Source organism: Molothrus ater, chromosome 26, assembly GCF_012460135.2.
Source record: "Molothrus ater isolate BHLD 08-10-18 breed brown headed cowbird chromosome 26, BPBGC_Mater_1.1, whole genome shotgun sequence".
Lineage (NCBI taxonomy): Eukaryota > Metazoa > Chordata > Aves > Passeriformes > Icteridae > Molothrus > Molothrus ater.
Genome location: NC_050503.2, coordinates 1,737,885 through 1,878,503, shown reverse-complemented (window position 1 = coordinate 1,878,503; position 140,619 = coordinate 1,737,885). Strand labels below are relative to the sequence as shown.

The 140,619-nt window shown below is 50.1% G+C and overlaps 5 protein-coding genes across 10 annotated transcripts; 2 read left to right on the top strand and 3 right to left on the bottom strand.

Annotated features, from left to right (window-relative positions):
* Positions 1-3,446: 3,446 nt before the first annotated feature.
* On the top strand, positions 3,447-13,116 carry LOC129046935 (ABC transporter F family member 4-like). Its single transcript, XM_054517316.1, has 8 exons — positions 3,447-3,564; positions 5,504-5,579; positions 7,914-7,965; positions 9,231-9,393; positions 11,110-11,262; positions 11,349-11,411; positions 11,532-11,671; positions 11,791-13,116. The coding sequence occupies exons 1-8, from the start codon at positions 3,447-3,449 to the stop codon at positions 12,463-12,465; spliced, it is 1,440 nt and encodes a 479-aa protein (XP_054373291.1). The 3' UTR covers positions 12,466-13,116.
* Positions 12,771-17,859, bottom strand: AMH (anti-Mullerian hormone). Its single transcript, XM_036399540.1, has 5 exons — positions 17,313-17,859; positions 16,147-16,319; positions 15,424-15,544; positions 15,084-15,276; positions 12,771-14,962 (listed from the first exon to the last, which is right to left on the bottom strand). Exons 1-5 carry the CDS (start codon positions 17,857-17,859, stop codon positions 14,047-14,049), a joined length of 1,950 nt encoding a protein of 649 aa, XP_036255433.1. The 3' UTR covers positions 12,771-14,046.
* A 1,954-nt stretch (positions 17,860-19,813) lies between these two features.
* On the bottom strand, positions 19,814-32,529 carry SF3A2 (splicing factor 3a subunit 2). 2 transcript variants are annotated; one of them, XM_036399538.2, is made up of 9 exons: positions 32,455-32,529; positions 31,286-31,456; positions 30,307-30,378; positions 28,953-28,999; positions 28,083-28,192; positions 26,757-26,806; positions 24,197-24,337; positions 21,355-21,423; positions 19,814-20,291 (listed from the first exon to the last, which is right to left on the bottom strand). In XM_036399538.2, the coding sequence occupies exons 2-9, from the start codon at positions 31,409-31,411 to the stop codon at positions 19,959-19,961; spliced, it is 948 nt and encodes a 315-aa protein (XP_036255431.1). In that variant the 5' UTR covers positions 31,412-31,456; positions 32,455-32,529; the 3' UTR covers positions 19,814-19,958. The 2 variants fall into 2 exon arrangements, with proteins under 2 accessions (XP_036255431.1, XP_036255432.1); XM_036399539.1 differs by lacking the exon at positions 32,455-32,529 and adding an exon at positions 32,373-32,390.
* A 60-nt stretch (positions 32,530-32,589) lies between these two features.
* Positions 32,590-39,938, top strand: PLEKHJ1 (pleckstrin homology domain containing J1). The gene is made up of 6 exons (XM_036399348.2): positions 32,590-32,704; positions 34,143-34,210; positions 35,450-35,516; positions 37,066-37,156; positions 37,322-37,385; positions 37,811-39,938. The coding sequence occupies exons 1-6, from the start codon at positions 32,590-32,592 to the stop codon at positions 37,874-37,876; spliced, it is 471 nt and encodes a 156-aa protein (XP_036255241.1). The 3' UTR covers positions 37,877-39,938.
* Positions 39,939-40,989: 1,051 nt separating this feature from the next.
* On the bottom strand, positions 40,990-135,728 carry DOT1L (DOT1 like histone lysine methyltransferase). 5 transcript variants are annotated; one of them, XM_054517346.1, is made up of 29 exons: positions 135,582-135,716; positions 117,645-117,688; positions 115,192-115,266; positions 112,755-112,818; positions 108,586-108,814; positions 105,692-105,786; positions 103,006-103,068; positions 93,197-93,252; positions 89,900-89,979; positions 88,299-88,367; positions 83,152-83,258; positions 82,126-82,167; positions 80,302-80,385; positions 77,942-78,176; positions 76,943-77,056; positions 72,187-72,278; positions 68,944-69,045; positions 68,251-68,388; positions 67,264-67,389; positions 65,335-65,816; positions 63,871-63,994; positions 62,139-62,285; positions 60,796-60,922; positions 58,891-59,480; positions 55,620-55,825; positions 54,315-54,379; positions 52,449-53,402; positions 50,693-51,308; positions 40,990-48,072 (listed from the first exon to the last, which is right to left on the bottom strand). In XM_054517346.1, the coding sequence occupies exons 1-28, from the start codon at positions 135,660-135,662 to the stop codon at positions 50,728-50,730; spliced, it is 5,172 nt and encodes a 1,723-aa protein (XP_054373321.1). In that variant the 5' UTR covers positions 135,663-135,716; the 3' UTR covers positions 40,990-48,072; positions 50,693-50,727. The 5 variants fall into 5 exon arrangements, with proteins under 5 accessions (XP_054373321.1, XP_036255175.1, XP_054373320.1 ...); XM_036399282.2 differs by having other exon boundaries at positions 40,990-51,308; positions 52,737-53,402; positions 135,582-135,728; XM_054517345.1 differs by having other exon boundaries at positions 40,990-51,308.
* Between the last annotated feature and the right edge of the window lie 4,891 nt (positions 135,729-140,619).

Here is a 140,619-nt window from a genome sequence, read left to right as displayed (position 1 = left end):
GAGAGAAAATGGGGAACAGGGTGGGAGGCACAGAGTAACTGGGAAACCCCAGCTGAGCTCTGGAGGTGGGTGGGAAGTTCCTGCTATTTCTGCTGCCCCTGCAGGACTTTATGCTGGACTTTGTGGTGGACTTTGTACTTTTATGACCCTTTTAAGACCTGAAACATCTGCCTGGAACATCTCCCCATGTCCCACAGCCCAGCTGCCAAGCCTGGGAACATCCCCATGGCACAGAGCTGTTTCTCTGGACGTGGATTTGTTGCTTCAGAACTGCTCAGTCCTGTGGGGCCAACCTGGAGCCCTGGGAAAGGTATTGAATCCATCAGGACCTGCTCTCCAGTGGGTGCCATCATCCCAAAGAGGCTGGGATGATGAAGTTATTCCCACAGGAGGCAGAGCCCTCTGGTTCCTGGTGCCCTGGCTTGTTTGCAGGTCTATTCAGAGCTGAGGGAAGCAGCTCCTTCACTGGGAATGGTTTGGGATCTGCAGCCCCCAGTGCCAGAACCTGTCTGGATGAATGCACCAATGCTCCATCCATCAGGAAAGCCAAAAAAGGGGAGGATTTGTGATCATTGGGATGTCAAATATGGCCAGGCTGTTCCACCCAAAGCTTCACTTGCCCTAAATCTCCCTTTGCCTCAGTTTCCCGTGGCATGGCTGCTCCAGACTGAGTGTGCCACAGCCCCAGCCCTTGGTGGGACAAATGTCTTGGCCACTTTCCCAATCCCAAATGGCACTTCCAGGGATAATTCCCTGGAGTAGAGCCACGTCCTCCTGTTCTCCTGGGAGTGACAAACTGCAAATCTTTAAGGAGAACAGCGATCAGCCCTGAGTGGTGCTGAGCTGTGAGAAAAGGGATCATGGAACAATTACAGAAAGGAGCTGAGACTAAAAGTAGGATTTAACAGGATCTGGATCTTCTGTCCCCCTGACCTAAATGAGCTCCTGCTGCCAGGGAAAAAGAGCAAAACCTCTGAGATTTGTGAATTGGAGTTTTTAGGGCACACGTGGATTCCAGCTGGGCAGAGTGGCTTTAATGTGGAGCTGCTCCAGATAGCTGGGGGTCATTCCAGGAGGAGATGGATGAGCCCATGGAAGGCTCTCCCTCCACTGTCACTGTGTGTTCTGCCCTGGCTGGTGGCCTGGGGGTGTCCCTCACCCCTGTGTGGTCCCAGTGACACCCACAAGGTGCAGGAGCTCCTGGAGCCATCCCCAGGGCAGGATTCTGGGCCCCTTCCCTTTAAACAAAGAGCCATCATTTCTATGGCTGGCATTCCCTCCAGGCTAAAAGGGTAAAAGGAAGAAGATCCTCCAAGATCTCAGAATCCCAGACTCATTTAGGTTGGAAAACACCTCTAAGACCATTGGGTCCAACCTGTGCCTGATCCCCACCTTGTCACCAGCCCAGAGCACTGAATGCCTCCTCCAGTTGTTCTTTGGTGACTCCACCACCTCCCTGGGCAGCCTCTCCCAATGCCTGACCACCCTTTCCATGAAGAAATTCCTCCTGATGTCCAGCCTGAACCTCTCCTGGAGCAGTTTGAGGCCATTTCCTCTTGTCCCATCGATGCTCCAAGGTGGGGTTCATTAAACCAAGGTGGTACCAGCCCAGAGAGCCCCCATCTTCCCTCACCAGTTCCACACCACCTCAAACCCAGGAGAGGAGACAGAAGATCCCCTTGGCTGTGTTTTCCAGCTTAACCAAATCCCTGAAGCCACGAGGAAGGGCCCAGGTCTGAGTTCTTGATCAGAACAGGCCTCAGAACCTTTGCAGGCCCATGATGTGCAGTCAGCCCTCCTGGGCACGGGGAGCCTGCCCAGGTATCAGCTGTGGGAATCAGCTCATGCACAGGATGCTCCATCTCCTGCTGGCTCCCTCCAGCCCTACTGGATGTGGAGCCACAGGAACACCCAGCATCCAAACTGCTCCAGGCCTTTCCAGCATCCACACCTCTGCAAGGAGATGGCTCAGCTAGGCAGATCTGAAATCTCCATGCTGACAGATGGGATCTGACAGGAGCAGCACAGCTGGCAGGGAGAAGACATTCCTTCCCTTCCTGAAACCTCCCAAGGCCACCTCAATAACGCCAGTGCTCGGGAAGCTCTGTGGTTCCTGCAGGAATCATCTCCCAGGTGGATGTTTGGTTCCTCAGGGGAAGGAGGCAGCAGCTGTCAGCACAACCATTGCACAACAACCCCAGCTGGAGCTGATGGATCCAGCTGAAAGAGGAATTTTGGGTCAGTGGGATATTGCTGATTTGGGTCAGTGGGATATTGCTGTGCCCAGGTTGCCATGGGGACACCTGTGCCTTTGGGGTTTGGGTCGTGCAGGGAATCAAGGTGCTCTTTCTCCCATTTCCTGGAGAATTTTGGTGTTTCTGTGATCCTCTCCTCCACCAGCCCTGCTCTGAATGCATCCCCAACCACATCTGAGGGGAGGGTGGAGGGCTGGGAGACACCAGGCTCCTCCAACAAGCCCAGGCAGTACCTGGGTGAGCTCCACGTGCATCTCCAGCAGGGCTGTGGTGCCAGCAGAGGGGGACCTGCCCTGTGCACCCTCAGACCTGTGGTCCCCAAGGGACAATGCCAGCATGGGGGTGACACAGCTGGAGTTGGGCATTGCCTGCAAAGCTGTGCTGTGCCCAGGGCTCTTGGCTTGGCAGACAACATCCAAATTCCCATCTCTAAAATCAGGCCAAGAGCCCAGCCCTGCCCAGGTTAGAGGGTAAAGGCTCTAAAGGCTGGGAGGTGTTTTGGAGTCCTAAGCCTTGGCAACATGGTCAGGCAGGTTCTGATGGAGCCAGGGATGAAATCCAAGGGGAAAAAACCTGCAGCCAGCCTGGTGAGCAGTGGGAAAGCCACCTGAGCAGCCAGCTCGAGCATCTGCCACCCCTCATACCTGTGGCAGCAGGAGACAGAGTCAGGCAGGGCCTGGGGGCTCAGGGGAGAGAGGAAATTGTGAGAATTGAGAGAAGATCCATCCCCAGAACCAACCTGTGCCAAAAATACTCAGTGACTAATTTAATGCCTTTCTGATCGCCTTTTAACTGTGAGTTATTAAAAACGGGGAGAAGGGAGATGATGTCCTGGTGGGAGGAGAAGTGAGCGTTGCCATGGCAGTGAGGGGATGCTGCAGCACAGCCTGGACCACGATTCCTGAGGACAGAGGCCATGGGAAGCCAGGGAAGAGGGGCTGTGCCATCCAGCCCAGTCCGAAGTCACTCTTTGGCCTCTCCACTGCCCTCCCTGCTCCCCTGCCCGGCTCTCTCCTCCTGCTCTCCCAGCCGGATCGGGTTTCCCCCTCCCTGAGCTCACCCCGTCCCAGAGACGCTTTTATCAGGCTCAGGGCACGGAAGAAGCCGGGATTTGGGGGGGGGTTCAAGAGATTAGGAAAGAATTTGCCTCCGGGAGTCTCTTTCCTCCCTCTGCCCGGGATAAATTGTGCGATGGAGGTGGAGGCTTTGCAGCTCCACGGGGAACTGCTCCCAGCTACACGTGTGGAGGCAGAAACGCTGCCGGCCCCTCCCCGCTGCGGGAAGGGGGTGTTGAAAGGTCCTAGGAAGGGTGAGGAGAGCTCCCGATCCTCTGGCTCCATGTAAGGATGAAGTGGGAGGGTGTTCTGCCGGTGCCGGTTCAGCCCCTGGCATCTTTCCTGGAAGGAGCAGCTCAGCCACGGGAGGCAGGAGCAGGGAACAAACCTGGGGGCAGCATGGAAACGTGATTAGCTGGGAGGAAAAGGGATTTTAGTTGGCCTGTTGATGATTTTCTTCTTTCATCACCTCCCTATAAAGCAAATGCCACGCCAGTGAACAGCTCTGGCCCTGCTGGAATGGGAATACAAACGGGAAAAGTCTCCTGAGGGTGTGCCCGGCACTCTGGCTGCTCTGGGGGCTGTGTGCAGCCCCATCCTCCCTCCATCCCTCCACGGCACATTGTTCTCCCTCCGTGTGCTCAGTCCTGTCCCTGCCTGAGAGGCCAAATCCCTGCCACGGGGAGCAGAGGCTGCTCCTGAGCCCCCTAAAGCAGGACCAGGATCCAGCCTCACCTGGGCAAGGCAGTGCCTGGTTTATTCCTCCTGCAGATGGTGCTAAAGAAAAATGTCAATACTGCAGGTGGGAAATGCTACAATTTCAGGGACTTGGGGGTTTTTGGGCCTGAAGCCTCTCCACAGCAGCAATGTCCTCAAAGTGGGATGTGCCAGACTGGTCCCAGGCACTGCTGCACCACATCCCTGGCACCGGAGCTCCTGCCTGAGGCTGTTCCTGCCCGTGCTGAGCTGGGGGCTCGGGATAACCCCCAGAGGCAGGACCAGAGCCCCAGGGTCTTTTGCTTCTCCCCAGATGGGATTCTTCATCTCCTCCCTGTATCCTGGGGTGGGTGGGACGGGACATCCCCATTCCCACCTGCCCAGGAGGTGCCTGTGGCTGTGACAGAGCTCCTGGGGACAGGAACGGGGACATCAGAGGGTGGGAGGGCAATGGACCTCTGCAAACACTGCAAAATGGGATTTTCACTGGGGTTGTCTGAGCACTGCTGCCCCCAGGGGGATTTCTCGTCCTCTCCCCTCACCTGTGCCTGGCTCCACCTCTGCACCCCCAGCACCCACATCCATCCATCCATCCATCCATCCATCCATCCATCCATCCATCCATCCATCCATCCATCCATCATCCATCCATCCATCCATCCATCCATCCATCCATCCATCCATCCCTCATCCATCCCCCATCCATCCCTCCATCCATCCATCCATCCATCCATCCATCCATCCATCCATCCATCCCTCATCCCTCCATCCATCCATCCATCCATCATCCATCCATCATCCATCCATCCATCCATCCATCCATCCATCCATCCATCCATCCATCCATCATCCATCCATGTCCATCCATCCATCATCCATCCCCCATCCATCCCTCCCTCCATCCATCCATCCATCCATCCATCCATCATCCATCCATCATCCATCCATCCATCCATCCATCCATCATCCATCCATCATCCATCCATCATCCATCCATCATCCATCCATCCATCCATCATCCATCCATCCATCCATCCATCCATCCATCCATCCATCCATCCATCCCTCATCCATCCATCCATCATCCATCCATGTCCATCCATCCATCCCCCATCCATCCATCCATCCATCCATCCATCCATCCATCCATCCATCCATCCATCCATCCATCCATCCATCCATCCATCCATGTCCATCCATCCATCCATCCATCCCCCATCCATCTCTCCATCCCTCATCCATCCATCCATCCATCCATCCATCCCTCCCACAGCTGGCTCAGACACCTGGGGCCGGGGTCCTGTCCCCTCCCTGTGCTCCCGGGAATGTCACAGAGGGACAAACCCCTCTCAGGTGCCCCGGGAGCCTCAGCCCGTGTCCGGGGCAGCCGCTGTGCTCCTGGCCGGGGCTGAGCTGCCTTTTGTGGCTCTCAGCCCCGGTGATTGGGCGCTATTTTGCTCCGGCTCCCCCCGGCAGCTGTTGCTGTTCTTTACCCGGGAGAGCCGGGGCCGCCCGGGGGCTGCAGCCGAGGAGGAGGCGGCGCCGACCCCAGGTACGGATTTCTGGGGCTTTTTAAACCCTGCTGAGGGGGGGTTTAAACCCTGCAGCCCCCGGGCAGCCCTGGCTGCAGCCCGGCCCTGTGTGGGAATGAACCCCACGGGGCTCATCCCCGGACGGGGGTGACAGGGACACTGGGCAGGCGAGGGGATATTTTTGGAAGTTTCTTTGCCGTGAGTCAGCGGTGAAGGCGACCTCGGGAGCCCGTGCAGGAGAAATCCCAGCGGCAGCAGAGCCGAGCTGATTATTTGTTAAGTGCCTGCGATTTTCAGCCTTTACGGGCGGATCTGGAGTGCGGGGCGAGAGATGGGCGGGGGAGAGGGAGGGATGGATGGATGGATGGATGGATGGATGGATGGATGGATGGATGGATGGATGGATGGATGGATGGATGGATGGATGATGGATGGATGGATGGACGGGAGCGCTCCTGGGCAGGGGCACTGTGAGCAGGGACTTGGGGGCTGCAGGTGACCAGCCCTGCCATGGGCAAAGTGTCCCTGGCACTGATGGCCTCACATGGCACTGATGGGCACCCTGGCACTGTGGCCATCCCTGCCCTGCTTGGCCTGGCAGTGGCTGTCCCTGGGTCACCAGCCCAGGGTGGCTGTTCCTGCAGGTGACACGGCCCATCCTGCCGGGGGACAAGGATCCTGTGTGGGCTGTGGAGCCCCAGAGTGCATCCACCCCTTGCCAGCCCCATCTCCTGCCAGAGGGGACAGAGCTGGACATGGATCTGGTCAGCTCTGGGGCTGAGTTAATGCCTTTGGGGCACATGGCAGGGAAGGACACCTGCCTGCCCTGGGTCTGGAGGCTGTTTGGGCTCCTCCTTCAGGGTGAAACACAAGGGGTAGAGACAGAGAGCCTGGCACTCTGTGACAGGGCCCTGGGCTCAGCTGAGGACTGGGGAGCCCAGCAGGGGTGTGCTGTGGGCACAGAGTTTGACCCCTCTCAGTTTGGTGAGGGTCTCACCAGGTGACATTGTCCCTGTGTGGTGTTGGAGAAGGACTTGGGATGCCCTGAGACCACCTAAGGGCTGTCCAGGTGGGCAGGGAGAGCTCAGAGATGGCCAGGAAAGGACAGAAGATGTTCCCTGGCCGCTGGTGAGGTGTGTGAGACTCTGCAGGACACAGCTCAGCCTGGCAGAGATGGTTCTTCGTGGTGGTGTCACTTCAGGTGTCACTTCACAGGGTGACCTCGGGCACTGAGGGACACCCGTGTGCCACCAGCCCCATGGGAGCATGGATCATGGCCAGGGAGAAAGGAACAGAGGCTCTGGCCCTCCTCCACCTTCCTGGTGCTCATCTGTGCCCCAAACCCGGGTGAATGATTGAGAAGCTCAAAAACAGGGCAAGCACATGGGGGAAAACACTTTGAGGAAAAGTTCTCCACCTTTGTGCTTCCCCTGGGTCTGGACCCCCCCAAGCACCACCAGAGTCCTCGGGCAGCTCCATCCCTTCCCAGCAGAGTGAGGTCCAGACTTACATCACTGAAACAAACCAAAGACTCTTTTTATTTCCTCTTGAAAGCAAAGATCTTGCAGATCATGGCCAAAAGGTTTCCTCATATTTATCTGTTCTGCTTCCAGCACTGAGTGGTAGGTTCCATCCTGGGTACTGATCTCTTTTTCTCAGTGTTCCACAGGGGGAAAATCAACTCAATCTGGCTCAAAGGGGGCAAAAATTCTTCCTTCTGGGGAGGATGTGGCACCTGAGGCACTGGACTCAGAGGTGCCAAGAGGGCTGGGGCCAGTGGTGCTGGGACCTTGTGGTGCCTTCCCACCCCTGCAGCTCTCCTGGGGCAGAGAAACCCCCAGGACCCCTCCCCAGCCCTTCCTGGTGTTCCTGGGGACCCTCAGTTTGCTCTGCCATTTCCCAGCTGGGAAAAGCCCTGAGAGCCCTCCCTGAGCTCCCCTGAGCTCCTTTTGGAGCTCTGGTTGCTCCATGGGAGCTGGGCCTTCTCCTGCTGCCAGGCTCTGGCCCTCCAGTGTTTTTGGGGTGTCTGAGCACTGTTGGTCCCCCCGTGTGCCTTGGCAGGGAGGTCACTGTCCCTTTGGCTGCCACTCCCCTGGGATATCCAGGCTGGGAACCTTTTGGGGCTCAGAGTCCCAGAGCTCCCCTTGCACCCCCTCAATTCCTGGGGGGTTTTTTTGCCTGACCTGGGACCCCTCTGTGCATCCATGGGTGACACCAATGGGGGAATCACGGCCAGATGTCCCCTCTGTGCAGGCTGGGGGTGTCCCCAAGGGGCTCACACCCCCCAGCCCCTGGTGATTCCCACCTGCCCAGGTTTGTCACCTGAGGAGCTGAGCTGTGCCTGTCTGTGACAGATGGCAGCGCCCCGGTGAGCAGCGACAGCCACGGGAGAGCAGCAGAGCCCATGTGAGTGCCCGGGGCAGGGAGGGGGCCTGGGGGGATCCCTGTGCCAGGGATGGATCCCAGTGCCAGGGCAGGGGGTGCCTGGGGGATCCCTGTGCCAGGGATGGATCTCTGTGCCTGGGGAGGACAGGGGGTACCAGGGATGGATCCCTGTTCAGAGCAGTGAGGGCGTCTGGGGGGATCCCTGTGCCAGGAATGGATCCCTGTGCCAGGGATGGAGGGGCCTGGGGGGATCCCTGTGCCAGGGGAGGGCAGGGGGTGCCACGGATGGGTCCCTATGCCAGTGCAGGGTGGGGGGGCCTAGAAGGATCCCTGTGCCAGGGGAGGGGTGTCTGGGATGGATCCCTGTGCCAGGGCAGGGGGTGCCAGGGATGGATCCCTGTGCCAGGGGACAGCAGGGGGTTCTGGGGATGGATCCATGAGCTGGGTCAGGGTCAGGGGCCGGGCTGGGGCTGTCCTGCAGTGCCATTCCGCCCGGCAGGGTTGCAGCACGTCCCTGCAGGTCCCCCAGCTGTCGCTGTCACTGATCCGTGCCGGTGGGCAGCTCTCCCTGGTGGCACCGACCAACGCCCAGCCCGGCCAGCGGAGCCCGGGGCACAGCGCGGCTCCCTGGGCTCCCCACACACCAAACCTGCCCCGGGGGCTGCTGCTGCCCCAACCCAGCCCCAGGGGGATCCCAGTCACAGCCAGGGGGTCCCACCAGCCCACCCATGTGTTAGCCAGGGCTGACTCGTGGCTAAATCCAGCTGGAATAACATAAAATCCACCCCAGCTTTAAGGATGTTGAGGTGAACACGCCCCAGGTGCTGCAGGAGCCGGGTTGGTGCCTCTTGCTGGGGCAGCACCAGGACCCCCACAGCAGCGTGTCCCTGTCCCTGTCCCCTGCTCCTGTCCTTATTCCTGCCCCTGTCCCTATTCCTGCCCCTGTCCTTATTCCTGCCCCTGTCTCTGTCCCTGTCCCTGTCCCTATTCCTGCCCCTGTCTCTGTCCCTGTCCCTGCCCCTGTCCCTATTCCTGCCCCTGTCTCTGTCCCTGTCCTTGCCCCTGTCCCTGTCCCCTGTCCCCTGTCCCCCTGTCCCTGTCCCTGCCTCTGTTCCCTGTCCCTGTCCCTGCCTCTGTTCCCTGTCCCTATCCCTGTCCCTGTCCCCCTGTTCCAGTCCCATCCCTGTCCCTGTCCCCTGCTCCTGTTCTTATCCCTGTCCCTTTCCCTGTCCCTGTCCCTGTCCTTATCCCTGTCCCCCCAGCCACGCTCCGTGCCCTCCCTGCAGGGAATAGAAGAGCAGAGCCTCTCTGAGCAGGACCGGGGCCATCCCGAGGCAGAGGCAGAGCCGGACATGCCAGAGCCAGCCCCGCTCGGCGGGGACAGGAAAGCGGCGGAGAAGAAGCGAGCGGAGAAGGTGGGAGCCAAGGGCAGCGCTGCCGGGCCACCAGGTGGGTGTGTGGGTGTCTTGGTTTGGAGAGACAGGAGTCTGCTAAGGAAGGCAGGAGCCTCCCCTGAAATGGAGAATGTGAACCCTCCACACCCCTCCCAATTGCTATGAATGTTAAATTAAGGGGCTCTCGGGCAAAAATATGGGAGCAGGAAATAACAGTTCTTTAATAGGGAAAGGGAAAAAAATAAAAGGATAAAATAAACAATGCAGTACACGAGAACAACACTGCCAGAGTCAGAACCCAGCCTGACACCCTGTGGGTCAGGCTGTTGGCAGCAGGGCCATTGGAATTGTGGCTCAGCCCTCCTGCAGTGTCAGGGGTGGTTCTGCTGGAGCAAGGGGGTCCTGTAGAGAAGGATGTGTTCTTCCTCTGAAGATCCAGGGCAAGAGGCAGCTGCTGTTCCTCTGGGGAATCCTGTGGAGAAGCCGTGCTGGTGTCTCAAAACCTCTGGATTATATCCAGGCAGGAGTGCTTGGCTCCTCCCTCTGGGCTCCCATCTCCCAATGGGATGCTGTAGTTCTTATCAGCCATGCAGGGACATTCAATGGCTGTTATCAGCAGATGTCCCCTCCCAGGGGAGGTGTGAATGTGGTCACTCAAAGAGAGAGATAAGGCAAACTGCCCACTTGACAAAGGTAATCTGCCATACAGATGGTAATGGAAAACATTTTGCTTTGCAATCTTCAACAGTGGGAAAGGCCTTCCCTGCCCCAGAACGGCCACCCTGGCCCAGGTGGCCACAGAGGCACAGTCCCCTGTCCCCAGCCAGCCCGGGAGGCTCTGTCTGGCCATGGAAAGGGGAAATCAGTGCCACAGGGATGGAGATGGGGCTCCTCAGCACCTGCCACATCCACCTCCACCTCCTCCTCTCCATCCTGCCCAGATTTGCTGCTGGAGGAGGAGCACGGGCAGAGCTTTTCCCAGCTTGATCACCAGGATAGTCTCATGTCACCAAACCCCTCGGTCTCAGCCCCCGGGACACTCTTGTCCCCACTCCTGCACTGCAAACACGTGGCAGGAGCAGCTCCTGCCCCTGTCCCTGCCCCTGTTCCCAGTACCTGTCCCTGTCCCTGTCCCTGTCTCTGTCCCTGCCCTGTCCCTGTCCCTGTCCCTGTCCCTGTCTCCGTCCCCGTCCCTGTCCCCTGCCCCTGTCCCTGCCCCTGTTCCCAGTACCTGTCCCTCTCCCTGTCCCTGTCTCTGTCCCTGTGCCTGCCCCTGCCCTTGTCCCTGCCCCTGTCCCTGTCTCTGTCCCTGCCCTTGTCCCTGTCCCTGTCCCTGCCCCTGTCCCTTTCCCTGTCCCTGTCCCTGTCCCTGTCCCTGTCCCTGTCCCTGTCCCTTTCCCTGTCCCTGTCTCTGTCCCTGTCCCTGTCCCCTGCCCCTGCCCCTGTCCCTTTCCCTGTCCCCGTCCCTGCCCTGTCCCTTTCCCTGTCCCCGTCCCTGCCCTGTCCCTTTCCCTGTCCCTGTCCCTGTCCCCTGCCCCTGTCCCTGTCTCTGTCCCTGCCCTTGTCCCTGCCCCTGTCCCTGTCTCTGGCCCTGTCCCTGTCTCTGGCCCTGTCCCTGTCTCTGTCCCTGTCCCTGTCCCTGTCCCTGTCCCTGTCCCTGTCCCTGCCCTGAGCTGGCTGTGCAGGAGGACGTTAAGAGCTCTTCCCACCCCCCCGCTCCGAGCCCTTTTCCTCCTCCCAGTTCCCCCGGTAACATTTTTCCTTGTCCCAGTCCCCAGGAGCCTCCCCGTGCAGAGCAAGGCGGAGCCGCCCAGCCTGGACCCCGCGGAGGAGCCGCTGCTCTGGGAAGGGCTCACCCTCAACAAGTGCATCCTGGTGGCCTCGGTGGTGGCCCTGCTCAGCGTCACCTTCCAGGTGCTCCAAGGTGAGTGGGGAGCCGGGCGGAGCGGGAAGGGGTGGCCAGGCCGTGCTGTCACCTCCTGTCCCCTGCTGTCCCCTGCTGTCTTGCAGCGCCATGCTCCAAGGAGGGACTCGCCCGCGGCCGCCAGGAGCCTCCGCCCCCTCCCGTTCCCGGTGGGTCCGACCCTCCTCGATCCCCCGGGTCCGGCCTGGGACAGGGCCCTGCGAGCCCCTGGCTGGGATGTCCCACCCGAGCAGCCTCAGCTGACCGTGCCTGTCCCTGTCCCCTCCCAGAGGCTGTGAGCCCCAAGGTGGAGATCCCAGAGGCGGTGACTGCCCAGCCTGCGCCGCCTCCAGAGAGCAGCGCGGTGGAGGAGGATGATGATGATGAAGATGGTGACGATGACGATGACAGCGAAGCTGACAGCAACCTGGTACGGGCCAGGGTGGCACCTGCCGGGGCAGGGAGCAGCTTGTCCCCAGGGAGAGGGATGGAGGGGGGTCCCAATCCCTGGGCTGCATCAGCAGTTCCTGGTCCCCTCTGTCCCCACAGGGAGAACCCTGGATCTTCAAGAAGTGGTTTGGCCGTGCAACACCAGAGGATGAGGACAAGGATGGGGACAAGGATGAAGACAAGGATGAAGACAAGGATGAGGACAAGGATGAGGATGAGGGCAAAGATGAAGAACTTGCAGATGTCCCCGAGGTGCCAACGGCTGTGACGGAGGGGAAGAAGAGCCAGGAGAAGCAGGAGAAAAAGGTGGAGGAGGAGGAGGAAGGAGAAAAGGAGGAGAAGGAGGAAGACAAAGAGGAGAATGAGGAGGAGGAGGATGAGGAGGAGGAGGAGGAGAAGGAGGAGAAGAAGAAGGAGGAGAAGAAGGAGAAAGCCCGGGAAGGCCGCGCTGTCCATGCGGAGCGGAGCGGCCGGAGGGAGGCACGAGCCAAGGACAGGACAGCGGGGGACAGAGCTGGCCGAGCCCCCCGGGCCCCCCGGGAACCGGAGCAGCAGCCCCAGAAGAAACGGGACCGGGAGAGGAAGGAGAGGAAGGAGAGGAAGGAGAAACGGCGGGAGCGGGATGAGTCCAGGAGGGAGGGGTGGAGGGGCCGTCCCGGCAGGGCTGACGGCGGCCGGGAGAGCCCGAGGCGGGACTGGAAGCAGCAGAAGGGCAGGAAGCCCTGGGAGCCGGGCAGGGACGGCAGGGCCAGGGAGGGCAAGAGACGCGACTGAGGCCGGGGTGGGCGCGGGGCTGGATCCAGGGAGATCCAACCCCACCCCTGCCTGCCCTCCAGAGACACCCCGGGCACGGGCAGCACCAGGACCCCCGAGCAGCAGCAGAGCAGCCCAGGAGCCTGGCATGAGCCTCCCCGGGGACTTTGGGTCCCCCTGCATCAAAGGTGACCTGAAAGGACTCATGGAAGGAGCTTCTTTGGGCCTCCTGCCTTCTCCATCCCCACCCAAAACCCCTCTGCAGTTCCCCTCCACTCGTGGTTCCACGGATCCCAGTGAACAGAGTTGTGTCCAGACTGTGCAGCTCTTGGGTTAATGGTTTTATTGAAAGCAAATCAAGAGAGAAGAACATTGTGGGTTACGGAACCAGGCTGCAGCCGTCCTCAGAGGGACATCAGGGACAGACCCTCGACCTCAGCCAGCCCAGTGCCATCACTGGGGGTGGCCCAGAAGGTGCTGGTGACAGAGCAGGGCTGGAGCCCTCACCCAGGGATCCCTGCAGGCCTCGCCTTCTCCGAGTTGCTTTTAAGAAGGAAACACAAGAGCAATATCACACAGCCAGAGATGTTCACAGCCCCCACCCATGGCAGGTTTCAGTATTTGCTAAATCAACAGTGGTTAAAATAAACTATTTTCATTTTTAATAAGGTATTCAACTGGATGTTTTTAAAAAACAGGGTAAAAAAACCAAAGGAAAATGAGAAAAGCCCTTGCCCCTGGTTATGTGTTTTGTCCCTGGTTATGTGTGTGTGTGTTTTCAGGGTTCATCCTGCAGGGCTGTGAGGTGAGACTGGTGGGTACCAACCTCCAGCCGTGCCTCCCCACTGCAAAACCCGAGGAGGTGCAGCCAGGACAAGCCCAGGAGCTGCTCCCAAGGCTTTGGCTCAGCTGGAAGATGATCTGGGGCAGGCAGCCCGTGCTGACGCCGGCGGGGACACGGAGCAGGTGTTCTGGCAGCCATTTGCTCCCGCTCCCATTAATGGTGTGAGCAGCCCGGGAGCTGTAACGGGATCGCTCCCTCCCTCCTCCCCTCGCCCCGGCGGCGGGGTCAGAGCGGGGTGAGCAGACGTGACCTGGCCGAGAGCCCCCGGGCACGGCCAGGCTCACACAGAGCCGTGTCCCCAGGGCAGCGCTGGTCTCTGCCAGGGGATTTGGCCTCTTGCTCTGCCGTCATAGGTGGAGCCCTGTGGCCAGGGGGGTCCCGTGAGCTGGGGAATGGTCAGAGGATGCTGCAAGGCTTGGAGGAAGCAGCAGCTGCCCTTCCAAACCACTACAGGAGCAGAGAGTGAGGGATAAATAAGAATGGTCCTGCCTGGATCTGCCAAGCCTTGTCCTCCCCCACGTACCCAGCAGAGGCACCTCGGGCACCCTCAGCAGCGGGAGGGGACATTCCCAGTGGGACACGGAACAGCCCCAGGGACAGGCATGGATGAACCCAGAACCAGAGCGACGCTAACGAGCCAAACCACGGGGAAAGGACACACGGGAGCTCCCGTCTCGGGAGAAGCACCAGACCCCGAGCCAGGAGGGCGAACCGGGAGAGGGGCCGGGGTGGGACGGGCGGGGAGGCCGGCGGGAGCCTCACCGGCAGCCGCACTCCTCTGCCACCATGTTGGGGAACTTGCGGATCTCCAGCCCGTCCGAGGAGAGGCTGATGATGAGCTGGTCCGAGTAGCGCACGGGCACGCAGCACGGAGCCCTGCGCAGCGGCGAGCCCTGGTCCTGCATGCCCAGCAGCAGCACCGTGTGCGAGAAGTAGCTGGGGATGCGTGCGGACAGCGGCAGCCGGCAGGGCCCCTCGCAGTTGTTGGCCGCGTACATGGTGGGCATGATGACGAAGTGGCGGTCGCGCAGGTCGATGGTGAGCTCCTGCAGCCGGCAGTGCCCCTGCTGCCGGGCGCTGCGGTTCTGCCGCTGCACCTTCCTGCGCTCCTGCCAGCGCGCCCGCACCGACTGCAGCGCCTTCAGCAGCAGCAGCGTGCGCAGCTTCCGAGAGCCCGGGCCCCGCTCGGCCGCCTCGGCCTGCCCGGGCTCGGCGGGGTAGTAGCAGAAGGACAGGAGGTGCTGGAAAAGCGCCGCGTTGGCTTGGAAAGCCGGGATGTCCCTGAGCTCCTGGATGACCAGCTGCAGTTTGCCCATCAGCAGCTGCAGCACGGTGCCCTCTGGCTGCCAGTCCCCCAGGTGCTGCTCCAGCACGGCCCCGCTGTCCTGGGGCAGCAGCAGCACCGAGGGCTCCTCCGACTGCACCAGCCGCTCCAGCGCCGCCTCCTCCGACAGGTTGAGCAGCTGGTGAGGGAGGGTCTCCATCATCTCGAAGTCCAGCCAGTGGTGGGCGCTGGGCTGGAGGGGCGGCTCGCTGGAGGAGCTCAGGAGCTGCCGGATGAAGCGGGTCAGGGTTGCCAGGAACTGGGCGCTGCCCCCGGGCGCTGGGTTGGAGGTGTTGGCTTGGCCCGGGGCAGTGGGAGTCGGCAGCTCCTCGGTACCGGCCTGGGGCGGGCTGCAAGGAGAGCACAGGGAGAGTCACGGGGGCCCTGTGTAGCCCGGGGGTCCCACCAGGCTGTGCCCTGGTCCCACAGCTGGGGCTGGCCCTGTCCCACTTCAATCTCCCAGCCACGGACCTGAGCTGTGGGTACGGAGCCGTGTCCACCACGCCCTCAGCAGAGAGGTAGGAGGATGGGGCTAAAGCCTCCTCTTCCTCCTCCTGCTGCCGTGACTTGGCCAGCAGCAGCAGCACCGGGGTCATCCGGGTGAAACATTTGTCATCGGAGCCGAACAGGAGCTGCTGCACCTCCGTGCGGGGCAGGGGGGCACCTGCAGCGGCCACGAGAGGGGAGGACGTCGGTCTGGGGTCTCCTGCATGTCCCCATCACCTCTCACCGGCCTGAGAGGACCCCAAAGGCCCAAGCGAGGACACGAGGGAGGGGATGCTGCTGTCCCCAGGGTGTCCCCCGTCCCTACCTCCCGTGCCGCCGTGGATGGCCAGGGAAGCCGAGAAGCGGAGCCGCTCCGCGCTGCGGGTGACCGAGGCTGCGGCGGCTGCCAGGGCCAGGTACTGCGTGTCCCTGGAGAGGCAGAGCCTCTGCACCGAGGCAGAAACCACAGAAACCCCGAGGGCGTGAGTGCGACATCACGGGGGACACACGCACCTGAGCCGCCGCTGCGGTCCCTGCGCGCTCCGGGTCACCCAGCCCAGGGAGCAGCCACAGGGAGGGTGGGGAGCGCTGGGAGCTTCGCCCCCAGCCCCAGAGCTGCTCCGGGGGCCGCGGGGTGCAGGGAACCCCGAGAACACCCCAGGGACAGCGTTCAGGACCCCAGACCGGGCTGGGGACCGGGACAGCCCCGCTGGCCCTGCGGCAGCCGCGGGCAGGGCGAGAGCTCCATCTTCAGGCACGGCGGGAGCGGGAGATGGGGCGGAGCTGCTGGGAGGGGACCGCAAAGGGACTGGGAAGGGTTGGCCAAGGGCTGGAGGGGTGACAAAGGGGCTGGGAGGGGATGGTGAATGGACTGGGAGGGGATGGTGAATGGATTGGGAGGGGATGGTGAATGGACTGGGAGGAAGGATGAATGAATGGGGAGGGGATAGCAAAGGGAGCTGGAGGGGCTGTGGAGTGGACTGGGAGGGATGACAGCGGCCCTGGGACACCCCGTCCCTCCCCTGCTCCCAGCAAGGCCCGGACCCACCTGGTCCCGCGGCAGCCCCGGGCCCGTGGCCAGCAGCTCCTGCGGGTGCCCGGAGCCCTCCCGGCGGCCCAGGTAGAAAAGCATCACGGCCGCCTGCAGCTCTCCCACTGCCCGTCCCACCTCCGCCTGGAAAACCAGCTGGAACCGCAGCTTCACCTGCGCCTCCCACTGCACTGCAACGGGGGAGACACGGCCGTGAATCCCCTCCGGAGGCTGGGGAAGGGGCTTCGGGCCCAGCACCGTCCCCGTGAAGGGACCGGAGCACCGGGACAGGAGCCGAGGGGGTGAAGGGATGCAGCAAATCCCGTCCCTGGCTCCAGGGAGATGGAGAGCGGGGCACACCCCGCACCCGGCGGGCAGGGAGCTGCCTCCCCCAGAGCCCATGGAAATCGCTTTCCAGTGCCTCGGGAACGCTGTGGCCGCTGCCCGGGGGAGAGGCACCTCCCCGCTGCCCGGCACTGCTGAGCGCAGCTGAAAATCCAAAGCCCAGGAGAGGCGGAAAATTTCAGGATGAAGGAAACAATCACTGCCCTCGGGTTAAGGATTAAATTGGAGGCTGTAACTCCCTCTCCAGGACCGGGATCACCCCCGGGATGGGACAGGCGAATGTGTGTTGAGAATTTCCCATAAGGCTGAAGCTACAGGAGCTCCACAGCCCCAAGAGTGGAGATCAGCAGGTGCTGGGCTCCCGGCACAGCAGGAGCAGCTGCGTCTGAGCCCCTCCTTTCTCCCCAGACCTGGGAGGGGACCCAAACACAGAAAGTGAGAAACACTCATGAGAGCAGAGCAGAAGCCACCAAGAATCACAGAATGTCCTGAGCTGGAAGGGAATCACCAAGAATCACCAGTCCCACCCCTGGCCCTGCACAGACACCCCAACAATCCCACCCTGTGCATCCCTGAGAGCGTGTCCCAAACGCTGCTGGAATGTGGCACTGGGTGCTGAACAGATGGCAGAGCCACGCTGCCATCCTCACCTCCTTCAAAACATGCCCAGAAACATTTCACTCCATCACTTTGCTGTTTTTAAAGGGAACCCAACCCCCAGATTTAATTCTGTGTTTAAATCCCTGACTCTGGGCCAGCAAACAGCACCACCAACACCCCGAGCCTGCATCCCTCCCCTCCCTGCTCCACCTCAGAGCCTGCAGGGCTCTCCCACCAACCTTCCTCCAGGTGCAGGACCAGGAATCTCTCCAGCCCGGGCTCCAGGACGTGCTCATGGATCCTCTGCAGGGGATGGGGAGCAGCCCCGGCCTCCCCGGGCCGGCACAGCCCGAAGGTGCCGGGGAAGGTCCCGTCCCAGCTCCGGCGCCGCCTCAGCAGTTTGATGAAGCTGCTCTCGTAGTGGCTGAGCACTCCCACCACCTCCAGCTGCCTCGGGCTGGCCCCGTCCTGCTCCATCCTCACCCTGCACACGGGCCCCTCCAGGCCGCCGAGGGGCCAGGGCTGCGGGCGAGAGCGGGGCCAGCCCGGGCCCTCCTCCTCCTCCTCCTCCTCCTCAGCCACTCCCTGCGGGCATCTGGCTCCCTTTAGCTCAGGCTTGGAGAAGAGGCGAGTGGCCCTCCTGGACCTGGGTGTCTCCTGTGAACTTCCATTTCCCACCTTTCTCCCTTCTGCTTCCAGCAGGGAATCCCTTCCCTCTTTCCTGGGCAGAGCTGCAGAGGGGAGCAGCAGCACCAGGCACAGCAGGAGCCCCCTGAGAGCGCTCATGGTGCCACCTCAGCTCTTCCCTGGAGCAGCTCAGGATCCCAAATCCTCGGCAGGAAGAGGGAGGACAGCTCTGCCTTTTAACCACGGGTGGCCTTGAGTGGCCGAGGCACAACCACCTCCCCTGAGCCGCCCCGGGGCTGTGGCGCTGCAGAGCAGCGAGGGAGGTGGCAAAGAAACTTTGTTTTGTTCTATTTTTGGGTCTGCAGCTCGTTTTGGAAACGTGCAAAGATCGAAGCTGTTGCACTGGCTCGTAGGGATGCACGGCCTTGACTTGGGATGTTTTCTAAAGGAGGATGAGTGTCTGGAATGGGATCCTCATGGGGACTGGCACGTACGACCCCATCAGCACTGAAACACCGGGAGGGGAGAGAGAGCCAGAGCAGGAGGAGGGGGACAGGGGTGGATAATGGGCTGAAATAAAAACTAAATGTATGGAAAGCATTCCTTCTTCTGGCTGGAAAACCTTCACCCTGCAGCTCAACAGGATGCTCTGAAATAGGGATTCATCCTGGGAATGAGAATCATGAGGGGCAGCAGCAGCCTGAGGACTTTGAGCACTCTGTACCTCCCTTAGAAAGTCCAACACACCATTCAGATTTCTTAATATAATTGTAAAGACCTTTCCCTCCATGAGATGCCCAGACCCACTGGAACAGCTGGAATTGCCACTGCCAGGTGGTCTAAACCATCCTGGAAACCCATCCCAAAAGAGTTCCTGATTTTGGGGAAATGTCCCAACAAAAAACTTCCAGACCCTTCCCTGGGTTTCCAAGTATTTGCAGTCTGGAGCTCAGGATCATCAGAAAAGGATGGAGCACCCAAACTGGAGCAGGACATGGACCCAACGAGGCCTGGAAGAGTCTGAGGTCACTTCTACAGGGGCTGGCAAAGGCCAGGGAGCTGCTCCAGGGCTGGAGCCAGCCTGGCACAGCTGGGGGAGCTCACCTGGACAAGAGAAGGCTCCAGGGACACCCCAGAGCCCCTGGCAGGGCCTGAAGGGGCTCCAGGAGAGCTGCAGAGGGACTGGGGACAAGGCCTGCAGGGACAGGAGCCAGGCAATGGCTCCCAGTGCCAGAGGGCAGGGCTGGATGGGATCTTGGCAATCAGGAATTGTTCCCTGGCAGGGTGGGCAGGCCCTGGCACAGGGTGCCCAGAGCAGCTGGGGCTGCCCCTGCATCCCTGGCAGTGCCCAAGGCCAGGCTGGACAGGGCTGGGAGCAGCCTGGGACAGTGGGAGGTGTCCCTGCCATGGCAGGGGTGGCACTGGGTGGGATTTAATGTCCCTCCCCATCAAACCAGTCTGGGATTTTTAACTGCCTGGGACCATCTCAGCCTGGCAAAGAGGAAGGCTTTGGTTCCCCCACCAAGGGGGTGCAGCTGCAGGGCTCCTATGGCCTCTCAAACAACCAGAACTGGTCAGGAACCCCAGCCCTGGCCATGCCCTCACTCACTGACCCCACAGTTCAGGGACAGGAACCTGGGAAAGGGCAGAGAAATGGCAGAACTGCTGCTGGTGCTGCTTTTTTAAGTGATGGCTGGAAGGAAACACTCAGGATAAATAAACCCACAGAGAATTAAAAACTTGCCTGAACAGAGCTGTCAGTGGGAGGAGGGCACACAATAAAATCATGTGACAGCAGGTGCTGCAGCATGGTACTGACACTTAATGAATTATAACAATAAACTAAGATTTAATATCAGTAACAGGAGCCTTTCCATGTCCCCCCTCAGTGAATGAACAGGGATGAAGGGCTTTGGTTGAATCAAAACTGATTAATGGGGGGTAATTAATGGGACAGCCTGAGGGGGATTCCTCAGGCCAAGACAGCTGATGGAAGGAGATGCCTTGAGATTCCCAATCCTTTGCCTCCTCTTTGGAGAATTTCCAAAATACAACCAGCCTGGGAATGGGGGTGAGGACAGTGAACCCCAAAAGCAGCACAGGAAAGCAGAGGGAAAGGAGAATCAAAAACCTTTTAATGAACCTACAGAGTTCATTGAGCTTTGCAGAGGTACAAAAAGGATCTGTTCCCTGGATGGATGGGGGGTGAGCTGCAGTTAAAAAGACACAAATCCCAAGGGATGGAGTCCAGGAGAGCTTCAGTTGGAGGGAGGAGGAGGGGGGATGGTGCCCGGGCCCTCGGTGGGCAGCGGCGGCCGCATCATGGGGGGCAGGGGAGCCGGGGGGGGCACCCCGGGCGCTGGGGGCAGCTGGGGGGGCACCGGGGGGGGGGGCACCGGCCCCGAGGGGGGCATGGGGGGCAGAGCCATGCCCCCGGGGGGAGGGGGGGGCATGGAGTCGGGCAGGGGGGGCCGAGGGGGCAGCCCGTTCATCAGGGGAGGGGGCGGCGGCCGCTTGACGGTCGGGGGCCCCGGGGGGAGGTTTGGGGGCGCTGGGGGCTTCTCCATCTTGAAGTGGAATTGAAGGAAGAACTGGGAATGGGAGAGAAAAGGGAACGATTAAATCAGAGATTGCCAGAATTCTGGAGTGCCCTGAGCTGGGAGGGACCCTCAGGGATCATTGATCCAACCCCTGTCCCTGCACAGCCGCCCCAACATCCCCACCCTGAGCAGCCCTGGGAGCTCCTGGAGCTCTGGCAGCCTTGGCACCATTCCCTGGGGAGCCTGGGCAGTGCCCAGCAGCCTGGTGACAGCTCTGCCAGCACCCAGGAGCTGCTCTCTGCCCCAGAGAACAGCTCAGGCCCCTCCTGTCACCCTCCTGTCCCAGCCCTGGCAGCATCTGTGACTGGCACCGGTCTTGCCCCAGATTTTAACTCCTCTGGACTCTGAGCACTGAGGTTCCTGTGAGGGGTGGGAGCCCCCCAGGCACTGTTCCCTGGATAAAGGGGAGCAGCCCCAGCCCCAGGATGCCTCAGGCAGGTGTGTGCAGGGAACACAGGGCACAGAGCCAGGCAGAGGACACAGTCCATTCTCATGGAATCTTTAGGCTGGGAAAAGCCAAACCTAACCCTAACCCTAAGACCAACAAGTACAGCAGCAGCACCACATTCACCACTAAACCATGACCACAAATGCCACATCCACGTGTTTTTGAACCCTTCCAGGGGTGGTGACTTCACCACTGGCCTAGGCAGTCTGTTCCAATGCCTGACAATGCTTTAAGTGAAGGAATTTTCCCAATATCCAACCTAAACTTCCCCTGGCACAGCTTGAGGCCGCTCCCTCTGCTCTCTTCTGTTCCCTGGGAGCAGAGCCTGACCCCCCTCTGGCTGCACCCTCCTGTCAGGGAGCTCTAAGAGCAAGAAGGTTCCCCCTGAGCCTCCTTTTCTCTGGGTATTTATGCCCCATCCTGCTGCTGCTGCCAGAAACTGAATCCTCTCCAAGATTCCCCACAAGGGGATCTCTGTCAGCTCCCACTGCTCAGGTGCATTTAGAGAATGGAGATTGGAACAGCAGAGGCAAAGGACAGAACTGATGCCACTCTCTCAAGTTGCTCTGCTCTCCTTAAGGACAAACATCACAAAACCTCAGTTACCTGTTTGGTTTCTCTGTTCCAGTGAGTCCAAAACTTTCCCTCTGCTTTATCAATTTCTCTGCTTGGCACCTGCACCAAAAGAGAACACAGAGCTATTCTTAGCAGCACCAGATTAGCTCAAAGGCCCTTTTTAGCCCCAGAGCCTGAGAGATAAGCACAGTTATTCCAGGCCTTGCAGAGTTGTTAAGACAGAAGTGGGGGCAGGAAAGAATTAAGTTACTTCCCTATCGGTCAAGGACGAGCAGCAAAAATCCCTCCCTGAACATCTGCACAGAGGCTGAGCAGTGAAGCCCAGGAGGCTCCTGTCTGTGCCAGACTCTGGGAATTCACAGCTCCCCAGGGCTCAGCACAGTCTGGTTTTCATACCAGAGTCCTCCACCAAACCTCAGTGGGGTTTAAAGACTTCCAGCCACGTCTTCCTGACCCCCCCTTCCTCTCCATGAGGGTTAGCACAGACATCAGAGGCTTCATTAGGAATTAATTACAGAATGTCCTGAGCTGGAAGGGACCCTCAGGGATGATCAGTGCAGCCCCATCCCTGCACAGGCACCCCAAGAACCCCACCCTGAGCAGCCCTGGGAGCTCCTGGAGCTCTGGCAGCCTTGGCACCATTCCCTGGGGAGCCTGGGCAGTGCCCAGCAGCCTCGGGGGGCAGAACCTTGCCCTGAGCTCCATGCCAAGGCCTGGCCCAGCTCCAGCCCTTGCTGGGCTCCTGTCCCTGTCCCAGAGCAGAGCTCAGCCCCTGCCCCTGTGCCTGCCCTGGGCAGGAGCTGCAGCCCCCAGGAGCCTCCCCTCAGTCTCCTGGGCTCCAGCTGAACCAGCCAAGTGCCCTCAGCTGCTCCTCAGCCCTTCCCCAGCTCCGTGTCCCTCCTTTGGCCACTCTCCAACAGCTTTGGCTCCTTCTGATCTCGTGGTGCCCAAAGTGCCCGCAGCACTGGAGGTGAGGCTGCCCCAGGGCAGAGCAGAGTGGGACAATCCCTCCCTGGGCCTGGTGCCCCCAGCACAGGGTGGCCCTTGGGGCTGCCAGGGCCCAGCAGTGACTCAGATCCAACTTGCCCCTGACCAGGACCCCCAGGGCCCTTTCTGCAGTGTCTGAGATGAGCCAGATCTGCTGTGATGCCTGGAACAGTTGCTGAGCACATCCCAAGGGATGCTCCTGCCTTAGAGGAGCTCAGCTTGGGCACCTTGGTCTGGTTCTCTGCATGTCTGCTGATTTCCAGGACATCTGGGTCCTGTTTGGCTTTGGGATTTGCTGCTGAATTCCTTTTTTCCTCAGCCCCTTCCCCAGCTCTGTGTCCCTCCTCTGGACACTCTCTAATGGCTCAGTACCTTCCTCACATCACAGTGACCACACATAACACTGATGGTGAGGCCACCCCAGAGCAGAGCAGAGCAGGACAATCCCTTCCCTTGACCTGGCAAAGGCAGGAAGGGAATTCTCCCAGCTTTCCCAGGATTGCTTTCTGTCTTAAGCTGGAAATAGACATATTCTATCCCTATCTGTCAGAGCTGGGGCAGTTCTCTGCTGTTCTTGGGACAGTTTTTTCTTTATCTCTCCCACACCAACCCTCCCTCCAGGAGATCTCTGCTGTCCATGGCCACTGAGTGGCCCTGCAGGGCTGATCCAATTCCATCATCCCATGGGGAGATGCTGCGCCCAGGGCAGGAGCCGAGCATTCCTACCTGGATCCAATGTGAGCCTGGCACAGCCCAGCAGCCTTTGCCCAGTGCATTCCCAGAGGAGCAGCTTCTGCTGCCCTTCATGGCCAGAGGGAGCCCAGGCCCATCTCCAGCAGCCCTGGAGCTGCAGAGGAAAACTCCCCCCTTGTGCAGGATCCCTGCTCCAGCAGAGCCACAGCTGGCACTGCAGGAGGGCTGAGCCCCCATGGGATGGGGCTGTGCCACCCCCTGACACACAGGGGACAGGGCATGGGCTGACTCTGGCAGGGTTTGTTTGTTCTATTGCATTTGTATTTTTAGTTTTCCTAGTAAAGAACTGTTATTCCTATTCCCATATCTTTGCCTGAGAGCCCCTTAATTTCAAAATTATAGCAATTAGGAGGGAGAGGGTTTGCATTTTCCATTTCAGGGGAGGCTGCTGCCTTCCTCAGCACACACCTGTCTGTTCAAACCCAGACACCAGGCTCCAGGGTGTCAGCTCCTATTCTGACTCTGGCAGTAGCTTGTTTGCACTATTACATTTATATTTCCAGTTTCCCTAGTAAAGAACCATTATTCTTATCCCTCTATCTTTGCCTGAGAGCACCTTAATTTCAAAATTATAGTAATTAGGATGGAGAGGGTTTGCATTTCCCATTTCAGGGGAGGCTGCTGCCTTCCTGAGCACACACCTGTCTGTTCAAACCCAGACACCAGGACCCAGGGTGTCAGCTCCTATTCTGACTCTGTTTGCACTATTACATCTGTATTTCCAGCTTCCCTAGTAAAAAAACATTATTCTTATTCCTCTATCTTCGCCTAAGAGCACCTTAATTTCAAAATTATAAAAATTCAGAGGGAGAGGGTTTGCATTTTTCATTTCAGGGAGGCTGCTGCCTTCCTGAGCACACACCTGTCTGTTCAAACCCAGACACCAGGACCCAGGGTGTCAGCTCCTATTCTGACTCTGTTTGCACTATTACATCTGTATTTCCAGTTTCCCTAGTAAAGAACCATTACTCTTATTCCTCTATCTTTGCCTGAGAGCACCATAATTTCAAAATTACAATATTTTGGAGGGTCAGGGTTTACATTTCCCATTTCAGGGAGGCTGCTGCCTTCCTGAGCACACAGCTGTGCTGTCAGAGCCAGGCAGTGTCCCAGCCTTGCCCTGCAGTCTCACCTTGAAGGCAATGGTCTCGTAGGGCTCAGCTGCCATCAGCAGGTACTGCCAGCGCCGGTCCGGGGGCTCGATGCGCTGCTCGTAGGCCGACATGAAGCGGTGCCGGGGCATGATGCTCTCTGCTATCTCTGGGTAATCGATCTGGGGGGACAGGGCAGCATCAACAACCCCCCTGTGCACCCCCAGCTCTGCTCAGAAGCACAGAGTAATGAGGTTGGGAGAGACCTCTGTCACAGATGTATTTTATGGAAAAGCCTTTCCTTAGGGTTTTTTCTCCTGAGGAGCTGAGAGGCCTCAGAAATGAAATGTGAGCAATGGTTATTTGCTGCTGTGGAATGCAACAGGTGCATCTGGGATTGGCCCATGTTGGTTGTTTCTAATTAATGGCCAATCACAGTCAGCTGGCTCAGACTCTCTGAGGGTAATGAGCTTTTGTTATTCTTTCCTTTCCTTTTTCCTTTCCTTTCCCCTTTCCTTTCCTTTCCCCTTTCCTTTCCTTTCCCCTTTCCTTTCCCCTTTCCTTTCCTTTTTCCTTTCCTTTCTCCTTTCCTTTCCTTTTTCCTTTCCTTTCCTTTTTCCTTTCCTTTCCCCTTTCCTTTCCTTCTTCCTTTCCCCTTTCCTTCCCTTTCCCTTTCCCCTTTCCTTTCCCCTTTCCCCTTCCCTTCCCCCTTTCCCTTCCTTCCCCCTTTCCTTCCCTTTCCCCTTTCCTTCCCTTCCCCCTTCCCTTCCCTTTTCCCTTTGCTTCCCCTTCCCTTTCCTTCCCTTTCCCCTTTCCTTCCCTTTCCCCTTTCCTGCCTTCTGATGAAATCCTTTCTTCTATTCTTTTAGTATGGTTTTAATATATCATTTTCTTTTAATATCATATATATCATAAAATAATAAATCAACTTTCTGAAACATGGAGTCAAGATTCTCATCTCTTCCCTCGTCCTGGGACCCCCTGTGAACACCACCACAAACAACCCCCCCTCTGCACCCCCAGCTCTGCTCAGAATCCCAGAATCACAGAGAATCAGAATCCCAGAATAATGAGGTTGGAAGAGACCTCTAAGATCATGGAGTCCAACCTATGCCCTAACACCTCAACCAGACTATAGCACCAAGGGCCATGTCCAGTTTTTATTTTTAAACACATCCAGAGATGGTGATTCCACCACCTCCCTGGCAAGAGCATTCCAGTGCTTTATTATTCTTTTGGTGAAAAATTTCTTCCTAATATCCAACCTATACCTTCCCTGACATAGCTGGAGACTGTATCCCCTACAGTCTGTGTCCTGTCCTTTTTGCTGTCAGACTCCCCCAAAGGCTCCCAAACCCAGCTGCTGCCTCCCTGTTCTGAGATGAGAAGCTCTTCAGCACAGGAGCTTTTTCTGACCCTGCTGAGGCCTCTTCCAGGCTGGGGAAGTGGCCAGGAGCTGGCTGGGTCAGCACAAAAACCTCAGGGATGTTTTTCAGAATCACAAGGTTGGAAGAGACCTCTAAGATCATCAAGTCCACCCTATGCCCTAACACCCCAACCAGAATGTAGCACCAAGGGCCATGTCCAGACTTTATTTTTAAACACATCCAGAGATGGTGATTCCACCACCTCCCTGAGAAGAACATTCCAGAAAAATTTCTTCCTAATATCCAACCTGTACCTTCTCTGATGCAGCTTGAGGCTGTGTCCTCTGGTTCTGTCAGTGCTGCCCAGTGGAAGAGACCAACCCCACCTGTCTCCAACCTCCCTTCAGGAAGGTGTAGAGAGCAATAAGGTCACCTCTGAGCCTCCTCTTCTCCAGGCTAAACAACCCCAGCTCCTTCAAATATTCCTCACTGGCTTTGTGTTCCCAGCTCCTCACCAGCCTTGTTGCCTTCCTCAAGCATCTCAAGGTCCTTCCTAAACTGAGGAGCCAGAACTGGACACAATAATCAAAGTGTGCCCTCACCAGTGCCAAGCACAGGGGCAGAATGACCTCCCTGATCCTCCTGGCCACACAATTCCTGATCCAGGCCAGGAGCCATTGGCCTTCTTGGCCACCAAACACATCCCCCAGTGTGGAGCACACCCAGAGCAATCCCCAAGGCAAAGGAAACAAAGAGCAGAGGAAAGGCTGAGAATCCCAGAATGCTTTGGGATTAAAGTCCCCAAACTGAATTAGGGGAAATTTAGGAGAGATGTTGGGAAGGAATTGTTCCCTGAGAGGGGTGGGAGGGCCTGGCACAGAGTGCCCAGAGCAGCTGTGGTTGCTCCATCCCTGGAAGTGTCCAAGGCCAGGTTAGAGCAAACTGGTCTCATGGGAGATGTCCCTGCCCATCACAGGGGGATGGAAACAGATAAATTTTAATGCCCAAACCATCCTGTGATCCTCATCTCATTCCACCTCAGAAATATCCCTCTCCTACTACACAGCCTGAGAGCTGAGCTCAGGGATTTGCTCAACACAATCAGCCGCAGCAACAAGGAAGACAAGGCCTCCTTATTATTATTGATTTCATGGGTCCTGCAAAGAACTGCTCATTTAGCAGCAGTGGAAAACCTGGAAAACCCTGACAAGGAGAGTTTGAACCCTGCCCTTACCTGGAAGAGAAGGCTCTGCTGGCCTGTTTCTGGGTCTCTCTGTTTGGTCACTGTAAAACAAAAATAAGAAAGCTGAGAATGCTCCAGCAGAGTGAGAGCAGCATTAATCTGCCCTGGGAAACACACAAAGTTTCCAACAATTAAACATTACAAGATTTTTCTCCTGTTTATCAAACAAAATGTCACAAAGCTGCTTCTGTAAGGTGGGCAGGCCCTGGCACAGGGTGCCCAGAGCAGCTGGGGCTGCCCCTGCATCCCTGGCAGTGCCCAAGGCCAGGCTGGACAGGGCTGGGAGCAGCCTGGGGCAGTGGGAGGTGTCCCTGCCATGGCAGGGGTGGGATGGGTTTAAGGTCCCCTCCAACCCAAACCATTCTGGGATTGTGTCACTGCCATGGGCAGGTTTGGGTCCCTCACCCCAAGAATGACACTGAGGGGCTGGGGGTGCCCAGAGAATGGAACAGAGCTGGGGAAGGGGCTGGAGCACCAGGAGAGGCTCAGGGAGCTGGGAAGGGGCTGAGCCTGGAGCAAAGGAGGCTCAGGGGGGCCCTTGTGGCTCTGCACAGCTCCTGACAGGAGGGGACAGCCCAGGGGTGTCAGGCTCTGCTCCAGAGAACAGGGACAGGAGCAGAGGGAACAGCCACAGAGGGAACAGGGAAAAGCTGGGCCAGATTTAGGTTGGAAATTGGGAAAATTCCTTCCCTGAAAGGCTGTAAAGCATTGGAAGGGGCAGTCCAGGAATCAGCATCCCTGTTAAAACACCTGTGGATGTGGCACCTGGGGACATGGTTTAGCTGTGCCCTTGGCAGTGCTAAGTTTACTGTTGGACTCAACGACCTTAAAGTATTTTCCAACCTAAATTATTCCATGATTCTCCTCTGCTGAAGTTCAGCTGCTGTGGGGCAAAGCACTGGTGAGGTTAAAAAGCCAAATTTTGCATTGCTGGCCAAAAAAACATGAAAACCAGAAAAAAACCCATGAGTTCTGCATGGAACAGAATGGGGTTTTTCAGAATGACATTGTTTATTTTATTTTTTTTTCCTAATGATTTACAGCATTAATGAAAGGTGCTGCAGCACAAGAGGAGGAGGAGATGAAATGCCATCATCTCCCTGGCAGCCTGAGACACACCCATCTATTATTGAAGTGGTTCTCCCTGCCTGCCAGCCATAAAGAGAAGTTCCATGAGCAATTTAAACAATAAAAAGACTCCAGGAAAGAGCCCATATCTTATTCATGGGCAGAACTGCTCCAAAGAATTAAAGAATAATTCACATCTCACCAGGCAGGGACTGCCCAGCAGGGACCTCCTGGGCACCCCTGGCTCACCTTTGTAGCCTGGGCGCCCAATTTTCACAAATTTCTTCACTTCCACTTTGACCTTCTCTGGGGCAGGCTGGGCTGGGGCTTCCTTGGCTTCCTTGGCAGCTCGTCGAGCCCTGGGGATGAATTCAGAATTTAAGAATTATTGTTTCTAAAGGAAACCCAGGAGCAGTTTGAATCCCTCAGCACAGCATTCCACAGGAATCATGCCAGGAAATCCTATTTTATCCCCAGCTGTATCCATCCTCCTCCCTAGCTAAAGGTTGTCACTCAACCATCTGATCCACCCTCACCATGACCTTGAGGCCAGGCTCCACAGATGGATTTGAAAAGACTTTAATTCTTGAAATCAACATGAAAAAGAAAGAAAAAAGCAAAAAGAAAGCCAAACCCACAGATCAAGCAAAGCAAACTGGATTCCTTAAAACAAAACTTACAAACTTCTCTAAACCTGTATTGATAAATCCAGATCACAGAATTTTGGAATCTCCTGAGTTGAGGAATCAAATCCAGTCTCTGGCCCTGCTCACACTCCAACAATCCCACCCTGAACATCCTGAGAGCATTGTCCAAATGTTCCTGGAGCTCTGGCAGGCAGAGATCCTTCTATCTAGACTCAGACAATTTGCCTTTAAAACTCTCTCTCCCTCTTCCTTCAGAAATTTCACAACTGGATTTGAACTTGAGCTTAAAATGGAGATCTTGAGGATCATTTTTCAAGCAGGTTCAGGCTGTGCCTCCTGGCTGCCTGAGGAACCACAGTCAAAGAACAATCAAGCAGAGTGCAGTGGAGTTAAAGAACTACAGACACTCAACATCATTAATATTAAAGTGCTTCAGTAATGGAGAATAAAGTTATGGAAGAGGATAACTTACAAATTGGTCTGATGCTTCTTCCCCTGGGTATGTGCTAAGTAACTCCCCTGAAATAAAAACCAAGGTGGAAGTTAAATGAAGCCATGCCTGAACCATTCCTGTCACAGGGTGGCTGCAGCACTCCCTGACAAGGGAGTTTTAATCCTCAGCACAGAGGAATCTCACTCCAAAAGTGCAGATTGCTCTCAGCTGCTGAGCTGCCATGATGTCTTGGGTTATAAGATATGTGTGTATTTTATTTTTATGTGTTAGAAGTGGGGCAGTTATTTTCTGTTAACTGGGCAGTTTCCTTTATCTCTTCTACAGCTAATCTTCCCTCTGGGGAGATATCTTTGTTAATGAACTATTGGATCTCACTACATAACTGATAAAATTACATCATCTCATTGTGAGGTGCCTGCTCAGGGGGAGGAGCTGAGCATTCTTACTTGGATATAATCTGAGATTTAGCACACTGGAAGCAGTCTTTCTCTGTTAGAGTCTATGAAGAACAGCTTTATTTTTTACTAGATTCTCAGAAGAAGACCAAGCTCATCTACACTACTGCTGAACCTTCAGAAGAAAACTACAGCCCTCAACAAGATCACAGCCCACACTGTCAGGTTTATCCAGCTATCCCAGATGGGGCTGTGTGTTCTGTTCCCACCTGTCAGAGCTGGGGCAGTTCTCTGCTATTCTTGGGGCAGTTTTTTCTTTATCTCTCCCACACCAACCCTCCCTCCAGGAGATCTCTGCTGTCCATGGCCACTGAGTGTCCCTGCAGGGCTGATCCAATTCCAGCATCCCATGGGGAGATGCTGCGCCCAGGGCAGGAGCCGAGCATTCCTACCTGGATCCAATGTGAGCTTTGGGACACCAGAACAGCCTTTCCTCTGCATTGCCAGAGGAGCAGCTGCCTTTTCCACTGGAGCTGCAGAGGAAAACTCCCCCCTTGTGCAGGATCCCTGCTCCAGCAGAACCACAGCTGGCACTGCAGGAGGGCTGAGCCCCCATGGGATGGGGCTGTGCCACCCCCTGACACACAGGGGGCAGGGCATGGTCTGACTCTGGCAGGGTTTGTTTTGTATCACTGCACTGTTTATTTTTATTTTTTTTCCCCTAATAAAGAACTGTTATTCCTGCTCCCATATCTTTGCCTGAGAGACCCCAAATTTCAAATTTATAACAATTCCCAGGGAGAGTGTTTACATTTTCCATTTCAGGGGAGGCTCCTGCCTTCCTTAACAAACACCTGTCTGTTCAAACCAAGACACCACCCCTCACATCTCAGCAGTCACTGCCCAGGTGCTGAAGCTCCTGTTATTCCCAAGTTGCTGCTGCTGCTGGGATCAGGACAGGCACATGTTCCCCTCACCTCATTGTTGTGCAGTGTCAGGCAAAGCTTGCACTCGTAGGAGCCCAGATGATTTTTCATAAAATAGGGGTCCTGGGAAGAGAATGATGGACAAGTTATGAGCAAAATCCATTGGCAAAGCAAGGGAATAACCAAAATACTGCAGAGTTCTGCACTGGAGGAAGTGGGTTCCTCCTCCTGAGGCTGCTGGGCACTGCCCAGGCTCCCCAGGGAATGGTCCCAGTCCAAGGACAGAGCTCCAGGAGCTCCCAGGGCTGCTCAGGGTGGGGTTTTTGGGGTGTCTGTGCAGGGACAGGGGCTGCACTGATCATCCCTGAGGGTCCCTCCCAGCTCAGGAAATCCTAGGATCCTGTAGCTGAGTTCACATTTTTAATTAACAGCACAAGAGAGCTTTAGGAGGAGGATACAGAGAGAACCAACAGCAGCTGTGTGCATTGGTGACAGAATCCCCAGCTGCAGCAGGAAACACCACAACCCAAACCAGCCCTGGGGAGACTGGGAATAGATGGATACACAAGAGCTGGAACCTCCTTGTGACTCTGTCCCAAATATTCCTTATTCAACCCCCACATGTCCACAAACAGGAATATTTAAACCCAACTCACAGCTCAGCTTGGACACAAAAAGGCTCTGGGGTGACCATAGAGCCTAAAGGGGCTGCAAGAGAGCTGGAGGGGAACTTTGGAACAGGACAAGGGGAAATGGCTTCAAATAGACCAAGAGTAGGTTTAGTTGGGATATTGGGAAGAAATTCTTGGCTGTGAGGGTGGTGAGGCCCTGGCATGGATTTCCCAGAGCATCCGTGGCTGCCCCTGCATCCCTGGAAGCATCCAAAGCCAGGCTGGAAGGGGGCTTGGAGCACCTGCGATAGCTGCAGATGTCCCTGGAAGAGCTTTAATGCTCCTTTCAACCCAAACCCCGCCATGATGCCATGGATGTGACCCTGCACCGTGTCCCCGGGCCGTGGGGGTCCCTGTACCTTGTTGATGTCGATGGTCTCCAGGGCCAGCTGGCGGAGCCGCTCCCGCCGGTCGCGGTTGCTCTCGGAGGCCGAGGCCACGCCCCCGCTGCCGGTTTTACCCCCGGGGCGGTGCTGGAAATCCATGGCGGGGATTCCTGGCCTTCAGCTCCTCCTGGAGAAACGGACAAGCTGGGAGAAGAAAGCGGTCACTGAGTCACAGCATTGTTCAGCCCGGCGGTGAGGATGGGGAGGACACCCCAGACGCGCCCTGGGTACACAGCACGGGATGCAATCCCACATGGAGCACATCTGGTACCACCAACTCAGGAAAGTGGAGTAAAAGGACCCAGAAAATCCCCCCGGAGCCCTTCCTATCTCCTCAGCCACTCCCAAGGCCAGCTGGGCCCCAGTGAGGCCAAGCAGCCCCACCAGAGGCTCCCCAAGACCCCAAACAGGAGCTTTCCCCCCTCACCCGAGGCACCAACAGCCCCAGAGCTCCCCCCTGTCCACCACCAGATCTGCTGCCCCACCACCACAGGCTGCCCAGCTCTTCCAGTCTCTCCTTCCCAACACTCCCAATCCCTCCATACCCAACACACCCAGTCCCTCCTTCCCAGTCCCTCCTCACCAGTTCTCCCAGTCCCCCCTTCCCAGCTCTCCCAGTCCCTCCATACCCAAGACTCCCAGTCCCTCATACCCAGCTCTCCCAGCACCTCCTTCCTAGTTCTCCCAGTCCCTGATACCCAGCTCTCCCAGTTTCTCCTTCCCAGCACTCCCAGTCCCTCCACACCCAGCTCTCACCCAGCTTTTCTTTACCCAGCTCTCCCAGTCCCTCCATACCCAAGACTCCCAGTACCCCCTTCCCAGTTCTCCCAGCCTCTCCTCACCCAGCTCTCCCAGTTCCTCCTTCCCAGCTCTCCCAGTCCCACCTCACCGAGCTCTCCCAGCCTTTCCTTACCCAGCACTCCCGGTCTCTCCTCACTCAGTTCTCCCGGTCTCTCCTTACCCAGCACTCCCGGTCCCTCCTTCCCAGTTCTCCCAGTCCCTCCATACCCAGCTCTCTGAATCCCCCCCTTCCCAGCACTCCCAGCCGTTTCTCACCCACCTCTCCCGGTTATCCCAGCTCCAGTTGTCCCAGTCCTGCCCCGTTCCCCCTCTCCCCTCACGCCCCCACCCCCGCTCGGTACCTGCGCGCGGCCCCGCTCTGTCCCCAGCGCACGCGCGCTCCCGTCCCTGCGCATGCGCGCTCCCGCCGCCCCGCGAGCGCTTCCGGCGGCTCTGAGGGCGCTTCCGGCGGCGCTGGCGGCGGCCCGGGCGGGGCCATGGGCCGGGGCGGGCCCGCCATGCGCTACAACGAGCGGGAGCTGCTGTCCCTGGCCCGCCAGCCCGCCGAGAAAGCGGCCGAGATCCGCATGAGCGTCCCTAAGAAGGGCAACGGTGAGGGGGACTCAGGGCTGGGGTTATTGGAGTGGGACCAGGGCAGGACCGGGGGTACTGGGAGGATCGGGGGGGGGCAGGACCGGGGGTACCTGAGGGGCCCCGAGTGGGGAATCAGGGCTGGGGTTACTGGGGTAGGAGCAGGGCAGGACCAGGGGTATCTGAGGGGCCCTATGTGGGGAATCAGGGCTGGGGTTACTGGAGAGGGACTGGGAGAGCTGGGGGTGCTGGAGGATCCGGCCTGGGAAAGGGGGAGTAGTGGGCAAGGAGGGATTGGGAGAACTGGGAGTACTGGGGGAGGCGGGTGGAGGGGGAGCGGGGTTGGAGGGCGGTGTGGGGAGGAAGGTGAAGGTGGGTCAGGACTGGGGGTGCATGGGGGGCCCCGATTGCAGAATCAAGACTGGGGATACTGGGGAGGGACTGGGAGAGAGAGGCTCAGTGCCCTGGATGGTGGGGCTGGGGGAACTGGAGAATCACGGGTGAGAAACTGGGAGTACGACCAGGGAGGGACTGGAGGTACTTGAGGGGCCCCGACTGCAGAATCAGAACTGGAGTTACTGGGGGCAAGGCTGAAGAGGGACTGGGGGAGCTGGGTGGGAGAATTGAGGGTGTTGGAGGATCCAGGCTGGGAAACCAGGGCAGGACTGGGAGCACTGGGCAGAGCGGGTGGGTGGGACTGGCTGTATTGGGTGAGCAGCACTGGGAGCACTGGGCAGAGCACTGGGAGCACTGGGCACAGGGGCAGGATAGGACTGGCTGTATTGGGTGGGCAGCACTGGGAGCACTGGGCAGAGCACTGGGAGCACTGGGCAGAGCACTGGGAGCACTGGGCACAGGGGCAGGATAGGACTGGCTGTATTGGGCGGGCAGAGCACTGGGGGTGCTGGGAGGCAGGACTGGGCACAGGCAGACTGGGAAGGCTGCACTGTGGGAATGGGGAGCATGAGTGGTGGGATCCAGTCTGGGTGTGGAGGGAGGTTCTGAGGCTGGGCTGGGCTCAGGGAGATCCCCCATTTCCAGGGGATATGGGGAAGGAACCCTTCCCTGAAATCTCCCAGCAAATTCCCTTGCAAACCAGCCCTGGAGTGCTGTGCTCACTCCCTTGTGCTGAGCCTTTCCTCCTCTGAGGACCTGCTGGACTTTGTCCCTGGGAGGTGACGCCCGTGCTGGCAGCTCCAGGTGGGGCTCCTGGGATCTGGAGCTTTTCCTGGAGTGCCTGAGGCCCTGTGCTGCTGCTGGGAGCTCCTCCTGAGCTGTTGGAGGAGCTGCTCAGGGGCTCTGTCCCCCTGAGGCCACTTTGTCACCCCCAGGCAGTGTTTGGGGGGGTGCAGGGGGTGCTTTGGTGGGCTCAGTGCCATGCTCAGGGCTGGCAGAGCTGGCAGGGGGTGCCCCCTGTGCCCTCTGCCTCAGCCCTGCCCTGCTCCCCCTGTCCCTGCAGTGCTGAAGAAGCGCCTGGTGAAGCTCGTGGTGAATTTTCTCTTCTATTTCCGCACTGATGAGGCTGAGGTAGGGATTGAGCCCCTGGCTGGGCTTTGTTCTCCTCCTCCTTTCTTCTTTTTCTGTGCCTGGATTGTGTGGGCTGGGAAAAGGGTGCAGGAAAATGGAGCAGGGTCCACCTTTCCTCTTCCAGCAGCTCAGGAGGGCTCCAGGAGAGCTGGAAAAGGACAAGGCCTGCAGGGACAGGAGCCAGGCAATGGCTCCCAGTGCCAGAGGGCAGGGCTGGATGGGATCTTGGCAATCAGGAATTGTTCCCTGGCAGGGTGGGCAGGCCCTGGCACAGGGTGCCCAGAGCAGCTGGGGCTGCCCCTGCATCCCTGGCAGTGCCCAAGGCCAGGCTGGACAGGGCTGGGAGCACCTGGGACAGTGGGAGGTGTCCCTGCCATGGCAGGGGTGGGATGGGATGGGCTCTGAGGTCTCTTCCAACCCAGAGTTCTATGAAATACAAGATCAATCAGGTTTTCAGTCCCTTCTCTGCTGTCTGATTTGCTTCTGACACTTTGGTTCACTTGGACAAGGATTTCCTGTGGTTGCTCTTGTTCATGGCCAGTGTCCCCTGTTGTCCCCATGTCCCTGAATAGTACCAGGTGGATTTCTGTCCATCCTGAGCTGCTCCAGCTCCCCTCACACTGTTCAACCCCTTGCAAGGCTCCAGCACACCCCTTACACAGCTCAGTGTTGGTTATTCTGGGTGTCACAGTAAATGTTTCATCTCTGATTTTAAAAGCAAAAGTTCTTCTCTGGTATCACAGAGTGGTAAAGACCAGGCTGAATCTGAGCTACCAGAGGTGATTAACACTTAATTAACAAATGCAAAGTGCTACAGGTGAGACTGGCATGAAAACGTTGATTAAAGGAACGTGAAATGTGGTGCAATCAGACTGAATTATTTAAAAGCAGTCCCAGCTTGTGAAAGCTGCTTTAAAGGCTCCACTGTGGGTTCAGCCCTCATGGTATTGGGGCTCTGTGGGTTCAGCCCTCGTGGTATTGGGGCTCTGTGGGTTCAGCCCTCGTGGTATTGGGGTTCTGTGGGTTAAACCCTCGTGGTATTGGGGTTCTGTGGGTTAAACCCTCGTGGTGTTGGGGTTCTGTGGGTTAAACCCTCGTGGTACTGGGGTTCTGTGGGTTAAATCCTCATGGTATTGGGGCTCTGTGGGTTAAACCCTCGTGGTATTGGGGTTCTGTGGGTTAAACCCTCGTGGTGTTGGGGGCTCTGTGGGTTAAACCCTCTCTCCCTGTGTTTTCCAGCCCATTGGAGCTCTGCTGCTGGAGCACTGCAAGATCACCAAAGAGGAGGAGAATGTTTTTTCCATCAGTGAGTGCTGCCTGTGCCCCCTTTGCCTTCCCCTGGTGGCACATGGGGAAGGAAATGTTGGAGTGCTCAGTTCCTGCTCTCCCTGTTTCCCTGGGGTCAGCTCAGCCCTTCCCCTCCTCTGGGGGTCACTGCCCCCAGCCCTTCTCCTCTCCCTCTGTGGGGTCAGGCTCTGCTCCCAGGGAACAGGAGGAGAGGAAATGAGCTCCAGTTGTGCCCAGGGCAGGTTTAGGTTGGATACTGGGGAAAATGTACTCCCCAAAAAGGTTTGGAAGCACTGGCACAGGCTGCCCGGGGCAGTGGTGGAGTCACCATCCCTGGCAGTGTTCACAAGATCTGGGGCACTTGGGGACAGGGGTGAACCTGGTGCTGCTGGGCTGATGGTTGGACTTGATGATCTCCAAGGCCCATTCCAACTTTAGCAACTCCTCAGCTGCCAGCTGTTCCTCACTGTGCCCATGGCCCATCCCAGGGACATCTCAGGGCTATTCCATGGCCCTGCCTGTGGGCTTTGCACAGCAGCACTAAGAGCAGCCAGGCCCCTGAGTGCCTGTGGAACCCCTGGCAGGGGGAGCTTGGTTATTGACAGATCTGCTCTGTGCTGCTGCATTTTATCCAAAAAAACACCCTGGAGAGGCTCAGATAAAGCTGCTCCAGCCCCATCCTCCCCTCTGTGTGTCCTTGTGCAGCTGCAGCTGGGCCAGCTCCCCTGGGAGCAGCCTTTCATCCCCTGTGCCAGAGGTATGTGGCCACAATAACAGGATGTTTCTCCAAGGCCATCCCTGTATCTTTTGGCCTGGCTGCCAGGCACAGCTGTGGCTCTGCTCTGTGCTTCCCTCAGGCAGCCTGAGCACACTGAGCCCACAGCACCACGTGCTGCATTCTGGGCTTGAGGGGTATTGGGAGCTCTGGTGGGGGAGGATTCCTGAGCAGGGTTAAACCCAGCAGTTCCTGGTGCTGGGATGTGTCCACAGCACATCCTGAGGTGTTTGGCAGCAGCAGCAGCAGCCCTGAGCGTCTGCTCAGCAGAGCTCTGGGGACAGGAACTGGTGACATGTCCTGGTCAAGGACTGGAGTGGCACCAGGACCTGCTTCCCATGGTGGCAGTGCCATGTGAGTGCCACATCCCCAAAATCCTCCAGCAAAGGCAGCTCAGGGCCTTCTCCCAGTGCAGTTTAACTCCTTGGTTGGCTGCTCCCTGCAGGTATCCCAGTTCCTCTCTCAGGGCTGTTTCCCACTTGGATTTAAATCCTGGTGTCTTTGCAAGGGGCCTCAGGGATCTGGATCTGGCCATGCTGGTCCAGTTCAGGTCACCCTCAGTTTGGGAAGTTGCTCTTGCCAAGGACTCAGGCTGCTGTAAGCTGGGAAATGCTGTGGGCAGCTGCCCCAGGCACCCAGAGCCACCCAGGGAATGGGAGAGGGGCTGGAGGTGGGGGTGGAAGACTCATTCCCAGCTCATCTTAGTTAACAGAGCTGCTAATTGTGGCCTGGCAGAGTCAGGGGAGCAGCAGCAGCTCTGCCAGGACCTGCCTGGAGCCTTTCCTTGTCCCAGGTTTCATCGAGGAGCCCGAGAGGAAATACTGCTTTGAGTGTGCCACGGAGGAGCAGTGCCAGGAGTGGGTGGAGGCACTCAGGAGAGCCAGGTGGGCTGAGCCCTGAGCCAGGGCAGTGCTGGGGGCTCTGGGCCGTGTTCTGGCATCAGGAGCTGGGAGGGCAGTGCTTGTCTCCTCCCAGACAAGCTTCCCTCAGCTCTAAATAGCATCTGGAACTTGCCCACATCCTTCCCCTGCTCTGTTCCTGTCTTGCAGCTACGAGTTCCTGAGGAGGAGCCTGATTTTCTACAGGAATGAGATCCAGAAGATGACAGGGAAGGTGAGTGAGTCCCTGCAGGGCACTGCTCAGGTGTCACTGATGGCTCTGGGTGGCAGCAGGGGCTGTTGCTGCCAGTCCTGCCCAGGCTGTGTGTGGGAAGGAGATCCCAGATCCCATAGGGAGCCGTGGTCTGCACAGCCAGACCTGAGCACCTCGCCCTGGCTGCACAAATTCCAGTGCTGGAGTGGCCCAAGGTTTGGAGCTGGACAGGTCCAGAGCTGGCCTGGCCTCCCAGGGGCTCTCTGGAACAGTTCACAGCCCCTGGGCAGGCCCATGGCTGGGGATGCTGCTCACCCACCCCTGCCAGGTGCAGGGAGGGAGGTGGCTGTGGCTCCCTGGACCTTGGCTCCCTGCTGTGTCCCGTGTGGCCCAAGGGCTCTGGCCTTTGTCTGCATCTCACCGGTGCCTCCCTGTGCTCCCCACAGGACCCCCTGGAGCAGTATGGAATCTCAGAGGAAGCTCGTTTCCAGCTGGGAGCACACAGGCAGTGACCCTCCCCTGCTGCAGCTCCCCACACTGACCACCTGACTTTTTTATTTATTACCCCAATCATTTTGTAGGTTTTTTTTAAAAAAAATTCGTTGCACATTCCCAGTGCCCCAGCTGGGGGGCTGAGCTGTTCTGTGGGTGCTGCAGTGGGAGCAGAGCCCCCAGGCCTGGGGCTCACAGAGCCCCCAGCTCCTCCAGGCCATGCTGGGGCCAGCTCCACCCTTCAGCTCAGCTGCCCTGGCTCAGGATCCTCCTGCAGTCTCCCAGGCCCATCCCTGGCTGTAAAAGGATGTGACTGATGCATTTCTGGGCTCCAAATTAACCCTCTCCTGCCCTCCAGGGAGAGTGGGAATTCCTCCAGCTCAGCCACAGCTCCAGCTGATGGACAGGAGCATTGCAGCCCTGTGCAGCCACGGCCTTTTGGGGTCTTCTTTTCCCTCCCCTGGGCAGGAGCTGCAGTTCCTGGGGGCTGGATAAGCCCCCCCAAAAGGACAAAGCTGCAGAGCACGAGGGAACAAAGGCAGGGAGAGATCCCTGTGTGATCCTGCCTGCCTGCAGAGCTCTGCAGTGATCCAGATGGAGGAGCTGGCAAGGGCAGGAGCTGCTCCCTTTGGCTGCAGGATGGAGCTGCAGGACACCAGCTCAGCCAGGCATTAACCCTTCATTCCCTGAGCCACTGCTGCAGCTTTTCACCCCTCTGTGTGTCCCCTTTGTCCAAAGGGACAGACCAAAAAACTGTGCCAAGGTCCCAGTGAGCTGCCAGGGAACCAGGGCTGCCTGTCCTGGAGCTCCTGCAGGGAGGAGATCAGGATTAGGAACAACATCCCCATAGGATCAGCCCTGGCTCTGGCTGCACCAAGGAGAACTGCCCAGACATGAGGGGTGGAGGACACTCCCCACACCCAGGGCTGCAGCAGACCCAGATTCTTGACTGCCAGAGCAGCTTCCCTGGACCCAGCCTGGGACAACTCCCAGGAGAGGCCTCTGGGAAGGTCCCTGGGGTCCCTGTCAGAGGCTGCTGGCAGCAGGAGCGGGGCTGGGGCTGGGCCTGGCCTTTGGCAGCTGCAGCTCTGGGCGTTGTTCCCCTCCAGCTGCCCAGCCCAGGGAGGGGGTGGAGCAGCCTCTGAGCTGGGCTTGAAAGGAATTTTGGGGTCTTTTCCTCCTTGGCTGGGAATTCATGCCCAAAGCAGAGCCCACAGTGCAGCCTTTGCTATCCTGGTGTTCCCTCTTTACCTCATGCAGCCGAGTACCAGGAGTGACACCTGTCACTGATGCTTTAGTTTTTATCTCAAAGCTGAGATTTTTCCCTTTTCCCTCCCCAAATACTCCCTTTCCCTTGAATCATTCCAGGTGCTTGCTCCAGAAATTACCAAAATCAGCCAAGGGGCAGCTGCCCTGAGGATCAGCTGAGGGCAGCAGGGAGGGAGCAGAATCCAGGGGGGGCTGTAGACAGATGGCAGCTCCAGGGGAAGCAGCAGCGAGGGATTAAGAGCAGGAAGACACAGGAGCTGTGCTTTAGGGGATCAGGATCCTTGCATGACTCCAAAGGGCATTTCAATCCTGCCCAGCCTGCATTTTTACAAAGCAGAGCTGAGCTCTCAGCTGGGCCTGCCACCACTGTAGCAAATGTGTCACCTGTGCCTTGCAGGACACCTTTCCCAGGTGCAGCTGCCACCCTCCAGTGTCACTGAGCAGAAAATGGGTTTTATTTGCTGTTCCAGGGAACAATTGGGTGAGCAAGAGCAAAGCCCAACACTTTGAATGTTCATCACCAATGACATTTCTTACCTGAATGTACAACAAAAGCTGTGAAGAGTTCCAGGGCCAGGCCAGGCCCAGGGACTCAGATCCATTGTAGGGCAGGGCTGGGACACGGGGTGGGATTTAGGGATTTAGGGAGGGAGGTTGGTACTTTGTAGACACTTTGAAATCTGCATCAACTGCTGGTGATTTACAGACAATTGTTCATTTTTCACACTCTGATGTCTTTGCTTGTTGTGTTTCAGCTGAGAGCCATTTCTGTGTTGTACAGTGAACATTCCCAATAAATCTTGTTTTAATCTTTGTGGTGGTCAGAACTGTTCTACAACACCAACACCTCCCTGGGAGGGGTGGCTGGAGCCAGAGGGGCACCAGGGGTGGTTCCTGCTCAGGACCCAGCTGGGGATGGCTCCACCAGGGGCTTTGGGGAGGCTTGTTCAGACAATCAGAATATTCTGGGTTGGAAGAAACCTTTAAAGGTCAGCTAATCCAAGTGGTGCTGGAGCCAAGCCAGGGGCAGGTGGGGAGGGAGAGGAGCTGGGTCAGGCTCAGCAGAGCCAGGGCTGGGGGCTCGGGGTGAAGCTGGGGCTGTGCCTCATTTGAAATCCTCCCAGGAATTGGCTCAGGAAGTGTTTGTGGCCTCCAGCTCCAAGGTTCAAACACAGCCCTGGCTGCCTGGGGGTTGGTGCACTGGTGCCACTGCTGCCTAAAAGGGAACAGAGCTCGGATGGGTTGGGAATCATGGAAGTTTAGGTTGGAAAAAACCTCTAAAAAATCGAGTCCAACCATGACCCAGCACTGCCATGGCCACCACTGCCCTGTGTCCCCCAGTGCCACATCCACACTTTGTTCCAACTCCTGGGGCTGGTGACTCCACTCCTACCCTGGGCAGCCCCTTCCAACACTTCCCAAACCTTTCGGTGAAGAAATGTTCCCAATTTCCAATCTAAACTCCCCTGGCCCAGCCTGAGGCCGTTCCCTCTGCTCCTGTCCCTGTTCCCTGGAGCACAGCCCGACCCCTGGGCTGTCCCCTCCTGTCAGGAGCTGTGCAGAGCCACAAGGGCCCCCTGAGCCTCCTTTGCTCCAGGCTGAGCCCCTTCCCAGCTCCCTGAGCCTCTCCTGGTGCTCCAGACCCTTCCCAGCTCTGTTCCCTTCTCTGGACACCCCCAGCCCCTCAATGTCCCTTGATGGGTCCAGAGCTGTCCCCAGGCCCTGCTGTCCCTCCCCAGTGCCAGCACAGGATCCCCAAACCCCAGAGCTGAAGGTGCTGCCTGGTTCAGGGGTCCCTCTGTGCCCCCACAAAGCCCCAATTCCCATTTCCCTCCTGACTGAGGCAGTGAAAGTCCACACAAGCTCGGTGTATTAAAATACAGACACTTTAATATAAAGACAAAACTTCAAAGCATCATTTCAATTACAAATCAAGGGAGACACAAGAAATTAAGTGGAGGGAAGGGAGCAAAAACTAACTCTTACATTGTGGAGAATTAGAAAGGCTGGGTGGAAATATATATATTATACATACATATATACACACCAGAATTCACACTACTGCTAGGCAGGAATGAAAGGAATGACAGAACAACTTACCAGTATAAAAAAAAAAAAAAAATAATCCAAAAACAAACCAACCAAAAAAAAAACCCAAAAAAAAAAGATAAATTAGGGGAAGTTTGAATTTTAAATAATTCAGTTTAATAGGCTAAACTATATAAACTAATTCCTATTCACTAGGAAACATCCCATATCACTGTCCTAAGAAAATGGGTTTTTCTAAAAATCCATTGAAAAATGGATTTTTATTAGTAGTTAAAAGTTTACTAATCAATTCCTGAGCAACAGCAACCTCATCATCTACTGCTTTCCCCATCCAAGTCCCACTCAGCGAGGGCAGGCTCTCACTCCTAAAAAGTTTAAGTAGAACAGAGACCTAAAAAGTTGGGTTTTAATTGGAAATCGATCACTTCAATGATTAATAGGTTAAAAAAGCCAAGCAGGATGGATCAACCCATTCCACCTTTTCCTCAATAACTCCAGAGACAAAACCTTTTAAAAAAAATTATTTGACTGCACCAGAAAAGCAACCAGATGTACCTCGAGAAAACCAAAGGATCACAAACCTGAGAACTTCAGGGTTAGCATCGTCAAACTTGGAATTTTCAGATGAGATTTTGTTTTTACACCACAAAGAACTCAAGGAGCCTCTTCAGGAAGAGGATCCTAAACAGTAAAATACTGGAGAATTATTTCCCAATTTTTTTTTTGTCTTGGGTTTAAACCCTGAAGTTCCCAATAACAGCATCTTTCAATGCAATATTCAGTCTAAATATATATTTATATATTTATAATGTATAAGGATAAATAAAATATGGCACAACAACATTTTGAAACAGCTTTTAGTGAAAACCTGACCCGCAAATGGAGCGGAAAATGGAAATGGAGAAAAAAAAAAAAAAAAAAAATAAAAAACCCTTTAAAACCAGTAAGAATTCAAATATTCATACACTGACTGCACATCTGTACTCCCAAAACTCCAATTCCTGTGATTTTTCCTCAGTGCTGCAAAGATAGTTCACAAAAACACTGCGAAGTTTCTGCTCCCCAAAAGCATTTTGGGTTCACAGCCCTGTCCAAGGCCCTCCCCTGCTCCCAGTCCTGAATCCCCTCTGTGCTTTTGGCTCAGGCAAAACAAGAAAAGCAGAATTTTCCACAACAGCCCCCCCTGGGAGCTGGGATCATTCCAGGGTGGAGATCTCCAGGACAAAACACACAGAGGCCCCTCAGGTTTCCAGGGCCTGGAGCACAGGGACAATTCCAGCACCAAAATCCAAGGGGTCCCACAGGAGGTGACCGAGCAAAGCCACCTCAGCAGCAGTGACAGGAGAAGCCCAGAGCCCGGGGAACGGCAGCTCCAGGAGCAGCTCCTGGGGACAGGACCTGGGCCAGGCTCTGCAGGGAAGGGCCCAGCAGGGAGGGGAATCCCCATCAAGAGCCTGAGAGCAGCTCCCAGCACTGGGAGTCCCAATCAGCGGGACCTGGAGCAGGGCAGGGGAACCAGAGCATCCCGAGGGCACAGGGGGCACAGGGGGCACAGGGGGCACAGTCCCCAGTCCAAGGTGGGCCCTGAAGGGACCCAGAGGAGTTGGAAGCACCGGCTGTCCCCTCCCTGAGCCAGGCCTGGGTGTCCCCAGCAGCTCTGCACTGCTGGGACTGGGACTGTCCCTGTCACCACCCCCCTGTCACCCCCCCCCTGTCACCTGGACTCTCTTCCAAGTGGAAAAATATCCACTGGTGGCAGATGCTGCTTCCTGAACACACAACCCCAGAGGGAACCAAGCCCCAGCAAGAACCAAAGCCCAGCAAGAACCAAAGCCAGGGCTGCCTCTGCCCATGGCCACAGGAAAGGCCCTGGAAGGAGCAGCCCAGCAGAGCAGGAAGGTCCAGGTCCTGCCAGGGGAAGGCTGGGATGAGATGGAAACAGGGACCAGAGGCAGTAAATTCACTGTGCTGGGGAGCACCTGAGCTGTGGAAGCCCACAGAGCTGGGGGAAGATGCAGGAGCTGCAGGTGAGGCAGGTCTGGCTCTCACCCATCTCCTCCCAGATGTGTCTGTACACAATCAGAACAGTTTGGGAAGATTGGAAAGCACCAATAAAGTCATTTAAGAAGCCAAAGAAGGCTGAAGTGACCCCAGCACACGTCTCAGAAGGAAATCTGTCCCCAGGGTGAGGGCAGGGACACAGCCCCACCCAGCCCTGCAGCAGTGCTGCAGCTGGACAGGTTTCCAGGTGGGATGGAAGAGCTGATCAGACTGGAAACCTCTCCACTCCCAGGCTGCAATTGCTCAAGTGACCTCCTCAAGGATTAAATTTGACTGAAGAAAGAAGAAAGTGACTCAGCTGAACTGAGTGGGACCCAGAGCTGGGCGAGTTTCACACTAAGGAGTGTCAAGTCCTGGGGATTTGGAATCTCTGGATTCAAGAAGAGAGGAGTAAATCCATTCATGAGCGAGGGCTGTCACCTTCCTGCCTGCAGGACCTCAGGGACTGTGCTGTGAGCCCAGACAGACCCTCCAAGGGCTGATCCCAGCAATGAGGGGAAATCCCAATTCTTGTGCCAGGCTGAGCCCAGAGCCCAGCCCCAGGCAGGAGCAGAGGGAGCACAGAGCCTGCACTGGAGGATAAAATGCTGCCAAGAGCAAGGAAGGTAAAGAGATGGAAGCACAAGAGTTTCTGACCTGTGTGGCTGAGGAGACACAAATTGCTGGTGGTCAGGAGGAGCTGGATGGGCTCAGCCCGGCATGGCAGCTCAGGGAGGATGTGCTGCACTCCCCCAGAACGCTGCTCCCTGCTTGTCCAGGCTGATCCTGCAGGGAACAGCCTGGAGGGGATGGAGGGACACCTCCAACCCCCTTCATCCCCTGCACCAGCTCAGATCCAGCCTCCTCATCCTCAGCAGTGCTTTCCCTCAGCAATTCCAGCTGCTGGCTGTCTCCACAGCCCTGGCTGATGGAAGAAGAATTGCTGCTGAATTACTCATCTGCAGCAAATCCCAAATTTAGGTGCAGTGCCTGTGGAGCCCTCCCAGCACTGTGGCTCCCCAGGGGACTGGGCCTGGCGAGCCAGAGGTGGCAAATGCCCAAGAAAGGAAGAGCCCACGGAATTCTTGTTCCTCAAGGCTGACATTCAGCAGCAGGGACAGGTTTTCCTCAGCACAGCACTCAGGAAGTTCCATTTTTTGGCAGCAGACTTGCTCCAAGATGTGTTTTTGCTTCCTGGCGAGTCCTTTGCTGGCAGCAGAGGCCTGGAGGGAGGGAATGGTGTCACAGCCCCAGAAGGACTGGACCCAGCACCAGCAGGAGAAATTCTCTCTCTTTTTTGGAACTGTTTGGCTTTGATTGCTCCAGAGGATCTTCAATTATTGCAAACAGGTTTCAGCTCCTGGCTCAGTGCTGCAGCAGTGGGGTCACAGCTGTGGCCATATGGATCCAGGCAGGTGAGAGCTCTTCCCAATGTGCAGACAGAGCAGCAAGAGACTGGCCAGGAGCTGCACTCCAGGAGCCTCCAGGTCCCTTCCAACTCAGGATGTTCTGTGAGTCCAAGATTTTAAGCTGGGCTTGCCCCAGATCATGGCAAAGCAATAAAAGGGCAGGGAGAGGGAAGACAAAACCAGGAATCTCTTAGCAAAAACAACTCCCAGCTCAGCCAGTGCTGAGGCACCAGCCCCAAACTGCCCCCCTGGCTCCCCTCAGTGCTGAGCAGGCCCCAGCTGGAAGCACAACCTGGGAATCACAACCAGGAACAGACACAGTGCAGGGCCTGGGCTGGGGGGACACCAGCAAGGCTGGAGCAGCTCCAGATGCCCCAGAGTGGGGTGGGCAGGGGGGCACAGAGGGCACTGGGATGGGCAGGGGGGCACAGAGGGCACTGGGGTGCAGCAGGCAGGGGGAGGATGAGGCTCAGGCAGACTGGATCCCTTTCCAGGAACCCCAAAATTCACTCCTGGGTCTGCTCCCCTTCCTGGGTGAGTCTGGAGAGCCACAGAGCCAAAACTCCTGGGAGGTGGCAGAGGCTCAGGCCCAGCTGTGCTGAGCCCCAGGGGTTGTGCTGCCATTCCTGAGGCTGCTCCTGGCCACCAAGGCAGTGACAAAGGTGACACCGAGGCACAGACAGGCTCTGCTTCTCCACAGCACCCAGCAAAGAGCAGGGGACAAACTCCTCACCCAAGGCTCCAAAGGGTCCTGGAATCACAGAATTGTTCAGGTTGGAAAAGATCTTCCAGATCAGCGAGTCCAGCTGTGAGGTGACAGTGGCCAGGCCACCCTGACCTCTGACAGCTCTGCTGGATGCAGAGCACATCATTCCCAAAGGATCTGTCCCTCCTCAGCCTGCAGGGAGGGTGACACAGGTGACACAGGTGACCAGGCCTGGAGCAGGGCACAGAGGGTTCATGGGATCTCCAGCAGGAACCCTGGCAGTGCCCTGGGCACCACCCAAACCAGGACAGGGATGGCAGCTGAGTTTTCTTCCTGTGGCTGGAGGTGAAGGGAGGCACAAGAGCTCCAAGGGACACCAAATCCTGGTCCCTCTGCAGGAAAGGATCTGATCAAAGCAGGGGGGTGAAAAGCTTCTACTTGAATTTCCTCCTCTCTCTCTTTCACCAGAGATATAAACCATGGGGGAGAGGTAATTAGGAAATTAATTAAGGCTGCTGCCCCTCCAGCAATCACTCATTTACAGTCTCCAGAGGCCCCAGCACTCTGCTGTGTGCTGGGGCAGAAGCTGGAGCTGCCCAACTCCCAGCTGCAAAACATCTGGGTTACTGTGCTCCTGGATTCCAGGACATACACTGAGTTTGGCTCCTACGAGAAGCTACTGGATGTTCCTCTCACCCTCTGAGCATTCCTGCCCTTCCCCAGGCTCTCCTTGTGCTGCCAGACCCTCAGCAGGACACACCCTGTCCCACACAAAGCAGAAATGCCAAAATGCCCCCAACTGCCAGGGCTTTCAGTCCCTTCCCAGAGGATAAGGAGGCAAAGCCAGACCCCAGAGGCTGCCATGGAAGACACAGCCAGGAATCCACAGGACAACTGCACCTGGTCCTAAACCTCCCCAAGACTGCCCAGGATGAGGCTCAGAGCTGCACCTGCAGAGGGAGGAGCTGCTGCAGCCCCTGAGCCCCTCCAACACTCCCAACCCTGCTGGACCCAGGCAGGAGAGCCCAGGAGGGCACAGGGACCCCAGTGAGCCCAAAGCCAGAGCCCAGGAGGGCACAGGGACCCCAGTGAGCCCAAAGCCAGAGCCCAGGAGGGCACAGGGACCCCAGTGAGCCCAAAGCCAGAGCCCAGGAGGGCACAGGGACCCCAGTGAGCCCAAAGCCAGAGCAGCTCTGTGACCCTGGGGGCTCCAAGGGGCTCCTGCCCCTGCCTGGCTGCTGCAGTGGGAGATCCAACAGGGAGCATTAGAGGGGTTAAAGCCAGTGCTGCCCCTCTGAGCACCAGGGAGGTGTTTTCCAAAGCCTGAATGTGATTTTTTTTCCAGTCATTTTGCTGTTGCAATCCCCTTTCTACTGTAATATTTTTAATTGGTGCTTGGCCTGGCCTGAACTCAGACCAGCCTGATTTCTACTTCAATGGATCCTCCTTCTCCTCCTCACTTTGTGCACTTGAATAAATAAGTTTTTTACAGGTTCATTGTGCATTGTACAAAGTAAAACCAAAGGAAATAAAGCATAGGGAACTGAGAAGTTTCCATCACAGCTCTATGAAATCAGCCCCTCCTGCACACACGGCACCGAGTCACGACGCAGGGGGACAGTGACAGCACAGGGTAGGGTCAGGGTGTTTTTGTGAACTACCATTCAAGAACCTACTGAAAAGCAAAGGAACACAAAAGCAAAATGCACCTTGTTAATCCATGTTCACGGCCAGGCCGGGTCAGAGTCAAGCATCCAAACCCTACCAAGGAAAATGTCGTGCTTGGAAGGAAAGAACAACGAGCTGAGCAAACTCTGCAGCAGGACAGAAACACAAAGTTCAACCTTCCCAAAGCTGGGAGAGGGCTGCACCAGCACACACCCTGCTCAAAGACCAAGGCCAGCCCCAAGAAGCGTTACCAGACCAGCTACCAAAATTCACAGTGACCCCAGCACCACCAGCACCTGCAGATGGCCCAGGGAAGGAGTTTGGATGGGGCAGGACTTGGATTTCCCCTGTTCCAGCTGTGCCTGCCCAGGCTGCTCCAGAGGGGAGCACAGAGCCCTCATTAGTCACAAACTCAATTAAAACCCACCCAGGTAAAAAGGGCCTGGCTCAGTCTGAACCAAACACTGGGGGAGAATTCCTTCCTCTGTCAGCCCTGGCTGCCAACCAAGAGGATTTGGGGATATGAACACAGGCAGGGGAATAAATAATCTGCAGACCTTTAAAAACTGGGTTTGGCATTGGTCAACCCCCCAAAATCAGCACCAAGGATTCAAACCAGAGGCACAGTTCTGACGGACAAAATAGCACCGAGGAGGCTCTTTTACATCTCTGCTGGTGTGCCAGTCCTTTAGTATTCCGAGAATTTAATAATAATAACTTGTATTTATGAATCTAGGTGGAATAAAATAAGTCAAAATTGTTTTCACTTTAAAAAAAAGATAAATACTTTATCTAAACTATCAACAATACAAACTGGAGCTTTAAGCATTTCTTTTGCCTTTTTTTTTTTTTGCCTTTTTTTCCTTTTTTTTTTTTTTTTTAGTCAGATTCACAGTAAATGTTTGCTCTGTTGTTTAGGTCTTTTTTTTTTTTTATATGGTTTTTATTTTGTCCAGTAGTAAGAGTAGAAACCCCTGCACAGGCCAGGTGAGCACCTTTCAGTGGAAGCCGAGTGAAGTTGGTCCACGTTGTCCTTGCATAGGTCACATTGGGTTGAGGTAGAAATCCTAGTTACCTGCACAACAGGAGGAGAGGAAGAGACTCATCTAAATAAAAGGCAAAAATCTGCTGTGTTGTTAGATGTGTCAATCATTCCTACATTGCTCCAAGACCTCCTCAGATGAAGCAAATCTTGACCCAATCCCAATTAGAGGAAAGGATGGATGTTCCAAGGGACGTGTGGGCCCCTCCAAATGCTGCAGTTTTTCAAGCAGTGGCTGTGCTGAACTCTGTCCTATAGGACTGAAATCAAGTGAGGGGAAAAGAGTAAAAAAGGTATAATCTCCCCTCAGTATTTCACCTTTTTATAGTAAAAGTTAATCTGCTTTGATTTTGTTATTATTGTGGGGGAGGGACATTATGAATCCCAGAAAGGTTTGGATGGGAAGGGTCCTCAGAGCCCACCCAGTGCCACCCCTGCCATGGCAGGGACACCTCCCACTGTCCCAGGCTGCTCCCAGCCCTGTCCAGCCTGGCCTTGGGCACTGCCAGGGATGCAGGGGCAGCCCCAGCTGCTCTGGGCACCCTGTGCCAGGGCCTGCCCACCCTGCCAGGGAACAATTCCTGATTGCCAAGATCCCATCCAGCCCTGCCCTCTGGCACTGGGAGCCATTGCCTGGCTCCTGTCCCTGCAGGCCTTGTCCCCAGTCCCTCTGCAGCTCTCCTGGAGCCCCTTCAGGCCCTGCCAGGGGCTCTGGGGTGTCCCTGGAGCCTTCTCTTGTCCAGGTGAGCCCCCCCAGCTCTCCCAGCACAGAAGCAAAGCAGATTATTCCAGTCCCCAATTCCTGCTTCCAGCCCTGCTTCCCCAAGGACTGAACACATCTGAACCCATTTCTGCTCTCACTGAAATCAAGGCACTGCTCCAATCCCTTGGCTTCAAGTCACAGGGCTTGGGATCAGAACCACCTCTGGCACCATCAGTTCTGCTCCTGTGCTCCACAGCCCAGCTTTGACACCCAGTATTTTTCTACCAGTCCCTTTTGTGCTTTGCCTCTTATTTTCAGTATTTTTCAGTGACAGGGACTGTCACAGCTGATGGATCCTAGTCTAGCATGGTCTCAGTTCCAGGTAATTCCAACATGTCCTCACACACAGACCCTCCTCATCATCCCCATCTTCCATCATCCCCATCCTCTCTCTGTTTGGGGTTTTCCATGCCCCCCTCTCTGCTGGCACACAAAGCCCTTCCTCAGCCTCCCGTTCCTGCAGGGAAGGACCTGGCAATACTTACGTGCCTCCCAAAAGCCTAACCAGGGGTTTGTGGTGTCTGAGGAGGAATTTGATGAGGAAAACACTACACACAATGCACAGAGGCTCTCTCAGGTGTGTTGTAATCGAGTTTTATAAGCAGCAAAGTGTGTTCAGCCACGTTTGTAGCTTTGGTACCAGTGGACAGCAACAACATCACAGACCTACAAGGAAAGCAGGGAGCCAGCTCTGGGGCTGGACACACTGGATGCACTTGGCAAGCACGAGTTGGTACAGCAGGATTGCCACAGAGTGTTTGCATGAACCACAGGACCCAGCTCTGTGGTGGTACAGTTTATTCTAGACAGTTCAATAAATACCTGCTGCAGGAGAAATGCACACAGCCTCAGAACCCTCCTCTCCTCCAGCCTTTGTGGAGAGTGGAGCCCACTTCCCCCTGCACATTCCCTGTGCTCCCAGGGCTTGTGAGCAAAAATAAAACATCTGCTGGGGCTGTTGCTGCTGGCCCTGGCAGCAAGTCCAGCACAGGGAAGTGACAGGGGAGTCACAGCCCTTCTGTGCTACCTGTGGTTGTGTTTCCAGTGATGCAGGGGACACTGACTGCACTGCAGGCCCAGGGAATTTGCTCTCCAAGCAAAGCTGAAGGTTATAACCTAGAGATTGTTAACTTCATGATCATTTAGAGCAGCTGTTGTTGACTGGCAGTTTTTACTGACCACCACATTGTCACACAGAATCACAGAGAGGCACCTTTGGGCACCTCAATGCTACGGACAAGGACTGGTTTGGGATAAACAGGCTGTGCAAGAGGGGAGGGGGATCAGATGGTCAACACCCACTTCCAAAAACTGTATAAAACCACATGAAAAATAGACATTTCCTCCTGTTACTACCTCCAGAAAGAACATTTTCTCTACCTATGAAGAGACATCAGCCTGAACATAACCCTGAGCCAGAGCAGTTCCCCCTGTGAGCACTCCTTGTCGAGAAATCCTGACTCCCAGAACAGAGAGCACCAACACTTCCCATCCTCTGCCACCAGCTGAATTGCTCCCCACATTTTAGAGATTTTCAATCCCCACATTTTAGAGATTTCAATCCCCACATTATTTTAGAGATTTTCAATCCCCACATTTTAGAGATTTCAATCCCCACATTTTAGAGATTTTCAATCCCCACATTTTAGAGATTTTCAATCCCCACATTTTAGAGATTTTCAATCCCCACATTTTAGAGATTCCTCTCCTCATTTCAGAGGTTTCTCTCCCCCATTTCAGAGGTTTCTCTCCCCCATTTTAGGGCACGTTTTCCCCGTTTCAGAGGTTCCTGTTTCACGGAGCCCGGCCCCGACCTCTCTCTCTGCAAAGGAAGAAGCGTCAAGTGAGCATCTCGCACGCAAACTCCTCTGGTTTTGAGTCTGGCCTTACCTTACAAAACAAGAACTGTTAGCTAAGCAAGCTCTTTATCGTGGCTTAACCCCCGAAAGGTGCGAAGCATAAGGAGGCTGCATGCCAAGGGTCACCCACATAGCGGCCGTGCCAGCGGCGTTGGGCTGCGGGAGCACGCGGGGCAGGGGCGGGTGGTGCACGGTAAAGGAGGGGCGGGAGGGTTTGTGCTGGAGAGAAGCCAGTTTGAGAGACAAAGAAGAGTTAGACTGGACAGGAGCACAGGAGGAGGAGGAGGAGGAGGAGGAGGAAGGCAGGAACGTCTCGCCAGGAGGGATGGAGGGCAGGTTCTGCAGGAGAGCAGGCTCGGAGTTAGAAGCGAGTAAAGGAGGAGGGGGAGGCAAGGACACGTTAGGAGGGGGTGGAGGGGGGTGGAAGACAGATTGCACTGGAGCTCTGTTGAGGTGCTGAGCAGGTCTAGTCTCACTAGATGTTACTAAATTAGAGGAAGAGGGTGGGAAGGATGAGGATGAGGTGCTGGCAACAGCCTGCAGAGGGTTTAAGCTTAGCACGGTGCTGCTAGAGACAGCACTGCTGCTGAAACTGGCTCCAAACTGATGAGGAGAGGAGGCAGAAGGCACCGCATGGTTAAAAATACCTGCAAACAGGAGAGAAAAACTCAGCTTCAACAGATGGCCTTTGTACAGTCTCAAGTGACAAGAGAAACAAAACAAAAAAAGGAAAAAAAAAGAAAATAAACAAACAAACAAAAGCAAAATTATAATAAGTTACAGCCCCATACAAAAATGTGCAGCGTGAGAAGGCAGCAAGCAATGAGGAGATAATGGTGCAGGCCAGGAGGTACAAAAGGTTCCACTTACCTTTCCTACTGCCAACCTCTAAAGGCCACGAGGAAAAATGGTCAGACCCAAGAACTGTCACTTCTATACCACACAGGCAGAGTTTTGATGAGATTAGAAGTGATCTTTAGAGTTGCTTATCTGAAGACTCAAAGTGCTGCTCTTCCCTCCCCACCCTCCTGCTCCCCCACTTACAGGGCAGCAGAGGGGAGGTGTAATTCCAGCAAATCTACGTGCTGAGAGATGTGAGAGTTAGGATTTCCCGACATGGTGCCTGAATGATTATGGACAGGTCAGAAAAACTGCCCTAGACACTTAGAGATGGCAGGTTCAGCCTATCTTCTGGTCCTGCCAGCTTGTCCCCGGTGTGGGCCACAGAAGCCAAGCCTGTGCAGAATCCCAGAAGTGCAAGGTGCATATGGCATTGCCCTTCCTGGCCAAGAAATGCTCTTCATGTCCATTCAAGGGCCAGAATGCTACAGAACTCCCAACACCAGCTCCTGTGATGTTCTGCTCCTCCTGGATCATGCTAAATCCATTCAAGGCCTAAACTCAACCTTTACTCAAGTTGACAAGTTAGAGATCCTTAACATGGTACCAGGACAAGTCAAATCTGTTACCTGCAGGCAGACCTAAGTTGGTTCCAACACAGCAACATCTGAACAAGCAAACATTATCAATCACAAAGTCTGGGTGTATTGTTTCATTAAGGTGGTACAACAAGCTCATCTAGCAGACAAAGCTCATGAGATTTCACTGTAGGGAACTGAAATCATCCTAGCAATTCCAAGAGAGAGAGAGAAAGAGAGAGAGGAGACTGGTTATGTGAGACAGATCTGCTTGGCATCCTGTAGAAATGAAAGGGTTTCACCCCTGGAGAGGCAGTGTCAGACTTTCCTTTAGGCCCTGTCTTATACCAGAGAAAGAGTTCTGCCTACCTCCAACTGTTCCACCTGTAACCCCAGGAGAGAAGTTCCCCATAGTGTGAGAATTAGTCAGTCTGGTTGCAGCTGATGACACGTGGACCAGACTGGCAGCAGCTGGCATTGAATTAAATAAGGACTGCAATACTGAGGAATTTGTCACCGAGTTGAGGTTTGCTTGCAAGGCCATGGGGCCGAGGGGGAACTGTGATCCAGTGGTCAGAGTGTTGAGGAAGGGATGGTGCGTCGGGACAGACGGCGCTGGGTTCCCTGCTGAGGAAACAGCAGTAGAAAGGCTTTTACCATTCAGAAGGCCACCAGACGAAACAGCAGCAGAAATGAAAAGGTTGTGGCCGTTTTTAAACTCCACGTCTCGGTCCCTTCCCTTGCCGACCTTCCCGTTGTGCTGCACTGAGTTTTTCTCCACAGCCCCCCCTGCTCGGGCGCTCAGCTCGCCCAGCTCCTTGCCCTTCACCCCCGGCCGGCTCAGCTCTTCTCCCTTGGTGCCCAGAGCTTCCAGCTGCCTCTTGTTCAGGAACAGGTTGGTGTCTGACACCCCCAGGTCCTTGCCTCGCTGCGAGGGGAAGCCCAGGGAGCAGTTGGAGCCATCCCCAGCTTTGTGAGGGAGAGCAGCGCCGTCCATGAAGCCGTGCAGGCCCAGCTCGGAGGACAGGCCCCCGTTGTAGCTGAAGCCATTGGGGGGGTTTGTGCCAGGGCTCAGCCCGTCCGAGGGCACTGCCAGGCTCTTCCTGGGGTGTCCTGGCACCTTGGTGTCCATGGGCAGCCCGTCCTCGGAGGGAGGCCTGAAGGCAAACAGGGAGTTCTGGCTCAGAGCTGACACGGCCTGCAAGGGGCTGTCGGTGGTTTTGGTCAGGTTGATGTCAGATATCGGTGAAAAAGTCGATTTCCATTTGCTGCTGTTCATGTTCTCGTTGCTTTGTGCTTGTTTCCTCCCCGATATGCTGCCACCTGATTGGGGGGGAAGATTTAGAAATGTCAATCGACAGCATTCACTCAATCTGCCCCTTGAGAACGGGGTTTTATAGAATCACAGAGTCCTTTAAGACCATCAAGTCCAACCATCAACCAGCACCACCACCATGCTTATCACTAAACCATGTCCTCAAGTGCCCCATCCATTGGTTTTCTGAACACTTCCAGGGATGGGAACCCCACCACTGCCCTGGGCAGCCCCTTCCAATGTCTGACCGTGCTTTTAGTGGAGGTCAGGCATTGAAATTAGAAATAACATAAGATATAAATAAATAACATATAATAATAAAAAATTCTCACAATATCCAATCTAAACCTCCCCTGGCACAGCTTGAGACCATTTTTCCCTGTCCTGTCCCTTGTTTCCTGGGAGCAGAGCCTCATTCCTCCTGGCTGTCCCCTCCTTCCAGGGAGTTGTAGAGCGTGAGGATACCCTGAGCCTCCTTTTCTCCAGGCTGAGCTCCCCCAGCTGATCCTGGTGATTCAGACCCTTCTCTTGGCAGCACCCACATTTTTTATCCTTCAAAACCCACCTTTTATCAGTCTGTAATTTCATTTCTGAACCAAAGGCAGAAATTTTTGTGAAGTCACTTGAAAGTCCTTAAAATTCAGTTTAACACTGTAGAAAAGTCTGAGAACACTGATCTGTTTTTTCCCCCTATATTTGTACTACAGATCCCTCCTCAAACCCTGAGTCAGTGAAAAAACTGGTCAGATCTTTGCTGACCTGTGACTACAGAAAGGAGTGACCCAAAATCTGGAATTAGCAGCCACCTGGCTTAATGATGATTAAGAATGACACTTGATCCAGCAGCAGAAAGAAACTGTCAGCTTCACCCATCCCAGGCCCAGCCATTGCCACAAACAATTCCCATTCCTCACACGTACCATTTTCAACAGTCTTCTGTGGAGATTTGCTTTCCAATGATATTGTTGCAATTTTCCTCTCAATTCTAGTGGGAAAATAGAAAGGTTATTGCACCTATAGCACAAACCTTCTGCTGCACATTTCCCCTCACAATTTATACTCCTCATGATCAGGTCTTATCAGATGAGAGTATAAAAAAACAACTCAGTCCCACAGTTTTGTGTCACTAAAGGAATTTATAAGCATCCAAAACCCCACCACAAGCTTTAGACAGGAGCTATTACAGAATTACTGCTCTTTGACAGGATTAGTGCATGTTCAGAGAACTTTGCTGTTTTCTTTCAAAACAAGAAGCAGAACCACATTACTATAGAGGTTATTTCTCTCAGAACCATAGGATGGTTTGGCTTGGGAGGGAGTTTAAAGCTCATCCAGTGAGCATGGCAGGGACACCTCCCACTGTCCCAGGCTGCTCCCAGCCCTGTCCAGCCTGGCCTTGGGCACTGCCAGGGATGCAGGGGCAGCCCCAGCTGCTCTGGGCACCCTGTGCCAGGGCCCTCCTGGGTTCTGCCATCCCTGGGCTGAGCCCTCTCCTGATTCCTGCTGGATTGAGGGGAGGAGAGAGGCAAACCAGGCTGGTTTGGGGGCTGCCAGCAGCACCTTCCTGGACTGGCAGAGCAAACAGAAACCCCACAGCTGCCAGGATGGGAAAATGAGCTGGGCAATGCTGGCCCCACTGGTCAAGGGGAATAAATCCCAGAATATCCTGAGCTGGATCCCACAGAGATCATCAATGCAGCCCCATCCCTGCACAGCCACCCCAAGAACCCCACCCTGAGCAGCCCTGGGAGCTCCTGGAGCTGTGGCAGCCTTGGCACCATTCCCTGGGGAGCCTGGGCAGTGCCCAGCAGCCTCGGGGGGCAGAACCTTGCCCTGAGCTCCATGCCAAGGCCTGGCCCAGCTCCAGCCCTTGCTGGGCTCCTGTCCCTGTCCCAGAGCAGAGCTCAGCCCCTGCCCCTGTGCCTGCCCTGGGCAGGAGCTGCAGCCCCCAGGAGCCTCCCCTCAGTCTCCCCCATTTCTCAGTCATTTCTCCAAGGCCAGACCCTGCCAGCTTTGCAAACACAGCAGCAGCAACAGCAGCTTCCCACATTCTACTGCCTGAATACCTTCCCTGTTCACAGCTTCAGCCACATCAGAGGTTTGGGATAATGGGTTGGGCCTTCAAGCAAGGAGAACAAAGAGGCTTTAAACACACCCCTCCTGCTGAGAGCAGTGTTATCAGCCCTGAAAGAAACCCTATCCTGAAACTGTGCCTGTGCATTCACCTGCTGCTATTGTGCTCATCCTCAGAGCCCTGCTCGTCATCCGATGTCAGGGGGGAGTAATGGACACCGTTGCTCTGAACGAGGGGCTTCTCTTTTTTCAGCACTGGGGGCTGGTCATTGTCCTGGTAAGGAACAGGAGAGTTCTTCAGGGAGTTTTCAGGAGAGGAAATGGCTGTTATTTCTAAGGGCTGGTTAATGTTATTGACCTGGGTGAAAAGGAAAGAAAGCAGTTACACATGAGAGTATGCTTGGAAAGGCATCTTATAAAGATTTGAATGCAGGTTTAACTTGCTCTGGGACATCCAACAGCTGCTGGTTTAGCACTGCTGCTGCTGTCTTCCACCTCCTGCATTAGAACCTGGGGTGAGAGCTTAAACAAACTTGGAAAAATAGCTAATTTTCATTCTTTGATTTCATGTTTGACATCAGAAATGACGACCTGGAATAAACCTTTTCTTCTCAAACTACACTGCAGGATCACATGCACACAACTCTCTAGCTGGCTTCATTAGCAAGAATGCCATATGCTTCTGGCACTCCTCTGCTGTTTAGTCAATCTTAGCTTAAACTATTTTCAAAATATTGAATCTACAGCCTCAAAACTCAACTTCACTGCAGAAACAAGCTCTTTGTCATGAGGGAAGAGATTATTTTTATTTTTTAATGCTCTGACAGCAAAGAGCTCTTTGAAGACATTCTGCTTATACACAAACTGTTCACCAACTTAGTGAAAATGAGAGGCAGGAATTGCTGCAAAGAGCCTTCATGGCAATTCCAGCTCCAGCCTGGAGCTTATCCCTTGTGGAATCCTCTGATTCTTTCCCCCTCAGGGAAATCCCCAGAGCCTTGCCTTGCAGAGATTTACCATAGTCTTACCATACTCTTCCCATAGAGTTTAACCCCCTGGGTGAACAGAAAACACTTCAGCATGGAGTCTTGCCCAACACTGATCCAACTTCCCCTGGTTTCTCCTTTCCCTGTTTCTCCTTGGTTGTGGTACCCCTGCTGGCCATCCCCATCTTCCCTGAAAGCCAAAGCCTTTGCCCTGCCCTTTGTGCCACCCCTGTGCCCTCTCCTACTTAACCTTGTGCACATAACATGGTTTGTCTTTTGTCTCTGGTTCCCCTTCAGTGTGCTGAAATAAACCTTGCTGGAACTGACCATATGTTATAGATACATATTATAATATTGGCTTTTCACTAATATTAAAATGAATTTTATATGTGTGATGCTAAAGTAAAATGAATTTTATATGTGTGATGTTATCTTTGTTATAAAGATATTGTTTTTATTTCTGTTATTAATTAAGCTTAGACATAATAGTGGAATAGCTGATGTAAGTGTGCTGGTGTGAAAATGCCTGCTTGGATGGGACAACATCCAATGAACACAGGGTAAGGACACCTGTACAGATCTGCCAACCATCAGCATCTGCTGTCTGAACAAAGTGTGGACCAAGGCCCAAAAACTGGACGTGATAAAGAAAAGGAACCAAAACCACAGCTAAGAAACATGCATGCTCTAAAAAGGCAGACCCAAGAAAGGACCACATAAAATAGTTCCTGGAATATGTAGACTAGTTTATGGATATTCATAAGGGTCTATGAATATGCAACAGGCTGATGTAAGGAAAAAGGTATTTAAGGGGGATCCCCCAATATCCCTGTAATAACCTTTGCTCCATGGGCCTTGTCTCTCATTGTCCTTGATTAAACTTCTGAAACTTTCACAGGAGAGTGAAGGTGTTTTTCACAGGCTGAAAACCCTTCCTTTATTAAACTTCTGAAATTTTCACAGGAGAGTGAAGGTGTTTTTCACAGGCTGAAAACCCTTCCTTTATTAAACTTCTGAAACTTTCACAGGAGAGTGAAGGTGTTTTTCACACCACACAAAAGGCCCTTCTGCCTCTCTTTGCTGAGCTTGCCATGCTGAGTGTGGTGTGTGTGGACTTGCCTGCCTTGCCTGAATGCTCACCCAAACAGCTTTGCCACAGGAGATGCTCACAGGGGAGCTATAGGAATGTGCCCCCTGTTGACAGAGTGACCAAACTCCCCTTAAAAAGGAAATAAGCCCAGAAGTTTCTCTCCTCTATTAGGTGAAAAGACACCTCACAGGACCTGGGGGACTTCACCTCAAACTTAAGGATAGCCAATTGGACAGGAGCCAAAAAGTCCTGCTTGGGCAATTTAGAAAAAGAGGAGAACAAAGAAACCAATGGCTTTTGTGAGGTGTTTTACCAAAGGCAAAGGGCCTCTGGCACCTGGCTCGGTTCTTCTCTGTAAAGAGGTTTGTTATTTTGCCTTTTATTCAAATCTTTTTGTTTCCAACCCTACCACAGAAGCCATCCTACTGATTTTATGCCTTCTAAAGTAGCTGAGCTATCTTGGGTGTGAAATAGATCTCCAAGGGCTGATGAGACTCGAGGAGACCCCTATTTCAGGGAACAGGGAACAGCAACCACCCTCTAAACCAACACTTTTTGTTTCCAACACTACCACAGAAGCCATTCTCCTGATTTTATACCTTCTAAGGTAGCTGAGCTATTTTTCAGGGATATCCCATATTTCAAGGAACAGGTAACAGCCACCACCCTCTAAATACTTCTTGTTTCCAACACTACCACAAATCCTGCTGATTTTATGCCTTCTAAGGTAGCTGAGCTATCTTGGGTTTGAAATAGATCTCCAAGAGCTGATGAGACTCGAGGAGACCCACATTTCAGGGAACAGGGAACAGCAACCACCCTCTAAACCAACACTTTTTGTTTCCAACACTACCACAAATCCTGTTGATTTTATGCCTTCTAAGGTAGCTGAGCTATCTTGGGTGTGATATAGATCTGCAAGAGCTTATGAGACCTGGCTTGAGGAGACCCCTATTTCAGGGGATATCCAATATTTCAGAGAACAGGTAACACCCACCACCCTCTAAACACTTTTTGTTTCCAACACTGCCACAGAAGCCATCCTGCTGATTTTATGCCTTCTAAGGCAGCTGAGCTATCTTGGGTGTGAAATAAATCTCCAAGAGCTGATGAGACCTGGCTCAAGGAGACCCCTATTTCAAGGAACAGGCAACACCCACCACCCTCTAAACCCACACTTTTTGTTTCCAACACTACCACAGAAGCCATTCTGTTGATTTTATGCCTTCTAAGGTAGCTGAGCTATTTTTCAGGGATATCCCACATTTCAAGGAACAGGTTACAGCCACCACCCAGGCTGCACTCCTCACTCCCAGAGCTCTCCCAAAGCCCAGCTGGTGGCCTTACCATGGAGTTGATGTTGAGGGGTGACCCCGAGGGCTGTGTGAAGAGCCCGGCCAGCGAGGGCAGGGCTTTGCGTTTCGGGGAGACGGCGCCGTTGCCGCTGGCACTGCCCGGGTTCGATCTCTTCCGCCGGCCCCGCTTCTTCCCGTCCTGCCCGTGGGCCTGGCAGCTGCCGGCCACGGGGCTGTGCTTGCTGCAAGGGGATTGTTTTACATGTCCTGTATTAGGAGAGATTGTAAAGATGATTCTCCTCTTGGCCTCGTTCTCGGGATCTGAAAAGGCTGCATCACACTGCGGGTCCCCCTTTGTTGCTTCGGCAAAGATCTTCTGAGCCTCTGCACTCTGCAGTCCCCCTGCCAGGCTCTGGGCCGGGCCACCTAAGCGGGGGCTCGAGTGCTGCTGAGCAGGGGAGTTCTGCCCAGAGTTCCTCATCATTAGCAAAGGATGTTGTGGAGTGGAACTCCGAGACCCTACAGAGTTAAAGAGACTCCCAGAGTCGTCCAGAGCTGCCTGATCAACACTATGGTTAAGATGGGCTGGGCTGTTTGTAAGATTTCCATTGACTGCCACGGAGCCAGAAGAGTAAGAAAAACCTGTTGAGAGGGAAAGTATAGATCATTGCTGGGGCTGAGCAAGAGAGGTCACTGAGAACAGGGCTGGGAGGGCCAGGAGGGATTCCAGCTCTGCCTGGATGACAGCCAGTGGCCCTGGATTACATGGAAAACACAGGGCTGCTTTTCCACGTAGCTCTCTGGGTGCTGAGGTGCCAGCGGGGGGTTAGGGACTTCCACTGCTCTCTTGCCAGTTCAGGAAAATTCACCTGGTATATGGAGGCACCCACAGAACACGTGCTCCTCCCAGTTTTACATGGAATTCGAGTTTAAGCTTTGTTTGAACTATTACCCCTCTTTAAATCAGGGCTCCTCTACTCTCAACTCCTTCCTTTCATCAAGGAGATGGATGGCCAGACTCAGTCCTTCCCTTCCCCAAAAAGAGAAGGACTTTGCCATCCACACAGCCCAATCTCCTCCAAATTCAGCAAAAGGCTGGCACTTAGGGAGTGACAGGGGACCTTCAAAGACATAGTGGCAGAAAAATTCCACAAGGGAGGAATCTTGGGAAGGGAATTCAGTGTTTGTCAGGGGTATCAGAAATGGGTTTAGGGCTCTAGGATGGCCTGGGCTCTCTAAATGAAAAGGGCAGAAGGGAACAACATGGTAATGGTTTACAACAAGTTTTTTTTAAATACCTCATTTGCTTTATAGATAAATGCAGCCAAGCCCTTTGCAAAACAGATACTGAAACAACCCAAGCCCCTCGGGGTGGTAACCACTGAGAACAAAAGCACTCTTTGGTGAGGGATCAGCTGTAGAACCTACTTTTCCTGGCCCATAACATTCCCAGGGTAGCTAAAGACCATGATTTCCACAGATGAGTGAGTCAGAAGCAATGTCTGCACCTAAAGGGATCCCCAGCCTCTCCCAGTTGAGCTTTTCCCACCCAGGTTGTTGTGCCTTTACAGCTGCTCACGAGACACCTGCATAACCTGCCCCAAAAATTCATTCTGCTATTTAAAGACCCTGTAAAATAAAACTTTTAGAGCTGGATCACCAGCTCAGGACACAGCTGCAGACACTCTGCAGGTTTGCCACACTATAAATCAGTGGGAATCTCTGGATCCCCACAGAACTCACAGAAGCAATTGTTTATTTACAAGTAAAGGCACATCAATCCAACCCTTTATGTTAGATGCACATCACAGCATCCTCCAGGAGTTCTGCTCCCACCCACAGTTATCCAGCACTCCAGGGCCTGCAGCACCTGGCCAGAAGTGCTTGGAAAACTCAGCTGGGTGCATTTGGGTGCTGCCCCAAGACAGGAGCAGCTGAGCACAGGTGAGGCTGTTACCTGAGGTAGCCAAAGCCAGAGGCTTGTTTCCAGCAGCATTGCTTATGCCATTATGAGAACTAGCACCAATCTGCTTTTCAAGTGTTGATGAGTCTCTGCTCTGGTGAACTGGGCTGGGTGTGCTTCTCTGGGGAGAGAAAAAGGCATTTCAGGAAACAGCATCAGAAATCTCCAGCTTCAACCAAACTCACATGCATTAGTACATCTGTACATCTGCCTGGGAAGTGACTCTGCTTCCTGTGTGCCCCAGATTCAGCTTGTTTTGAGAAAAACATGGATCAGCACGTTATGGCCCCAAATTAGTGATTAATTATGCTGCAGTGGTATCTCACACACAGCAGGCACCATGCAGACAGGGAGGCTCCTCATCCCAGGATATTCAGACTCAGGACAGCTCTGCCAGGAGCAGGAATGGCTCAACCCACTGCTGCAGCAGGGAGGAGACTGATGGTTGTATCCTGTCCCCAGCCTGTGCTCACAAAACTCCCAAAACAACCCCAAAGGGAACATGAAGTGCATCAGGCCATGTTCTCTGGGATATTCTCTGTCAAAAGGCAGCCTGAACAAACAGGGAGGTGCCACCCAGGGCTGGCACTGCCCTAAGGACACCCAGAGCTGAGCAGACTCTGGTTCTGCTAAAGCCAGAAGTCTTCAGCTGGAAAAATGCAATGGCTTCAATTCTGTGAACCAGCTCTGGCATTCCCAAAATGGGAGTGAAAGACAAGCCATGGATGGATTCTAACTCAGAGCTCTCAGCAAAAGCAGCAAATGCTTCTCAGCTCTCTGCTGCAGCACTTCTGTGACAAAGGCTGTGAGAAACTGGACCAGGCCTTTTTGAACTGCTCCTCCTCTCAGAGAGGCAGGGACTTGTCACATCTCAAAAAGAAATGGCCCCAGCTTTCTGCTACAGAGCAGCCACTCCCATGGGAGGTATCCCAGCCCCAAGGGGCTGCTCAAGCTCACCCTGCACACAGCAGCTTTGAGGTGACTGAGACAGAAGAATTCTCCCCCAGAAAGTTCCTGCAGAAAGCAGGGCCAAGAACAAATTGACACATGCATTTCTCTTCTTCCACTGCCACAAACCCTCAGGCTTTTCACCCAGACACACATTCCAGACTAGGCTCCCCTGAGGCATTCACTTTACTCTCCTTCCTGGCTGAACCTCCCTCCACCACCCCACAGAGAAAGGAGAGGAAAAATCTACAGCATCCAAGAGGATCATCCCCCAACAGCCACCCCTGAGGAGCAGCCCATGGAGGATCCTGGGGCACAGCACCCCATTCCTGCCCCCTGGGATTTTAATTTGATTTAGGGATGGAAAGTGTTGACAATCCCTTACTCACCACCTTCTCAACACGGCTAGGTAGGACTACGCTGGCCAGAGGGATACTAACAGGGAGTTTATTGGGCTGCACTGTGCTCAGAGGAATACTGATAGGGAGGCTGGTGATAGTTTCTCCATTACTCACAGAGCTTCTCTCTCTCAAAACCTGGAAAATCAAAAGAGAAAGCAAAGTTCTCACACAGGATATTGAAAAGGTTTGTAAAGTAATGATAATCTGCTTGTTTCTATGCGTGTGTCATTCCCCCATCCCTTTTTTTTTTTTTAAAGAATTTTTTAAGGGATGACTACACCAGACAGGGAGCAGCTTGGGGCTCCTGGGACAGCAACATCCACAGCACAGCAATTTACCCATTTGAATGGGTAAATTAAGGCCACTGCTGGCCCCCAGCACCAGGAAAAGGAATCCTTAGGCAAGCTCATTTCCCTGTGTTTGGGTTAGAGCTCTGTGAAAAGCACTCAGATGTCAGATTTTGTATCTTGAGGCCCTCTGGAGCAGCCAGATGCATTTCCATGGCAACCTGCTACTGCAGGGCACCTGCTGCTCTGTGTGCCCCAATATGCTCCATGGCTGCACCAATTACATGGACCATCTTTTTTACTCTTTATTTTTATAACTATGAAAGAGCCTCCTTGCCCAGTTCAAGCAGACATGTGCCAGATCAAACAGTGTTCCCACTGCATTACTGGAGCTCAGAAAGAAGCACATTTTTCTCTGCCTCTGACCAGCTCAGATTTATTGCATCACACCCACTGTATTTTGTATTATTTCCCATTCCAAGCTGGCCACAGAAAGCAGCATTCCTGCATTTTCCAGCCTGGCCATTCCTGCATTCCTGCATTATCCAGGCCATTCCTGCATTTTCTAGCCTGGCCATTCCTGCATTTTCCAGCCTGGCCATTCCTGCATTTCCCAGCCCATTCCTGCATTTTCCAACCTGCCCATTCCTGCATTTCCCAGGCCATTCCTGCATTTCCCAGGCCATTCCTGCATTTTCCAGCCTGGCCATTCCTGCATTTCCCAGCCCATTCCTGCATTTTCCAACCTGCCCATTCCTGCATTTCCCAGGCCATTCCTGCATTATCCAGGCCATTCCTGCATTTTCTAGACTGACCAACCCTGCATTTCCCAGGCCATTCCTGCATTTTCCAGCCTGGCCAACCCTGCATTTTCCAGCCTGGCCAACCCTGCATTTTCCAGCCTGGCCAACCCTGCATTATCCAGGCCATTCCTGCATTTCCCAGGCCATTCCTGCATTTTCCAACCTGCCCATTCCGGCATTATCCAGGCCATTCCTGCATTTTCCAGCCTGACCATTCCTGCATTTCCCAGCCTGGCCAACCCTGCATTTTCCAGGCCATTTCTGCATTTCCAGCCTGCCCATTCCTGCATTATCCAGGCCATTCCTGCATTTCCCAACCTGCCCATTCCTGCATTTCCCAGGCCATTCCTGCATTTTCCAACCTGCCCATTCCTGCATTTCCCAGGCCATTCCTGCATTTTCCAACCTGCCCATTCCTGCATTTCCCAGCCCATTCCTGCATTTTCCAGCCTGCCCATTCCTGCATTTCCCAGGCCATTCCTGCATTTTCCAGCCTGCCCATTCCTGCATTTCCCAGGCCATTCCTGTGTTTTCCAGCCTGCCCATTCCTGCATTTCCCAGGCCATTCCTTTGTTTTCCAGCTGCCCTTTGCTGCCCCAGGATCAGCCCAGACAGCAGCAGATCCTTTACCTTCTCTCCTGCACTGGGTAAGGCCGCGGGGGAGGAGGGCCGAGTTTCCTGAGGACTCAGCTTTATGCCATTTGCAATTCCAGGGCTTGGATATGTAAGGCCATTCTCTTTGACATGCTCAGCTCTGGAAGAGAGATGTACAATTGTCAGGATGCAAAAGCCAGTGACAAGGAATTCCTGTACCACACTCAATTCCTGTCCCACCTTATTTACCCCATTAGCTCTCACTGCTTGTTTTCATGAAACAAAACTTTTTAAAACAGATAAATCTCCAGTTTGAAAAATATTTTTTCCCAAACTAAATTACCAGTGCTACTAACACTACCTGTTGCAGTAAGGTAGAAAAATTATAAAGAAAGGTCTGCTCTCCTGGAATCAGTGGCAAAGCTAGCACTTTGCAAGTTCCCATGTGAAAGCAATCCTGGTGTGAGCATTTTGTTAACATAACAATCTATTCCTGGGTGACAAACAACCAGAACCTGTATAAACTGCTTTTAGATAGAAAAACTATCTCTTTTAGATAGAAAACTATCTCTCACAAACAACTTTCCCTGCGTGTACACACCAGGGTTTGAGTGACCAATACAGGATAACAACTTGTTACTAACTAATAATAATTGGCAAGAAAACTACTAACCCAACTGGAGTCACATGAGGCCTGTATAAAACTGTATAAAAATGAATTATGTGAATAAATAAGTGTAAGAGCCTAAATGAGAGATGTGGGACTCCAGGCAGCTCTCTAAAATGCAGTTTATTGTGTCTAAGATGTTACAGCAGTCCAGGGTGGTGGGTGACAGAGCTGTGCCCACAGCTGTGAGCTCCAGCTGCAGGCAGGCCTGGAGACCCTTTGGTTTTGGTTACAATGCATTATAGACTTTTCTATTGGTTACAATGCATTATAGACTTTTCTTTGCTGAGCATCTTAATACAGTAGAACCAATCTATACCTTAACTATTATCTGTAGCCTATCATAACTACTATAATTACCATATTCATGTTACTGTCCTCCAATCATTTAAAGTCAGTACATTACAGTTTCAGCTAGAAGTTGTTTTTCAGTTTTCTTGCAGTGGAAGATTCTGAGACCTTTTTTCTACTTGCAGCTTTGCTGACTTGTTTGCCTGTGCTCTCTTTCTGCTTGGTAAAAGCATCTTCTTGTTTCAGTTGGGTTTATCCTTTGCTCTAAGCCATAAATACCCCTTCTAACTAACACACCCTTTGCCTTCTTGGTTAGCCAGTAAGACTGGCTCAGCAATTCTTTTCTTCTATATCAAAACTCGCTTTTGTTTCTATTCCTTCACTGGACTCTCCATTCAAAAATCTTTCTGCTAAGCATCTGTGAGACTTTCTTGTCAAACTTTCATCCTTCCCAACAAATAAGAGGCTTTTTCCACCATGAAGAAAATGGAATCCATGTGATTTATTCTGCTCTCTACCCTCCCTCCCCACCTCTCTCTCACCTCTGGATCTCACTAGCTGTGGCTTTTCCATTGACTCCATGGTCCTGATTCAAGTGTCGGCGCAGGGCGATTTTAGCAGGGGAGAACCTGGTGTAATCAGGGAGGGCCAGGCTGGTCACCTTGTCTGCCTTCTGCCTGCTGCTGTGGTTGGGGGTGCAGGGCACAATGTCTTGGTCCAGGTGGGAGTTGGGGTACTGGGGGGTGTTCTGCTTGGACGAGGGCCGGCTGAAGGCGTGCTGCAGCTCGTAGGGGGTGGCGTGGCCGTTCATGGACAGCTCGGGGCTCATGCCATTGATGTGGGGCATGGGGAACTTGGAGCACTCCAGTTCCAGCTGGAACCTGCCCTGCTCAACCTCGGGGTCACGGCTCAGGTGGCTTTTGCTGTGCAGCTGCACTGGCAGGGGCTCCTCTGAGGGTGTGTAGGACTTGAGCTGCAGCAGCTCCTGCTGCCGCTGACTCTTCTCGAGTTCCACGATGCTGATCTTTAAATGAAGAGGAAAACAAAAATTAAAGACTACACTTAATAATTCTATTATTAAGTGTATAAATTCTATTATTCTATTATTAAGTGTATACATTTGTAATTATATTATTAATAATAATTAATAATAATAGTAATTATATTATTAAGTGTATAAATTCTATTATTCTATTATTAAGTGTATACATTTGTAATTCTATTATTAATAATAATTAATAATAATAGTAATTCTATTAAGTGTATAAATTCTATTATTCTATTATTAAGTGTATACATTTGTAATTATATTATTAATAATAATTAATAATAATAATTCTATTATTAAGTGTATAAATTCTATTATTTTATTATTAAGTAAATAAATTAATAATTCTATTAATAATAATAATGAATAATAATAGTAATTCTATTATTAAGTGTATAAATTCTATTATTCTATTATTAAGTGTATACATTTGTAATTATATTAATAATAATTAATAATAATAATTCTATTATTAAGTATATAAATTCTATTATTCTATTATTAAGTGTATACATTTGTAATTATATTATTAATAATAATTAATAATAATAATAATAATTCTATTATTAAGTATATAAATTCTATTATTTTATCAAAACTCCACATTATGGAGTTTTGCTTCCAAATTCTTCTAAGTAAAAGTGTCTCTGCTTCTGGGAACAATGCAAAACAAGGGACTCGAAATTTGAGAGAAAATTTCTGCTCTGAGCTTAAGACCAAAAGGCCCAAGTGAAGGGAGTGGTTCAGAGACCCTGAGAAAGAACACTTCAGATCTTAAAACCAAAAGGAAAATATCTCCAGCTTACAGAGAGACTGTGGGGTACCTCAGTACTGCACAGTCACTCCATGCCAAGGCATCCAGCAAAAGGCTGGAATAGCTCTGGAGCCAATCTCACACAAAGGAGTTCAATTTCTTGTCACTATGAGAAATGTCACTCTGGGGAAATGATTCCCACCCTGTCCCTGGAAGTGTCCAAGGCCAGGTTGGATGGGCTTGGAGGAACCTGGAATGGTGGAAGGTGTCCCTGCACATGGCAGGGGTGGAATGAGATGAGCTTTAAGGTCTCTTCCAAGCCAAACCAGTCTGGGACTCTGTGATTTCTGAGTTGAGACATCAGAGCACATATGAAAATCATCAGCTTGTGATTTTTAATTTTATGTAATGATAAACCATGAGTCCTCCTTCCACAGCATCACCAAGGAATCAGGTCATGGTACCTCCTGCTTTTACAAGTTATCCACATGCGTATTTACTAAAATCCTCTAATAGAAAGCTCAATCTCTGGGGCAATAAAAAAAATAAATAAAAAAAGCAGCACCTGGCTCATCCTTTCCCACCATATTTAGTGTAACACCCATAACTGGCCTATTGCCCAAGAGCTACCCCAAGCTGGTGACTCTGCATTTGTTTCTTGCTCTCTACCTGCAGTTCCAAACAGTGCTTCTGCTTCTCAGAAATCTGATTCTTCAAGGCCTGCTTCTCTTTCAGCAAGTTCTCCAGTGACAGCGTTGACCAATCCAGCTTCAGTTCTTCACAGCGAGCCTTCAGCTGCAGGGACACACAGGGACAGGGACAAAGACATCAGAACAGGGACAGGGACAAAGAGCTCAGAACAGAGCTCTCACCCTGCACACCTGGGCTCCCAGCTAAAGCAGGAACTTTGCACTGAATGCACAAAAACCCCTTACCTCATTGAAAACTGCTCCCAGTTTCATGCTAGGGAGTGTGGCACTTTCTAAAACAGTGTTATCACCCACCCTCAGTGCTTCCACATCCAGATATTCCCCTCATCTACCTCCTGAGGAGGCTCAGCCTGGAGCAAAGGAGGCTCAGGGGGACCCTGTGGCTCTGCACAGCTCCTGACAGGAGGGGACAGCCCAGGGGTCAGGCTCTGCTCCAGGGAACAGGGACAGGAGGAGAGGGAACGGCCTCAGGCTGGGCCAGGGGAGGTTTAGGTGGGTAAAATTTCCTCACTGAAGGGTGGTCAGGCATTGGCACAGGTTGCCAGAGCAGTACCCACCCCTGGCAGTGCTCAAACAACAAGAGGCTGTGACACTTGAGGACCTGGTGTTTTGGTGCCCATGGTGCTGCTCCTTGATGGTTGGACCCCAAGATCTTACAGGTCTGTTCCCACATTACCAGTTCCATGATTCTCTAAGTTTGAGTTACCAAGATGAGCACCACAGAGCAAGCCCTGCACAAACTCCCTGCCCAGCCAGACCCAGTGACATCCAGAGCTGTTTGGGGACACAGCTGAGCCAGCTGCCACCTCAGGATCTGCTATGGAGTCAATCAAAGGTGAAAAAGGACTCCTGCAGGTTTCCCCCTTCATCCCTGAGCAGCTGGGTGATGTTTCACCCCCAGCTTGTGCCCTGTCCTCAGCCCAAGGGCAGCATCCCCTGGACCCACCAGCTGCAAGCTCTGGTTCCTGAGTTCACTGTTGTCCTTCTCCAGCTGTTTTGTCTGTTCTTTCAGCTGCTGGTTGTGAGCAGAGATTTCCTTCTGAGCCTGGATCAGGTCGTTGTACGTCAGAGCTTTAACTCCCAGCTGAAAGGTGAAGGGTGAGATCAGTCCCTGAGGCCCTGACACCCTCATTCCTGGTGACTGTCCCATTCCCAAGTGACACTGAGGAGATCTGCAGCTCTCAGGACCACTCCCAGCATTCCCCAAAGCACTTTGTGGCTGCTGGGGGATAACAAGGAGGGACTCAAGGACCTTGGAGCTGCTGTTCCACCCCTTCACCTGTAAAACTGGCATTTAGGCTTTGCCAGCCAGCAGAACTGTCTGTGGACAGCCCCCACATTTCCCTCCTGTGCTCCTGAGCTGGGTTGGCAGCACAGAGTCTTGTTTGAGCAGCAGAGGGTGAATCCTCCACCAAACACCACCTGGCTGTGAGTTATCCCCTTCCTTGGGCAGCGGGCACACAACAATTCCAACAACAAACACAAAACTTCACCAGAGAGTGACACACATTGCACCTTTCTGAGCCTGATCTGCTGCAAAGCAGGGGCTGAAGAGCTGAGACTGCTCTGCTCTCACTTAGCTGGACCAGAAAAGTTTGCAAGCAGCTGATTCAGACACATTCCCCCAGCACAGAGGTACCTCATCGAGCTTCTGCTGGAACAGACGTTTGATTTCCTCCTTCTGGGCCTGGCAGTGGGTGAACAACTGCTGGGCTGTCCCCAGCAGCTGAGCATTCTTCTCCTGGAACAGGGAAAAAACACACTTGGAGCACCAGCTGCAGCATGGGCCATCTCAAGGAGATTTGTGGAGAGAACCTGGATGCAGGAGAGCTCATCCAGCCCTGCCCCAGCCTCCTGAGAACCTGGGTTTGTTGGGTGTGATACTGGTGGGGTTAAGTCAGCTGTAAAGAGTCTTTAAGTAGTAAATTTCTGACTAAATTTAGGTAGGTTTTAGGTAGTAAAGAGCTTTTAAGCAGTAAATTTCTGACTAAATTTAAGCAGGTTTTTCATCCTGTATGGTAAAATATAATCAAGACAGTCTTAGAAACTCATTTTTATCTTCCCAGTGCATCATGAAGCAGCAGCAATAATCACATCCCACAGAGCAGAAATAGAACTGGAAAAGATTATCTACATGAAATCTGTTCCCAAACAGAGAACTGGCTCTAAATCCCCAGAGCCCCAGCTCAGAGTTTCCCTGTGCAATACTCATGGAAGAGATGCAGTAAATGAAAATACACTGGGGGGGAGGCAGGAACAAAGTCCTAAATAAGCCAAGCCAGTTTTCCTACTTGTGCCACCATTATTATACATATATATATATATATATAAATAAAATTATATAAATATATATATTATATTATATATAACTATATAATTATATAAAAATTAATGTTTATGTTTATATTTATATATAATTATATAATATTTCATTATATATAAATATATAATATAATATTATATAATATATAATATTATATATAATATTATATATAATATTATATATAATATTATATATAATATAGTATTATATATAATATATTATATATAGAATATAATATTATATATATAAAATATAATATTTTATATATATATACTTTTATATTATATACTTATTCCACCATTATTTCAGCAGGTCACCTGAGCCACTCACAGCAATTCCCTGCCCTGAACATTCCTTAACCAGGTCCCTGCTCCCTCAATCCATGGCCATGCACAGCAAAGAGCAGGACAGGCCAGGCTGAAGAGCCTCATTTACCCAGCCCCAAGTGCAGGATTAGTGCAGCTTTGGGATTATCCTGCCCTCCACCTTGTGCTGCTGAGGCCAAGCAGGGATTGCACAGACTGAGCCACTGCTCCAGGAAAAGTGGGGAACAGGGGCAAAAAGCACCTTAATCCTTTCCAAGCTTAATAATTCCATGGCTGATATTCTAAGCAAGGAAGCAGCAGTGCTGGAAATTCCCCACGTGCAGGAACACACAGACCTGGCTGGGGAAAAGTCCCTGCAATGCTAAAGGGGCTGCTCTGGGGGATGCTGGAAAATCAGTTTTGTTTTCAACATGAGGCATTTCCTTCAGCCTTCCCAGGCACTGCAGGGGCTGACAGCTCCATCTAAGGGCACTCTGGGAAGCAGCAGCTGATTTCAAAATCATTGTTAGAGAGGGATTTTTATTGTACTTGAAAACCTTCCTGTAAGAGGGAGTTACTGAACAGACCATACCAGCCCCTCACCCAGCCAAGTTCTGCCTCTGTCAGGTTTAATTTGCCATGTAACACTCCATAAAAAAATATTTTCATACTGAATTCCTCATTTTAACGTTTAAAAGTGTGGAGCAGCTGTTGGACAGCAGCACCAAGTGATGACTTTTCCACACCCCTGATTCATTCTCTGTGCAGGGCACAACCCTTGCACACCATCATTTCATTTGTGCACGAGACAAGTGCACTTCATGCTGACTTTCCTGACAAGTGCAGAACAAGCAGAAAAATCTGCTGCTTAAGGAAAAAGATGAAAGTTCTAAGTGCTGATTGACTGTGAAAGCAAATGGAAATAACCACAGAAAAAGAGGTTTCCATGAACACCAGAGCAGCACCAACCACTTCTCAGGAAGGAACGGGGTGGCAAAAGTTAATTTCTCTCCTCTGGAGAGTTCCCAATGTGGAAAACACGATACAAAAGCCCTGTGGCTTTTTTCTGACACTCTCACAAAGACTACAGAGTAAGGAAAGCTTCCACAGGGAATGCCAAAAGCTGGACCTGGACAGAATTCCAGACTGCTTTGGGTTGGGAGGGACCTCAGAGCCCACCCAGTGCCACCTTTACCATGGCAGGGACACCTCCCACTGTCCCAGGCTGCTCCCAGCCCTGTCCAGCCTGGCCTTGGGCACTGCCAGGGATCCAGGGGCAGCCACAGCTGCTCTTGGAAACCCATTCCAGGGATGGATTCCACAATTCCTGATTCCCAATATCCCATCCAGCCCTGCCCTCTGGCACTGGGAGCCATTGCCTGGCTCCTGTCCCTCCATGCCTTGTCCCCAGGCCCTGTCCAGCTCTCCTGGAGCCCCTTTAGGTCTTGGAAGGTTTTAAGTGGAAGTTCAAGCTTAACTCTGAGCATTATGGGGAAAGCTCCTCCACAGAAGCAGCAGAACAGACTCATCAGGGCTAATTGATAAGCAATCAAATCATTCATCACTGAGACAAAGCAAGACAAGGAGGAGTTCAGGCAGGAGATCTCCCCCTTCTGCTGGTGGCTCCATGGCAGACAAACACCCCAGTGCACAGCCCCAGGCCCCTCTTTGCCTTCCCACCTTTCCCAGTCCATGATTTGGGACATTTACACTTTGCCCATCAGTGCAATCCAACCCATTCTGATATCAATGCCAAGGATGCTGTGCTAAATCCCCACAAGCAGTGATGACACTTTGGGTTTCTTAATCCAACTGCAATGGTTCTTTAATCCAGAATTCTATAGACTGTGGTTCATAAAACCCTGGAATTGGTTTGGGTTGGGAGAGACCATCCCTGGCAGTGCCCAAGGCCAGGCTGGACAGGGCTGGGAGCAGCCTGGGACAGTGGGAGGTGTCCCTGCCATGGCAGGGCTGGCACTGGGTGGGCTCTGAGGTCTCTCCCAACCCAAACCCTTACAGGATCCTCTGATTCTAAGTCAGCACTGTCAGGGAACAGGGGAGGTGCAGCTCTCCCATTTTTGTGTGATTTAAACACAAAAAAAATGAGTTTAGCAACAAAAATCCCCTGGCAGTTGTTCATCCTAAGCAGGACTGGTGTAAATGCACACAATTCCCATCTCCAGCACTTTCCCCACATCCAAGGAACTTCAGAGTCTGGTTATTTTGTTTAGAAATGTGAACAAGTGAGACCCACCTTTTCCTGCTCCAGTAACTGTTGCAGGCTTGCTTTGTACTGAGGAGTTTTCATGTATGCCATGAACTGCATGTACTGGATCTTAAATGAGTCTGCAAAATAAATCAGATGAGAAATTTCAGCAGGGGTAAATGCCCTGCCCCTGTCCGCCCCTATTTCCCCTCTGGCCACCTCTTCTCATTTGGCTTTCCCTTGCTTTTGAAATGGACTCAAAGTCAGAATAAGCAATTAAAAATGGAAATAAAATAATAAATAGAAAAAAAAAAAAAAAAGAAATAAATCAGATGAGGAATTTCAGCAAGGTAAATGCCATGCTGTCCCCTGTTTGTCCCCAGTGCCCCCCTGGCCACCTCTCCTCATTTGTCTCTCCCTTGCTTTTGATTTGGACTGAAATCAGACCAAGCCATTAAATATGGAAATAAAATAATAAATAAAAATAAATAGATAAAATAAATCAGATGAGAAATTTCAGCAAGGTAAATGCTATGCCCCTGTTTGCCCCTATTTCCCCTCTGGCCACCTCTTCTCATTTGGCTTTCCCTTGCTTTTGAAATGGACTCAAAGTCAGAATAAGCAATTAAAAATGGAAATAAAATAATAAATAGAAAAAAAAAGAAATAAATCAGATGAGGAATTTCAGCAAGGTAAATGCCATGCTGTCCCCTGTTTGTCCCCAGTGCCCCCCTGGCCACCTCTCCTCATTTGTCTCTCCCTTGCTTTTGATTTGGACTAAAATCAGACCAAGCCATTAAATATGGAAATAAAATAATAAATAAAAATAAATAGATAAAATAAATCAGATGAGGAATTTCAGCAAGGTAAATGCCATGCTGTCCCCTGTTTGTCCCCAGTTCCCCCCTGGCCACCTCTCCTCACTTGTCTGTCCCTTGCTTTCAATTTGGACTCAAAGTCAGGCTTAGCCATTAAAAATGGAAATAAAATAAGTAGATAAAAATAAATCAGATGTGGAATTTCAGCAGGATAAATTCCATGCCCCTGTTCACCCCTATTTCCTCCCTGGCCACCTCTCCTCATTTGTCTCTCCCTTGCTTTTGATTTGGACTAAAATCAGACCAAGCCATTAAATATGGAAATAAAAAAATAAATAAAAATAAATAGATAAAATAAATCAGATGTGGAATTTCAGCAAGGTAAATGCCATGCCCCTGTCCGCCCCTATTTCCCCTCTGGCCACCTCTTCTCATTTGTCTCTCCCTTGCTTTTGAAATGGACTCAAAGTCAGACAAAGCAATTAAAAATGGAAATAAAATAATAAATAAAAATAAATAGAAAAAAAGAAATAAATCAGATGAGGAATTTCAGCAAGGTAAATGCCACGCCCTTGTTTGTCCCCAGTTCCCCCCTGGCCACCTCTGCTCACTTGTCTCTCCCTTGCTTTTGATTTGGGGTTGAAATCCATTGAGGATGGAAAATGGAAGATGGAAATAAAATAATAAATAAAAATAAACAGATAAAATAAAAATAAATCAGATGAGGGATTTTAGCAGGGGGCAAATGCCATGCCTCTGTCCACCCCTATCTCCCCCCTGGCCAGTTGTCTCCTCACTTGTCTCTCCCTTGTTTTTGATTTGGACTCTAAGTCAGACAAAGCCACTGAGGATGGATTTAGGAACATGCTGAAAATGGATTTAGGAACATGCTGAAAATGGATTTAGGAACATGCTGAAAATGGATTTAGGAACATGCTGAAAATGCCTCTCCTGGCACAAAAGGAACTCTTGGATCCATCAGGTCCCATGGAAACCATGACCCCATCCACCCTGCCTCAAAACATTCCACAAAATCACTGCTTTGCCACAAAATATCCTGCAAAAATCACTTTTGCCACAAAATATCCTGCAAAAATCACTTTTGCCACAAAATATCCCTCAAAAATTAATCTTTGGCCACAAAATATACCTCTAAATCATTCCTTTGCCAAAATATCCCTCAAAATTCCCAATTTTGCCACAAAATATCCCTCAAAATCACTCTTTGGCCACAAAATAGCCCTCATAATCACTCTTTGGCCAAAATAGCCCTCAAAGTCACTCTTTTGCCACAAAATATGCCTCAAAAATTATTATTATTTGCCACAAAATACTCCTCAAAATCACTTTTGACACAAAATATCTCTGAAAAATATCTTTTGCCACAAAATAACCCTTCAAAAAAAAAAATCACTATTTTGCCACAAAATATCCCACAAAAATATCCCTAAAAAAATCACTCTTTTGCCATGAAATAACCCTTCAAAAAATCACTTTTGCCACATAATATTCATCAAACCTACTCTTTTGCCACAAAATATCCCTCAAAAATCACTCTTTTCTCACAACATAACCCTTCAAAAAAAATCACTCTTTGGCCACAAAACATCCCTCAAAATCACCTTTTTGCCACAAAATATCCCAAAAAAATATGCCTCAAAAAAAGATATCACTCCTTTTGCAACAAAATATCCCTCAAAATTACTCTTTTGCCACAAAATAACCCTTCCAAAAAAAAATCACCCTTTGGCCACAAAATATCTCTCAAAATCACTTTTTTTGCCACAAAATATCCATTTAAATGCCTCTTTCTCTCTCTTCCACCAGGAATCAGCCATGACTGGCACAAACTCAGGAGAGCCCAAGGTAAGTACATCTCTGGACCCTTGGTCCCCCTGTGCCACATCCCCAGGGCATCCTGGGCTGGCCCCTGGCAATGCCAAAAGCCAGGAACAGCTGGGAGGGGACAGGAGGAGAAGATCAAACAAAAAAAGGCTCCAGGTTTTTCTTTCATCTCCTCCTGCATTTTCCAACCACACCTTTGTGAGCTCAGCCTCTCACACAGGGCCTCGTTTATGGGCCCTGAGCTCAGCAGAGGAATTGGAATGGTGGCACCAGGATATTTTATGAAAAATCCCTTTCCCAGGGTTTTGCTCCTGAGCAGCTTCAGCTTCCCCATGTTTGATTCCTCTAGAATAAAACCTGGAAATTGTTTATACAAACATGTAAATAGTTTTTAATTGATGGCTAATCACAGCCAGCTGTGTCAGACTCTCTGAGTCTGTCATAGGTTTTTATTATTCCTCTTGTCAAGCTTTCTGATATTTTCTTTCTCTTTCTTTAGCATAGTTTAATATATCATTTGCATATTATAATGTCATATCATATGATGTAATATGATATACTATATTACATACTATGATATATGATATACTATTATATGACATAATATAACATAATATAACATATATTATATCATAAAATATCATATAATATCACATAATATAATGAGATGATGATGCTATTATATGATATCATATGACATATGATATCATATAATGTAATAAATATAACATAATATAACATAACATAATATAACATAACATAATATAACATAACATAATATAATATAACATAATATAATGTAATATAATGTAATGTAATATAATGTAATGTAATATAATATAATGTAATGTAATATAATGTAATATAATGTAATGTTATATTATATTATATTATACTTCATTATATTATATTTCATTATATTATAGTCTAACATATAATTTATATAATGTAGTATGATATCATGTAATGATATAATGTGATATAATGTGATGTAATGTGATATGTTATATTATATTATATTATATTATATTATATTATATTATATTATATTATATTATATTATATTATATTATATTATATTATATTATATTATATTATATTATATTATATTATATTATATTATATTATATTATATTATATTATATTATATTATATTATATTATATTTTTTAATCAATTTTCTGAAAACTTGAAATTAATTCTCATTTTTCACCTTGTCTTGAAAACCCTCACAACACCACAACAGAGTGGTGTTCCCCAGGTTTAAGAGCATGGTTTTATTTCAAATAAAGCTATTTCTGACTAAATCCTGGCTCACTGCCTGTTGTGCCAAAGGAGAACTGAAACAATATCAGAGAATAAATGCAGAGTGAAACACCAGCTTCAGCAGGAGGGGGGACTTGTGGTGCTGCCCAAGGATGTGCCTCAGGTTCTGAGTTGTTGCTGGAATGGTTCTTGAGGTATCAAAAGTCTTTTTTCTTAGCTTCATGCTCGAAAAAGAAGTTGGGATTCTTCAGTTCTGGTTCTCAAGGCTGTTTATTTTTTTTTAAACTTTTCCATTCTTTCTCTGCCCTGCTGAGATCTGTCCAGCAGGTTGGGCTGTGGCACAGCCACTGCCCTTGGGGTGGTGTTAACATTTTATACTACAAACTACGTGTACTTTATTTACAATAAATTTCCAATACCTATCACCTATGTTAGACAGTCTGTCTCTACTCTAAACCAACCCAGAAGTGCCACCATCACAGCAGAAGATGGAGGGCAAGAAGAAGAAGAAGGAGAAAGAAGGACAGGACATGTCCAGATTCTTTTATCTTGCTTCTTTAACCCCCTTTCTAAAAACTCCAAAATTCTACATTTTCACTTGGTAATAAATTACCTATCATTCTGTTTAAACTCTTGTGGCTTGTAACTCTTCACACAACGTTGGGAATTGTTTCCATGGGCTAAAGTGGAAGGCACAGGTGTTTGTGACTCTGTGCCAAGGTCTCTGAGCTCCCTGCCAGGGTCTCGAGTCCTCCAGGGCAGCCAGAGCAATGTCCTGGGTTCTGACAGATGTGGGGCAGGCAGGGGAAGGTGGGGAGGAGAGAATCCCCCTCCTGCCCCATAAAAAAACCCCAAAGGGGGGTGGGCAGGCCTTACCTAGCAGCTTCTGTAGTGCAGGGGGGGTGGGTGTCACCAGGAGCTGGTTGGACGAATGCCGTTGCACTTTAGGAGGTAGTTGGAAAAATGGGCTATGAGGTGACTTGTAGGCATCTGGAGAGACACAAACACAACCTCAGGTCAGCACTCAGTGTTTGGGACAAGGACAAGAGCTTTGCCACTGAAAACATAGCACAGAATCCTGAAAACATGGCACAGAATCCTGAAAATATGGAACAGAATCCTGAAAATATGGAACAGAATCCTGAAAATATGGCACAGAATCCTGAAAATATGGCACAGAATCCTGAAAATATGGAACAGAATCCTGGAATTGGTTTGGGTTGGGAGGGACCATCCCTGGCAGTGCCCAAGGCTGGCTTGGACAGGGCTGGGAGCAGCCTGGGATGGTGGAAGGTGTCCCTGCCATGGCAGGGGTGGCATTGGATGGGCTCTGAGGTCTCTTCCAACCCAAACCATCGTGGGATTCTGTGATTCTAAGTTCAGCATTGCCAGGTGGAGCACAGACAGGGATTTGTAATGAGATCCAGCAGCTTAGTCCATCACCACAGAGCTCCAAAGATGTCCACACATTGTTCCAAAGTGCTTGGAAGGGTCTCTGTGATCCATCCTAAGAGCAGCAGCTCAGAGAAGGCAACAGCCCCAGCTCCTGGCTGAGTACCCACAGACAGATCCCACCCCCAGCCCCATTAATGCATTAATCACCATCAATCACCATGAATCCCACCCCCAAACCATCAGAACATGAATGCCACCACCATTAACACATTAATCACCATCAATTCATTAATCCCCCCACATCCCCATTAACACATCCATCACCATCAACCCCACCACCATCACCTCAAGGGCAGCTCTGCTCTGGTGACAGCAGGGAAATTATGCCACGAAATCCAACTCAACCTGGCAACAAAGGACAAACCAGCACATCCAGAGCTTCAGAGACTGCTCCAGGCTCTTGCACACCCCTGCACTCACCCTGAGGAGAGGATGAAGATGTCTGGGAGACAGTCTGAGCATGCAGAATTTCTAGTGCAGTTTGGTTCTTCTTGGTCTTGCGCTCAGTGCTCGCCGTGTTCATTTTCTTGGGGCGCCCTCGTTTCCTCCCTGCCATTTTCCTGCCCTTCTTACTCAGCTTCTTCTTCCTGGCCTTGGAGGGAGATGGCTTTTTAACAGAATTTGCTGCAGCCTTTTCTTCTTCAGCACCAGAATCCTGAGAGATTTTGAAAAAATTTGGTCATTTCTACCTCCATGTGCAGAATTCCTAATCAACAAACATTAATAATGGTGTTTCATTTCTATCAATGAAATACATTTCTGATATATATATATATATGTGTATATATATATATATATAATATCAGATATAATGGTGTTTCATTTCTATCAATGAAATACATTTCTGATATTATATATATATAATATAATAAGTTTTAAAAGGTAGCTTTACAAAAAGGACTAAATACTTTTGAGTAATTAAACTATGAAAGATACATTGTAGTGGGACCAATGAGGGGTAATTTTAGATGTTTGGCTTTAAGGCAAATATGATATATCGGAAAAAATGGTGTTTCATTATTATTAATAAGGTCTATTTCTGATATGATATATAAATATATATGATATATCATATTTATTATTGAAATCTATCTCTGATATGATATATACATAACATATCAGAAAAAATGGTGTTTCATTATTGTTATTGAAATCTATTTCTGATATGACATATAAATGATATATCATATCAGAAATAATGGTGTTTCATTTTTATCAATGAAATCTATTTCTGATATTATATGTATGTGATATATCATATCAGAAACAATGGGGTTTCATTATTATTATTGAAGTCTATTTATGATATGATATATAAAGGATATATCATATCAGAAATAATGGTGCTCCATTTTTATTAATGGAATATATTCTGATATTTTTATATATATATATTATATATCATATCAGAAATAATGTTTCTGAAAGGAAACTGAGGCACTGTAGTTCAATAACTTGCTTGGGATAAGAGTTGTTCCCAAGGGGTTGTGCTCATTCTCTTCTGGACTCATTCATTGTGGGAAATGGATTTGTAGAAAATTTTTTAATTTTCACAGTTTGTTACAGTTTCTGACAGTTAAATTTTGACAATTTTAAAGTTTGACAAAAGGCTTACATAGTGTGTATCTCTATGTAAATTTTGACATAAGAAATACTGACTTAGAAATGCCATGGAATAGGACAGACATTGTTCAGAGAGAAATGGAACTAGAAACAAGTTTTAAAAGGTAGCTTTACAAAAAAGACTAAATACTTTTGAGTAATTAAACTATGAAAGATGCATTGTAGTGGGACCAATGAGGGGTAATTTTGGATGTTTGGCTTTAAGGCATTTACAGCATGGTGTGGCTAAAGCTGATTGGCCAAGAGATGCTTATAATGTATTGAAATTAGGAAAAAGTTAACTTCTGATTGTGATGGTGTCAATTAGAACATCTGTATTGTCTCACCCTTCACATGAGACTAAAAATAGAATAAGTTTTTAAAGCACCTCTCAGTTGCCCCATCTCTATGTCAGAAAAAAACTATTCCAAGAAATCATTAAAGAAAAGAAAATGCTGAGGGAGGGGAACTTCAGGCAGGGCTGGATGGGATCTTGGCAATCAGGAATTGTTCCCTGGCAGGGTGGGCAGGCCCTGGCACAGGGTGCCCAGAGCAGCTGGGGCTGCCCCTGCATCCCTGGCAGTGCCCAAGGCCAGGCTGGACAGGGCTGGGAGCAGCCTGGGACAGTGGGAGGTGTCCCTGCCATGGCAGGGGTGGCACTGGGTGGGCTTTGAGGTCCCTTCCAGCCAAACTGTTCTGTGATTCTGTTAAATCTGTACCTGCTGTCTAACAAAAGCTGATTATTCATCCTTCCCTGACTACATTCTTCAACTGAATTTCACTCAAATCTCAGAGCACAATCAACACTTTATATTTTTGGCCATGAACAGGCAGTGCATTTCTCACAGCATTACCCAAGAAAGGAAATGAGTCTCTGCAGAAGACTCAGCACACTCTGAGCTCCATTCAGTGGGCTGTGACTCAGGGACAGCTCTGCAAACTCCTGCTGGATGCAAGCGAGGGTGGACAACCAACTATTCATCTTGCAACACCTTTTTTTTTGTCCTTCCAGAATTAGTGGTGCAACTCCCAAGAGCAGCTTTTATTAACTCACTCCATCATATTTTTGGGCACAGCAACAGCTCCAGAGTAAAACCTTCCCACAGAGGCTCCTCCTGACTCAGAGCAGGAGCTCAGGCACAGGAAGCACTCAGCACCCACAAATGCAGGATGCTCACCTTGTTTTCTTGGACCTTCGTTGGAGTCGTTGTGTTACTTTTGTTTTCTCTTTGTTGACGACGTCTAGCTGCCTCTTGTTCCTCCTGGGGACAAGGGAGGGGACATCTCACCATCTGCTCATGTTTTATCACTTTGTAAAACAGATCACCTTCTTTCTCAGCTTCATTTTCCACAAGAAAAGGGAACAAAATTCCCCTTGGCTCAGGACACACTCAGGTGTGAACAAATCCTCTTCCACCTCCAGAGGGGATTAAATCTCAACCTCTTCCCATATTCTCCCCTCCAAACCCCACACTGCTGTATCAGATTTCATTTTAAATAATTTGTTTCATCATCATCATCATCATCAATAATAATAATAATAATAATAATAATAATAATAATAATAATAATAATAATAATAATAATAATAATAATAATAATAATAATAATAATAATAATAATAATAATAATAAATTTTTGTTAATGTTATATTATTATTATATTAAAATTGTTAATATTATTAATGAGTGTTATTATTATTATTACTTAATATATAATATGTAAATAATATGGTGAAATATATTAAATATAGCATATATACATAATCATGATTAAATAATAATAGCAATAATAATAATAACACTAACAATAATAACAAAAACAACAATAATAAGAAATAAATAAATATATAAACTAATAATAATAATAATAATAATAATGATGATGATGATGATGATGATGATGATGATGATAATGTGCACTTTAATAGCTTCCCACATCCCCAACATTTCGTGGAGACACTTTAGAAATCTTCCATGACTGGAAATGGCAAAGCCATTAATCATCATCTCATTCAACTTCAGCCAAGTTTATTGAGGTGACTAATAAAAAAGCCAAAAAAAAACCCAACAACTTTTCAGGCTGATTTTCTCCCATGCTGACAGGAAATTTCTCTGTTCAGAGAAAAATCTCTTTTTCTCTCAGACAAAACAAAACTTCTTTAGGACAGGAAATTTCCAAGAGAGCAGTCAAAGCCTTTCCTGCACCTTCCAGAGGTTTAAAATCTGCTTAAGATTTCTGGCAATTCCAACACTCCTTTGATTTAAACACATTATCAACCAAACCAGTGGCAGGTCTAAGTGTGAAAAGCAGCAAAGGCCAGAAGTACCCTGATTTTATTTTTTTTTTCTCTAAGAAATCTTTTTTGCCCCAAATTTGAGTGGAGCAAGCAATCTGAAACAATTCCCTTTCAGAGCCCCCATGAGTCTGTTCTTGCAGAGCCAGTCAGCCTGAGGATGAACACTCACCTGAAATTTTAAATTAAGTGGCCTCACTTAATTCTCTTCCTGGGAATCCATTGATTATTTCAGGTTAACCCCGCCCTGCACAGTCCCAAAAACTCTCTGGCATTTTAATTCCACGTGTAACAGCCCAGACTGCAGCAAATGACAACTCACTCTGTGCCTCCAATGGCACATCCCAAAAGGAACATTTCAGAGCATTGCTCAGCTTCATTTCAGGAGCTGAGCACTGGGACATATTGAAACCATCATTCCCTTCTTTAATTCCAGTTCTTTAATGAAGAAATAGCTCATTACAGACCTCCAGTGCAAGGTAAAAGCACCTTGGGGCTGCCCCATTAATTCTCTATTAGAAATCCCTTGGACATGATTGAATTAGTGCTTGATGGCATCTGAGACTTCCCTTCAGTTAGCTCCATGTTCTTTGCCTAGCAAGAAAATCTGATTTCCAATCAATTCTGTCCACCTGTGATTAAATTCCTCACAGTGCCTGCTCCCTTACTCTGAGTTTTCTACAGAAAATGATTGAAACTTACTTACCCTGAGTTTTGGATTTTTGAGACTAGAAAAATAGTTTTCAAGCTGAAAATAGAAAGAGAAGAGAGTCATCCTCAAAACCATGACAGATGAGCACAGAAGAATAAAATATTAGCTTAAAACAAGTGCAGAACTGCAGCAATTCTGACTGCTTTGCTCTGATAAGCTCCATCAAGAAGCCATTTACATTCATTCCTTTCAGGCACCCAGCCTGTTGTGTAACAGGACATAATCCACCCTCTACAAGGTTTTATCATCCCCACCACTCCTGGCCTTGTTTTAAAGCTTTGTGTCACATATCTCCCCTCAGCACAGGCTGATTTTCAATGAAATTATTTGCACTGAAGCTGCTGCACCCTCGTACTCCACCATTTATCTGCACTCTGGCACATTCCTGAAGAAAAGCTTTATTAGACTACAGCAGAGGAAGGAAAGCAGCATTATTATCCCACTGCAAAAACCTTAGGGTGGGATAAATTATTTGTCCATGAAATTTTTAATTTCCAAAGGGTTTTTGGGTTTTATGAAGGATTTGGAGGCTTTTTGGTGGGGGTTGGTGTTTTTTTGGTTGGGGGGGGTTGTTGCATGGGTTATTTTTTGTTATTGGTTTAGTTTTCTTTAATTGAAAAAAGCCCAGTGAATGCATCATCATTGTTATGGAGCTTGGGCTGCTTCTACAGCAGCTGAGAATTTTACTAAAATTGAGATTTACTGGTTGAATATGACTGAATGAAATGGTCTGTGCATCACAGAGGAATCAAAGCCCCACTGAGTATTTCCTCTGTGAGTAAAGGACAGCAGGAGAGTCCAATTCTGAGCAGCTGCAGAAGGAATTTTATCAGGGAATCTCTGCAGCTTCATTAAACCAGCACTGCCCTCAACCCCAGGGCGGGTGTGCAAGCCTGGAGCAGGCAGTTTGTACACTCAGGTGTGTAAACCCACAAAGGGACAGGAACAGAAGCCCCAGGCAGAAGGATGTGGAGCTGGAAGTGCTGCCAGGAGCAGGGCACAGGCAGCCCTGGTACTCACTATGGTTCTGTCAATGGTGTGCAGGTAGTAGGAGACTGGCTTCCCCGTCCAGGACACAGAGCCCTTCAGTGGTGACAGCTCCACAACCCTCATGATAGTGCCAATATCTGTGGGAGGAGACAGGAGCTGGTTAGGGGACACAGTGAGGATTTTGGGCTGAGACCAATGGCACTCTCAGCACTAAGGTCTCACCCTGCCATCCCTCCTTTGCCACAGCTCCCAGAGCAGCTCAGCACCCTAATTTTTCCCTCAAAATTTCACTCAAAACTCAGAGCACAATCAATATTTTATATTTTTGGCCATGAACAGGCAGTGCATTTCTCACAGCATTACCCAAGATGATGTGGGTGCTGCACAGTATGCCCACAGTGGGATGAACCTCCTTTGCCACAGCTCCCAGAGCAGCTCAGCACCCTAATTTTTCCCTGCACAGATGATGTGGGTGCTGCACATATCCCCACAGGGGGATGAACCAGGCCCCAAGCATCTCCATGGCTCCAGCTCCAGGTGCTGCCTCCGTGCCCAAAGCAGAGCCAAACCCAACCTTGGCCCCGCCGCAGCCTCAGCCTCTGAGCAAAGGGGATGCTGCAGGCTCCTGGCTGCTCCCAAAACAGTCCCAGAGGAAAAACACGTGCAGGAGCACACGTGTGAGGAAGAGGAGGATTTGGGGGGGTGGCTAGCACCCTGTTTGCCCTGGCCCCGGGCACTGGGGCGTCCGTCAGCACACGGAGCCTGGGAATGTCGGTGGCTGAGTTGACTTTGGCATTTCCCACGGCCTGGAGGGCATCCAAGAGCCCCATTCCCCTGTGTCACTGCCCCTGGCACCCCTGGGCATCACGGGTGACACCAGCCAGGCGCCCACTGCAGTATTCACACACCCTCTGAACAGAAAGAGACACCATTCTCTCTCTCAAGTTTTTTTCCTGGAGAAGCACAGAGGGAAAACAATTCTTATCTCATGTACTGCTCCTCTTGTTTTGTGAACATGTAGAATGTGTTAGAAGATTATTTACCTAAAAAAAATTTAATTATTAGATTCTAGTGATAGTGTTTTAATTCATTAACCAATTAGATCCATGTCTGTGTGTCAGGACTGTCAGGTGACAGTCACAAGTTTTCAATAGTAGCTAAAAGTTAGAAGTATTATATAAGAAATATAATTAATAAAATATATTATATGATGTGATATAAAAAATATAATATAATTAATATATTATACTATGATATGATAGGATAAAATATAGTATAATAAAATGTAATGTAATATAATATAATATAATGACATGTAATGTGTCATATTATATTATATTATATTATAGTATAGTATATTATATTATAGTATAGTATATTATAGTATATTTTGGAATATAATATAATATAATATAATATAATATAATATAATATAATATAATATAATATAATATAATATAATATAATATAATATAATATAATATAATATAATATAATATAATATAATATAATATAATATAATATAATATAATATATAATATGGTCTAGTATTATATGGTATGATATAATATGATATAAATATTTTCATTACAGTATAATATAGTTCTAATAAAGCAAGTGTTTACATTCCAGAGCCATGGACTCAGATGCCAATCATTCTCCTTCGTCAGGAGTGCCCTGATTTTACAATAACCAACACAGGGAAATCTGGTTTGCAGATCCTCCAATAAAACACTGCTGGGAGTTTGAAGGGAATTTCTTCCTCTCTTGCTACGTGCACCCCACAGGAAAGCAACATGTGGGACATGTACCTTTGAGCCAGCCAGGCCAGAGTGAGTTAGTTGTGGCCAGCAGAACTGTGTCCCAGACTCTTTTCCAAGGAACACCACATGTGTGTGACAGGGATGAATTAAAGAGCCCCAGCACGTCACCAGCCCAGCCCCTGTCAGCTGCAGCTGCCCTATATTTGGACTGGGCACAAACATGTTTTGGGTTTGCTTTCTTGTCTATATTTGTTTTGTTCTCCAGAATTAATAGCTTGGGGATGTGCCTTAAACATTCCCACAAGCACTGAGCCAGTGGCAGGGCTGCAGGAGAAATTATGGCACGTTTCTAATTAAACAAAAATGACCCAGAAGAGGCCAAAAGTAAGGTTTGGGATTCAGTAACCTCAACCACTATTTTAACCACATTTTAATACTTGTTTTCATTTGCCCCAACTCCTTCCACATTTCCACTTCTTCCCACAGATGGAACTACTAAGGACAAAAGTGGAATTGAGGGAACTGGTGCCTCCTTCTTAAAGCTTGATCTCTCCCAGGGTTTTGTATAAATTATTTAAATGTTCATACTCCAGATCAGAGTATTTGACAGACAGGTGAGACGTGACTCAAGGCACGCTCAGGCACCAAAAAAAGCCTTGAAGAATAAAAGTGTTATGGAAACCCTGTGGGGCAGCACAGAGGCAGCAGAGCAGTGACATTCCCTGCTCCATGAGCAGGACCCTGGCCATGCTGGGGACGGCATTTCCCTGGCAGTGGCACTTGGAACAGGACACTGGAACAAGCCCCAGCCCCAGCACACCCCACACAAGCTCATTTCATGTTGGTGTTTCCCAACATAACACGGTCTCAAAAAGGGATTAAGCCCTAAAACTTCTTCACACAATTCTCCCTGTTTGTAGCAGACTAAGGTAATTTTTTTCAGGGCCTTTTATCTGAATCCCTGGAAGTTTCCTACTGGCAGAAGCTGTTGGCTCTCCTTTTGCTAGAGCCTCTCACCCATCCAAAGTCCAATTAATCATCTCAATATAATTTTAACATCAGCATTTCCATTCAGCATTAAATAACAGCTGAGATCTGAGAGTTCAGCATTCTAGAAAACATCCCAAATGAATCCAGGCTGGGCTGAGAGCTGGGATGGAATAAAGGTCTGGCTCAGCTGGCAGAGGCAGCCAGGGCTGCTCTGAGGTGAAACAGCAGCACATGCTGGCCTCAGTCTCCCAAATGCAGCAGAGAGAGAAGGGAATGGGAAAAATCCAGGAAAAGAAAAGGTTTGAGAGTCCAAAGCCCTGTATTTTCTTGGGCAGGTCTGATTAAAACATCTCCAAGTGCATTTTTGGATTTTCTCAAGCTCTGGTGGGCTCTGCAAGAGGGCCCAAGCTTCACTTAGGGTCTCTTTGCCTCATTAGCAAACTGACAGCCTGGTCCCAGCTCTCCCAGGCCTTGAGGAGTTCCAGGAGCATCATTCCAGCCTTTTTCCCTTTTCTTTTCAAGTTCATGCCTCCAAAGAATTGGCAGTCCAGCACCCAAGTTCCAAAGCACCAGAGGCCCCAGACGAGAATTTCAAACAGGGAAGAAAAGTGCAGGTTTGGGTGCCTGATGTGTAGTACAGCCACAAGAATTCAAGCTTAAAAATAACTCCCAAGGGCTCAATTTACTTCATGACAGTCCAAAAATTACTGTTCTTCAAAAGCAGTTTAGGCCAAAATTAGACAGCACAGCTTGAGATTTGGAACTCACTGAGTTGCTCCCCACGTTTGCACAGGGAGGGAATGAGGGGGTTTGATTTAAGGAAAATTTAGCACTGGAAACAATAAATGCATGTAAAGCCCAGCTTGGACTGCTCTTCTGCTTGAGAAATTTAATTTAAAAACCTGAACTGAAAGGGACCCACAAAGAACATCAGTCCAGCTTCTGCACAGACACCCCAGTTTCAACAGTCAAAGTCTGAAAAGGTCAAAACCAAGCACATGGAATGTCCCAAAACCTCCTTAAACTGCAGCCCATGTCCTTACAGAGGACAAGGCTGCCAAACATTGAGTCTGGACTGTTCACAGGAGAAGGAAACCACGACCCTGTGCTGCCAATGAACCAGACCCAGGGCCTGGGTGTGTCTGGGAGAGGTTTGTTTGCTCAATGCACAGCACAGGAGATGTTCAAAGCTCAACATTTCACACAATCCTGGAATGGTTTGGGTTGGGAGGGACCTCAAAGCCCATCCAGTGCCATGGCAGGGACACTTCAACCATCCCAGGCTGCTCCCAGCCCTGTCCAGCCTGGCCTTGGGCACTGCCAGGGATGCAGGGGCAGCCCCAGCTGCTCTGGGCACCCTGTGCCAGGGCCTGCCCACCCTGCCAGGGAACAATTCCTGATTGCCAAGATCCCATCCAGCCCTGCCCTCTGGCACTGGGAGCCATTGCCTGGCTCCTGTCCCTGCAGGCCTTGTCCCCAGTCCCTCTGCAGCTCTCCTGGAGCCCCTTCAGGCCCTGCCAGGGGCTCTGGGGTGTCCCTGGAGCCTTCTCTTGTCCAGGTGAGCACCCCCAGCTCTCCCAGCACAGAAGCAAAGCAGATTATTCCAGTCCCCAATTCCTGCTTCCAGCCCTGCTTCCCCAAGGACTGAACACATCTGAACCCATTTCTGCTCTCACTGAAATCAAGGCACTGCTCCAATCCCTTGGCTTCAAGTCACAGGGCTTGGGATCTGCCAGGGGCTCTGAGCTCTCCCCAGGGCCTTTTCTTGTCCAGGTGAGCACCCCCAGCTCTGCCAGGGAACAATTCCTGCCCAATATCCCATCTAAATGGAATTTTTTCCCATCTAAATGTCACTTTCCCAGTGGGAGCCATTGCCTGGCTCCTGTCCCTGCAGGCCTTGTCCCCAGTCCCTCTGCAGCTCTCCTGGAGCCCCTTCAGGCCCTGCCAGGGGCTCTGAGGTGTCCCTGGAGCCTTCTCTTGTCCAGGTGAGCACCCCCAGCTCTCCAGCCTGGCTCCATGACCTCTAAGCCTTAGGAATCCAGGAATCCTGCCTGGTGGGATTTACCTGCCTGGATTTAGGGTATAGGGAACTCCCCTGTGAGTCAGGGCTGCTCTTTGTGGCTCCAGGAATGATTCACACCCTTGAACTCCTGATTTCTCTGCACATTGATGGAACCAACATCAAAACACAGCAGCACAAACCCCATCAAAAGTGTCTGCTCCTCTCTTTAACTTGATTCTAAATTGATTTTAAATTGTCCTCTCCTCTTTTTAAATTGATTTTAAGTACCTGTCACTTGGTGTGCCCTAACAATCCAACAGCATTTTCTACTTAAACAACTCTAAAATGCAGTAACACCCCCCAGACATTTTCAGATAATGAACATCCACGACTGTAATGAACAATAAAAAGGGCAATCATACCACTCAAGTTTCGACTGTTAATTCTAAAATTTAGAGGTGCAAAAGGTTTTGAGGACACAATTCTCCCACCTGGAAAAAGAAGAAAAAAAAACAAAAAACAAAGAGCTCCATTATTTGTTCTAGAAGTAACTACTTATTAAATATAATCTAGTACAGAGCCCTAAAGAGCAATCCTATAAAACTGCCCCTTGTATAGCATTAAAAAATAAATAAATCCCTTAATTCTCATTCTGAGAGCCCCAGGAAAGCAAATCCATGATTCCTGCCAGGTGACACCTCAAGGATCGTTTAAAATGACAGATTTGAAGCACTTGGAAAAAAAAAGAGCACGTTAATTCTCAGTGGCAATCTAAAGAAATTTCAATTATCTCCATCCTACTTGGGATCTTTTAGACACAAGCCCCCAAAGCCCTTTAATTTAGAGGCCACGAATCTTCATTCCATGGATATTTGGGGTCATTGAGCAGACCCTGAAGCACACTCTGGGAAGAGAAATCAGGTTTCATCAGTGTAAAGGGTTCTTTAAACATCTCCACCTTCCCACTGCTCTCAAGCCACCATTAAACAAGTTTGAAAACTGAAAAACAATCCAGTTAAATTAAAGAAAACAGCTTAAGTTTGGAGGTTTTATGGTTTGCAGCAGAGCCCAAAAGTCACATTATTTATTTCAGCACAAAGCTGTGCCATGGGAAGCCACAGCTGCTTTGTTCACACCACATATTTTTCTTTTCAGAAATTGTTATTTCTGTCATTTCTGCCACAACCCAGTAAAATTGTTACTTTTCCCAGTGGTTAAGAGCAAAGAAAAGACACTCAGGGCAATGGAGAGGCCAGGATGGGGTTAGGGGCTGTCCCCAGGCTGCAGTGTGGCTTCTCAGGAGCACCCAGTGACACTGTCCCAGTTCTTATGGAATTGTGGAACCATTAAGGTTGGAAAATACCTTTAAGATCATCATGTCCAACCATCAAAGGCCATCCCACTAAAGCCTGTCCCCAGGTGCCACATCCCCACAGGTCTGGAGTATTTCCAGGGATGGGGACTCAAACATTTCCAAAATCAGGAGTTAACACCCTGCTCTAAACGAGCCAGCTCTGAACAGGAGAAGTGAATTCTGGAAGGAATTACAGACTGGCCTTCCAAAGCTGTGCCTCTGCAGCCAAGAGTCATGGAATGGCTTGGGTTGGAAGGAGTTTAAAGCTCACCCAGTGTCACCCTCTGCCATGGCAGGGACACCTTCCACTGTCCCAGGGTGCCCCAAGCCCTGTCCAGCCTGGCCCTGGACACTTCCAGGGATCCAGGAAGTTTGGCCTTGGCTGTTGGGTGTTTTGTGGGCTCCCAAAAGAGGGAAGGATGGATCAGCAGCTCCTCCCACCCCAGCCCTGCTGCAGTTTTCCCAGCAGAGGGGATGCTCCAAGGAGCCAGGAGGTGTGGGCAGACACCAAGGGGGGAAGAACAAATCCCACTGTGCTGCAGCCCCTTGGCCCCAAGGCACAGAACAAACCCCAAGGCCTGGCTTTGCCAGGTGTAACTGAGCCCCCCTCCCACCCCAGCTCCCACAGGAATCAGGAAACAAGGAGGAAACATTTCCAGTTGGATTTACCTTCCTTCATGTTGGCAAAGCGCTCCTTCAGCTGGTGATCCACCTCAGGCCCGAAGGCAAAATTATTCACAAAAATAACACTGCAAAACAATGATCCAGTTAAAAATCAGGGAGCCAGGAACACCCCACAAGGATCCCCAGCCACACCACAGCCACTGGGAGCCTTCCCAGCCACTCCTGCCATGGACAAACCTGCTTGTCCCAAACTCTACAGCTCCTGTCACCAAAAACATGGAGAGCAACACTCAGCTCTTCATCCTGCTACTTCTTGGTGGGGATTAAAATCTTACAGCAAAACATCACAATGTACTTTAGAATAATAAAATTATTTGGTTGGAAGGAACCTTAAAGCTCATCCAGTGCCACCCCTGCCATGGCAGGGACACCTTCCACTGTGCTCCAAGCCCTGTCCAACCTGGCCTTGGACATTTCCAGGGATCTGGGACAGCCAGAGCTGCTCTGGGCAATCTGTTTCAATTCCAGCTCCAAATTCCCCATAATGCCAGAAGACAGTGACCTCTGAGCACATTTTCCCAGTCCTAAACCCAGCACTTCAGCCCTACCCACAACAGAGGAGTTACATCTTTGCTTCTGGGTTAAGAAATTCAGTGAGGGGAGGGATTGTTCCTGGAAAAAAGCAATCATGGAAACAAAGAAATCTGCACAGAGGTAGAATCCCACAAATGATAAAAGGGCTTGGGAAAGAAACAGAACATGCCACAGATTAAAAAAGAAAAACACCCTTTTAGTTTAAAGGTCTAATCAGCCTGGCCTAATTGTAAATGGTGCCCAGGCTGCAGCAGGAGTCCTCAACACCTCTTGAAAGTGGTTGAGCTCCCTGCTGAATGAACATGTCAGGCCTTGGCATGGAGCTCAGGGCAAGGTTCTTCCCCCCGAGGCTGCTGGGCACTGCCCAGGCTCCCCAGGGAATGGTGCCAAGGCTGCCAGAGCTCCAGGAGCCTTTGGACACAGAATTCACAGAATTCACAGAATTCACAGAATCACTGGGTTGGAAGAGACCTCCAAGATCATCGAGTCCAACCCAGCCCCAGCACCTCAACTGAGCCCTGGCACCCAGTGCCACATCCAGGCTTTGTTAAACACACCCAGGGATGGGGACTCCACCACCTCCCTGGGCAGCCATTCCAGAGCTTTATCTCCCTTTCCATGAAAAACTGAAAGAATGATAATTTTTTCCTAATATCCATCCTATATTTTTTCCTAATCCCAACCTAATATCCTAATTAGGTTTTTCCTAATATCCTACCTATAGGATAGGATCTCACCAACTTCCTAATATCCAACCTAGATTTTTTTCCTGATACCCAACCTGTATTTCCCTTGGCACAGTTGAGGCTGTGTGCCCTGGTTCTGTCAGTTCCTGGAGAAAGAGTCCAGCCCCAGCTGAGCACAGGCACCTTTCAGGAGCTGCAGAGAGTGATGAGGGCACCCCTGAGTCTCCTTTTCTCCAGGCTGAGCACCCCCAGCTCCCTCAATTGTTCCTCACAGGGTTTGTGTTCCCAGCCCCTCACTGACAGAGCCCTCAGGGCTGCTCAGGGTGGGGTTGTTGGGGTGGCTGTGCAGGGACAGGGGCTGCACTGATCATCCCTGAGGGTCCCTTCCCCTCAGAATATTCCAGGATTCTATGAAGTGTAAAATCCATCCTGGTCTATTGTTCCCACATGAAGAACTGATTTCTTTGCAGGAAAATTCCCTTCCCAGTGCCTCCACACATGAAACGTGTTCAACAAGGACACAGGGAGTTTAAGAGCAGCACTCAAAGCTATTAAAAACCACGAATGAAAAAAATGTTTATGCACCAAGGGAAAAAAACAGTTATTCTTGCTACGCCTTGCTCTTGGAAATTTGGGAAACCCTGCCTGGCAAGTAAAGCTAGCAGGGGTTTCTTCCTCCTCCTTCCCATGTGCCAAAAGAAAAAAAAGGCCTTGCAAAGGAGCCAAACATATTAATGGGACTAGAAAACATCCAGGACAGGAAGGGGAAAAGCCAGAGCCTGCAGATGTGTTTTTATAGTGTTCACTCTGGCACAGGAACCCTGAATCCCCTCGGGCTCAGCCTCCTTCCAGGAGGTTTTGCCAAGCCACAGGCACAGGGATCCCCTGGAACACACAGGGAACCATGTCCTGGTAGCAGCCCCATCCCTGGAAGTGTCCAAGGCCAGACTGAACAGGGCCTGAGGTGCAGGAAGCTGCCAGAGGTGGCACTGGATGGAATTTAAGCTCCCTTCCAACCCAAACCATTCCAGACTTCCCAGGTCCTGCCCCAGAGCGAGGTGGAGCAGCACTGAGACACACAGTGAGTGCCATGCCACACAAACCAAACACCTCCCAGCACTTCTGGGTGCAGCCAGAGCTCCTGCAGCCAAAAATGTCTCTAAAAAATTTCAATTAATTCCGAGGAAAGTTGCCCGGGCAGCAGAAGATTGTGCACTTGGAATAACAAGCAACAAAGCCAAACCCAAGTGTGCTGCAAGGCTGGGACAAGTCTGTCCACAAATTAAAAGGCACCTCCAGAAGAAAGTGAGGGGCAGAATCGTGCAGGAGTCACCAGCCTGGCAGACGCCTCCTCCAGGCTCTCACAACCAGAGCTTTGGGAGCCATCCAGGAATTGCCACAGCTCCAAGGCTTTCAGAGCTCTCTTTGACAACTGCCTTCCATTCCCCCACATAACAGGGTGGCCCAGAAGGTCATATAAAAATAAAGAGGGTTTTTTTTTTTCTACCCATAAGGCTGAAAGAATGCAAAGCTTTAAAAATTCAGATGACTTTTATTGCTTTTAACAAATTTACTCCCTTTCTGCTCCCTCAGAAAGGAGCCCAACCCTCTGCATTTAGTTCTCCACGTAAATAAATCTTCAAGACAATTAGTTTAAATGAACCTTCTTACAATTTAAGTTGAAAGAAACTCACTTGGGTCTTTTCCTTTTTATTAGAGGGAAAGTGAGCCTGTGTGCCCCAATAGCCAAGAGAAGGAGTGTTTTGCCAGAATCCCTGACATGAACTATAGGAATATGCAAAACAAATGGAGGTTTGTGCTCCTTTTATAAGCAGAATTTATCTTGGATACACCCTTGTATGGAATATCATGGGATATGCACTCCAAGCCATTCTTCTAGTCAGAAAACAGGATCTAAAGAGGCCACTGTAAGAGTTGGCAGATAGACTTTGGGTATTTGCTATGGAAATTCTATATAAAAAGCTGGCCAGCCTCCCAATTTCCATTATACAAACTCCCAAATATCCAGCTCAGAAAGCAGCATTCAAGTGCTGTACTGTACCTTGTGTTTGCAATCCTCTCCCTCCATTCTTCTGAGAGGAAGTCACCTCTTTCCAGCTGAAACAAGACAAAGAACAGAAACACAGAGGGGTTAACAGGGCACCCTCCAGAGAGGGACAAGCAGGCTGCACCAGCTCCCTGACCCCACAACAGCCAGGGACAGGTGGAACCTTTTGGAAAGGCAGAGGTGGAGCAGAAAACCTGACCCTGAGGTTTCTCCCTCCCTGCTCCCGTCCTCGGCCTCTCTCCTGCATGGGAAGGGTTCTGCTCCATGGAGAAGCCAAAAGTGCTGGCACTCAGTTTAAAACTGCCCAGAAAATGCCTCCTGAAGGCCCCCAGGGCTGGGGACCCCCCCTCAGCACAGGGAGCTGAGCCTGGATTGGGAACAGCTCCTGCTGGGAGCCCTGGCTCCCAGTTCAGGTTCTTGCTGCACTGCATAAACAACATTCTGATTTTTGTGCTGCTAAATATAAACCCTGAGCACTTCTAACACTTTCAAGTTGGAAATGAAGTAACATAAAGGCCTTGTTTGAAAATAAGTACAGTTATGACTTCAGTGGTTGTGCAGCACCTTTCTGGTGACACCACATCAAGCCCCAGGTGAGCACAGAGCTCTGGCACAGACTGAAATTTCCTCAGTTGTGTTCTGGAAATGGGAGAGGAGCCCATGGGCCACATCTCTGCTGTGCCACAAGGCAGGCAGGAGGAGGTTTGGGGGAGGAAGATGAGAGGAAGAGAGAAAAAATAAGGTGCAAGTCTCTAATTAATGCTGCTGACACCCTTTGAAGATGATGGTTTGTGCCAGAACCTCAGGAACATCAAAGCAGCTGCTGAGGATCCTTTTCCTGCACTGATTTCTCTCTCTGGGAGGGAGTGAGGATTTCACATGGCAGCACAAATTCTCATTAGTGACAACTCCAAAGTTGCAGACACTGGAACAACTTCCATCTCTCAGGGCTGGGAACATCCAAAGGAGCTCCTGGTGCCAGGCAGGGACACAGAGGGGGTGACAAACCTGCCTGAGCCACTGTGAAGGACAAAGCCACAGGTGCCAGCAGGAATGGGGCTGCTTCCAGGAGGAAAGGAAGAGAAAAAGCACCAAAATGTCCTGAGAAAAGTGGACATCTCAGGCAAGAGATCAAGAACTTTGCCAAGAGCCTGAAGTGCCAGAAACTGAAGAGAGCAGGTAAGAGTAGCTCAAGTTATTCAGATAATACCTGTTCCACCAGCTGGGCTGGAATCAGAGTTAAAGCAGAATTACTGCCTGTAATTCTGGGAGGGGAAGCACCTTTGACATCCCTGTTGCAATAAAACCAAAGGATAAGATGGAAGCTGAACTCGAAAGATCCAAGCCAAGGACATCTAGCTGGGCACTGTCAGAATCTAAACCAGAGATTTAACACCAAAAAAGTTCTAGGAAGAGTTTTTTTCTCATATAAGGAAAGATATTTCTGGGTGTCTATATGTGGACACCACCTCTAGATTGATTTTAGGAGATCGTTTTGTCTCAGCCTTATCTATTCTTGTAGTGAACAGCTCCATGGTTGAGTAACCAAGACAAAGTCAAAGAAACCCACATAACAGGCAACTGTGTTGATTTTCTAACAATTTTTGCAAGTCAGCTCCTCTATGGCATCTTCCACACCACCAGTTTCTAAAGTCTCCACAGGGTTTTCCTACACTAACAGGGAAAGAAAAGCATTGGGAAAACCAGGAACCGCAAACATCACAGTGTGCAAGAGAACAGAGAAGCAGAGTAACATGAAACTATTTTGAAATGCTAAACTTCATAATAAAGGTCTTGAAATCCAACCTATGTGGCTGTTAGGCCTCACTTGGGTCCAGTTTCACTGTGTGTTTGCCCTGTCTGTGTGGTTAGAAAAGCACTTCTAACCAAAATCTCCAGGTTTTAACCTGATATCACCCATGAAGGATGAGCACTTTGCAAGCCAGAGCCATTTAACAATTCAAATGAAGCACAGCCCACTTTAAACACATCTATTTTTGTGTGGCACTGCTTCCCCAGCTCATGCTTAGCCAAGAGCCAAGGGAAAAACTTCTCCAGGAAAAACACTGGAGTACAGAAATAATCAAATGAGCAACTGTGGCTGGGAGAAAATGGGTTATTTTTTCCCTCTGGAAGCAAGGCAGTGATTCCTGGATGCTGCCCTGCAGCAGGGACTGAGCTGCCTGACCCTGTAACCAGGGGGTAATTTATATTTAGCTCCTTACCCCCTGTGCTGGGCCACTGATCAATAAATGATCACTAAAAAAAAGGAAAGAAGCTCTTTATCCATCAACTGACACACAGAATCAAAAAAAAATCCCCCCAAATCCCACTCAGCTCGGTGGTTTGCAATAATTTTGAGAGTGAAACAAGAACTGGGAAGGAAAATTCAGCTGATTAAGGGAAGTCCAGTCTGCTGGAGCAGCAGAACTGGTCCATGCTGGGAGAAGGGGACACATCCACAGGGCCACACTCAATCTCTTCCTCCACTGTCCCCTCCCTCACCCTGCTCCTCCTCTCTCTGAAACTTAATCTCCTTAGTGAATAATGAATGGAAGGGACCATCTGTAACACAGATATTTTCATCTGATTAGACAATGCAGGAGATGCTTTATCTAACAGGATAATGAGCTCACAGAAATCGCCTCCAGAGCTGCTGCCTGCATTGCTTCTAAATTTAGAAGGCAGACCAGGTTTTTATTCAGGTTTTTCAAACAGCCACTGCAGGAATACACTCAGCAGCCTCTGATTCCTGTAACTCTTCCTGCAACTGGAGGGAAAGCAGCAGGGCCCAGCCTGGGGGAGGCAGCCAGAGGTACACAGAGGGTGAGAATTCAAATGACTACAGAACAAATGAGGCTGCAATTCTGTATGGAAACATGGCTGAAGAGGTTGGGGGTTTTTTATATATAATTGTGGACAAAATAGAGTGGAAACACGCCTGGACAATTGAGGTTTATTCTAAATAAACTGGGCCTTGCTGTCCAGAATTCATGTCCAAGCTCACAACTTCCAGCACTAACAAGAACAATCCAATGGGGAAGGCCAGAAGCTGAATTTCAAGACTGCAGAACAATTTGGTGAGGGGACAGTGGCTGCCCTTCTCTCCAAGGCTTCTCAAACACAACTTTATTGCTGCAGAGTTTGGGGGTCCTGGGGTTTTGGTTGTTTACATTCCTAGCAACTTTCCTTCAATGGCAAGCTGAAAAAATCCTCTTGGGACGATTGGGGCAGGTTGCAAAAACATCATCAGGTTCTGAGTCCCTTGACAGCTGCAACAGGCAAAAAGGACCAGAAAATATTTCTCAAGCAAGATTCTACCAGCTGGGAAGGCTGGAGATGCTGAAAAGCTACAGAGATCAGAATTCCCAAGTAAGAAGGAACTGTTGAGATGCACAATCCCAAACAAGCATGGAACACTCTGCAAAGTCAACTTTTCAGCAGATTCACATGGAGACTTCACATGGAGAACCCAAAGTCCATTTGAATTGGAAATGTCTAACTGTGCTGGGATCTTGGCTGTTAAAACACCCTAAAAACCCAGCATGACCCTGCAGGGCATGTCCAGGATTTATTGCTGCCTTATGCACCACAGTTTTTACTTTTACAGCAAGAGAGAAACACCATCCACAAAGTTCAGCCAGAGCTGCAGGTGGGATCTGAAATCTCCCCACTGAACTCCCACCAAGCCCTGCCCTCCTCCATAAAACCATCATGAGGTTCTGAGTCCCTGGACTGCTGCAACAGGCAAAAAAGCAGAGAAAATATTTCTCAAGCAAGATTCTACCAGCTGGGAAGGCTGGAGATGCTGAAAAGCTACAGAGATCAGGATTCCCAAGTCAGAAGGAGCAGAGCAGGAGTTTGGGAAGGTCAGGCCCATGTGCTGGGGAGGAGGGCTGGGTTCTCAGCCCAGTGCTGGCCAGGGAGGCTCTGTGCTGCTGGAGCCATAAATTCACAAATTCAGGATGTCTCAGTGCAAACACTTGGCTCCCAAAGCCCCAGAATTTCTGCCTGGAAAAGTACACATGGTTATTTTTAGGTCCTTGTTCTTTTCAAAAATAACCAGAGGCACGAATCCAAACCTCCAAAATGTGGCATCATTTCAAAGCCACAGGAGACGTTTGGAGGGATTTTCAAATGCCAAAACAGCAAATTTCCTGCTGAAATGGGGAGGTCAAAAATATCAGGAGCAAACAGCTGGCTCATCCTGCCCTGAGAGCAGCTCCTAGAGCAGGAGGTTTTCAGGTGCAGGAGATGTCAGTCACCATCACAAAGCAGCTCCTGGGCACTGGAACTCCCACACAGCTCCCTGCTTGTGCTCAGAACAGGAGAAATATTCAATAAAGCAGGCAGAAAAGCAGCCCAAACTTAGCACTGATGCTCAAAACTCACCCCTGATCCTCAGGGCTGAACCACCTGCAGGCACCAGAAACTCCTGGGGTTTCCTGGGAGCAGACAGAGGCATCCATCCAGCCCAAATCCCACCTTTAGGAATCCTGAGTTTGATAATCACTGCCACCTCCTAAAGAAGCTTTTCTGGAGCAGATGAGGAATTCTGTTATAACAACCCTGAGTAAATAAACACAAAACTAAGCCTGGTTCTCAGCAGAGTCCAACATGGGACTGCAGCAACTCCCAGCTGCTCTGAGCTCAGCCTGGGATCCTTCAAGTTGTGCTTATTTTGTCTCCAACATTGATAATTTTGAGGCCTCACACAGCATTTTGCAGGGACAAAGTTTCCAGAAAGACAAAGATGCCAAACTTTCCATTCCACAGCTCCCTGTGTCCTCCAGGTACAGCATGAATAAGTCTGCTCTGTGCTTTCTTCTCTCAGGAAAAGGGAAGCACAGGCACTGAGAACTCAACAAAAACCTTTGGAATTTTGGGATCTCACAAAGCATTTTGCAGGGACAAAATTTTCAGGAAGACAAAGATGCTGGGCTTTCCATTCCACATCTACCTGTGTCCTCAGCAAGTCTGCTCTGTGTTTCATTCTCTAAAGGGAACAACAGGTCACAGGTACTGAGAACTCAACAAAAAACCAAAAAATACCCCAAACTTTCCCTAAGGGGAGCCCAGGAAGAGAAGAACTTTGTGCTACTCAGCAATCCCAGCCTCCTGCCCCAGATACCTGAGATGGTTCTGATTCTGAGGCCACAGGAGGATATTTACAGTTAGAAACCATGAAAACCCATCTGCCTCTTAATTGCCATGCAGGGTTTTAATTGAATGGCTGCACATATGCAGGAATTCCCCAAGAAAGACTCACTAATTAGCCAGGCCTAATGACCTTCCCAAAGTCTCCTGTTCCTTCAGAGAAGTTTACTTGAAAAGAGTGGGGTAAAGTTAATCTTGGAAACTTCTGAGCTCCATGAGAAGAGAAAGGAGAAGTTAAAAGAGTTGGAGCAAAAGGACAGGTGGTGGAAGTGGGACATTCTAGAGCAAAAAGCTGAAGCAGATGATGATGATGATGAAAAGCACTAGAGGAGGAGGATCCTCCCCTTGGAATGCAGGAGAGAAGAGCAGCAGAATCTGATTTTCCCTAAATGAGCAGGAATTGCACATTCCCCAAGAGCAGGGCATGTAAATATTCATTTAAGAGGATTATGAGACTCAGTGGCCAACAACAGCTGCAGATCAGGAGCCTCCCAGGGCAATGCATGAGGAGCAAATCCCTCCCTCTCCTCTCATGCCCCTCATGGATCTTCCTCCCCCTCAGCTGTGGCTCTGCAGCCTTGGGCATCCAACACCCCCAGGACACTTTGCCACCTGCAGCTGGGGAACTTTAATGTGCTTTTATCACCAAGTGACTACAGAACAAATGAGGCTGCAATTTTGGGTGGAAACATTCAAGAAGTTTTGGTTTGTTTTATTTTACAATTGTAGACAATATATATATTTTTTTATATAATTTGTGGACAAACACACCTGGACAATTGAGGTTTATTTTAAATAAACTGGGCCTTGCTCTCCAGAATTCATGTCCAAGCTCACAACTTCCAGCACTAACAAGAACAATCCAATGGGGAAGGCCAGAAGCTGAATTTCAAGGCTGCAGAACAATTTGGTGAGGGGACAGTGGCTGCCCTTCTCTCCAAGGCTTCTCAAACACAACTTTATTGCTTCAGAGTTTGGGGGTCCTGGGGTTTTGGTTGTTTACATTCCTAGCAACTTTCCTTCAATGGCAAGCTGAAAAAATCCTCTTGGGAGGATTGGGGCAGGTTCCAAAAACATCATCAGGTTCTGAGTCCCTTGGACTGCTGCAACAGGCAAAAAGGACAGAAAATATTTCTCAAGCAAGATTCTACCAGCTGGGAAGGCTGGAGATGCTGAAAAGCTACAGAGATCAGGATTTCCCAAGTAACAAGGAGCTGTTGAGATGCACAATCCCAAACAAGCATGGAACACTCTGCAAAGTCAACTTTTCAGCAGATCACTTCACATGGAGAACCCAAAATCCATTTGAATTGGAAATCCCTAACTGTGCTGGGATCTTGGCTGTTAAAACACCCTAAAAACCCAGCATGACCCTGCAGGGCATGTCCAGGATTTATTGCTGCCTTATGCACCACAGTTTTCAATTTACAGCAAGAGGGAAACACCATCCACAAAGTTCAGCCAGAGCTGCAGGTGGGATCTGCAATTCTCTCCACTGAACTCCCACCAAGCCCTCCCCTCCTCCATAAAACCATCATGAGGTTCTGAGTCCCCTGGACTGCTGCAACAGGCAAAAAAGCAGAGAAAATATTTCTCAAGCAAGATTCTACCAGCTGGGAAGGCTGGAGATGCTGAAAAGCTACAGAGATCAGGATTCCCCAAGTAACAAGGAACTGTTGAGATGCACAATCCCAAACAAGCATGGAACACTCTGCAAAGTCAACTTTTCAGCAGATCAGGGAGAACCCAAAATCCATTTGAATTGGAAATCCTAACTGTGCTGGGATCTTGGCTGTTAAAACACCCTAAAAACCCAGCATGACCCTGCAGGGCATGTCCAGGATTTGTTGCTGCCTTATGCACCACAGTTTTCAATTTACAGCAAGAGGGAAACACCATCCACAAAGTTCAGCCAGAGCTGCAGGTGGGATCTGCAATTCTTCCCACTGAACTCCCACCAAGCCCTCCCCTCCTCCAGCACTTGATTCTTCCCCAAACACTGATTTTTCATATGACTGCCTCTAACACTGGAGTGGAACTCACGAGTTGAGCTCTGCTGATGACAGATTATTTCAGTTTGTGCTTATTTTGTCTCCAACATTTGGAATTTTGGGACCTCACAAAGCATTTTGCAGGATCAAAAGTGTTTTCCAGAAAGACAAAGATACCAGGTTTTCAATTCCATATCTTCCTGTGTCCTCCAGCTGCATCATGAGCAAGTTTGTGTTTATAGATGTGTTTAACAGTCACCTATAGCAGATGCTGCTAAGGAGTTCCTAAAGGAAATAAACTGCCTGGCAAAAGTCTGTTTGATGAATAAAACCTAAATAAAATCTGCCCTGTGTCTCCTGTAAAAGCCCAAAATCTGTGTTCAAGCATCACTCCAAGGTGACAGGAAACCAACTTCCCTTCAGACAATAAGTGCTGCAAGTGTTTAACTCTTCCCAAAAAAACCTCAGATTGCATATTCAGGGAAATTTTACTCTAAACACTGCAGAAAACAGAGTTATAAAAGCCAAAGAACCTGGCAAAAATAAATAGCTTTGTTTCAATATAGCACCAGACTCTGTCACTTGGAATGCTCAATATGGAAATGCTGCCTAAGGCAAGCAATATGCTTCCAATATTTTAGTCTAAGTTCCTCTCCTATTCCTTAAATTACCCAGCCCAGAAGCAGAGCATCCTCAGGAACAATTCCTTTCAAGTCATGCCAGCTGGGTGACACAATGGAAAAATGCCATCTGGCCACTTCAGGAAAAGGAAAGCACTCCCAGTGCTGCCACAGCAGGAAGGAATTATCAATCCTGCTGCAGAGCAGGCCCAGCATCCCTGGAAGGGAATCCCTGTGTCCAGAGCAGGAATTGCAGGAGGGAGGTGCCAGGGGCAGGTGGGAGCATCTCCTTCCCAGCCTGCTTCCCAAAGGAGAGTTGGAGCAGCTGCTCTGCAAGATGAGGGCACCAAGGGTCTCAGGAGACAGAAAATTGGGAAATAAAACCAGGTCAGCTCCAATTGATCCCACAGTGCTGGGATCCACATGGATCACACCAGCCCAGGGACAGGGCAGGAAGGGGAGAAGGGAAGGAGAAAGGGAAGGAGAAAGAAGGGAGGAAGAAGGGAGGAAGAAGGGAGGAAGAAGGGAGGAAGAAGGGAGGAAGAAGGGAGGAAGAAGGGAGGAAGAAGGGAGGAAGAAGGGAGGAAGAAGGGAGGAAGAAGGAGAGGAAGAAAGAGAGGAGGAAAGAGAGGAAGAAAGAGAGGGAGGGAGAAGAGAAGGAAAAGGGAGGAAGGAAAAGTGAGGAAGGAAAAGTGAGGGAGGAAAAGGGAGGGAGGAAAAGGGAGGGAGGAAAAGGGAGGGAGGAGAAGGGAGGGAGGAGAAGGGAGGGAGGAGAAGGGAGGGAGGAAAAGGGAGGGAGGAAAAGGGAGGGAGGAAAAGGGAGGGAGGAAAAGGGAGGAAGGAAAAGGGAGGGAGGAAAAGGGAGGGAGGAAAAGGGAGGGAGGAAAAGGGAGGGAGGAAAAGGGAGGGAGGAAAAGGGAGGGAGGAAAAGGGAGGAAGGAAAAGGGAGGAAGGAAAAGGGAGGAAGGAAAAGGGAGGAAGGAAAAGGGAGGAAGGAAAAGGGAGGAAGGAAAAGGGAGGGAGGAAAAGGGAGGGAGGAAAAGGGAGTTCCCCAATCCTTGCTCACACCTGGATGCAGGACACATGGCCAGCTGCAGCCTCTGAGTACTGCCCTGACTTCCCTGGGATATTTGGGAATATCCCTGATCCACCCAGGCTCTTCCCTGACCACAGAAAAGTGGCAGAAGCAGAAATAGATGTGTTTTCAAAACTCCCAGTGGGTTCCTATTGTACATCCATTTTCTGAATGGAAAGGGATTAAGCACAGAGCAGATTTTCTTATAGACAATTACAAAGGGAGAAAAAGGGAAACAGGAAGGAATGGACAGGACAGTGCATGGATTTGCACATTCCTCACACCATCCTTGGAGGGCAAAGCATCCTTAGATAATAAAGAAACATCAAATTTCAACACAAGCCTTGCCCCAGGCAGGAAGATCCCCCATAATGACCCAATCACTCCTCTTGTTCCAGCTCCACCTTCAGAGCATCCAATTCCAAACCCTTCCAAGCCAGAACCACCCACCACCCTCTCCTGAGAGCCATCCACCCTGTTACCTGCTCCTGGAGCTTTCTGCTCCAATCTCCACCCACCCAGAACCTCCAGAACTGGGCCCAGGTGGCCACACCTTCCCCTGCCTGCAGAACCAAAGCTTCAGCTTTCATTCCCAGCAGGAGAGTTCAGAAGCCCAAAAAGGAGCTGCCATACCTGGCAAAAACCCCAATCCATGGAGAGAGGGAGGGGAAAGGGGATTTAACACAAACAGAAGACTCATGGCAGCCCCAGTCAGAACAATATTTTAGAAGAATAAATCTTCCAAAGAAGTTTCTAGAAAGACCTGGAAGTGCTCCCAATAACACCATACCCCACATAGAGAGGGTCTGAGAGGATAAATTGAAAACACCATCCCCAGGATCAATACAGGAACCAGGGAGCAGCTGTGCCTCAGCTGCTGCTGCCTGAGCAAAGGCTGGAGGGGACTTTACAAACTCTGCACAGGGTGTGGATCCCAATCTGCAGCTGAGTGTCACTCACTGTGTATTCTGCATGTTTCTTCCCATACCATTTCATCCATTTTCTGAACTCTCTGTCCATCGTCTGCAAGAGGGAAGAAAACCAAAATGAGCCATGAGGACATCTCACATTTCCAATTCCATCCCAGCAATGGGGGCACAGCTCTGAAGCACTCATTGATCCCCAGGAATTCTGGCTGGCTGGAGGGTTTTTTGCCATGAACATTCCAAGCACAGGCAGACACAGAGCTCCTGCTGTTCAGTTTCCTTAAAAAAACCAAACCCTCACTTTTTTAGGGCCAAGGCAAAGCTGGCATTTTCACCCCCCCACTTTCCATGGAAGTTCCATGTTCTAAGCAAGGCCCTTACACTGCCCAGCACTAAAAATAGCCCAGCATTAATTTGTGGTGCATAATCCCACCAGGAGGAGGGGGGTGAGCCCAGCCTAAGGCCAGGGAGCAAAGGGACAGCCAGGACAAGGCCAGGTCTGCTGGGGTCACTGAGGAAGCAGAAAGCAGCAGGAAAAGCATCCCAGCAGCAAAGAGGGAGAATCCTGCAGCAAATCTGCTTCCCACAGACACTGGGAGTGCTTCAAACTGCACCCAAAGGCTCCAGGGCTGCAGAGCAGGGAGGGCTCTGCTGGATTTTATTGTCCAAAGAAGGGAGAAAGGAACAAAGTCCCATATCCAGGCAGCTCAGTGCCTCACACATCCCCACAGCACCCTGCCAGCAGCCTGGCCCAGCTGATCCTTAGGATTTGGCCCATATTTGGAGGTGAGTTTCCCTCCCTGCAGACATTCCAAAGCCACCTGGACACATTCCTGTGTCTCCTGCTCCAGGTGGCCCTGCCAGAGGTCCCTTCCAACACCAGCTACTCTGTGGTTCTGTGTGAGAGGCCCAGCAGAAATTGTGATCCCACTGACAACTCAAGCTGCTGGTTGATCAGCTCAACACAACTCTCTGTGTGCACAGCCATGTTTAATGCTCAAAGGCACTGCAAAGCTGAGCAGAAAAACCCCAAAATCCCCTGTATTTTAATGTAGGAACTTCCATTTTAATTTATTAAGGCAACTTCACTGAAATAAATCTGTAACATTCTTCCTCTTTAGGTGAAGCTTTTCAAATTTAATTATCCATCTATTATCATGGTACCCACAGATGTGGTGCCACAGCCAATTTAACTGCAAACTCAACCCAACTTCTTCCACAAATATTTGGAGGAAAACTGGGTCCTAACAGAGGCATAAGGCAGCTCCACACACTCTGACACTGCAGCAGCTCCTTGGTTGTTAAATCTGAAAGGATTTAACCAGAGAAATAATGCAGAATATTTTGTTCACCCCTAATTCTGCATTTGTGGGTCATTCTTTTGTTTGCTGTTTGCACACAACAAAGCCTTGTGTTTGCACAGTGACAGGAAGGGGCATTAGTAAAAGTGAGAATTTCACTTTTCCTTATAAAGCTGATCTCTTAAGTTTCATGGTAAACACAGAGGGGATTCCTGCCCTTGTAAATGCCCCAAAGCAAAACCAGGATGTTCACACAGAGGGACTGCAGAGCCCTCCAGGTAAAAACTTCCACTCAGTCCTAGTAGGAGAAATAAAGTGGATTTTTAGGTCCTTGACTGATGATCCTCACCACTGTGTTTATGCATATTGCCCACATCACTGAAAAGAAGGATCAAGGAGTTTTATTTATTCCCTCCCTCCTTTCATGAGGGATAATTTTCCAGCCTGTTCAGGCTGAATCTGTGTTTTGACAATTCAGAGGGATCAGCTTCTGTTCAGGCTACTGAAGGAAGCAAACTTCTTGTGGTAAGCCATGCCTGACCTTCCCTGTTTGCTTGTGGCCTCCAGGTTTGCCTTGAACTCATCATCTGTGTGTGTCCCATTGGCACAGGATTAGAAATGTACAGAAACTTCACTAAAGAAGCCTTAACATCAATATTAAAATATACTAAAGAAGCCTGACTAAACATTTTCAAACAATCATGGAATGGTTTGGAGGGGACCTTAAATGTGATTTAGTTCCATACCCTGCCATGGGACACCTCCCACTGTCCCAGGCTGCTCCAAGCCCTTTCCAACCTGTCCTTTGACACTTCCAGGGATTCAGGGGCAGCCACAGCTGCTCTGGGCACCCTGTGCCACCCTCATGGCCAAGAATTCCTTCCTAATCTCTAATCCCAATCTCCCCTCCTGCAGCTTCAGGCCATTTGATGGTTTTCCTCACTAAGGTGTCTCCTGAGCAGACACCCAGCACAGGCCTCAGGAGGAATTCTGGTGGTTTAATAACTGAGAAAGGGACATCACCACCAAGGCAGAGACATGGCCTTTAGAATACTTAACACTAATTGTTTGGTGAATTTATTGCTGGATTTGCTGCTTGCTGTGGCCTCTGGGAGCTGCATTAGAGCCATTCCAGACATGGAATGACTGCAGGTATTTGGGTGAAGCTTACCCTGCACTCCCCTTTTGAACAGACCCTGGTATTATTGTAAAAGAGCTTTCAGGGCCTGAAATGACTCCAGAAAGCTGCTTCTGAACACTCCAGACTGGACACACATCTTTCCTCAAGCCCATCCTTGCACAGCTGATATTTCCCAGCTCCAGGACAGGCTGAGCTGAGCAGCAAATACAGCAGGGCTGGAATTCTGCTTTTCCTGCAGCAGAGAGTCCCTGCCCCAGCAGCACCCCCAGCTCACTCACCTCAGCATACTTGGCTGGAATATCAGCTTTCTCCACTCCATAGTGATGTTTGCAGTTTGTGGCTGCAGCCACCTGAAGCACCACCTGCCCCACACCTGCAGGGAAGGAACAAAAACCCCAGAGCTTAGAACAAACCACTGCCAGGGGAGAGAAGCTTTTAGGGCACACAAAACCAGCAGGGGGACTGGGCACTGGGCAGGGCTCTGACATCCCACTGGAGGCATTGGGCATCCCCAAAGTCATTCCCACTGCTCTGGTGCTGCTCAGCCCCAAAACCAGAGGGAGGAACACCTGATTTACTTCCTGGGGACAGCAGATGAAAGTCTCTGCCATGGGCCTGGGCCCCAGCCTGCAGCACTCCAGATATGATCTGCTTTAACCTTCCTGGACAAACAATTGTGAGATTCTGTGGAGGTTTTGTTTCCCTCCAGATGGAAAAGAGTTTCTGAGCTCTGATGTCTTTCTAAAGGTCTCATCTGAGCATCAGTCCCTGACAGGAAATTTCAGTCAGTCCCACTGAGAGGGGAAGTAGAGGTAAGAAAATCACTGAAGAGCCTGTATCTGTATTTATTTGTTTATTTATGTATTTAGTTTTATACTTATATCAACTAATTTATATATTTATATATCCATATACTTATATACTTATATATTTATATTCTTAATTTTTTCTTTATATTTACCATATTTTATATACTTATAATATATGATATTATACCATATTATATTATATATAAATATATATTTTTATATATATATATATATAAATATATATTTATATAAATATAAATATATATAAATATATATGTATTATACCATATTATATTATATATAAATATATATATTTATATATATAAATATATATATTTATATAAATATAAATATATATATAAATATATATGTTATATATTTTAGTTTTAGTTTTATTATTAGTTTTATTTATTTATTATTTATTAATTATTAGTTTTTCTATTAAAATAAAATGTATAATATATAATGTATTAAATTACATTTTATATATAATATATGGTATATAATAGTCTATAAATAATATATGTTATTTATTATTACATTTTATTTATTTATATAAGTATGTATATTTTTCTATATTATCTATATATTATATATATCTTACATCTAATATTATATACTATTATATATATTATATACTATTATATATTATACATATATAATATATATTATATACTATTATTTATATTATATACTATTATATATTATACATATATAATATATATTATATACTATTATATATTATTACAATATATTGCATGGAATATATTATGTATATATATTATATATTAATATCTTTTATATTTTATCATATGTGCACTATATTCTTATACTTTTTAACAGTATACTACTTAATATTAAATTATTCTACAATCTATTGTTTTACTATGTATAACATACATAAATATCTAATATTTATATATAACTGTTTAATATTTAAATATACTTTCAAATTCAAAATATAATTTTTTCTAAATCTATTTTTCCCCAGAAGTCCTGTATCACACATACTTGTTTGTGTTTAAATGTGTTAAAACTTCAGAACACATCAAGCAAGAGAGGAAATTCTTATTACTCCCTTCCTGTTCTGAACCAGATTTACCAAGAAAAAGAACATTTTCTTACTCAGTGTCTCTGTTGCACATGAGCTTGAGTCATACCTGGTTTCCTCACCAACTAGACACATCAATTTCCTTTTAAAACTTGACTCTGTTGCAGATGTGGGTTAGATTTTGTGGGTTTCACAACCGTTCAAGTAAACTATAAAAGCTTTTTTGACACACTGACAAGTCAGAGGTAAAAAAACCCTTCATTTTCAGATTCCACACCAAGGGTTTCACATGGGAAGGATCAGGAAATGCAATTTTCAGATATGAAGGGCATAAAACAAATCCAGTGAAAACAGATGAATCTTTAGGAATGTAACTTGATGGGTCAAACATCATTTTTAACATTTCTTCTTCTTCACAAGTGTATCCAACAATACCAACACAAACAAAAGGGTTTGTAACAAGGGTTTATTGCATTGCAGGCTGATATTCACTGCCACAGAAAAGAGGTCTGAGGGTTTGTCTGGTCCATTTAATCCTGACATAAAAAGCAGGAGCATCTTTGGGGATTATCTGGAAAAATGCTTGTGAAAAATGCGTATTTTATGATTGGCTTTTCACAAATATTAAAATTAATATTATATGTGTTATGTTAGAAAGTTGTGCTGCATTGGTTTTCTTGAGTAGTGTGTTAAATATAGTTTTAGGTTATGAGGTTGGAGTGGAGACTATGCTATGTAGGATACTTTTTTCTAAAGAAAGGACTCACAGTGAGATGGCAGCCACAGGACACCTGAATCTTTCAGAGAAGGAGAATTTATTGCTCCATTATCAGGAGAAATTAACTTCTTCCCATCTCACTCAGCCATGAAGATGCCAATTAGGGTGAAGAAGAAGTTGAAGATGACCAGAGAGAGTTCTGTGTTTGAATGGAATTTATGCAGCATGTATGAGGTGTATGACTATGCAACAGGTTATTGTTTTAAGGGTTAATCCTCTGTCAACGTGGGTCCTTACCCAGACTGTCCATAACTCCTTATTTCTATTGTCTCATATTGTCCTAATCCAAATTGTCCAAAATTATTATTACTCTAATTATATTACTATTTTTATAACCATTTTATTACTATCAAACATTTAAAATTTTAAAAACAAGTGATTGGCGTTTTTCACAATGTTTATCCTCTAACACAACCCTCAGCCCTGGGGGTTGTGTTACAGGATCAGCCCCTATTTGGCTTCCCAAATATGAGGTTTTGAAAGTATTAAGAAAAAGAGAAAGCAAAAGAGAAAAAGGAATTATTGCTCACTTACCACTGCCCAAGTCAACGAACAAATCATCCTCTGTCATTTTAATCTCATCGATCATTTGGGCCACCAAGTCAAAGGAGGTTTCTCCGTAGACCTCGGGCGAGAAGGGCTCGTAGTTGTTGAGTTTCTCGGGGTCGGTGACCGAGTGGTTGTAGACCTGCTGCAGGATGTGCCTCAGGAGCCCGTTGGAGGGACGCGTGTTCAGCTTCATGGGCTGCGTGGTCCCCTTCCACTGCAGGGCACAGAGATGCACCTTGAGATGCTTGGACCCACACTGCCTCACTGCCTCGTGCAGAGTCTGTCACAGCCAAGCCCTTCACCACAGGTTGTCAGGACATCCCCCTGCCAGGGGGCTCAGAGACCCTGGCACAGAGCCCAAATCGCCTGTGGGTTTGATTATGACCCATGGAGCAAATCACCAACCTTAGATGAAAATCTGCAAGCCATGACAAATTAAGTAGAATGATAGTGAAGTTATCACAGGGTTAAAAAATAGATTTTGGCATTTTTAGAATAGGGATGGAGGAATCTGGGCATGTCCAGCCTTTCTCCTTCTTCTTCTTGGCCTCCATCTTCTGCTGTGATGTTGGCACTTTGGATTGGTTTAGAGTAGAAGCTCACTGTCCAACATAGGTGATAGGTATTGGAAAGTAATTGCAAACATTGTACAGGTAGTTTTTAGTATAAAGACATAACCCTGCCCTGGGGGCAGGCACAGTGCCTGGACTGTCTTGCTGAGCGGATCTCGGCAGGGCAGGAGAAAGAATTTTATAGATGAGATACAATAAACAACCTTGAGATCCAGAAATGAAGAGCCCTGATTGCTTCTTCAAGTGCCAGGCTGGGATAAGAGACTTTCCAACTTTTCTTGGGGTCACTCTGACAAGCAAGAGACCCCGACAACAGGTGACAGAAAAAACCTTGTCCTGATAAACCATGCTAAGAAAATCCCACATCCCTCCTGCCAGCTCTAAGATGCCTCAGAAAATCTGTTTGGACATGGAAGACTCAAAATTGTTTGCATTTTGAAAATTGTCTTATGGGTGCTTTTGATTGTTTTTGCCTTTTTGTGTTGATTCAGTTTCTCGGGGTTTTGCTGCTCAGAGTGACCCCCAGATGTGTTAGAAAGTCTCTTTTCCCAGCCCAGCTGTCAAAGAAGGAATCAGAACTCTTCAGTTCTCATTCTCAAGGTTGTTTATTTTGCTTCTTATCTATAAAATTCTTTCTCCTGGCCTGCTGAGGTCCATTCAGCAGGTCAGACAGAGGCACACTGACACACTCAGGGCAGTGTTACCTTTTTATACTAAAAACTACGTGTACAATATTTACCATAACTTCTTAATACCTATCACCTATATTAGACAGTGAGCTTCTACTCTAAACCAACCAATAACTATATATCACTGTTATAGATGGATAATGAGATGATTGGCTCTCACAATTAAAAGATAACTATTGTGTGAATATTAAGAAAATCTTTAGTGATGTACAGTTATGTTGTTGTAGTTTGGATGTCCTCTGTTCCCCTTTCCCCCTGTATTGTGACCATCAGACAGGCTGGGTTGTCTAGGACAGGTACAGAGAAGGTGTGCACGTGTGTCCCTTGCATGGGGCAGCTGGGAATGGAAAAGCTTGGTGCTTAGGGGGTGAGGCATGGCAACACCTGATCTCCAATCCAGTTACAAGAAAGCAGTTTCCATTGATAAATGGCAAAGAAGAGCTGACTGACAGACTTTGGGAGGGCTGATGCAACCCCCAGGGGTAAAAAACACTGAGCATCCATCTTGAAGATGAACTGGCCATGTGGTGTGCATGAGGGCAGCTCCCAGTGCTGTGAATTTTCCCTTATTTAGTCCTTTTGTTGAATTTTTGTTAAGGTTTAATAAACCTTTTTAAATTTTTAAAGTCAGCAGTTGTTTCTCACAAGGGGGATGAGGGTGAACCCACTGTGGGGAGAAGGAAGTGGCACCAAACCCACTGAGGGATGAGGGACAGGGCCCCTCCCACCCCCTCACCCTCAGCTTGGGCTGCAGGTGCTGCTTCCTAAAGATAAAAGCAGGGAATGGAACTGGAGCCAGGCTGGCAGAGCTGGGGGTGCTCACCTGGACAAGAAAAGGCCCTGGGGAGAGCTCAGAGCCCCTGGCAGATCCCAAGCCCTGTGACTTGAAGCCAAGGGATTGGAGCAGTGCCCTTGATTTCAGTGAGAGCAGAAATGGGTTCAGATGTGTTCAGTCCTTGGGGAAGCAGGGCTGGAAGCAGGAATTGGGGACTGGAATAATCTGCTTTGCTTCTGTGCTGGGAGAGCTGGGGGTGCTCACCTGGACAAGAGAAGGCTCCAGGGACACCCCAGAGCCCTGGCAGGGCCTGAAGGGGCTCCAGGAGAGCTGCAGAGGGACTGGGGACAAGGCCTGCAGGGACAGGAGCCAGGCAATGGCTCCCAGTGCCAGAGGGCAGGGCTGGATGGGATCTTGGCAATCAGGAATTGTTCCCTGGCAGGGTGGGCAGGCCCTGGCACAGGGTGCCCAGAGCAGCTGGGGCTGCCCCTGCATCCCTGGCAGTGCCCAAGGCCAGGCTGGACAGGGCTGGGAGCAGCCTGGGACAGTGGGAGGTGTCCCTGCCATGGCAGGGGTGGCACTGGATGGGCTCTGAGGTCCCTTCCAACCCAAACCTTTCTGTCATTCTGCAGAAACTGCACACCAGCAGCTGCTCAGCACTTTGTCACACCTCAATTACCAGGTAATAAAGGGGAACTTAAAGAGATGCCAGAAACAATTGGCAATGTAAAACACAACACTTTGGGGTGGGTGTAAAGGTTTGTTCACTCCTTTTTTCTATCCCCACTGAACTGCTGTTGACTGTCAACACAAGAACAGGTTAATTTTGCTCCAGGAGCTGTCACATGGGAGGGATCAGATGCACTCAGACAGGGAGTGGCAGGAAAGAGATGGAAATCAAGCTTCCTTTCTTCTTCAGAAAAAACCCCATGCTAAGCAGAAAAGTTGTTAAGTTTTTAAAATGTCTACCTCTGCCCTTGATAAAAACAAACCATAAAAGGGCAATTCCAGTCCCCTCCTAAACTCTCCTGTGAAATTCAAATGGGAAGGAAAAAATTAAGCCCATCAGGTTTGCCAGTACAGATAGCAACTGCAAGTGCTGAATAGCTGCTAATAATTAGCTATTAACCAACACAGACATGAAGGTGCCTGAATCCAAATAAGCACAAGTTTTTAAGGCCCAAAATATTAAGAAAATCCCAGCAAAAAAGGCTTGTTGCCATAATACTGCATATTTCAAATAACTCCCACAAGCACAGCAGAGAAAAAATCCACCTATGTTTTCAAATTAAGCAGAATAGTTACATTATTCATTGTTCAGGTTTTGCTTCCTCCAGTTCAAGCTTTTTGGGGGGTAAAAGAACCAAAAAAGCTCATTAAATTGGCCTGAAAAGAGATTACATTCTACTTTAGCCAGTGATCCCACAGGCCAGAGCAGCTGAACTGTGGCAAGGAAATTCCTAAGCCATGGATCACTTCCACAACACACAAGAGAGTTCATATGGATTATTTAAGTACCCATAAGTCACAGATTTCTCTGTGCAAAAGTCAATCTATATGAGAAATCCCTGTGTTAAATGTAGATAAACTTTTCCTTCCCCCTAAAGGCAAGTCAGTTGTTTCCACGTGCCAAAATAACAGTGCCAGAAGTGCACAAGGAAGAGCACCAGCTCTGAATTTGGGAACAAAAAGTGATGTTTAAGTCCCTTTCTTTCTGTAGGAATATCCCTCCAATACTAACTCCTTGACTGTCCAGGTGTGATCAAGAAAATAAGTTTAATATTAAGCTCGAGTCCCCCCAAAAACTGGAAGTTCCAGGCTGTTTCTGGAACACCACATTTCTCACACCTCAATTAACAGGTAATTTCACAGGTGATAAAGGGGAATATAAAGAGATGCAAAAGCCATTTGGCAATGTAAAGCACAGCACTGAATAGAGTTGGGGTGGGTGTAAAGGTTTGTTCACTCCTTGTTTCTTTGCTATCCCCACTGAACCGATGTTGAACTGAGTAATGATGCAGAACTGAGTCGGTCACAGCTTTCTGCTGTTGTTCACTACCTGAATTCAAAGGTGGCACACAAAAACCTTGGCAGGTTTTTGCTAAATTCAATACTCACCAACTGGTGGATGCTGTCAATGGCTCGGTTGTACTTGTCACACAGTCTCTGCATGCTCTCAAAGCTGGGGGGAGAACACAGGGGCAGCTCAAAACAGGCAGGTTTGAAGGTAAAACCTTGTGCTTTTCTATCCTCTTGGTTAGTAGGTATTTAGGGTTTGCTTCTCTCAGGATATGTAATTACATACATAGATTAAAGTCTTTGTTTCCTTTAAATAAAATCCCCAGTAGACCCGGAGTACATGACAAATAATATTAGTTCCTTTATTTCAAGTCATACTTTGAGTACAGCCCTTTTCCTGGTAAACTTCTGTATTCTCAGAACCTCTTCTCCATATTTTCAGCTGCAGAGACATTTAAGAGCTCAGTACATTTGTCTCTTTTTTGCTGTCATCTCTCCACAATAATCAGTCCTGAGACAAGCAGATGCTTTTCCAGAAATTCACCCTGGGACTGAAAATGCATTTAGAGCCAGTACACAGCCTAAAGCATCACCCATCAGGAAAGCCTGGGGATTGCTCCATGGGCTGCCTGGGATTATGGTCAGCCCAGGCAGATGCCCTAATGACACAAACTGAGAGGATTAAATCAATTCAAGGCCAGGAAAGAAAGTATATTCCTGGGAACATCAATGGTTATGTAACCAGACCCACAGAGCAGAGCAAAAGCAACACAAGAACTTACAGGAGTGACATCCCCAAAACATGGGCATTCCCAAAGCTGGCAAGGGATGGGGGGCCAGGGGACACCAGAAGGGACCCTTGAGTCTCTTGTGATCCTCAGGGTCACTACCCTGGCCAGGACTCCTCTCCCATGAGCTCTCCCAGCTGCCTGTGCTTGTTTCCAAGCTGGGAAAAGCAAGGCTGCAATGGGGTTTGTCTGCATTTCCATAACCTGCTGCTTCTCTTTCACATCCCTGCCTCAGCCCATCTGCTGCCAGGGATTTTTCCAACAAATTTTTGCAAAGGAAGTAAAAAAGACTGAAATCTTTACCAGAATTCCAGTTCATGACTTTCTTGAAAAGCTGCAGGAAGATAGTGGGGGGGTGACTTTGGGGAACAGAAGGGTTTCCCTTTTATTCAGCATTGCTGCCAACCACACTGATGGTCCCCAGTGAAACACACCCAGTGAGGATGCCAGAACCACAAAAATACAGTAATGCAGCTGCTGTGAGTAATCCACAAATCCAAATTAATGAATTTTAATGGGATGCTTGACCTTGATTACTCCTTTTGAATTTTCCAGGAGGAAGGCAAAACTAAAAAGTCTTTCAATGAAACAATGAAAATTGAGAGAAGAGGAGGCAATACCTTAAGCAGACCATGACAGAAATATCTAGGGCTGGGGAGGTTTAGGTTGGGCAAGGTTCTTCCCCCCGAGGCTGCTGGGCACTGCCCAGGCTCCCCAGGGAATGGTGCCAAGGCTGCCAGAGCTCCAGGATCTCTCAGGGGTGCTCAGGGTGGGATTTTTGGGGTGTCTCTGCAGGGCCAGGGGCTGCACTGATGATCCCTGTGGGATCCAGCTCAGGATATTCTGGGATTCTGCTCACAGCAATGCAGTTTCATCAGTAAACTTTCTTCTAACAGTTCAATCATTCTGTAGATTTGGATAAATTCAGTCTTTCCCATGTAGGAAACCAGGGAGGTTTTTATAAACTGCAGTTGAGCATCCTCCCTTTTCCCAGTGTCAGTGGAGCCAAGTCCATGCACAGAACCTCAGAAATCTCCACAGACACAGCACAGGTCAGGATCTGCCTCTCCCAGGAGGGGAATATCCCATAATTAATTTATTCTGAACTCCATGGAGCTGAGGCACCTCAGAACCCCTCCAGCTGCCCACAACACTCCTGGGAATTTCACCTTTGAATTCAGCCCCCAACCAGCAGGAAAGGGAGAAGGGGAAGGTGCAGCTCCCTCTGCCACCCAGCTCTGCCATGGCCTGCTGAGAACAGGAATTCCTGGTTACTACAGGAGCAGGAACCATTGAAATTCCCACTCTGGCCATACTCTCTGGGAATTTCACTTTTTAATTCAGCCCCCAACCAGCAGGAAAGGGAGAAGGGGAAGGTGCAGCTCCCTCTGCCACCCAGCTCTGCCATGGCCTGCTGAGAACAGGAATTCCTGGTTACTACAGGAGCAGGAACCACTGAGATTCCCAGCCTGGCCCTGCTCCAAGGGTGCAGATACCAATCATTGTTTCACAGTGAGTAATTCAATGTACAGCAGAGCTGCACTGGAGCTCGTGGAGTTTCCAATTATGTCCTTAATCCAACTGCCTTTGCCAATGTTGCTGTTACACATTTCCTACCAAAATAACTCCAGCAGAGCCTGAAGCCAGTTCTGAGAGAAAACTTCAGTTGGTAGTGTCTAAGAATAACCAGTTCCACACTGGTTCACTACACCCTCAACTCCTGCTGGGAACAAAAACATTCCTCTCACCTTTTTGTATCATAGTCAATTAAAACATAGTTTTCCATGGCAAGCTTGAGATCTGGGATTTCTTCACAGACCCACCTAGAAGGAGAGAAGAAATAACGAACAGTGGTGTTGCCAATTAAGTGTAATAAGGTCGTTTGTCTCAATTTGGGCTGCTTTACATGAAGAGAGGACACTGCAGCAGCCCTGGGAGCTCACAGTAATTCAGGAATAAGGCAGACATAATGGGAAACTGCAACAGTTCACATTTGTTCTGAATAAACAGCAAGATGCCTGTAGACACTGGCAGGAGCATAAAGCTTCAAAATGAGGTGATAAATGTATTCCACGTGTCTAAAAATACTCAGAGTCATGGCTGATGTTAATCTAACAGAAAATGCAGAAGTGCAGCATTTCCAAAGAATTCTGATGCTGCAAGGAAGCTTTGACAAGGCTGAATGTGGAGAAGACATTTCCCACAGCAGCCCAAAAACCCTGTCACCAACCACTCAGTGCCAGGATATTCTCTGGGGAGTGCTTAAACTCTCTCACACCTTACACACCCAACCAAACCAGATTTTGAGAAGTTATTTTGCTGAAAGACCCCTTTGATACCTGAATTAACACAGCCCTGTGTGTTGTGGCTATCAGAAAGGGGAAGCACATTCCCACTTGCAGTGCATCCAACAATGGCAGCTCACAGGAGAGAGCTTCACTTGTGGAATGGAGGAAGATTCATTCCCTTCAAAAGCAATTTAAAAGCCACAGAAGCTTTGCACACAAATTTCCTCCACAAATATCAAATTGGAAAGCACTGTCAGCATCAGAAAAACCCACATCACAAGATGAATTCCAATAGGAATCACAGAATTTCTTCCTCATGAACTTTGCTCCATTCTTCACTATTAAAATGGTGAATAAAAAAAAAATTAAGATCCAACAGTTCTGTTCCTTGTGGCTGATTCACACATGGTTAATAACTACACAGGCCAGTGAAAACCTGAACTTGGACATGCATGGCTGGCCCTCCTCTGGTGTCTCACATGTCCCCTAAAAGCACCAGGGCTCAGAGGGGGTGGCTGGAGTGGTTGGTGCTTCTTAAATCCCAGGAACAGGCAGTCAGCAGCTGGATCCTTGTGTCCAGGGATATTCCATTATTCCACTGCCTGATGACATAAAGGGATATTGAGATATTTCCTGCATTCTCTCAGCACCACTTTCACAACACCATGGGCACTTTGCACAAGGCAAAGGCAGCATAAAGAGCTTTTGACACTGAGTTCACTCCAGCCTTGCTGAAAACAGTTGTGAAACATCACCTGACCCAACAGCTTCCTAAGGCAGCTTCCCTTTGCCTCCATCCAGCACAGAAAGCACCAACCACTGCAGCCACCCCCTCTGAGCCCCTTGGAAAGGGGCCCAAAAATGATGCCACAAAACCCCCAAAGTCAGAATCTTATCCCCACCAGTCCAAGCAAACTGGCAGCCCCAGTGGCAGAGTTCTGTAGATAGAAAAAGAAATTCCTTTAGGAGAAAAATGTTCAGCTGCAGCCTCATTCACATCCTCTGCCCCCCAGCCCGTGGGAAATGCTCTGATTTCAGGCATGTGAGTGATGTTATCAAGCACTTGGTTCTCTCACCCTCACACTGGCAGCACACAAGGCTCACTGCTACCTTTGCCTTTGCCATCTGTGAGCAGATTTCGAGCTCAGGTGGTTCTGCAGGTAAAACACCTCCTCCCTCACCTGTATCTGCACCACCCAAGCACTAAACCCTGCTGCAGACACAGCCCTGAGCTGAGCCAAGGGCAGCCTGTGAGGATGTAAAACAGTTAACAAGAGCAGCTTTGGAATGGGGATAACTCATCCTCATCCCTCAGGTGTTTGGGGAATTCGTGTAGCATTTATTAAAAGTTGTTCTTTGGCAAGTCCCCTCCTAATCCTGCTGAAATAACAGCAAGTCACGTCCTGAGAGCCTGTGTTGGGAAATCCTCTGACTTCTTGCTTCTCTCAGTTGTCTTTCACCTTTATCCTCCCATTTTCCCCACGTTGTTCCAACTTTATCAGCAGGATTAAGAGCAATGCTACAGGGAGATCATTGCCAAACAACCCAAATGCTGCAAGATCACAGCAACAGGGGAAACAGAGAGGGTGGGCAGAGGCAAGATCAGGACATAACACATCAATGTTCCCTTAAACCTTGTGTGTCCACAGCTCAGATACCAACTGCCACAAGTATTAAAGCTGAGCACCACCACTCATTTTGAACTCTGTTCACAACAGAATGGAATATGGCAAGATAAAACAAAAATCTCTTTGGCAAGGAGCTCTGTATTGCAGCAAATTCAGCTTAGAAAAATAACTCAGAGGTGCTAAATGGTAACTGCTGCCCTCCTGGGTGTCCTGAGTCAGCCATCCCTCCCCAGAGCTGCAGTGAGGCACAGGAAGGGTCCCAGGCAGGCTGCACCCAGCACTTACCGAATTGTCTCAATAATTTCATGAGCAGCATCGTGGTGTTTGTCCTGAAATTAAACAGAAAAACAGACACATGAGGTGCTGTTTGTCAGGAGTTTACAGAAATTAAAAACACACTGGTTTTTAGGATATGGGTGCCAAGCATACAGGGATAGGAGTCTTTGAATTCCACCCATTGAAGCCATCAAAACGAGCCCTCGAAGGAAAAATAAGGCTGAAGGAAATAAATTTCTCAAGTGTCTCTGACTGAACTGTCATTCTACTCATTCCTCTGTCATTCCCTGCAGTCAGGGACTGTGTGGCTGGGGACTATGGGACTGAAGCCTTTGGGATTGTTGGGATGCAGCAGGTACTCCCCTGCAAGTTCCCAATGAGCAGCTGATTCCCTTGGCCCAGCATCTGGCACAGGCTCCCAGCTCCAGATGGGCAGTGAGATTCTTGCACAGGGAATGGCTTTCCAAAATAAAGCATCCAATAAACAGTGGGAGCAGATGTCAGTGCAGGAAAAACAGCCTCAGAGCACACAGCAAAAAGGCCTGGATGTGCAGCCCTGCTCATGAACTGAAAGCCAAAACACACCAAACCCTGAGCAGCACACATCCACACCAGGGTGAGACACGAGGTTTGCTGATTTCATTGGGGAGTTTACTCAGGAGCAACAGAAGCATTTTACTATTTTAATTATTATACATTATTATACTATTTTATTTATATATATTTATATATATTTTTATATATTATATATAAAAATATTATATATATAGTATATATATAGTATAAATATAATTATATATAACATATATTATATATAATAATATATTTATATATGACATATAATATATTATAATATATAATATATATTATGTATATATATATAATTATATATATATAATTATATATATATATATATATACATATAATTCATGCTAGAAAGAGCTCTTGGAGCTGTATTTATATGCACCATTGTACAAAAGAAGTTCTATTTTAGGGAAGCCACAGGAGTTCCTCATCCACATTGATGTATCCAGCCTTAGTTACCAGAGTCCATCTGCACAAAGCTGGGGTTATATTTAGACATTTGTTTCTGCAAGTGGCTTTGACCTTTTAATTAGGAGTCTTGTATCTACAGCCCTTCCAGAAATACAAGTGCAAAGGCTCCCTCAAATCATTTCCCTTGCTTTGTGCTGCAGAAATGTCATTTCTGTAGTTACCAGGGGAAATTCTGTAGCAAAGGGCAGAGACAGGTAACAAAGCAGAGGACTGGGGGCAGGGGAAGGCAAGAAGAAAACCACTGATGGTTGATAACAGCAAATGGTTGGATTATCTCGTTTTCAAGACATGGAAGGACATGATCTGAGTCAAATGGAAGCATTTGCTATCATTATCTCAGCTTTCCTATTTTCAGGAGGAAACACATTTTCCCTTGTACAACCACTCCATGCACTTGGAATCAGCCAGGCCTGCAGAAGTTCTCATTCCAAGAAATTTGTACACAGCCCTTTCAATGCCTAGTTAAAAATTTCAGGACAAATAGGCAAGAATTTCTGAGCTTTGCCATCCTTCCAGTGCCTTAAAGGGGCTCATAAACAGAAGGGAGAGGAAATTTTAATATGGGGAGTTGGTGACACAGGCAATGGCTCCCAGTGCCAGAGGGCAGGGCTGGATGGGATCTTGGCAATCAGGAATTGTTCCCTGGCAGGGTGGGCAGGCCCTGGCACAGGGTGCCCAGAGCAGCTGGGGCTGCCCCTGCATCCCTGGCAGTGCCCAAGGCCAGGCTGGACAGGGCTGGGAGCAGCCTGGGACAGTGGGAGGTGTCCCTGCCATGGCAGGGGTGGCACTGGGTGGGCTTGAACAAACCATAACCCACAAACCATTCTGTGATTGTGTGGAATTCTTTCAATGCCCAGCTGTGGCTCAGGGTGCTCCCAGGTGTGGCTGTGGCTGCAGGGGCCAGGGAGGAGCTGCCTCTGCCTGGGGAGCTCCTGTGCTGAGCTGAGCTGAGCAGGCAGAGGGGGCAGTGCCACTGTGTTTGTGTCCCCAGTGGAAGGACACGACTGCAGTGAGGAGGGACAGGAGCCAGGCAATGGCTCCCACTGCCAGAGGGCAGGGCTGGATGGGATCTTGGCAATCAGGAATTGTTCCCTGGCAGGGTGGGCAGGCCCTGGCACAGGGTGCACAGAGCAACCTGGATCAAGGGTGTCATCCTGTGACTGGCCCTGGATCCCTGGAAGTGTCCAAGGCCAGGTTGGATGGGGCTTGGAGCAGCCTAGGATGGTGAAAAATGGAACTAAATTATATTTTAAGGTGCCTTCCAACCCAAACCAGTCTGGGATTCTGTACTAAAGCTATGAGAAAATATTATTTCACCAGAAAAAAACCTCTTCTTTTCAGATGACAAAAAGTTAACACCAAATCTAGAAGTCACAAGGAAGGCTAAGCCAAGAAAACCAAATTATTCCAGTTACAACATGGAGAAGGAAAAACATCCAACAACATTAGCCAGGACATTTGGGATGGATCACACAGAGCCTGGAGCTGAGCTCTGCCCTGGGCACACTGAACAACTGCTGCTGCACCAAACAGCACAGAACAGATTTGGGCTGTGCTTCCTCCAGGCTCCTGGGCTGGGACAGCCCAAACCCTACAGAAAACAGCAGCATCCATAACCCAGTTTCCCAGGAATGTCAGGTAATTCTTCTGATAAATGTTGGCCTAGAAACCAGGGAAACAATCAAACTCAAACCTGCTCCTGCCTCTCAGTGCACAAATAAAAGAGAATGCGTTCTCTCCTTTTTTCTCTGTGTACTGAAAGGAGGGGACAAGGAGGGAGGAGAACTTCTCTTTCTTCTCATTTCTTATCTGCCAAGTGTGTAAGAATAACCCAGGCCAGCAGCTCATCCATAAACATCTCCCAGCAATGTTCATGTTTCACTCCATGCACGATGATCCAGCAGAGCCCCCTGGGCTGATGCAGCTCTCCCAGTCAACTGTGCTCCTGCAGAGTCACAATTTCCTTTATCAACAGAAGCACATTATACCAGAAAAGTGAATTCAGGCTTATTCTGGCATAGCCATTTCCTGGGAGGAAGTTCTGGGGTTGGACACTTGCACATGAGAGACCCCTTGTCCTACATGAAAACACCCCTATAAGTGGTGTTGTCCTAAGTCCTTGTCTTCATGAAAACACCCCTATAAGTGACTAAAAGTGTCTCAATAACAGACTCTTTTGTCTTGGGTTAAAAAGTAAACAAATCTATCTAAGAAATAATAATAATAAATTACAATTCACATCTACAACTACAGATCAGCCAATTTAAGTGACTTTGCACAACCTCACGTGGAAACTCCAGGCAGAAAGAAGGAACCTTTGAGCTTAGTTTGTGACATTATCTGGGAATAAAGAAATCCAAACCAGTTCCACATCTACTGCTGCTGAACTCCCCAGGCTGAAACACTTCCCAAGTTTACTTCACTCTCTAACAGACTTTGGCTGAGCAGAGAAGCTCCCAAGGTCTCAAGCAAATCTCACCAAAAAAATTAATTTTTTTTTTTTTTTAAATCCAGTAGGATCTCCTACATTTCTTCAAAGCAGAGCTGGCTGTGGAAAACTGAGGGAAGGGGGAAACATATCAGAAGGGACTACAGAGCAGCTTCTCTTTTCTTAGAGAAACTTCCAACCCCATTTCATCATTATGGTTGTATGATTTAATCAGAAAGGACATTGAACAGCAACAGGCATCACATCTGTGTTCAGGCAATTGGTTATGGCACTGGCAGGGAGTCTGAGGCAACCAAAAGGCAAATGGAATAGAAACTGTTGGATCAGGCTCTTTTCTGACCCACAGATGAGACAACTGAGGTGTTTTAAAAATTTTAATTCTATTTTTAGTCTCATGTGAAAGGTGAGACAATACAGATGTTATAATTCACAGCATCACAATTAGAAGCCAATTATTTCCTAATTACAATACATCATAAACATTTCTTGACTTATCAGTTTTTGTCACACCATGCTGTAAAGGCCTCAAAGCCAATCATCCAAAATTACCCCTTGTGGGTCCTACTGCAATTCATCTTTCATAGTTTTATTTCTCTTATTTGTAAGGCCACACTTCAAAACTTATTTCTAGTTCCATTTCTCTCTCAGCAATGTCTGCCCTATTCCATGGCATTTCTCATCTCAAAGTTTAAATACAGATACATCCTATACAAACCTTCTATCAAACTTTAATAAAAGTTCTCTACAAATCCATTTCCCACAGAAACCCCCCAGATCCTGCCCCTGCTCCATCAGCAGCCCAAGCAGGTGCAGTGGTGCAGGAGCAGCGGTGCAGGAGCAGCAGCTTTGCCCCAGACCCTTGGGATGGATGAACACTGAAGGCAGCAGGATGGGAGGAAGGATGGGAGGAAGGATGGGAGGAAGGATGGGAGGAAGGAAGGAAGGAAGGAAGGAAGGAAGGAAGGAAGGAAGGAAGGAAGGAAGGAAGGAAGGAAGGAAGGAAGGAAGGAAGGAAGGAAGGAAGGAAGGAAGGAAGGAAGGAAGGAAGGAAGGAAGGAAGGAAGGAAGGAAGGAAGGAAGGAAGGAAGGAAGGAAGGAAGGAAGGAAGGAAGGAAGGAAGGAAGGAAGGAAGGAAGGAAGGAAGGAAGGAAGGAAGGAAGGAAGGAAGGAAGGAAGGAAGGAAGGAAGGAAGGAGATGGACAGGGATGGACAGGGATGGACAGGGATGGACAGGGATGGACAGGGATGGACAGGGATGGACAGGGATGGACAGGGATGGACAGGGATGGACAGGGATGGACAGGGATGGACAGGGATGGACAGGGATGGACAGGGAAGGACAGGGATGGACAGGGATGGACAGGGATGGACAGGGATGGACAGGGATGGACAGGGATGGATGGTGACTCCTGCTCTGCTGATCAACCTCGCCCTGCTCAGCCAACAGCCACCCCTGCACCCCCAAAGGTGACCTGAAGCTTCTCCCCTTCAGCCAGGGGTCTGACTTTGGGGTTTTGGCTCAGTTCAGAGGGTTTCTGGTCTTTTCCCCAGCTGCAGTGCCCATGACTCAGGTTGCAGGCAGGTTGTGCTCGTGTGTCACGCTGGACTCTGACACCCCCAGGGCTTTGGCAGTGGAAGCGGTTGGGAAAGAGCCTCCCACACACTCCATCAGTGCTGGAATCCCGTGTGCAGGAGCCTTTTGGCCCCGGCTCAAGCAGCCTCTGTGTTCTGTTCCCAGTCACGAGATGAGATGATGCCAGCACGGTGCTCCCTGTCACAAAGAGCAGCTCCATTCACCCTCCTCTGCTCCAGGCTGCTCTCCCTCCTTCCCTCCCTCCCTCCCTCCTCCCTGCACACTACGTGCTGCTCCTGCCCTCTGTGTACTTTCCAATGTTCCTGTACTTATGTTGTCTGAGAGGCCCTTGGAATCTTCTGAGCCACATAATTGGAAGCTTTTCACAACCCACCTTATCTCTTTAATGTGGAAAGTATTTCAAGTAAAGCGTTGCAGTCTGCAGTAATTATTGAGACTGCCCAAAGCTCTTCACAACAAGATTTAAACAAACCAAACTTAAACACACATTGAGTTATTGCAGCCAACCCTCTCCAGCTGACCTTTTCACAGAGTTCTGGTCTTCAACCCAAACATTGAATTTTAATTTGAAACGTGAGTTCCCAGAGAAAGTTTGATAGTTTTTGCCAAGATATTTCATTGGAAAAAATAACAGAAAGAAAGCAGACACTTTGTCAAAAGTCATGTCAAAGAGCATCCAACATATTCTATGGAAAAGTGGAGCAGAGTTTCAGCCAGCAGGACTGAACAGCTTCACCCCTCTGATTCTTACAACAGGTTTCTCCAACCACACATTCCTACAACTGTGAGCAGAGTTTGGAGCCAGAACAGCCCCACAGCTGTAAGTGAGCACAGCAGAGCCCCCAGCACACAGAGCTCCTGTCCCACACACAGAGCTGAGTCCTCCTACAGACACCAATTCCTGGCACCCTTCAGGCCATGGAGGTTACACCACAGAGCAATTTTTGAGAGTTCAATCTTTCCCTTCACCTCCTCACAAAAAAGACCTTTTGTATCTTGCAGATATGAGAAGCCCTAATTTGTCATTTGAAGTCATATAAGACAGTGCCCAAAAGCTCTTTCCAAATCACCAATATGACCAGAGCTGTGTGCTGGGCACTGCCCAGGCTCCCCAGGGAATGGTGCCAAGGCTGCCAGAGCTCCAGGAGCAGTTTGGGATGCTCAGAGCTCCAGGAGCTCCCAGGGTTGCTCAGGGTGGGGTTCTTGGGGTGGCTCTGCAGGGCCAGGGGCTGCACTGATCATCCCTGAGGGTCCCTTCCAGCTCAGGATATTCAGGACTCAGCAGCACTCACAGCTCTTCCTCTGCCACCAGGGTGAGAAAGCTAAAGCAGCCCAAATAATACCCCAAACACAGCCCCAAGGGATCACAGTGTGCATGACATGATCAGCACCAGCCACAACTCAGTAACCTGTGACAACTTTCTTCTACAAAGCACCAAATTCCTACCAAAAACAGCCAAAGCAGACATTTCTACAGAACACTCTTGGAGAGCAAGGTAAGGTACAAATTAGAGTTGGCAACAATTTTGCCACAGGTTGGCTGTTGGAACAGTTTGTAGTTCCCCCTTCTGCAATTCCCCCTACACTCCTCCTCCAGGTGTGGCTGCTTTGGTTACATCAAATCTTCAAACTAACATCCATTGAGATACTTAAATGGCAAGATTTGGATTTAATTCTGTGTTCCAGTACCCTATCCCAGACTCCTGGGTGTGTTTGCACAGAACAGTTAACCCCCAGTGCAACAATCCATAGTCGAAAGTGAATCTATAACCTAAAGCAACAATTTTAAAAGTTCTGCTTTCCATCCTCAAACACAAATTTGTTCAGTTAAATTGGGCAGCCAGCACTGCCTGGAGGCACAAAACACCACCCCAGTGCCCTTCCAGATTTACATCTTTTTTCTTTTTTTTTATTTGAATTCTTCTTACAAAACTGTGCTTAGCCTTGGGGTAAGCCTAAATTGGGGTTTGAGGGTGAACACCATATTTTTCTGAATTTTATTTCCCCACATGCTGAGCTACACCTCATCCAGGCTGGACAGGGCTTGGAGCAGCCTGGGATAGTGGAAGATGTCCCTGCCATGCCAGGGGGTGGCACTGGATGAGTTTAAGGTCCCTTCCAACCCAAATCTGTGATTCCATGATTCTCTGAAAGAGGGATCTTTGTGAGATCTGATCATCTACACAGCACAGGTAGTGAAAAGGTACCCAAAAAGCCTGCAGACCTGAGCAGCAAACAAATGGTTGGAAAATACAAGTTCTTGACCAAAAAAAAAAAAAAAAGAAAAGAAAAAGAAAGAGAAATACAGCTCAGACCCCTTCAATCTTTCACTCTCCCAGCACCGTACAGAGACTTTTATGACCCTTTATCTCCTCTGCATAGACAGGAACATTTCTGGGCATAGCTTTGGCTGTCCAGACTAAACTGTCCCACAGCAGAGCAACCCTTGCCCTTTCAGAGCCAGTTCTGGCTCACCAGACCATGCTTCCTCCCCTAAAAACAGGCCAGGTGACCAAAGCAGCTCTTCAGAAATGTGAAAAGCAGCTGTGGTCAAGCAGGGGCAGAGCAGGAGGAACAGATCTCCCACAGCTTTCCCCTGCCCACCAGATGTGTGAAAACCAAAGCTGAAACAAGCCAGTTACAAATAATTCAATGGCAACCTTGTGTACCTTTTAATGACCTGTGGGGATACACTTCCAGCCCTCCAATGTAACAGCAGCTCCTCCCAAATCCTGGACACTGACCCCACTCATGGATTAACAGAAGTCAGAGGGATTTGCCAAATTCTGATCTCCACATGACCCATTTAACTTGCAAAACAAAAGAGGTCAGTCCCACCAGCCCCTGGGTTTAAAGAACAGCTTGGTTGCCTGCAGTGGCAGCTCTCTCTCCCCAGGCAGCAGTCCATAAATCCAAAGGAGAGGATGTTACAGCTGCAGACAAGATGGTTAGCAGAGATCAAAAAGATGGATTAGGAAAAGCCAATCAATCTTGCAGAAGGCTGGTGGGACAAGTGCCTCTTTCAAGCCCCTTTCTTGCTTCCATCTGGGGAGGATGATAAGGATTTCTCTGGACACCAGGAAAGGCAACAAGAGCCACTGCAGCTTCCCTGGGAGCCAGGAAAGATCCAGCATTCTGCACAGCACATGGATGCCCTCACAAACCAGGGATTCCAGCCTGTCCCAAGTTGTGTTCCTCCTCCCACAGGGTTTAATTTCACTTAACCCACCTAGAGAGAGCCACAGCACATCCCCCTGCCCAGGCACATCCATGGCCAGCACACCTGAACACAAGAGGGTGACAGGAGGCTCTGAAAAGCCAAAGCACTTCCAGCACTGCAGCAGCCAGGAGCTGCTCAAGGAGGGAGGATCTCAGGCTCCATGTCCTGCCAGCTCTGCCTTCCACCACTCTGCATTTTCAGGTATTGCCTTGTGCTCAAATGCCAGTTAAGCCTTGAGTAAGGGAAGGGAAAGCCTGCTCCATGCAGTATTCCATACTGGATAGCAGGACTTGGTTTAATGTTACCAAAATTTATCCCAAATCAAGATTATGCCAATTTTAGCTTCCCTAGCAACAACCATAGCCCAGTTTTTCTTACCAAGATGGACAAGAACCAAAAGTCTCCTCTGAACCACCCAATTATTTTCATTCCCTTAATCAAGAAAGCATAGGGACATTCACAAGAACACATTTTTATTAGAATGTATAAAAAGAGATCTCCTACAGAGAACACCTTGTAACCATCTTTTCCTCCCAGTTTCAGGGAAGAAAAGACAAGGGAAGGAAGAGCTCCCAAGACTGCATTTGGAAGCCCATCTCCCACACAGCAGGAGGCAGACAAGCCTGAGGTAGTTTCTAGGTTACTGTCACACAAAACCAACTGGAAAACATAGTGGTCACCATGGCCTCCTTAATGGCTACATAAGGACATTTAAATAAAAAGAAAAGGTTGGTCCAAGGTCCAAAATAAACTAACAAAGGAAACAGGCATTGAGAAAGAAGATCCAAAGTGCTCTGGATAATGATTTAGCATGGTTGCAAGAGGGATTGCACTTTCACTGCTGCTGCTTCAAGCACAGTAACAGTTCTGCCTTTGCACACAGCAATCCCAACTGTTGCTACGGACACTGCACAGATGCAGGAGGGAATGGTTCCCCTGGTAGTGCAGGAGGGGCTGGGTCAATCCATTAACATGCAATCAGCCTGCAGGAGCGTTGGAGGCACACAGGACAGCCACAGCAGGATGAGCCAGACTAAAGAAGCAATTCCACTATGCAAAAAGGCAGTTTAAAATACATAGCATAATGTATTCTAACATAAACAGAACACGTAGGGGGATGCAATGGTTCTGGTAGAACAGCAATTCACTGGTGTGTCCCACTGCCCTCCCAGGTGGGTTTTAGGCAGTGGCACACCCTGCCCACACCAGGGCAGCTGCAGGCAGGGGCCAGAGGCTGTGGTGAGCCCATGTGCACATGGCACAAGAACCCAGCACTGCTTGTTCTGAGACTGCTGGGCTTTCACTCCCTGGAGCAGAGGAGGCAGCTCTGCCACCCTTTCACAGCCAGTTTAACCCCACCCAGCCACCTGCCCTGCCACACTTCCCCAAAAGTCACCTCTTGCTCTGGGCCAGCAGTGCCTGTGCTCTCACACAGCAAAGGCAGGGGAGGCCTGAACTCAAACCAAACCTTTGTGGGGTTTTGGCTCAGCTCCCTTTGAACCAGCCCAGCTCACAAACACTGCTCCAAGGGTGAGAGCAGCTCAGCACAAGGGAGCAGAGATGACAAGAGTCACTTCTACCTGCAGATGTCCCAGCCACAAAGCTGCACCTCCCCAGGAGCCACAGCTGTGCTAGCAGGGAAATACCCCACCCCTGCAGGGTGCACAAGGCATCTCTGATCAGCCACACTGCCAGAAACAGCCCTGCACACAGCACCCAGGGGAAGGAATCCACACACAGCCCCAAAATTGCTGCTGCTGAAAGCTGCCACCATCTCCTTCTCAAGCCCAAGGTCTTTCAACACCCTCAGTGGGGAAGGAAGGGGAGGAAGCTCATGGCACAGCCTGAGCCCCATCTCCTGCAGGGAAAACTGGTGAGACAACAGCTTCAATAACCACTCTATATTCTGTAAAGATAACTCACTCTTGGATAGCTCTGAAATTCTGTTCCTACTTAAAACACAAATATTCCACATAACAGAAATTAGCAGTAAAATTTTGTACTCTTTCTGAAGCTCATTGGACATGGAGGTACCAAAAAAAAAAAAGAATATGGATGGGTTTTCCTTTATAAGCTTCAACTTGTGGAGCAGAGCAGTGATCCAGTGGAGGTTCTGAACAGCAGACATCAACTTCCAGCCACCAACCATTTCCACAAGCTTTTACTTTAGACTTAGAAGTGATCCTACAATATTACAATGCATTCTTCACAGATTGCAGAATTTCAACTGAGTGTTTGCTGTAATGAGCAGGGGTGGAAGCCAAGATCCACAAAGACTCTAAACCCAGCTCCAGGGGTCAGAGGCCACCCTGAGCCAGCACCTGATCTCCCAGGTCTTGTGGGATGTGGGAACCAGAGGAACCTCCTGCAGCCCAGTGGGAATCCCACTGAGGAATGAATGAGAAGCCTCAAAAGCTCACAGTTGTTAGAATTTTACAAGTGTCAAATAATAATAATAATATTGCTGAGCTCCAAAAAGTGAATTATTAACAAAACCTCAGGAAATTGGCCTTCACAGGACAAGGGAAGAAAATAACAAACACTATTAAAACTCATTCATTTTTACTAAGAAACTTAATTCAGAACTTTTTGTAGGATTTGGTTCAGAAAAGTTTTCCAATGCTTCATTTATCTGTCTTCAGTAGCTCCTTAGACTTTTCATCCAACACTACCAAGTCCATTCAGTGTACATGTTTAGAAAACTCTCATTCACTCCTGAAATGAAACAAACCAAAATACTCTGAACAGGAACTTTTTCGTTATTCACTGATCTGCTCCTATCTATGAAACCATCATTTCCTGCTGTAAAATATACTCACCCTCTTCCTATGCTCTAAAAATAGTCCCTGCTTGATTTGATAGCTCTAGCAGCATGTGGCCAACTTTTCTATTCAGTTTTATTTCTTGTTCCTCTTCAGAGTTAGTTTTGTCTTTAATAATTACCATGAAAGTAAATATGTTCACAATTCCCAACATGAACTTTTCCTCCTTCTGTGAATCCTTCTGTTAGGAAGGAGAAAATAATCGAGGCAAAAATACGTTGAGACAATTTATGATTATCAATCTGTGATAAAATACAGAAAAAATTCACCCCACCCCTGGTCTTTGTGTTGATCATTACAGTGCAAAACTTTAATCAGACAGTTAAAGGTTAACTCAAAGCAGGAGGAAAAAAAAGCAAATCAATGAGAAAGGGGGAAAAGAAAGAAGGAAGAGTACAAAAGTAGACATATGGATGTCTAGGGAGAAGGGTGATTAAATCCCCCATAAATCTCACATACCAAGAGGTAAGATATTTTGCCTAAATTCCCAGAGGCAACACAATTCAGTCCCGTATCTGAGCCTTGAAAGGATAATCATCTCCATTTATAATAAGGCTGCCATGAAGGACAAGAGCTGGAGCTGCATGTGGGGGCACGGATTTCCCTTGGCACACTGAAAGCTTTCAGTGCTGTGTCCAACTGGAGCTGATGGGTGAATTTTTAGGTAGATAATTCTGAATTGCCTGGGCTGGAACTTTGGCCTGGACAGGAACATTAATCCTCACTCATCTGTTGATGAATGAAAGGGGGAAAACAAGCAATCTTGGACAGCTACTCTGTCTTTCAACAGTTGCCTTACAGATAAATCAGTTATATAAAAAAATAAATACTAGTGTGGTCTTTAAGATGCAAGACAAGAGACCAACTTTCACTTTTCAAACTGGGCAAGAAAAGTGTCCGTTAACTGAACTCATGATTTATCTTGGATCCAACGGGTCAGGGCTTGGAACAAAGGAGTTTGAGAACTGAACAAGCACCGACTGTCACTCAGGGCAACTTCAAAGGGTAAAGCCCAGAAGGAAACTGCTCTTCTGTGCTGCCCACGTGCTGCACAATCAACGCCGTAGGGCTCTTGTGCCCCCCAAGAGCACATCCCTGAGTCCCTCTGGCACTGGGGAAAAGGGCAGGAAAATGATGTAACTGTGCCAGCTGTGTGATGTGCTAACAGCACCGAAACCCGAGTGCTTTGCAAATGACTGAGTCAATATTTCCCAGCTTCACGCTGCGTGCTCTCCCCACTCCAGGTGTTTTTACAACAGGGGAGGGCAGGCAGAGAGAGAGAGGTGCTGAGAAATCGGAACTGTGCTCAATGTTCAAACCTTTCCCTCACCAGACAGGCTTTTTCTAAGTGATTAGTCATCCCCACAAGCATTTCCCAACAAGCTGAAGCAACAGGGAAAACCCCCCCGGACTCTGCCGAATTTCTGGGCCATTACTCAGGGGGTGAGGAGGTTCTTGCCTGGCAAAGGCAGAGCAACAGTTTCCTCCTCTGCCTCCTTTGCAGGGCCGGCTGCCCCGGGCAGAACCTGACTCACATTTCACAGAGCAGGGCGGGGGGTCGCCTCTCAATACACTGCTACATTTTTTTTTCCAGCGATCCCGTTCCCAGAGCCGCCCCACACACAGCTCCACAGGCACCAACATTCCCAACCATAGGGAGGATCAGGGGGGCTTCACCTTCCTCCTCCAGCTCAGGCTGGTCCCAAGGAAAAGCCAGGAGCACGTGTAAAACGTGTTTTCCATCAGCTCATCCCACAGGAGGGCAGTGGGGTGTGGAATAAGGACCCCATGGGATGGGTCTGTGGCAGAGAGAAGATGCACAGGACCACCCCCAGCAGCAGGGCAGCTCCAAGCCCAAGGGAGCAATTTAGGTTTTCCTTAGCTCCTTCCCAAAATCATCTACAGCACCATCCTAAGGCACTCCCACACCTGCCTCGATGCCTGGGAAGTCAAAGCCAGGCAGCACAGAAACTTCCCAGGAAAGCTGAGTGACACGAACAAAAAAAGAGGATTTAATTCTCAGACAAGGTTTGTTATTCATCTCCACCGCTGATCTTTAATTTCAAAGGTGACAATCCCCGCTGGGCTGTGATTTTCATTAACACTCCCTGCCCTTGAGGTCTCCCTGCACAGCACATTCCTTTGGTGACAGAATGGTATCAGCTGGATAAGGGAAAAAAAAAAAAAAAACAAAACCCACACCCTGCACCCTCCCACCTGTGCAAAATCTAGTAGTAAGAAGCTTGTATCCCATTACTCCCAGTAGCAGCCACACACACACCTCCAGGTGCAGGGTGATGCTCTGACAACACTCAATTAGAAAATGAGAATTTTCTTGCCATCACAGCTGAGTGGAAAGTCAGCAGTAACGATGAGGAACACAAATAAATTAATTATTCAAGCCAGACTTCTCATCACAGGTGCTGATTTGGAGGTTTAAGCTCCAGCAGCTCAGGGCAGAGGCACCTCAGCCTGGTAAGATGTGCACGGTGGCACAGCCAGGACTGTCCCCTCCTGGGACAGAGTCAAAGGCTGGAAGAAGGGAATAAAATTGGTAGATGAAAAAGAAATGGTATTACCTAGTTACCATATGGTAACTAGGGCAGAAGATAAATTCCTGGCTGTGAGGGTGGTGAGGCCCTGGCACAGGTTGTCCAGAACAGCTGTGGCTGCCCCATCCCTGGAATGTCCAAGGCCAGATTGGACAGGGCTTGGAATGACCTGGGACAGTGGAAGGGAGTGGAACAAGCTGGGCTTTAAGGTCCCTTCCCAGCCAAAGCAGTCCATGATTCTGTGATCCTATACCCAGAGCACAACCCTACTGGGATCCCCAGAGGCTGTCACAGCTCAGCCTCCACGAGTCCCACAGGGAGAGGGGAACACAAGCCACAACAACCTGTCACACATGGACACTTGCAGGGCCTTCCACGGGAATGCCACCCAGCAGGGATCACAGCACAAGAGGCAGATGGCTCATTCTGCACCTGGAAGGGATTTGCAGCCTATTGAACACAGCAGGGCCAAGGACACGGTGCCACAAGAGCCCTGCACAGCCCCAGCACCTGGCTGTGCCTCCTGTCCCCAGTGACACTGAGCACTGCCAACCTGCAGTGCAGGCCTTAAGGAGAGCAAATGAATGAAGCACAGTGTCCTTCCTCTCTTTGGCACACTGCAAACAGGCTTTTCCACATTCACCAACTCTCTGCTCCAACAGGGTGCAGCCCAGGAAACGTCGAGTTTGGGGACATTTATCAGCTTCAGCAGCTCTGAACCTCCTGTTGCTCAGCTCTCTGTGCAAGCAATCCCTCCCTGGTGCCACAGATATATCAGCAGAGCCCTGCCAGACCAGACTGTAGAGCTGATCCACCCTACAACATCCCCACCCTTTCTCCCTCCTGCACACAAAACAGCCTGCCATTCTACACAGGAACTTGTCAGGAGTTCAAAGTACAACTGAGACACCTCACAGATCAGGCAGGCCTTACTGTGGTATAAAACGAAAAATCTCCACTTTATACTGAGGTATAAAACGAAAAATCTCCAAATTTAAACCTAATCCATATTCAAATTTAACTATAGTAGAAGTCAGAGACAAGAATGACCCATTTTAAGAAAAATTCTCAGGGAAAAAACCTAATTATCTGCAAGTCTTAAAACTACACAAGGGGACTTCACTCCTCATACCCTTCAGATCTAAATGATGAGTACCAAGTTATGCTTACCAACACCTGAAGTATGAGTGAAAATGCCATCCTCTACCAGCAGTAGCCTATTTAAGACCAGTTAGATCCATTAACTCTGGTCTCTCACCCAAATACTTCCTTTATCTAGGCCTGTATCTTTCGTAGTACCAAAATTAAAATTTTAACACCATATCCCTGGGTCTCTTGACAACCTGGCACCAGCAAAAAGTGGGGCAGATACGTGGGAGCCGAGGAGTTAACCAGCCCACAAAAGAGTACACTCACTTCAGCTCTGATTAAGCGGGGCAGTCACAAAAACAGAGGTCAACATCAGAAAATATTTTGTGAGTCATGAGGAGAGATTACTCACCATGCACTATTCAACTTACTCATCACAGTGTGGCACGGCCAGCACGGCTCACCACGGCTTCATTAGGGCACCGTGGCCTTTCCTTTGAGGCGGGGGAAGGAGCCGCACTTTCAGTTTTGTGTGGAAGCCAGTGGGAGGCTGGAGCTGCACCACCGCCGCCGCTCTCTCTCCTCCCACGGCCCTAATTAGACTCGGAGGGAAATACGTGTTTCACATCAGCCTCCCCGGCTCTTTTAGCATCCCAACAAGCGCCGGGTTGTCAGCCGGGTTATTATCCGGACTCAGCAGTCTGGAGAGACCCCACTTTTCCTATTATACACGAAATAAGCAGCAGCCCAGCAATAAAGAGACACGGTATTAACCCAGGCGTCCATTAATAAGAGAGACCAGCCTTCAACGCAGCAACACTGACGCCGCTAATTTAAGATGTAGTAAGGGCATAAAAATAGCCAAGTTACTCAAGGCAGGGTTACATCACACCACGGAGCCCGGGCACGCAGCAGGTTCACACTACAGAGCCTCGGATGTTGGGAAAGATGACTCCGTGCCACTGCTGCTACTCTCACCAAAAATAACCTGCCGGGACCTTGAGTTTCCCGTTCCCTTTCCCTACAGCCCTCCTCGGAAAACACATCTCACAGAGTACAACAGGAAGCAACCCGAACGCTGCTAAATAAAACTCCTTGAATCAGCGTGGTGTGGTGTTTTTTTTTTGATTTTCCCTCCTCTCGGCTATCCCACCTTGCTTCCTCGGAAGCACGGGCGGTGAAACTAAGAAATGTTCTGCTTACGTCAAAGCGAGCCGAGCTCTGCCGGCAGCTCGGGGCCGCGCCAGCGCGGGGAAAGCGCGGCTGCAGTTCAGCAGAGCACGATGTCAGCAGGCCAAGCGCTGCCACGGACACGGGGATTTGTTTGCAGAGCCCCAGGGTTCAGCCGGAGCCGCGGTCAAAGCCGGGGAGTGCGTGTGTGCGAGCACGCCTCGGCCGCGCCGCAGCGCTCCGCTCCCCGGAGCTCCCCCGGCCGCGGGGCTGCTCGGCTCCCGGTGGAACATCCACCCGGGAATGGCTCTGGAAAGGCTGGCAGTGCCAAGCGGACGGTTTAAGGGCAGGATGTTTGGGGTTTGTGGTATTTCTCAGTACATGGGGGGATCACAGCCCCCCTCCCCCGCCCACCACCTCCACCATCCGCATTTCTGATTAACTGAGAAAAAATTCTATTTATTCTGCCATCCTCAAAAACAGCTGCTCAAGTTCCCCCAAAACAATTAAATCCTTATTTTCCATGCTGCAAAACACACGTTTCATCCTTAAAATAAAGGGCGGGGAGGGGGATCGGTTTTTCGGTTTTTAAGCCCGTAGGAATCTCTGTGAACAGACATAAAACCATCTCTCCCTCCCAGAACAATCCGTATCCCGCGTAATCTTTAACCTCCGCTTCACACAACCCGCTCGGAGAGGGAGGTGGAGGAGGGAGGGGGGGGACACACGAGTTAATATTTGGCGAGGAAAACCGAACCCGGTCATCGCTTGTACTTTCAGTTTCTGACAATTTGAGCAGAGCGCGCGCCCGCCAACACTGACAGAGCTGCCCAAACAGGAAAGGCTGCGCTTAACCAGTGTGTGCTGGGAGACACGCCGGGAGCAGCACTGCATGGAGGATGTTTTGGAAAAGCACGGCTACAGCGGCAGCCCCGAAAGGCAGGCGGCAGATAGGAGCAGGCAGCCGTCTCCCCCTGCCACGAGCGATATATTCCTAATCGCTCACGCACAACAAGCGATTGCCAAAAGCGAGCAACAACATCAGCAGTATCAGCTGCCCCAGCCTGTGCGTCCCAGCGTGTTCTCGCCGGGAAAACGGCTCACGTACAACAGCACAGCCTGGAACGCAGGGATAATCAACAGTGCCTGCGCCAAGTAAACATAAAGAGAGACGGTTTGCCTTTGCAAACTGTGCTCCGAGGGGCTACACGCAGTTAGGGAGAGAAATTGCTCAAGGGTTGATAGGAAGCCTACACACATCCAAAAATACCCTCCCCGGAGCCTTTCGCCTCTCGTGGGATTGTCACTAATTTGAACATGGACATTGTTATCAAGGTCACACATCGCTCGTCCGGGCTCGGGAGAAAGTCAGGCAAGTTAAGGAAAAACGCTGCTCGGTAGCTAAGCAAGGACAAGTGACATTTTATTTGGAAGCACGAGGATTGCGGCTGGCTCGAATTCTACTCGGGATAAATAAAAGGGGAGCTCCAAGGGCACGGCTGGAGGGGAACTGGCGGCCGCCCCAGACACCAGCGCTGCCTCCAGACCCACAAGCGCCGCTGGCCGCTGTTTATTCCCCCTCTGCGGCTGGTCCTGGGGTCCCTACGACCACCCGAGGCCATCCATAATTTAAGCGCTATTCCCCCATCCAGAATCCCTGGATTGCACCCCGCTCGCAGCAGCACCGGTTATTAACCAGTTACACGAGCCCAGCGCGAGGAAAACACGAAAACTTTTCATTAACCAGTCCTCCTCCTCCCCGCCCTTCGGTTTAGTCAACCAATTATAAAATGAAATTGGGGATTTGACTTCCAGGCGAGCAGCGGCGGCACCCGGGGCCGGGGCTGCGGGAGGGTTCCCTCACGGGGGGCGATCATCCCGACGGATCCCGGGAAGGGCCGGCGCTGAGGGATCGCCCGGCGGCTGCCAGGGCCGGGGCAGGGCCGGGGGCGCTGACAGGGCGCGGGGCAGGTGCGGGGCCGGGCCATACTCACGTAGACGGGCAGCGGCCAGGGGTACACGGCGGGCTCGGCTCCCACGGGCGACTTCAGCCGCAGCTCCAGCCTCTCGCCCATGTCGGCAGCCGGAGGACGAGGCGGCGGCGGCCCCGCACCATGCTAGAGGGGCCGGCCGGGGCGGGGTGCGGCGGCCGGGCCGGGCCGGGGGCGTGGGCGCGGTGCGGCGGGCGGGGGGCGGCGGGAGCGGCGGGGAGGGGCGGCCGGTGCCGGGGGGGCGGCGGGTCCCGTCCCTCCCTCTATTGTCGTTGGCGGCTCGCGGGGCTCTCGGGCGCCGCCGCCATCTTGGGCCGGCGTGAGGCGAAGCACAATGAGGCGCCGGGGCCGGGCCGGGCCGGGCCCGAGCGACGCGACAGACGCGGGGAGGGGGCGGGCGGGGAGAGGGGCGGGCACGGCCCCGCGGTCCCTCCCCCCTTCCCTTCCCTCCCCTCCCTCCCCCCTGTCCTCAGCTGCCCCCGCGCCGCGCGCGCTCCCGCGGCCCTCTCGCCCTCTCGTGCGCGTGCCCGCAGCCCCCCCCCCATCCCCCCCACTCCTGCGCGCGGGTGCGGGCGGGGGTCGCGCGCGGAGGGGGGAGGGAGGGGGGGCTGCGGGGACGGGACCCCCGGACAGGGCGGTGTGACACAGGGGTGGCACTGGGGTGACACAGGCACGGAGAGCAGCACCGGCTGCGGCGCCAGACACGTGTGACAGGGCCAGGGTGGCACATGGGACATGAGAGAAGGATGGGCTGCAGTGTGACACGCGTGTGACAAGGACGAGGCGGCACCTGGCACATGGGAGCAGGACAGGCCATGGTGTCACACGCATGTGACAGGGCCAGGGCAACACACAGCACATGAGAGCAGGATGGACTACAGTGTGACACACATGTGACAGGGCCCATGTGGCACCTGGCACACAGGAGCAGGATGGACTGCAGTGTGACACGCGTGTGACAAGGATGAGGGTGGCACCTGGCACAGAGGAGTAGGACAGGCCATGGTGTCACATGCATGTGGCAGGGCCAGGGCAGCACATGGCAGGCACACAAGAGCAGGATGGGCTGCAGTGTGACACGCATGTGACAGGGACAAGGGTGGCACCTGGCACACGGGAGCAGGATGGGCTGCAGTGTCACATGTGTGTGACTGGGCCAAGATGGCACACAGCACACAAGAGCAGGATGGGCTGCAGTGTGACACGTGTGTGACAGGGACAAGGGTGGCACCTGCACACGGGAGCAGGATGGGCTGCAGTGTCACATGTGTGTGATGGCGCAAAGATGGCACATGGGCACAGGAAGGGATGGGCCACATTGTCACACATGTGTGACAAGGTGAGGGTGGCACATGGGAGCAGGAGCGTTTGTGGTGTGACACATGTGACACGGCAAGAGTGGCACCTGTAAACAGAACAGGTTGTGGCATGATGTGTGACAAGGCCGAGGTTGGCACATGGGCACAGGAGTGGGATAGGCCATGTTGTGACATGTGTGATGGGGAGAAGGTGGCACATGGGAGCAGGACGGGCTGTGGTGTGACACAGGTGACAGAGTGAGGGTGAGACATGGCACATGGGAGCAGAATGAGTCTCACTGTGACACATGACAAGGCCAAGGGTGGCACATGGCACACGAGAGCAGGATGGGCCACATCGTCACATGGCGAGGGTGGCCATGGCACTCAGGGTCTGTGTGAGGGTGGAGCACCCATGTGACAGCACAAGGCTGGGACCCTCCATGTGACAGCACCAGGCTGGCATGGGACATTCATGTGGCCTTGCAGGGCTGGGTCACTCATGTGGTGGTGCAAGACTGGCACACTCATGATGGCACAGGGCTGTCACACCTGTGTGATGGCACAGGGCTGTCACACCCATGTGGGGGCACAGGGCTGTTACACTCATGTGATGGCACTCAGCTGTCACACCCATGTGGGGGCACAGGGTTGTCACACACATGATAGCACACTCATGATAGCACAGGGCTGGCACACTTATATGATGGCCCAGGGCTGTCACACTCGTGATGACCCAGGGCTGTCACACTCGTGTGAGGCCAGCCGGTGCTCATGGCTCACTGGACCAAGCCCCCAAAGCTCCTGGGGCAAAGTCTGCACACAAGTGACCTGTGAGCTTTACCCGGTGCCACACGGTGACAGTCACGATCGTGGGGGTGTGTCACACGTGGGGCACAGAGGGGGCATCCCCATTGCACACGGGTGGGTGTGCCAGGATGTGCAGGGGGCTCCATACACTGCGAGGGGGAGCTCTACTGGCACAAGGGAGCAGAGTGAGCCCTGGGCACAGCAGTGTCCAGTGGGGACACGGGGACAATGGCACATGGCGACGGCGTCCATCAGCCACAGACACCAAGCACTGGGTGCCCAGAGCAGCATCGGGAGCTCTGTGGCGGCAGCTACAGCCTTACAACACGGTGTAACCTGGGAGTAGGGCTGAGTGCACCCCAGCCAGGCAGCGACAGGAGCGGGAGGTGTCCTGGATGGGGGCTGGGTGCGGTGACACCTGGGTGGGGCCGGGAGCTGCATCTCTATAGAGGCCGGTGATGGGCTCAGTGACAGCGATTTCCATGTCTATAGGTGCCCGCAGGGCAGGCTGACACCGTTTGCATGTCTATAGGTGCCCAACTGGGCGGCAAACCAGGCCGGAGCTTCCTCCTTCACAGCCTTTCCCTCTTCCAGGGACATGCGCGTGCCCTGGGGTGCAGGGACATCTGGGGACCCTGCCACCCTGCCCTGCACGGCGAGGGAAGGGCACCCAGCACCACCACAGCACCCACACCCTCTGCTCACCTCCGAGGGGGCCAGGGGACAATGACAGCGTGCAGGGTGCCATGCTCCATCTGAGGGTGGAAGAGCAGCTGGGAGGCAGCGTCTGCTGGGGATGAGCATCCCTGCGGGACAGGAGCATCCTGAGGAGGTGCCCTCAGCCCAGCTGGGCACGGCTGAGCCCAGGCTCTGACCTGCAGCCGGGTCCAGCAGAGCCAGTTGGCACCTGGAAGGAAAACCAGTCCTTCCCAATAAACTGGTGGTGGAAGTTCTGCCATGCCAGTGTGGGCTGGGACCTTTTCCCCCTGTGGTTCCTCACTTTCTCAGCCAAAGACAAGTAAACACAGCTCAGGGCAGGATGCTTGTGCCATCTGGCTCTCCTGGCTGTTGTTCCCAGTTTATTAATCCCATCATTCTTTTATGGCGCTGCAGAGGATGTGGCTCAGCCATGCTGGGGAGCTTGGGGGCCATGGAGCTCAGCTTTGGTGTCCCTGTGTCAGTGCCATCACATCCACTCTGCTCCTGCTCTGGGATGTGGCTCCAGGGCCAGGCAAAGCCTCCTGCATCCAGTGAACCTCTGCAAATCCTTTGGGATGGAGATGTGCCATGGAGACATCCAGTGTCTGGTGTCCTGCTTGGGGTCACTGCCTGTGGCCCTGTGCTGCTCAGGACGGCAGGGAATGCACCATGCCTGAAATGCATCCAGAGCCAGCGAGTGCCAGAGCAGGATATTCCCTGCACAGGGATTTTGTACATTATTTAACACCTGTATTTCCTGACAGGTCTCTGCCTTCAGCAGAGACAGGAGCTGTTTATTGGGGGCAGCTGCACAGCTCTGTGATGGGGGCTGGGATGTGCCCCTGCTCCCGTCCCCATGGCTGCTCCCTTCTCCAGAAACTGCTCCAAGGCTGGCTCCAGACTCATCCACTCCCCTCTTTGTATCCTTTTTCTCTCCCTTAAACGTCTGTGCGTGCAGAAAGCTCCATAGCTAGCAACGCTTTTCTAAGGAAAACACTAAAATCATCAAGTCAGCAGTGCTTAAACTGCTCTGACTGCCTCTTAAATAATCAATTCATTTTTAATTAGCTACCACAAAAATTCCATTAAATTTAAATAAATAGACATGGCAGGAGTTCTCCAAGGCACAGCAGGCTCCATTTAAAGAATTCTCTTTGAGTTCGTTAGGTTGGTCTTTAATCAGTTTGTCGTCCAGTCCTTGTGTGGCCCAAGCAGGCTCCTGGGCTGCTAATAAAGAGTAATGGAAGCTTCCAGGATTTCCCAGATGAATCCCAACCATCTGGCCACCATGCAGGGGCTTGGTGCTGGAGCTGATGTCTCCTCCTGGCAGGTAGTGGGGAGTGAGTCATTTTTGAAGCACCTGCCTGAATCAGGACATCTTTTCATTGATTTCTCTGAGTTTTACATCTGGAAGATGAGAGGGAAGCAAGGAAGGGCAATGCCCTGTTTGCAGCTGGTTCAGTGAGCTGAACTGACCCCTGAGAGATGTGAGAGAGCTGAGAGCCACTCTGTCCCCTTGGACAGCTCTGGATTTTTGCTTTTTTGGGTGTCTTGGGGGTCTATAAGAAATCTTGGGAGAGGCTTCTGACCAGAGCATGTAGTGACAGGTCAGGGGAAAGGCTTCCAAGTGCCAGAGGGCAGGGTTAGATGGGATTTTGGGAAAGAATTCCTCTCTGTGAGGGCAGTGAGGCCCTGGCACAGGGTGCCCAGAGCAGCTGGGGCTGCTCCTGGATCCCTGGCAGTGCCCAAGGCCAGGCTGGACAGGGCTGGGAGCAGCCTGGGGCAGTGGGAGGTGTCCCTGCATGGCAGGGGTGGCACTGGATGGGCTTTGAGGTTCCTCCCAACCCAAACCATTCCCTGATTCTCTGCCCACTCACCCTGTGCTCTCCTGCAGCTCCTCTCTCTGCGCTGCACCAGGACACACTGGGTGCTGCCAGGGTTCCAGAGCTGATATTCCAGGGACACCAGGCAGTGACCTGCAGCATTGGCCCTTCCAGAGAATCAAGAATCCACTTCCAAATTGGCAGCAGTTGGATTTTTCTGGTGTGGAGGTTTGTGGGGGGAGAGGTTCCCATCTCCTCCCCAGGTGTGCTGGTCCTGCTGCATCTCCCAGCTGCAGCTCCTGGCTCCAGGCTGGCACAATTCAGAGCTGAATTTTTTTTTTTTGCCACCACCAGATGAACCAGTTTGGGTAGGGAGGAATGGGGAAGCTCTGCACTGCTCCGTGCACACAA

Bases quoted from the DNA above. Each gene is read 5' to 3' on its own strand.
- SF3A2 (XM_036399538.2), bottom strand. From the start codon at position 31,411: ATGGATTTCCAGCACCGCCCCGGGGGTAAAACCGGCAGCGGGGGCGTG. The intron at 28,193-28,952 runs GTAAGTTATCCT...ATTCATCCCCAG, and splicing joins AAGAAGCATCAGACCAATTT to GGCTCGACGAGCTGCCAAGG. The intron at 21,424-24,196 runs GTGAGACTGCAG...CTTTTGGTGCAG, and splicing joins ACGAGACCATTGCCTTCAAG to GTGCCAAGCAGAGAAATTGA.
- DOT1L (XM_054517345.1), bottom strand. From the start codon at position 135,662: ATGGGCGAGAGGCTGGAGCTGCGGCTGAAGTCGCCCGTGGGAGCCGAG. The intron at 93,253-103,005 runs GTGAGTGACACT...GTCTTGTTTCAG, and splicing joins AGAAACATGCAGAATACACA to CTGGAAAGAGGTGACTTCCT. The intron at 65,817-67,263 runs GTAGAGAGCAAG...CTTCATTTAAAG, and splicing joins AGCACTGTTTGGAACTGCAG to ATCAGCATCGTGGAACTCGA.
- AMH (XM_036399540.1), bottom strand. From the start codon at position 17,859: ATGAGCGCTCTCAGGGGGCTCCTGCTGTGCCTGGTGCTGCTGCTCCCC. The intron at 16,320-17,312 runs GTTGGTGGGAGA...CCCCCGTTGCAG, and splicing joins GGTCCTGCACCTGGAGGAAG to TGCAGTGGGAGGCGCAGGTG. The intron at 15,545-16,146 runs GTGGGTCCGGGC...GCCTCGGTGCAG, and splicing joins CGGGGCTGCCGCGGGACCAG to AGGCTCTGCCTCTCCAGGGA.
- LOC129046935 (XM_054517316.1), top strand. From the start codon at position 3,447: ATGGAGGTGGAGGCTTTGCAGCTCCACGGGGAACTGCTCCCAGCTACA. The intron at 3,565-5,503 runs GTGAGGAGAGCT...TCCCCCCGGCAG, and splicing joins GTTGAAAGGTCCTAGGAAGG to CTGTTGCTGTTCTTTACCCG. The intron at 11,672-11,790 runs GTACGGGCCAGG...CTGTCCCCACAG, and splicing joins GCGAAGCTGACAGCAACCTG to GGAGAACCCTGGATCTTCAA.
- PLEKHJ1 (XM_036399348.2), top strand. From the start codon at position 32,590: ATGGGCCGGGGCGGGCCCGCCATGCGCTACAACGAGCGGGAGCTGCTG. The intron at 34,211-35,449 runs GTAGGGATTGAG...TGTGTTTTCCAG, and splicing joins TCCGCACTGATGAGGCTGAG to CCCATTGGAGCTCTGCTGCT. The intron at 35,517-37,065 runs GTGAGTGCTGCC...TCCTTGTCCCAG, and splicing joins GGAGAATGTTTTTTCCATCA to GTTTCATCGAGGAGCCCGAG.